At 41.4% G+C, this 131,186-nt stretch overlaps 2 protein-coding genes and 1 non-coding gene across 13 annotated transcripts; 2 read left to right on the forward strand and 1 right to left on the reverse strand.

The window, feature by feature from the left end:
- Positions 1 to 440: 440 nt before the first annotated feature.
- On the reverse strand, positions 441 to 33,102 carry TMEM156 (transmembrane protein 156). Of its 5 annotated transcripts, none has more exons than XM_040966255.1 (7): positions 32,978 to 33,102; positions 20,888 to 21,157; positions 18,804 to 18,977; positions 15,642 to 15,758; positions 13,409 to 13,492; positions 4,547 to 4,652; positions 441 to 1,324 (listed from the first exon to the last, which is right to left on the reverse strand). In XM_040966255.1, coding segments are annotated over exons 1-7 (840 nt in total). In that variant the 5' UTR covers positions 33,066 to 33,102; the 3' UTR covers positions 441 to 1,323. The 5 variants fall into 5 exon arrangements, 4 of the variants coding, with proteins under 4 accessions (XP_040822189.1, XP_040822188.1, XP_040822186.1 ...); XM_040966252.1 differs by having other exon boundaries at positions 444 to 1,324; positions 18,804 to 19,064; XR_005882244.1 differs by lacking the exon at positions 441 to 1,324 and adding an exon at positions 11,654 to 11,828 and having other exon boundaries at positions 4,555 to 4,652; positions 18,804 to 19,064.
- A 13,497-nt stretch (positions 33,103 to 46,599) lies between these two features.
- Positions 46,600 to 111,651, forward strand: KLHL5 (kelch like family member 5). Of its 7 annotated transcripts, XM_040966416.1 has the most exons (14): positions 46,625 to 46,650; positions 60,377 to 60,436; positions 60,606 to 60,703; positions 67,948 to 68,421; positions 81,961 to 82,143; positions 84,885 to 85,021; positions 85,514 to 85,710; positions 90,713 to 90,925; positions 95,322 to 95,508; positions 98,382 to 98,606; positions 101,874 to 102,036; positions 106,553 to 106,765; positions 108,609 to 108,780; positions 110,483 to 111,651. In XM_040966416.1, exons 4-14 carry the CDS (start codon positions 68,042 to 68,044, stop codon positions 110,537 to 110,539), a joined length of 2,127 nt encoding a protein of 708 aa, XP_040822350.1. In that variant the 5' UTR covers positions 46,625 to 46,650; positions 60,377 to 60,436; positions 60,606 to 60,703; positions 67,948 to 68,041; the 3' UTR covers positions 110,540 to 111,651. The 7 variants fall into 7 exon arrangements, with proteins under 7 accessions (XP_040822354.1, XP_040822355.1, XP_040822350.1 ...); XM_040966421.1 differs by lacking the exons at positions 60,606 to 60,703; positions 67,948 to 68,421 and having other exon boundaries at positions 46,603 to 46,650; XM_040966415.1 differs by lacking the exon at positions 46,625 to 46,650 and having other exon boundaries at positions 60,352 to 60,703; positions 67,951 to 68,421.
- LOC121146898 lies at positions 83,943 to 84,047 on the forward strand. Its single transcript, XR_005882276.1, has one exon. It is a non-coding gene; the product is annotated as a U6 spliceosomal RNA (small nuclear RNA).
- Positions 111,652 to 131,186: the final 19,535 nt, after the last annotated feature.

The following is a 131,186-nucleotide window of genomic DNA, read 5'->3' on the forward strand; positions in this document are numbered from 1 at the left end:
TCTTTGGCAATAAGGACACTCCTCTCCTCCAGGCTTAGGGAAGGCACCTGCGACCCAAGGGTTCCTGAAGCTGCCTCGCAGGAAGATCAAAAAAGGTTGTTACCTGTTTCAGGGGAGAAATGGCAGGGAGGAGCTGAGTGACCTCCCCCCCCCCCCCCGCCCCACCTTCTGCCACCTCTTCACTTTGCTTCAGCTCACAGTGTTCCATATGGGCCTGGCATTGGGGCCGGCCATTAAGAAGCCCACATCCCCTATTAGAGTGTCTCCATTTGACAGCAGGTTCTGGCTCCTGACTCCAGCTTCCGGCTAATGCACACCCTGGGAGGCAGCCAGGATGGCTCAAGTAGTTGGACTCCTTCCCCAGCTCCCTACCCTCAGTCAGAGAGACCTGGATTGAGTTCCTGGCTTCTGGTTTTAGCCAACATCAGCCCCAATTTTTGCAAACATTAGGGAAATGTACCATTAGATGAAAGATACCTCTTTTTCTCTCAAGTAAATAAACAAAAATGTTAAAGATTTTTTCAAATGGGTTATATTTTGAGGGAGCATGTTTTGAACTTTGCCCTTTGACAAAGCCTCATCCTACAGGTAAACTCTCGAGATCTACTTGGTAACAATGTTAGTTCCACCTTAACTCTGGGAAGGTATTTTCACATTTTTTCACATTAATATCTATCCTGTTATCCAGATGTGCTTGTAATTAATAGCCATATTTACTTTTGGCATCAATGATGGTGATAACAAATACAAAAACCAGTTGACTTTGAAGAAGTCTTTTGCTATTAGACTTAAATATTTTAATTATTTTTATTTCAGCATGTTTGATTTTTTTAAAAAAACATCTTGGCACTCAGAGAAGGAGAGATTTACACAAGCAAACAAAAAATCAACAGATAACACAGACCTTCATCCATAATTTATGAAAATAGAAACAATCCATCTGTATAGGAAAAATAAGTCATCACGTGATCCAGTGAGGCAACAGGTTTCCACGCTTGACTCTGTGGTTGGTTGAAAACCAGGGGTCTTTTCTAAGCTGTTCAGTGATGGGTCAAGACCAGAGGATGCGTCCCTTGCTGTTTCCCTGTGTTTCATCAGCTTGTTTTCCATGACTCACAGCAGCTTCTTGAAAAAAAAAATTCTCCTTCCCTCAATCTCCTGGGGCAAATAAACTCTCTGCACTTGCTGTCATTCACCAACCGGCGTTCCTGCTGCCTGCCTTGCGCCTCCTCGGCTGGACTGGAACATTTACCTGTGTGCTTAGCCCAAAGGAAAACTAAGACTCTTCTCCACCAGGGTTTAGTCCAGAACATCTGAGAGGATTCTGAAGATTTAGAAAACAAATACAATTCACACAAAAATTTTGCAAAAGATTACCTGAACTATAATTGGCATAAAGCAACTTTAGAACCAAGTTTAGAATGTTAAAACTATGTCATGGGGCCAACACTGTGGTGTGGTAGGTTAAGCTACTGTCAACCCACAACAATACTGGCATCCCATACGGGTGCTGGTTCAAGTCATGGCTGCTTCACTTTTTTTTTTTAACACTTATTTATTTTTATTTGAATGGAAGATTTACAGAGACAAGGAGAGACAGAAAGATCTTCCATTGGCTGATCACTCCCTAAATGGCCACAACAGCTTGGGGTTGAGCCAATCTGAAGCCAGGAGCTAGGAGGGAGCTTCCTCTGGATCTCCCCATGGGTACAGGAGCCCAAGGCTTCAGGCCATGCTCCACTGTTTTCCCAGGCCACAAGTAGAGAGCTAGATCAGAACTGGAACAGCTGGGACATGAACTGGCACCCATATGGGATACCAGTGCTTGCTGCCATGCCAATCCCAGCTGCTTTACTTTCAATCTGACTCCCTGCTGATAGGCCTAGGAAAGCAGCGAGATGACCCAAGTGTTTGGACCCCTGCATGTACATATGGGAGATCCAAAAGAAGTTCCTGGCTCTTGACTTCAATCTGGCCCTGTTTATTATGGTCATTTGGAGAGTGAACTAGCAGATGGAAGATACAGATATCTCTCTCTTTCTCCCTTTCTGTATATCTGCCTCTCAACAACAACAAATAATAATAAATAAATATTTTTTTTAAAAAAGCCTCTATGCCATATAAAATAAGCTGTTATATGAAAACACCAAGAACCTGCCCCCTCCCCCAAGTCACTGGCACAGGGCCATTTGCCATGCTACGTCATGCCTTGGCATTCCCAGTAGAACCCTAAGAAGACAGTGTGGTTAGAGAAAAACTGCCCTGCCTGGAAGCTAGGAAACCACAGGAGGCCTGGCTGATGTTCTGCATCTGCTCAATGAAAGCATGGTTGCTCATGCAAATTTCTCTCAACTATCACATTCCATGATCCTAGGAAAGAGACACAGAAGTCTACATTCTAGCTCCCTCAACAGATGCTTAAATGTGAGGCATCATGCCTTCCACCGAGGGATCCCTCTCATTATGCCCATCTGGTCCCCCAGGAATACCTTTATCTTGTTATTTGTCCCTCTTTATTGGTCTTGGGTTCTGCTGCTCTGATTCCTCTATGGAGCACACTGCTATTTGTATCAGTGCGTAAAAGAGCTCTAAATACGCAACATGTGTCCAAGAAGCATCTGATGGGTGCCCAATGTAGAACGTCTCACTGGTCAAGCTGCACCACCCAAGAATATCAGACATGATAACCAGCAATATTTCCTGAACACATTTTTGTGACTCTGTGCTGTATTCTTTCTGGAAATTTCTGAGCCAATTGCACACTCTACTTGCCCTAAGACCCCAGCAAGAAAACCCAACTCCCTTCTATCATGCACTCAGAGGTAGATCTTGGTTGCTACTAAGTCTCAGTATGGTGTGTTAAGCTATCTCTGTGCTGGTTCTTTGGGTTCCCTGCACAGATCAGCTCTCTACTGTTTCTAGCCTACTTGGATCTGGGAGCCAAATTCCATGTGGGCTCTATTGCCCTCTGGCTGTGGTTGATCTTGGCCATTAGGGAATCCTAGCTGGTTAGAGAAAGGGCAGACAGTTGGGATGTTCATCTCCCCTTTCAGGGCAGCCACATGTTCCTTCATTCACCTTACCATTCTGCATGGGTGTTGGGCGGGGAGTGGGGAGTCAGCCTGAGTCACTGTTTCATTGGTTCCTTTCCTTGTAGTCTGTGAACAATGGCAATGTCTCAGCATTGCTACATCCAGAGTGCCGCACTCTCCTCTGGGGTTTCCATATCCTGCCTGCACAGGCCCTTGAATAAATGCTTCTCCTATGCTTCAGTTGGAGAGGTGAGTGTTCAGTACAGCGGTTAAGTTGCCACTTGGGACACTGCATACCCTATCGGAGTGGCTGGTTTGAGTCCCAGCTATACCACTTTTTTTTTGTTTGCTTTGTTTTGAGATTTATTTAAAAGGTTGATTGCCCTGTTTTCGTCCTCTTCCCTGTTAGTCATGTTACCCTGGGCGAGGGTTATGCTGAAGGTACTTTAACATGACACTTTTTTTAAAATGAATTCTTGGTGGAATGAATGAAAATCATTTTTAAGACATTTCTGCCACTGTTTCAGATTGAAATGCATGGAAATAATGTGCACTAACCTAGGTGATTGAATGTTTAAAAAATTAGAGAAGTTGTTTATTTCAGTAATTTGGAGTGACTCAGTTCTGTTTACAGATCTGATTCTCCATTTGTCATGTTCTGACTAAGTTATACATCAGTCCCAGTGTAACAAATGAAGAGGTTAGAAAACAATTATTATATTTCCTTTTTAAAGATTTATTTATTTCTATTTGAAAAGCAGAGTTACAGAGAGGATAAACAGAGAGAGAGAGAGAATCTTCCATCCATTGGTCTACTCCCCAAGTGGCTGCGAAGGCCGGAGCTGAGCCTGTGTGGAGACAGGAGCTTCCTCCAGGTCTCCCATGTGGGTGCAGGGGTCCAAGAACTTAAGTCATCCTCTGCTGCATATCCAGGCCAAAAGCAGCGAGCTGGGTTGAAAATATAGCAGCCGAGACTCAAACCTGCAGCCATGTAGGATGTTGAAGCTTTAGCTTACTGTGCCATGGCACCTGCACCAAGAATGATTATATTTCATCTCATCTGATTCATACATCAAGCTCCTCACATTCTCCTCCCTTACGCAGAAAGCAGTGTAGTTTTTTGAGGGGTTTGGGTCATATAGCCCAGACATGAAGTTGCCCAGGAGCCCGTGGATCTGACTCCCAACTTTAGCTCCTGATTGCAGGGTCCCGTCCTTCTAGAACCTGGCAAATAGTGGTGCCGGTGCCAGTCACTGGGTTCCTGCCAACTGCATGGGAAACCTGGATTGGCATCTCAGCTTCTGGCTCCCAGGGAGTGGAACAGTTGGTGAGAGCTTTCAGTTACAATCTGTCTCTCTCTCTCTCTCTCTCTCTCAAGCCATCTAATAAGATATTATCAACACATTAAAGAGAAATACAGTTTGGTATAAACTGTACCTCCTTAAATCTACACATGTTACACATGTTTGCAAGGAGTGAAGTCAGATAGTCAGAAAAGCTGAGTCACCACTCACCACGTACAATTAAGGTCTTCCAGATGTGCTGTGGTAGCAACTTCCAGCTCTGGTATTGAGGGAAGTATTTCCTTGACCTGAACCGAGCAATGGCCTTGCATGGTCTCTGTGGTAAAAGGAGAGCTGTGTTAGTGTTTACTCAACAGCAATGCAGACAGAAGTACAGGACGGCCTAATGTAGTCAGCCTAGTGTGAACCATGCCCATAGTGAAAGGATTTGGACAATTGCTTTTTTATTTCCAAAAATTTATTATTTTTATTTGAAATGCAGATTTTACACAATGAGATGGAGAGACAAAAAGAGGTCTTCTGTCCACTGGTTCACTCCCTAAATGGCAGTAAAAGCCAGAGCTGAGTTGATCCAAAGCCAGGAGCCAGGATCTTCTTCTGGGTCTCCCACATGGGTGTAGGGCCCCAAGACTTTGGGCCATCCCCTACTGCTTTCCCAGGCCATAAGCAGAGAGGTGGATGGGAAGTGGAGCAGTTGGAATGCACACTGGTGCCCATATGGGACCATGGCGCTTGCAAGGGGACAATTGGTCAGTTAAGCCATTGCGCCTGGACCACCTTCATCCAAAGTGCCCAGAGCAATAGCCTAGTGGCTAAATCTTCATTTTGCATCTTCCAGAATCCCATATGGGCGCTATTCTTATCCCAGTTGCTCCGTTTTCCATCTAGCTCCCTGCTTGTGGCCTGGGAAGGCATTGGAGGATAACCCAAAGCTTTAGGACCCACCACCCACATGGGAGACCCAGAAGAAGGTCCTGGCTCTTGGCTTCAGATTGGCTCAGCTCTTGCCATTGTGGCCATTTGTCAAATGAACTAGCAGATGCAAGGTCTTTCTGTCTATAAGTATGCCTTTCCAGTAAAAAGAAATAAAGAAATAAATCGTTTTAAAAAAATACCGAAAGAGCCTATTCGTGAGACTACACAATTATCAAAGGCATTGAATGATCCTTTGAATTGGAAAGTCAAATGGCTCATCATTTGCTTACTCATTCAGCTAGAGGATGTTTTATAGCATGATCCAACCATAATTTACAGTAGGAAGCTATTACCTGTCAAGATGATGGTTGGGCTGCGACAACTCTCCAGTGGCACATTCTCTGCCATTTCTCTTGCTACTCAAAGTCATGTAACTCACATGCTGATAGCAAAACCTCTAAAATATTGATAAAATTGTAAAAGGTAGGATATATGTCATTTTAATATCCCCAGAATAGCTACAATAAGTGGAATTTTTTTTTATAGTTCTTCTTCGGGAAATAGTTTCTTTCAAATGATATTAATTCAACAACATCTGTGAAGGCCACAGCAGCCGTCAGAAATATTTGAAAACATCACAGAAGTCTTCTCGTGAATTTGTCAAATTCCTGAACCCAATATTTCTTTGACATTTTTTTTTTCAGGGATCTCAGAAGCATCTTAAAAATTTAAAAGACTTTTGATGTGAATTTTGACCTGATTGATTCTAGTGAACAAAATGGATTTTCAGCAGTAGAAACTTTGATTAAAAAATAAAACTCCATGCCTCATGTTCTCAAAGTCCCATCACACTGACCCTGACAACATCCTACCTGCCCTTCATGCATCCTCTTTTTCATTTTATGAAAGATTGCTGCCACTTTTCAAAGGCACTTTGTATCTGTGACGTCTGGCGTCTAACCTTGATTCATTTTTCCAAGGTAGTTTTTGATTCCCACCAAGCCACAGAAACTGGCAGTGTTTGTGTCGCTTCATTCTCGATGATTCTCCTGTCACAGGTGAGGTATATTTTCTATCTCAAGGGCATCTGGGACCCTTTCTTACCCTTGCCAGCCTTTTTCAGCTGCTAAGGGAATATTTGCATCAACTTTTTTAATATTCTTATCTCTCAAACTATTTGTTCAGCTCTGTTTGACTTGGTTATTAAATTGGAAAATCAAAAACAGCTGAAATCAAAACCAGGAAGAATAGACAGTATTAGGCAATCATGTAATAAGTATCCCCCAGGGCCTTCCACTTCACCAATAGTGGAGTTACCCAATTTTGCTGGATATAAGGAATATGATACTGTCCTCTCACACTTATCATGATCAGAACACAGTCATTTTCCAAAAACAATTACCAGGGCCAGTGTTGTAGCATAGTAAGTAAAGCTGCTGCCTGCAACACTGGCATTCCATATGGGCGTCAGTTTGTGTTCTAACTGCTCCCCCCCCCCTTTTTTTTTAAAGATATATTTTATTTGATCTAGATCCCTGTTAATGGCCTGGGAAGAGCAGTGGAAAATGATCCAAGTCCTCGGACCCCTGCTACCTAAGTAGGAGACCCAAAGAAAGCTTCTGGCCTCTGACTTCCGCCTGGCCCAGTCCTGGCTACTAGGGCCGTGTTCAGTAGATGTTAGATCTCTGTCTCTGTGTTCAGTCATGCTCTTTTTGTAACTCCAACTTCCAAAGAAATCAATAAATCTTGAAAGAGAAAAACAATTATTCCCATGCCAAAAGCCTGGTAAATGTTGAAAATCTCCCATGAAATGAGCCAACTACTCCTGAAGTCCCAAGCTCTGTGGCGAACGAATGAATTTTCAGATCAAGCAACACGGGGACTGATGTGATTTCCCACATGGTTCTAAGAAAAGAGAGAGTGTGTGTTTGCTGTCAGGATTATTTTTACAAGGAAACGGGTTAAGAGACGGTAAGTGATCAAGCCAAGTCTTGAAGTTCATCAGGCTTCCTCTTGTATAATACAAATCTTGTGGTAGAGGATGTACAGGAAGCAGCAAGCACTCAAAACCAGCAAAGAACAAACTGGGAATCCATGACTCACATTCTGATTGCACTGTTGCAATTAAGGCTAAATAATCTCAGAGATCTTAGGGGCTTGGATTTGGCCAATAATCAACACAGGGTCCATGCTATGAAAGAACTGTCAGAGTCTATATTGCTCTCCATTATCTCACTCCTGCTAAACTAAGACATTGATTGGCTGGCCTTCAGGGTTTATGCACCTGCTATGAGTTGGATTACACAATGCATTATTTCTGATTTTTGATGTCCTAGCCCTGCGGGAGGCACAGTCCACTAGACAGGGTTATGTGAGTCACCTGTGGATCCAAGTGGCCCATCCTGGTTGGCCCCTGGCCTCACCCACATGTTCCCTTCAAAGATTCTGCAGTGGGTGCCGGCTGGCCCCTGCACCCCTGCAGTCACAACCCTGTGGCTTTGGCAAAGCTGGCATGGCTGCCCTGTGGCTAAACAGAGAGGAGCAATTGGGATAAAGGTGTGTTTGATGACCCCTTAAAGGAAGAGGAAGCACCACCAAAGGCAAATGGAATATTTTTCCCAGGGCCTTTGGTTGTTGGGGGAAAGGGGACTGTGGGGCTCATCTGGGTGCCCAGCAGGGCAAGGCTTGGTAGAATGATGCCCCCTCTGTTCTTCCTCTTCTTTAAATTTTGAGAGTTTCAGCCATCATGGCTGATCATGCTGACAATGGCAGTGAACCTCTACACTGTAACCCACAAAGGACTTGGTTTCCTTGCAAGAGCATCTTCAAACCTGAGGCCATTCAGATTAATCTGCAGGACACCAGGGACACAAGAGCTGCTGACCTTTTCAGCTGGTCCGTTGAGTCTTACTCGTTTCTTTCTAACCTGGCTTTAGAAGCAAATTTCTGTCCTGGCTGTCTCTTCTCATTGCTGCGGGAATGCGGAAAGCAAAGATCACTAGCACATCTCCTAGACACGTGAGAACCTTGGCACTTCTCTGCAGGCCTGAGATAGCTGGTAGCCTTTAAGGGCTCATGGAACACAGGTTGGCAGCTTAAAATAGATTTCTGTTATTCACGGTGCCAGCTCCCTGCACGTACACAGTTCCATCTGTTCAAATTCACGGAGGTCCACAGGCAACTCTGTGGCTCCAGATCTGGCCAATGTGAAAATCAAATGAGGATAGGAGACAAGTGACTGCAAGATTAGCTAGCATTAATGACTAAGAGGAAAAGGGGGAAAAAAAAGCATGCTGGACTGGCACTTAGTGACATGGTGAGCCATGAGTTCCTGCCAATCACACTGCAGGAAATGAACCAAAAATGAGCCAGATGACTGGTTAATCATTTTCCTTTCGTTGATTTGCATAGGCATTATCCAAAGCTAGAGGCTAGGGAAATTTGGCAGGCATTATTTCAACAGAGTCACTCAAGAGTCCTGTTTCCTTGGCCAGCACTTACTGTGTACCTTACCCTCAGGTGTGAGGGCAGGTGCTGCAAAATATTCATGAACTATAAAGTCAAAAGATGAGCTTGTTTCATTGCAAAAAAAAAAAAAAATTGAAATTGATGCCTATGAAGGGCCTTGAAACAGCTATGGAAATTGTGTATTGTGAAAAAATTCACTAAAATACTCTTTAATTGCACTTTTCCATGAGAGTTTTGAAGTGCCCTCATATATACACTAGGCTCTGATCTGCGGGCGGAGGGACAAGTATTGTCATTGAATGTCCTTGACCTCAAGGAGCTTACTGGCTGGTGGCCAAGAGAGCAATCAAATCATAATTCAAAAATATCAGAAGTCCTTTATCTAGAGCTGATATTTCATCATGTTTATAATTTTCTAATAGCCATGATAGCTGCTGCCGAGAGAGACTGTTGGTGTTTCAAGGATGTACTAAGGCGGATGGCCCCAGTCCTGGAGGGAGTATTGGTTCAGCCAAGTTCAGACGGCCAGGGTACAGCTATCTAGCCCAAGTCAGTGTGAGAGGAAGGCCTGTGTAGGGATGGCAAGGGAACAGGGCAGTTCTGGGAAGAATGAAGAAGCTCGCTGTGCTTGTCTCTCATCTCTGCTTCCTCCAGACCTGGTACAGACGGCTGTCACGTAAAGGAGGTCCACGAATGGGCAGAGTGCATCATCCTATTCCCGCCCACATCTGCTTCACACTCGGGCAAATTTTCCTGCACGTCTTCCTCTGCATTTTGATCTCCTCTGTAACCAAGCAGATGGCTGTAACCTTTCCTGCTTTAGGAACCAAATCTGTGTTTGGAGAGTCGTAAATATCACAGTTAAGCAAGTAAAAAATTTTCATGTTATCTTGCTTGGTTGCAAAACATCTGGCACCAGTTATGTGTCTTTGCTTCAGCAGGAAATTGAAACCTGCTTAGTCTTTATTATACTGATGATAAATATGTTACACATTGTAATTTTATATTGCCATTACTTTTATTTGGGGGGTAATAGAAATGACTGAGTCAGCCCCTTACTTTTTTGACATTCAGTAATTTTCTTTCGCAATAAAATCACACCTCCTTTGCTTTATGCTCCCTCAAAACCTGCCTACCTTCACTGCAAACATTTCAACATAGGTGGAAATGTTCCTTTGCAGCAACACATGTTGTCTCAGGGAAACAGCTAGTCTTATGTAGAGAACGTATTTCAGCTTCTAGCATCTGATGTGAAAGAGCAAGGGGACATGATTTTTTACTTAAGCCAGTAGAACCCCAGTCCATTTTTTCCTGTAAGTGATGTGTTACATTAGACAGAACTGAATTTGAGTCTGCTGGGAGCCAGCTGTGGACCTGTTACTTAAACTCTGTGGCTTCAGTTCTCCCATGAGGAATAATAATAATAATAAAGTTTTTATGAAACAGAAAAGATGCGAAGATGCTTAAGGAGACACTAGCTTCCTTGGTGCTGAGGCAACCACGGGCAGAATCTCCTAAGGAAGAGTGCCAGGATGGCAGGGCTGTGCCAAGGTGTGTGCTGCTGAATCACCAATGCTTGGCATAAGGGGAGGCCCACAATCAGGGCTTAGTAATTGGATATGTAAGGATTAAGAGCAACAAGGTCTTGGAGAATTTACTACTTTTCATGAACACAGAAGGGAGCCACAAAATGACCTTTCACCAACCCATGCATCAGAAGTGAATGGAAGCTTCAATGCTGCAAACCTGATTTGTAGGTATTGATTCATTGGCTGTATCTAGCCCATGACATCTCAGAGCTAATCTCGAGTATTTAACAAGTCAGAGGGGCAGACATTTCCTCTCGGCTCCCTGGTACCTAGCAGACCAATCTTACGACTTATACTTAGTCTGTTGCATGTTCTTGCCTGGGATGCTCAATCCCACCCAAAATGGCAATACTTTGGTTATAGGAGCCCAATGGTAGCCTGCATAGATGAGAGGAGTGGCTCTGGCAGGGACATTCTTACCAGACTATTTGCACAGTGCAAATAGTCTTGGCCCGTGCTCTTGGCCCCCTAACTCTTGTAGCTTGTCCTCTCTTCAGGAAAATCCCTAAGGTGCCTATTACTTCTATGGGTTGTCTACTGGCTTCCCATTAGATTTTCTTTCTACAGTCAACCAAGTTGGTTTCAATTTCAAGTCCTATTCCACTCATGCCGTTTGCCACCATGGTCAACCCATTAAACATTGTCTATAGGGATACAATTAAAGGTTGCTTTTGAATAGTTCTCAAAATCGGTTCTTCAAAATGGCCAACAGTTTTCTTTGTTCTTTATATCCTTAGCAGGTTCATAAAGTGTGTTCTCTGTTCTTCAATGAAGGGAAAGTCTGTTCCCTCTAATTACTCTGTTTCCTCATTTGTTTTTACCTTTTCTAGTCCCTAGAATTCATTTCTTGTTAGTCTACTATTTTTACTCTTACACCCTTTCCGGTTTAGGGTTGGTGAGGTTCAATAACCTTTGATCAGGCAGGAACTGAATACCAGATGTCACATCGGGGACAAAGATATAAAATGAACAAGACACAGTCAGCCCCTGTGTGAGTAGTTTCACAGTTCAGTAGGATGTAAAATAGTTACTGCCAAGATAGGTAACCCAAACCATCATGTTTATCAAAGCAAAGATGGAAACAGTAGGGGCATAGAAAGCACTGGGATTTGATTCTGTATGACACCTCTCTTGCAGAATGAATAAACATCTTTTGCAGGGCAGCAGCTTAGCTGTGTGTGTGTGTGTGTGTGTGTGTGTGTGAGAGAGAGAGAGAGAGAGAGAGAGAGAGAGAGAGAGAGAGAGAGAGAGATCCTACTTTAGAATACATGAGCAAGTGGAAAGACTCAGGAATGCTCAGCTAGTGTCAATGACAAGCTGGATGTTGAATGTAACACAGACTCACAGCTTCTTTGAACAGCATTTCTTTTCACTCATGTTCCTGCATTTCCAGGGAACCAGGGTGGCACATTTGTTACATTCTCACCACTGCCCATAATCCATCATTACAAAGAGGAGCCTTCCAAACAGCACTCAGGGGAAACATTATTTCCTCTCCGTTTCTCTCCCATAAAGAGCAACTAAGAATGGAGAAAGAATTGCATTTCGATTAAAGGAATACAAGGAAGGGAGAATCTGCTTCTTTCCTTTTTGAGATAATAAGCCTCAAAAGAATCTTGGATTTTTTTTTAAAGGCCATCACCCTAAGCTGTACATTAGTGTGAATACCTGGCAATAAAGCCAGAGGATTTTCAGTGAGTACTATTAAAGAGAAAGATGGCTGAGACAGGTTTCCTAAGGGAGGTTGGACTTGTGGTTAGCTAGCACTTAAAATTTGTGTTTCCTCCAATTGTATGGTTGACAGGAGAACCATTAACTTCTCAGACAAGACTGCAATGCTCAAAATTACAACTCAAAAACAAATGACCAAGAGTCCTAAAAAACCCAGCAGAACTAGTTTAAAATAATTCTGGCCTATACACAAGTAAGGGGAAAAGACAGAGAAAAAAAAAAACCTATGTTCTCCAATTAAGGTAGTTTTTTCGTTTGAAAAAAAAATTGCCTCTTCTCTATTGTTATCAAACAAAATTTTTATTGATCATATATTTCCATCAAATCACCCCGTGTGTAATTGCTATCCAATAATTACTTAGCCAATGCTTATTAGGAGCCCTGGCTTAATTTGTAATGTGACTGCCAAGATCAAGTGGAAAGCTTGAAATTTTTATATTTAAGCTCTTTAGGTTAGTCTAATTCTTCTTCTAACTAGGGATCTGAGTAGCTGCTAATTTAAGGAGTTCACAACACCCTCAGTCACATAGTTTCTAATAAACACTGGGTGAAGGTCCCTGCAGCTGCAGGTGCAGCTGTTGGGGGGGGGGGGTCTGAGTGCTCGTGGGGGTTCCTTTTATTTTTGCAAACTTTACGTGCCAGATTTGGAGCTTCCTTACAAACCTCTCACCAAATCAGAAGGGGCCTCTTCCCCAGCTGCAGACACAGGACTTCACTAATTTTTTTCCCCTAATTTTGTGACTTTCATCAAGTCGAGGACAGTTCTTCCCTTTGAGGGAGATGAGGGCTTTGCTGCATCACATTTTCCCTCTCTTCCTTTTTAAATGTGACTTGACAGCTTGAATACAAAAGGAGGCTAGGCCATTAGAAAGAGAGGAGACCACAGCCTGTGAGGCTGCTCTAATTAGAATCCTCCTGTTCCATGCCTGCTTCCAACAGCGGACAGGGGGCTTTTTAATTGGGGCTATTAAAAGTTCTTTTTTGCACAATGACACCCTCCCTGAAGTGAAGGCTCCCGGGAAAGAGCCCTGCCCACTCTGCAATTACTCCTTGCAGTTCTGAGGAATAATGGTATCTTGTCTCATTTTAAAGTGAATCTGAGGTTTCTTCCCCCTTGCCTTCTCTCCCCTGCCTACTCAGACGAATTGCTTCTTGCCAATTAAGCAAACTTTCCATTATTTAAAGAGGCAGTTTTGATCGCAACTGTCCCCTGATAATAAGACATATAAAGCAGGGGTGCATTTGCCTGTGGCTCTTTTATTCCACAGACAAGGCTCATTTGCATGAGCTTGGATCCTGAATCAGGAGTTTCCTCTGCGGTGAGATGGCACAGTTTTGGCATTCCCTGCTAGCATGCCCCAGGACTCACCTGAAATAACCCGTACATTCAGTACTCTCAGTTTCTCGGAATCTCTTTCCCTTAAGAGAACAGATGCAGGCTTGTATTTATGACCTGTTTCAAGAAAAGAAACTAAATATTTAGATGATAAATAAGCACATGCTTAACATATATTCCCCAAGTTGATTCCGAGGACGACCAAGGAGAATGGGCCTTTCATTCACAACGGGACCTGGGCCAGCAGGACACAGAGAGCTCTCGGTGGGAAGTTATTTTTCACTGTACAGGTTCCATTTCCAAACAAAGGCTTCTCCGCTGTCCAAATGCCATCATGCCACCTCCTCTAACAAATGGCACCAGCTCTTACATACATTATAAATACAGACATGGTATATAGGATATTTAATGTGTACTTAATATTTATTGTCCTAAGTGATGTGACATTTCTTATTACTTTATAGGCTTAGATTTGCAAGTCAAGGCTCTGAGAGCCACTAAATCTGTCACTTGGGTAGATACTCATAAGAATGTAATGTGACTCCTTGCTACTGCCCTTGTTCTAGACATTTTCCCCATCTTGTACCTACCTGTCCTTTCCAAACACATATTCATGGAAATGGACAAGAGAGTGCATGATTGTGTTCTATTTGAAAATAGCATTTACTTAAAACAAAACCATTTTTAAAGTTACACGAGAGGCTTAGTTCTGATATCTTCCATGCTATATAGCTGTGGAAAACACTCTAAGTCACAAGTTTTTGTTTTGTTTTTTCTTCTCTAAAATGACAATATACTTGTGCACCCTGAGTACCTAATAGAAACAGTTATTCTACAAATACACAGCATGGTTGAGATTACTAAGTCCTGCTCTAGTGTCTTGATTACTAAAGTGCCAGTGGCAATTTTGATATAAAACAGCTCCCAGAAATATCAGCCACAAATAGTCAACAGAATGACTGGCACCTTTTCTCAGAATGAGAGGCATTCACAGTTGTACCTGCCAACATGATGGGCACATCCTTGCCTCGTGAAGAACAGGAGAGCTTTGGGACCTAATACAAACACCACAGTGCTACTAGTCCTTATTGAAAACTAGCTGTACATGAGGGACTACATTGAACTTCTTAAGTAATCCCTTTCATTCACTCCTTCTCTCAATCTCGCATCATGATGGAAGGAGTTTCCTTGCTCTACAGAGAACAACTAGGTTTGGCTAAAATCAATAAATGCTCAGTAAGTGATAACTAGTAAGTGATACTACAAGAACCCTAAGTGCAGATGTCTTCAAAGTCTATTCTTTTACACACATTTTATACCATCTCTAAGGGACTATTTATAAACTGCCCACCAGGCCTACTATCCAGCCAGTGTGTATGTGGGCACTCACCGTACAGTCAGTATATGAATGGCTAGAGAGCAGTAGCACCATGCCAGTAGTCACAACCCATCCTCAAAGGCAGGTTACTTATCTTATGAGTTGCTAAATTTTAAAAAATATTTATTTTATTTTTATTGGAAAGTCAGATTCACAAAGAGAAGGAGAGACAGAGAGAAAGATCTTGAATCCTCTGGTTCATTCACTAAGTGGCCTCAATAGCTAGAGCTGAGCTGATCCAAAGCCAGGAGCCCAGAAGAGCCTCTTCTGAGTCTCCCATATGAGTGCAGGATCCCAAGGTTTTGGGCTGTCCTCCACCACTTTTCCAGGCCACAAGCAGAAAACTGGAAGGAAAGTGGAACAGCCAGGACATGAACCAGAGCCCATATGGGATCCGGCCCGTACAAGGCAACAATATCGCAGTGTCCTAACTTCCAACTAAACCTTTGACACTGGCCCATCCAGAATTTACTGATACCTCCACACTTATTCGTGATGGGCTCAGCTTGCTTTCCCTACTTGGAGCCATGTTGTTCAAGGTTTCTGGCTCTGACATTCTCTGTCAGCAACACTGGCTCTCCTGCTCTCTGCCTTCACTTTCACTAAGCCCTGGTTCAACCTCGAGCCCCCTGACTCCCTCCTAGTTACTCAGTCTTTCTCCCTCTCATATTCACTTGTCCCAGGAGGAAAACATTTCTTAATATTTCTTGAATGCTGGTGTTGTGCCTTAAATAAGCTTTTACTCCTTGGGTCACCTAAAATTGCCTCTGAAAGACAATAGGTGCATAATAATGGGGTGGGGGGAGAAACTCAGTCCATATGTAAAATTAAGAGTTCCTTGGCACTAAATGGATTATCCAAATGACAGACTTAGTGCTCATTACTTACTCTGCCACTTCTGTACTCGGTGGCCTTCCCGTATTTTGTGTGTAAGGAGGATGATCAAAGCCACAAAAACTAGCAGGACTAAAGCATACCAAATAATCTTCATGGAGCAAATGGTATCTGTAAAAAAAAAATTATGAAAGAGATAAAGTGAAACACGATGGTATAGCTGAGTTCCACATATCCTGCCTTGAACTGAAAAACTGCATGTAAACTGTCATGGTTACTAACTCTTCTGGCTTCTTTATTGTTGTATTAATCAGGGGAGCCAAAGAAACAAGCAGAACCAAGTGACTTCCAGGGATCTATATAGTTCCAAAATTCTGAATTCTCATATGTGTTATATGTACTTGTTTTATCATCATTGCTGTCACTAGGTTAAGAGACCATAACAGCAGAATTCTAGAAACAGAGCCATTTGCTGTTGACAAGTTTGGTTGTCAGTCAAGCAACCCAAAACTATGTCCTCAAATGCACAAAGATGAAGTGAGCACAAAGAGAATGGAGTAGAGCTGGACAGGCAAGCATTGACAAAGGGCTATACCGAGGAAAACAAATGGCCAGGGCAGGTGACTGCTCAGACTCTCTTTCCACAAAGTGATGGTCCAGTGGCTTTCATGCAAACAAGGAAAACATGCAGTTGCCCTAGCCTACGCTTAACAAGAATTCAAAAGTGAGCTGCTATGTTCAGATGACAGTGAGACAGCATAGGAAGGAAAGTCACCAATCAACAACAGCAAAGCATGGTCTCCCGTGGCCTCATAAAGACCTGCTAGCCAGTAGCAGACCTGGGAACGGCTGACTTCAACAAGGGAAACTTCAGCATTTTCAAGACACAATTTTGTCTGATTTTCTAAGCCACCCTGCAAACCCTTTTCCTTGCATATAAAACATAGCTAGTACTTACTCAGTTTAGCAGGGTGAATTAATACAGTTTATTTTTATGGTCATCCTTGGATGACTACCTGAGCTTTGTTGTCCAGGCATTCCTTTCACAGGGCTCCTGTTGCATGTTACTTAGATATTCAACACTGACTTAGTCTGGAAGCTTTTTCCATGATCAAACCATGGGAAAAGATCCATGCATTCATCAAACTTCAGTTGCAATAGCAGAGTGCACCTGCCTGGGACTAACAGCCAATGCATCCAACAAAACCCATCATAACATCCATGACACCACAGCCACTGATTCATAGCCACTGGCAAGAATCAGAACAAAACAAAACAAAACAAAACAACAGAAATCTGAAAAAAAAATCTAAAGGAACTGTTTAAATTGTTTTTTCAGAATAAATGTATCAGATTGTACTAAATTTAGTCCCTCCCCACCACCCATGAAGTAGGGCTTCTAAGGAAATCAGAGCCCAGTGAGATGACTTAATTGGCTAATCGTACCCTTGCAAGAAACAGAATCCTATTCTCTGCTTGTGGACTGGGAAAGCAGTAGAGGATGGCCCAAAGCCTTGGGACCTTGCGCCTGTATGGGAGACCTGGAAGAAGTTCTGGGTTCCTAGCTTCGGACTGGCCTAGCTCCAGCCATTGCAACCACTTGGGGAGTTAACCAGCAGATAGAAGATATTTCTGTCCCTCCTTTTCTCTGTAAATCTGCCTTTCCAATAAAAATAAATAAAATCTTTTAAAAAGAAAAAGATTAAAATGGACTTTGCACAGCAGAGCAAAATACAAATAAATCATTTTCTACACATTGAGAAAATGAAAAGTACTTTTGTTCCAGAATACGAGAGTATATATTTATTACTGTCAGCATTCTCATTGTGGACTCCCCAGAAAGCTGTTAGCTATCACTTCACTGTAAATCTATATGGATACTTTCCATGAACACAAAAATAAATTCTTTTAAAATCAAAATCATAGAATCATTTTTACTTTGCATTTTTGAAAAACATAAAAAGCAATGGATTCACCAATAGACACTGGAATAAAGAGAAGCATTTTAATATCTAGAATCCAAACCTCTTGATCTTCCAGACATCACTCTAGTTGTCTCTTCTAGGCCATCTTTCCAGAATCCACGGTCCCACGCTACTCCTGACCTGGCCAGAACTGATTCCATTTATCAGATCTGTCCAGCTTTTCTTCCCATTTCCCATTTCCTCCACACACACATAAACTTTGAAAAATTCTGAAGTCACAGAGTCCATGCAGCCCTCAGCAAACTCACTCAAAAAGGAGTTTTTTTTTTTTTGAAGTCATATTTTAACCTTGAAGACTGCAAAGACTTATTTGTGTTTGCTTTAAGGTAAACTTACCATTTCAAATGTAATTCTTCATAAAATAATGAAATCTTTAGGAAAGTGCTCTAAAACCATCTGAAAGGTTTCTGTGTCAAGAATACCCAAAGGCAGAGCATCTCTCTCCCTCTGCACCTATAGCATAGAACGTACTTGCATGTTTACATGTGGTACCTCCATGTTCTGTACAGTTTTATGGTCATCTAACTCTTTTTCCCCTGTGCCTGGAACACTGCCTGGTATATATAACAAGCACTCATTCAATGCAGTATTATGAAATGTCCCCCAGAGATGCTAATGGGCCTACTAGGGACAGGCTATTTAGTAGAAACAAGTGACTAGGAGGCCTAATCAGCCATAATGGAGATTATGATTTTTGGAAGGTTAATATTTCAGTCCCCACTTGTTCCTCCGAGTTATTGAATGACCCTGAATGCCCACTGGGTACTTCCCGCCATGTTTGTGGCATTAAATAAAAAAATCCCATTTCATCCAGGCCTGGTTCTCAATTTTGAGAAGGCAGGTTAAATTCATGCAAGCCAACATTGCAGTAGCACAGTATGCACAGGATATCCACATTTTAAAAGAAACCTATCTCTTGGTACACCCAGATGGCATGATATGACTTCAAGCAACAGCAACGAGCCTGACTAGAAGTTACTGAGCCAAGGGTTTTCTAGTGCCCTTCCAGTCACAAGCCACATTGGCCTTCTCTGTTTCAGATTTTGGCTTAGCCCTGTCAAATCATGTTTTGTGAGAAAAATGAACAGTTGAAAAAGCCAACACTCTTTTAGACGATATTATTTCATCAATAACATTCTGCAACTGCTTTCAGCTAAAGTACAGCTCTTACTTCATTTTGTGGATCTATAGTTGATTTGTCCTATTCCCTCCAATTTCTGTGAAAACTCACAATTTGTGTCCATTTCTAGGTACAAGGAAAGGTGTGTGCAATTATTCAGAGATTCCGTGATTCTGCAAGTGTGATTTACAGGCTTCTGCTCGGCTGGGTCTTGCTTGGCGGCTGTTGACCTTCTAGTGCGCATTTTCAGATTACAGGTAGTGTTCTTTTCCTCCCAGTATTCAACTGTGGGAGCCGCAGTAAAATTAAAATGTTGACAAGGGGAGTGAAAATCAGCATCTTTCATTTCCACTGATCCTGTCATGGTAAGAACTGAAAAGAAATTGTGGTATTTATGAATGGTGACACATAATTAGAAAATATATGCAATTTTAACTATACTTCCTTCTTCATTTGCATGAAAGTAGAAGCAAGTGGGCTGCACTAAGAATAATTACTCCAATGAGTGGCTATATTTTTCACAGTTTATGTAAACCAGCCCTCATTCATGACCTGACGTTCACTATTCAGAATAGCCCAAATAAGGTAGCAACCTGAGTACCCATTAGCAGTTGAATGGATAAAGAAAATGTGAACTGTACGCGTGCGCGCGCACACACACACACACACACACACACACACACACACACACACAAAGGAATATTCTTTACAGCAATTGTGACAACACAGTGGAACCTGGAGGACATTAGGGTGAGCGAAATGAGTCAGTCACAGAAAGACAAATACCCCAGGGTCCCACTTATCTGAGATATGTAAAGTAGTCAAAAGTAAGACTGTCAGAAACAGAGAGTAGAAGGTTGGGGGCAGGCCCTGGGGAGTGGGAAATGGAAAGTTGCCTTGAATGGATGTCGTTTCAGTTACATGAAATGAGTAAGTGGGAGAGTTCAGCCAGACAACTTTGCACCTGTAGGTACTATTGTAGTGTACGGTTGCAATATTGAAGAGGGTGGATCTCGTGTAACGTGTTCTTAAGTGTAATCCTAACAACAAGAGGACTCATAGAAAACTCCAGAGACTGCACAGACTCTCACCTGCCTCCTGCAGCCCCAGCTCAGTAGCTGTGTAACTCCAGCAGTGTGAACCCCCAGAGCCAGAAGTGTCCGGCTATGCCCTTTGTGAATTTCTGACTCACAAAGAAAAGAACCAGTAAAAATCAGCTTGTGGCTGATTTGTCATCACAGCCATAGACGCCGGGACAACTTGAAAATGCAGTTTGCACTTTTCAAGCAGGCTGAGGAGACCATTTGTGAGTCACCATTCCTTCAACCATTTCTTAGCTCTCTATCAACATAAAGACAAAAGCCCATTTTGCTTGTTAATGAATTCAATTCAGAATCCTTGGAATCATCACAGCACTGCTGGAGGAAAAACTTCATCTGAGTTGATGCTAGGGAACCTTGTTCCTTACAGTTAAAGAAAGGGGAAAAAACACCAATGGCTCCCGATGAGGAGACAATCCAATCTTGCTGAATACAGCAATAATGTTAATGTCTGGGCTTCAGGCCACCAGCAGATATTGTAGCAGTGAATGAATTATTTCATTTCTCAATGACACGATTTGATTCAATTAAACTAAGTAATATAAATGGATCTCATAATAAATGCAACTCCAGTTAAGCACTGTGGATACTATGTAGTGATCCTTTCATTTGTTCACCCAGCCGAGAAATACTTACTGAGTGCCTACTGAGTAATATGTGAGGTATCCTGTGCTAGAAGCTGGGAATGCAGGAGTGAGCCAAGACAAAGATCCAGCCCTCAGGGTGCTCATGGGTAAGACGATAAACGTCAGGTAGGAATAAGGACAAAGGCACTAAGGGTTCAATGACTCCACAGCAAACCCAGATTTGGTATTACTATGAAAGACTGGGGGTTGACCTAGCAGTTTTTAAATTAATTTTTAAGTTGACTCCTTTAATGAAGACATGCTAAAGAGCCTTTTAATGATCCAATATGTGTGAATCTCCATGCAATTCTGATGGTTTAATAGTCTGTTTTCATTAAAGCAAAATAAACCAGCATAACCAATAAATTTCCCGTCAAAAGAAACGCCACAGAGTGTTCCAGAGACAGTACCATTACTTTTAACAGAGCAAGCTAATCTATATTATGCTTTATTTTTACTTTCTGTTTACCTGTTGATGTTTCTTCCTGAGAAATAGAGCTCACGTTTCCTTTAGGTTCACAAACCAAACACAAAGAGCACATTTGGAATTTGCTTGTGATGTCTTGGCAAGTCCTCGTGACGTTTTCAAAATCGGAGTGGTTTAGAAAGACTTCCAGAATAATCTGAGCTTCTTTAACTGGTTTCAAAAAAGTCATGAAAGGCAAATTGAAGGAGGAGAGTGAATGGGTCAAATTGGGTTTTAAACAAAGTTTCAGACAGGTTAGCTCCAAAATTCTTCCTGTAAAAAAGAAAGAAAGAAATTCTTTACTGCAAAATGTTGAATATTGGGCATTCCAATAAATACAGGATAAGCTCCCAGCTTTCCTTAGGAAACAGTCCATTGTAGCTTATCAGTGAGAAACATTTCTTTGACTATAAATGAACAAAATCTAAGTAAGCATTTCACCATTCCCTGTTAATCTTCAGAGAGCAGATGTGCTTATAAAAGCAGTGTAGGAACCCTAGAACTTCACTGTTCTGTATTCTGGGAAAACTCTTATAACAAACGAACTTCTTCAAAATTCATCTGTTCCAAAATAGAGACTGAAGACAATTTCCTGGAGTTGAACAGCAGCTGGAAAATACAGGAGGTTTCTCTGTATTATTCTCCTAGAGCCTACATAAGAAAGTATCACAATATCAGTGGTTTGAAATAAGCGCATCCCCTTTCCACCCCGTCCCTGGAGGGCTGAAGTCTAGCCTCAGTGTCAAAAGATCTAAAGTCAGGTTGTTCCTCGTCTCCTGCTGCCTCTGAAGGCTCTTGGGAAAAGTCCATTTCTGGCCCTTCTTCCAATCTCTGGAGGCTGGGGACAGTCCTATGTCAGTGGCTGAGTCACTGTAATCTTTGTCTCCAGGTCGCACATTCTCTGTCACTCTGTTTTCTACTCTTCTGTCTGGGTCAAGTCTTCCCCTGTTTGCTTTCTTTCTCAATTTTTTAATTAATTTAAAGAAAACAGATTCCATGTGTTACATAGATACAATTCTAAGATGACAACCATACTTCCCTCCCTCTTCTCTCAATACCCCTTTCTTTCCATTCTTTCTTTCTTCCCATTTTATTATTGCAATAATTTAATTTCAGTTTTCTTTATACTGTCAGGCTTAATTTTCCAGTAACGATAAAGTTAAACAAGTAAACAGTAGAAAGACTAGAGTTCCATAGAATTCTAGGCAAGGGCTAAAAATAATAAAAGATGTCAGTTTCATTCTTATGCCATTTTTTTGATATTCTATATTAACTACTCCATATCAGAAAAAAACAAATTCTCGTCTTTTGGGACACTGGCTTGTTTTACTATACATAATAGTCTCCAACTGCATCCAGTTTGTTGCAAAAAACAGAATTTCATTCATTCATTTTCTTTTTATCCCCTTTCTCTCTCTTACAAGCACATTTGTGATAGAATTTTGGGCCCATCAGGATGATCTCCCCATCTCAATAATCTTAATAAATGTATCAAAGAGCTTTCCTTACAAATGACACTTATGGGTTCCAAGAATCAGCAACCATCATCTTTGATGGCAATTATTTAGCCTACCAACATCTTTAAAGATGAAACTGAATAAGATGATACCATAATTTAAATTTTTGTCTGACGGTAAACATCTCTTTGGGAAATGTAATCGAAGGACACTGAATTCAGAAATGAAAGACAAAGACTGTATATGTTGTGAGCCAGATGGTTGTAAAATATATTTAATTGCCATAAGCTGTGTTTGTCAACAACAAAATAGAGGTAACTTTGGATTGTGCAAAGCTCATGGAGTTACAGCAAGGTTAAGTAGCTTTTTATTACCTATGAAAATAATTTGGACTTTGGGATAAATATATGCATATTACTTAAAATGCAAACCCATTTCTCAAAATCAATTTTTAAATCCCTCATTTAGGACAGGATTAGCTGTGATTTAGTTCATATTAATAATCTCACTGTGTAACCCCAGGAATCCCCTTTTAGCTATCATGACCCAATAAGGTCTTTCTGAAATTCTCAGTCTCCAAGTCACCTGTTTGCATGAGGAAATAATGGCAGCATCAAAGTCATCTTTAAACAGCTTCTTTACCAGCTCTCAGATAACCAGAGGGGTTAAAATACATTCTTAAGATTTCTAAATAATACAGAAGTCAATGAAAAAAATTACTTCATTTTGTGTGGAATAATTATTTCTTTCATTTTCTAAAGATTTATTTATTTTTATTGCAAAGTTAGATATATTAGAGGAGGAGAGACAGAGAGAAAGATCTTCCATCTGATAATTCACTCCCCAAGTGACCGCAACAGCCAGAGCTGTGCCTATCCAATGCCAGGAGCTCTTCCGGGTCTGCCATGCATGTACAGGGTCCCAAGGCTTTGGGCCGCCCTCAACTGCCTTCCCAGGCCACATGCAGGGAGCTGTATGGGAAGCAGGGCCGCTGGGATTAAAACCAGCGCCCATATGGGATCCTGGTGCGTGCAAGGTGAGGACTTTAACTGCTAGGCTACCACGCTGGGCCCAGAATGACTATTTCGAGTCCTACATCTGGTTCAAACTTAAAAGAAAACCAAGCTAGTAATTTAGATCAATGCAATTTTTAAAATTTGTGGAGTCTGTTTAAGTAGTCATTTCATAAATGTTTGATCACCCATTTTTTTTTATTATTTAATAAATGAAAGTGCCACTCACTATCCCATTACATTTTAAATTATTTCTATAATAATTCACATTTAATTTCCAACCCTAACAGATGTCATACTCTAGTTAGTATAAAGAAATTTTGCAGGGGTGGGGGAAGGAAGAACATTTACTCAAATATATTTATTATTTGTTAATACGTTTGTAAGGAAAGTTGTAATCAAACGATAACTATAATAGAAGATAGTGTTTTCCGTAATAATGGCAAAGGAAGGAAATGAAAATATGCCATTGATGGATCTCTAGAAACTGCAGCTTTCCTAATATTACTAAAACACATGAAAAACTTACTTCTTGCCACCTTTCCATCTTCTTCCCTGGCACTTTCCATGTTACAAAATGTTCAACTTCTTGAATTTCTATTACTCTGATATCACCTAGAAGGGAGCTAGAGAAATTTTACTGTCAATATTGCAGCCTTCTTATGTAAGCAGAGAGCAAGAGGGCTTTCTAAAATGGATGATACCGCCTTGATATTTGGGGACGAGGTCATTTTTTGTTGGCTTTTAAATCTTAGCTTTAAATAATTCAATTGGAAAGGAAATGGAGGACATATCCTTCTCTGGTACAATTTCAAGAAATAAATAATTCTACTCAATCATTTTTTATTATTAGGTAGGCAATATTCTCATCTCCATAAACAAGGATTGGTGAATTTGACTACAGTCATTAATATTGCCAGGAGTTAGACGTCTGCCTTGTCACTCAGAGAGATGAAAATGTATTTCAGAATTAACTCCAGGGCTCTGCCTGCAGCCTCTCAGAGGAAATATACAGGATACTAACTAGTGCTAGGGAAAATAGATGACAGTACAGGAAGGCTGCATCCAGTCTATTTTCCTTCTTAACTCTTTAATAACCCTGTATCCCACATGAGTGATACAGAAGGTATAATGGCACTGAAATCATACAAAGTCAACAAATTCCCACGCACCTAGCAGCAGCCAGATAAGAAACAAGATATGACCAACATCTCTGGAGCTCTCCATCCCTTCTCACTCCTAAACCATCGCACGTCTTGTTTTGAGAAATGCCTATTTAGTTCTTTTGTTCATTTTTTAGTCAATATGAGTCCCTACTTATTAAGGTGAGTTTCTGAACATATTTAGGATAGCATCCCTCTTATGAGATAGATGATTTGGAAATGTCTTCTGCCCTTTCATAGGTTGTCTCTTTGTTGATTATTACCTCCACTGTATAGAAGCTTTTGGGTCTCATAAATCTATTTGTCTATTTTGCTTTTGCTGCCTGTGCTTTTGGGGTCACATCCAAAAAAATTGTTGCCAGAATATTTTTCCTACATTTTGTTCCCTTTTCTTCACATTTTCAGGTCTTACCATTCAAGCCTTAATCCATTTATGCTTGATAAGGCTCTCAATTCATTCTTCCATGTTTACTCACACTTTTTGATGCCACTTTGTATTCATCAAAACTAACTAAAGATTTATTTTATACTTTGTATTTCATAATTTCAATATCAGAAATCTCAAAAGATTTTCTTCTACCATTTTGTTGTTGTTGTTGTTGTTGTTTTTGCAGGGTCTACTTTATTGAGCGTACAATTGCTTTGTGGTATCTCTATTAGCATGTGTTCTTGGAATCATTGGGGATTATGGCAAGTTTAGCTTGAAAGCATTTGTCTTTGCTGGGAGTTGTATGGCACTATTAACCCAAAGCCACTTCAATTAACTTACTGGATTGGTCTTTTCACATCTCACGAGTAATGACCTTCCATATTTCAGTTATGGCCATCTCAATCTGCAGCTCGGTGATGACTCACTCTCTCATTAGAGACACGTGTGGAAACACATGTTTGCTCCTAGCCAGACAGGTTTCTTTTTTTTTTTTTTCCCCAGAGAACTGTTTCCTGCAAGATGTTATTCCTTAGTAACTCAGCATCAGGCTTCACCTTCTGTCCTCTCACAGGCCACAGGAGATTGATAGGCACGTCCCAAGAAAGCCATTGCGTTTTTCCTTTCTTATCCATCAGGAGTTACAGCTTCTAGTCAATTCCAATCTCAAGTCAATTTTCTTATTTCCTTAACAGCTCAACAATGTATTTTTAGAATCCTTAAGATATTTCCATCTCACATTTTTAAGGTATTTTGGGCCAGGGAGTACTTTTCTGATTGTAGTCACCGAAAACTTAAGTACTTATTGACCTTTAAAAGTAAGGGAGGACTTTAAAGAAGACCTTACTTGTTGGACAGATAATCAAAGCCGTGAAAACCAATCTAGGTCAGGTCATAGTTCCAAAAGCCCTAGGTTATTCCTCTACTAATGAGTTTTTGGGGAACTTTGTAAGACACATGGATTATTTAATCTAAGTTTAATTGTTTCAATGTATTAAATATAAACTGGAAAAAAATAAGAAATATCTTGACACTCAAAACATTGCTACAATCACCTCAGAGGAGCATTTTGCAGTGAATTATAAAATTAACATACACAGGGCCCAATGCAGAAACCTAGCGGCTAAAGTTTTCACCTTACACGTACTGGGATCCCATATGGGTGCCAGTTCTAATCCCAACAGTCCCACTTCCCACCCAGCTCCCTGCCTGTGGCCTGAAAAAGTAGTTGAGGATGGCCCAAAACCTTGGGACCCTGAACCTGCACAGGAGACCAGGAAGAAGTTCCTGGCTCCTGGCTTCGGATCAGCACAGCTCTGGCTGTGGCGGCTGCTTGGGGAGTGACTCAACAGAGGGAAGATCTTCCTCTCCGTATATCTGATTTTAAAATGAAAATAATTTTTTTTCTTTAAATGAAAAAGTTAACATACCCAGTATAATGTGCTGAACGTTTATGTTTCCCTAACGTTAATGTGTTGAAACCTGTTCGTGGGGCGAGTCTGGTCGGATGGTTGATCAGCCACCTGGGATGCTCGCATCCTGTATCAGTGTCTGGGTGTGAGTTCTGGCTCCACTTTCACTTTTGTTTTCTGCTAATACACATCCTGGTAGCAGTAAACGGTGACTCGGTTACTTGAGTTCTTGCCACTCTTGGGGAATACCAAGAATGAGTTCTGGGCTTCTGGCTTTGGTTTAGTTGTGGCAAACATTTTGGGAAATGGAGAATCAAACTCTGTGTATGTTTGTGCAGGTGTTTATGTGTGCACACGCACATGTGTGGATGTGTGTGTCTCTATCTCTGTCTTTCAAATAAAATATAAAACTGGAAACTTTAATCCCAATGATATTTCTATTTGGTAACAGTAGCTGAAGCCTCTGAGGTGATACTGGGTGGAAAACAAAAAAGAATAGGACATGGTACATGGGTGACGTGCCTGTGGTGTGGACCAGATCAGCAGCGAGGGAGTTCAAGGAAGATATGGTTGTATTCACAGGATGTTTGAGAAGGGCCATTTAAAATGTACCCTGGAGGATAGAGAGCAAAGTTTTGGGTAACTTCTATGGAAGTTCTAACTGAAAAGCAAATTGGAGACACAAGGAAAAGACTATTCACTCTCCTTGTCAAAAAATGGAAGTAAATACACCTTGTGAACCTCCCTGATGACAAAGAAAATATCATCAATGGTGCAGCATAAGAAGATAATTTATGTTTAAAATACAATGCTCTGTCAACTGACTTTCACTGGCCGGCACAACCTAAAATTCTAGTTCTGTGAGAAAATCTTATCTTTCAAAAATATAAAATGAGGATGATGCAGTCTCAATCACAAAATGATCGTAAACATCAGAAAAAAAAAAGTTTCCTTTAACAAGTTTCTTTTTACATTTGTTTCCCGTTATGAGTGATGTTGTCCTAACTGCTTGAAATACATTAAGGGAAAAACGATCCCTCAAATCCGCATTTGATGGAGCTTATCATTTGAAGAAGTCAAACAAGGAAAAATAAATACATATTATTAATGTGTATCCATGACAAAATATAAATAATAAGAGAAAAGGCATATAATAGTATAAAGGAAAGACACATCACCAGATTGCTGTTTTTAAAGAAGTTATTTTTAGGACAGAAAGGAACACATAAAAAGCATTTACTCACCAAAACATAAGACAAAGTATTTCAAGTGAGGTTTAATAGTATCTCTCATTATTGATTACTAAAGAATGCTATTTTCCAAAGCAAAAAAATAAGGCATCAATTCAACATTTTTTACCTTGATATACTAGCCAAATTGCATATATAACAATAGTGTGTGTCAGTAGCAGTTTTGAAACTGTAATAATTGAGAACATTAAGTAAGAAGTCTAACAACAAAGTAAATTCACCCATCCAGTTCTATTCTTTTTTTTTTAAGATTTATTTATTTTTATTGGAAAGTCAGATATACAGAGAGGAGGAAAAACAGAGAGGAAGATCTTCCATCCGATGGTTCACTCAAATGGCTGCAATGGCCAGAACTGAGCCGATCCCAAGCCAGGAGTCAGGAGCTTCTTTTGGGTCTGCCACTTGGGTGCAGGGTCCCGAAGCTTTGGGCCATCCTCGACTGCTTTCCCAGGTCATAAGCAGGGAACTGGGACACAAACCAGCACCCATATGGAATCCCCAGTGCATGCAATGTGAGAACTTTAGCCGCTAGGCTACTGTGCCAACCCCTGTTCTTTCTTTCTGAATGTATTTTCAGAATGTTCTATCTTGAGAAACATGATTCACCATGAATAAGTTGTTTAATGCATTGAAGTAGGTAATCTGGTTAAAAAAATTTTTGGTATAGTGTCTGACATCCGGTACATGTAAATAAGAATGATTTTTTTAAACTTTTTTTTAAGATTTTTTTTAACTGGAAAGTTAAGATTTATAGAGAGGGCAGACAGAGAGAAAGATCCTCTGTCCATTGGCTCACTCCCCAAATGGCTGCATTGGCCGGAGCTGAGCCAAACCAAAGCCCGGAGTCAGGAGCGTCTACCAGGTCTCCTGCACGGGTGCAGGGTCCCAAGGCTTTGGATTATCCTTTACTGTTTTCCCAGGCCACAAGCAGGGAGCTGGATGGGAAGTGGAATAGTCAGATACAAACCAGCACACTTATGGGATCCTGGCGCTTAGTAGGTGAGGATTTAGCTAATGAGCCATTGCACTGTGCCCAGTAGGAGTATTTCATTAAAAATTTTTTTAAAAATCAAGACTATATCCCAAAACCTATTACTGATTATGTTTTTATGAAGAACAAATAAGAAGAAAATAAGGATTTCATTTTTGAGAGCCCAGGAACACTTTTAGGAAATTAATTGTAGTTGTCTTAGATATGTTAGTCTTTATGATAAATACACAAATATATTTCAGAGTTTGTCCCATAAGATATAAAGTTCCTCTGTCCTCTGTCCTTTCAATTTTGTGATGTAAGGTAATACCATACTCACCAGAAAGTGTGAACTGACAGGAGAAATGTAAATCAGTAAACACAGGGAGCAGGAGTTGGGTTCTTAAAAGCAAGAAGTCACAATAGCCAGATAAGGTGTTTTCCTCCATGCTGTTCCTGGCTTAAGTCACCGCAAAACATTGCAGATACATTATAGTGAGTTGTGTAAGTCACTGCTTACAGGAGTTTTTGAGATATTGGCATGAGAACATTTTCATTGAGAATCAGTAATAGTTATCATTTGCTTTTCTTAGAAAAGCTGCTTGGGCAGTGGTTGCAGCTCACGCAGTTAGGGCTTTCAAAACAGAGAAGGATGCTTCCCCCATAACAGCCCTGAAAACTGTGGGTTTGTGCCCAACACATGCCTCTTCCATCCTTACTTCAGTAAACGCAGGAGGCACTGATGTGTTTGTCAGTCAGTCCCTCCCCTTGACTGAAAACTCCTGCAGTCTGCCCCTGGCATGGTTTTAATAAGGAAATAAAAGATTGTCAGGGTTACATGAGGGTCAACCACATCTCTCCTGTAAATGCTCTAAGTCCAACCAAAGCAGGTTGGTTGGCAGCAAACTTGTGCCTTAATTACAAAATTACTGTAGCCATTGCGTTCCCCATTGCATCCCCATTTACTAACATGTAATACGAGTACATCCAACCGCAGTGTGAACAGCTTTCAAATAAACTGGAAGGTTCTAAACACTGCTGCAGAATGGGCTGACCAGCCAGTACACCCCACCGCCACCACTGCTCCACCCTCCCCACTGCATGCCACTGCATGCCTGACGCAAATCCACTAAGGCTCAAGCGATGTTGAAGAAGTACCTCGTCTTAGGTCACCTTCAACTCAGTGGCTTGCCCAGAGTCATGGTGATCACAGAACTTTCCTGCTCCGATTATTCGGAGACTCAGATACACTCCTGATGAAAGAGGCTCCAACATGGGTTCTATTTTTAATTGAGGAGCTTTAGAGAGTTGTTTATTTTGACATTGAATCTACTAACACTTGCAAAGCCATTATTCCTCAAGAGTCTTTTAAAATGCATTTGATGTATTAGGTTGTCAATGAATAATTTATAACTAAAAATCGTTTGTAATGTTTATCCTAGAAATTAAAATACAGGGCTGACACCTAGGAATAGTGGGTTAAGCTTCCACCTGCGGCACCAGTATCCCATACGGGAACTAATTGGTGTCCCAACTGCTCTACTTTCAATTTGGTTTTCTCCTTATGGCCTGGGAAGGCAGAAAAGAATCACTTAAGTCTTTGGGCCCTTGTATCCATGTGGGAGTCCTAGAAGAAGCTCCTGGCTCTGGGCTTTGGATCAGCTCCATTCCAGTCACTGAGACCTTTTGGGGAGTGAACAAGCAGACGAAAGCTCTCTCTATATAAACCTGCCTTTCCAATAAATCTTGATAAGATTTGTTTTATTTTTATTGGAAAGGCAGATTTATACAGAGAAAAACTTTCTGTCTGCTGGTTCACTCCCCATGAGGCTGCTACGGCTGGAGCTAAGCTGATCCAAAACCAGGAGCCCAGAGCTTCCTCCAGGTCTCCCACATGGGTGCAGGGTCCCAAGACTTTGGGCCATCCTTTATTGCTTTCCCAGGCTATAAACAGGCAGCTAGAAAAGAAGCGGAGCAATGGGACACGAACTGGCACCCAGATTTAGCCACTGAGTCATTGTGCAAGGCCCCAGAATAAATCTTTTTTAAAAAAGAATTTAAAGTGCATAAAACATTGAAAAAATGTTTCAGGAAAAACCCCACAGTAACTGATAGGTAAGACTAGACAGGGACTCTCAAGGATAATATTTTCACCTCTGGAACACTCATAGCTTATTCTAAATAATTTTACCAGGTACTTTATTTTATGAAGTACACCGTTTGACAATTCAGTACATTTTATAGGCCAAGCAGAAGTATGATTACAAAGTAATAAAAAGTTAGAACAGTAATATTCAATTCTCTTTTTGTCTCACTACTAAGGGCTACATTATGTAAGGCTATCCGAATATATTCTGGGTATCCCATAAATTATTTTAAAATATAAAGCATTATATCATGTGTGTATTAAACATTTTGCCCAATGTTTGACCTTTTCTTTGTGCGAAGTTCCTCCTACCACTAAATGACATCACAAAAAGGCAGTGATTTTTTTTTTTTTAATTTGAGAAGCAAAAAGAAATATAGGGAGAGAGCTCTCATCCTTGGGCTGCTCCCCAGTGCTTCAGTGGCCACAACCTGGGCAGCAGCCGAACCAGGTCTCCTACTTAGGCAGCAGGAACCCAATTCTTGATCATCATTTGCTGCCTTTTCAGTTATAAACCACAGCTAGGGTTAAACTCAGCATTCTCATAGGAAATGCAGCCATTTTAACCCCCCTATTAAACACCTGCTCCAACACAGTTGGCATAGAGTAGCATTGCTCTGAAACAAAATTTCCCAGTAAACACCTCTCCAAGAAGAGCTGAAAGGGCGCTCTGCTGATTATAGATGAAGGAGGAAAAAACAGCTACTTTAAGTTTGAGGTGGCAATGGTAGTACTTAGAAACTGGTTTAATTACCTATACAACCAAGAGAACAAATATCAGTGGAAATGATGGTTGATTATTGTTAAGACAAAGAGAAACCCCATTACTGTTAGACCAATGGAGTTTGCCCACAGTGGATCTTACAGCAGCTCTTTCATCTACTCATAAATTCAAGCAGCCTCAAAGGGGCTTTGTGCTTACCACTGACCCAAAGACTGTGCTGTAGCCTAGACAAAGGACTCAGAACAAATTCATCTGCCTGAAAAAGGAACCCACACTTTTGTAGCCAACAATTCTCAAAAAATACTACCAATAATTAATAAATGCTTTCCTACCTCATGCATGGGCTGAGTCCTGGTTTTCATTGTAGTCAACCTGATTTTTTATAGGTACTTGGTAAATATCTAGGACCTTAGATAACTACCAAATAAACTTGTTCTCAGCTCATATGGGTAAAAATTGGATTATCTTTATTATAACTCCTCTCTTTAAAGTACATTTTGACTCAGTGAAATCATGCATGAGAAATACATGCATGGTCATCTAATCTAAGCAGTGTAATACCAGAAAACCAAAAGAAATTATAAGTTTTTAATTATTTACAAAGTTGTAGTCAGAGGGCTTATTAACAAAGACATTTTTATCAGGTTGCCTACCATTATGTACCAGTATATACAGCATTCAATAATAATTGCAACAGGTCATCAGATATAATTAACCAATATGTTTTTGTCTGGCTACTTACCATTACATATGTGCAATAATAAATATTCATTGCAGCAAATTGCTAAATGTAAATTTTTCTGTGATTCTAATTAATTTACATAATAGCTATTTAATATCAGGAAGGCATTTAAGAAATAAACATTTCCTTCTCATTAAATGCTAAGGAGTACAACTATCATTCAAACATTCACTTTAACACATTTTTAAATCTTTGGTAACATGTAAGAATAGTTTAATCTCTCGCGCATCATCCAATCTGAGTTTCAATGATCACGTAACAATTCTGTGAAATGTTCACACAACTGATTGTTGCAATTCCTCTCTAGTTCCAAATGCTCACCGTGTCTGCCTAAATTTTTACCCATACTAATAATCTTTTGAAAATCTCTAAATATTCTTATTTTTCAAAGAGCAACACTTATTTGCATGAAATTGTTACAGTGGAGAGAATGCAGGTATTTCAACTTAACTGTCACTTTCTTTATTAAATAATTCCAGAATATAAAAAGCATAATTAAACCTGTTTTGAAAGAAAGTGTTTCCAAGAGTAAAATCATGTGATGGGATTTTAGAGTCCTCTGCTCCGCGGATTTTAAACAATTCTTCTCATACTTATGTGGGCCACATAATTTAAGTACTATGAATAAAGCATTTGTGCCAGGTAACTGCTAAAATTAAATCTCATTTTATTAGTTTTTCAAACATAGGATGTCGCCCTATTCAACACTTATCAGGAAGATCTTTTTTCAAACACTAGCTGTAATTAGAAATTGAAAAGAGGAGGGTTACATTGTAATTATACACTCACCTTTTGGGGTCTTGAAATGTTCCGGCAAGGTTAAAATGAATGTGATCACAATTGCCACACATAATTTAAGGAAGGCTGTTTTTGTCATGTCTCCTCACATGACTCCCGTGTGGCTCCATCCAGCACGTTATGGTAGGTCACTTCCTGCTTTGAGTTTCATCTCTGCGGCACTTGAAGTTAATGCAATTCACCTCATACTCACTTCCTTTTGGGTAAGACTTAAAAAAAAAAAAAGAGGTCTTGAATTGAGACTTCCCCATTTTCAGTGACTGCATTCAGAAAATGACCCTTTAGCAAATACTTTCACACTGTCCTCTACACAGAAACGCTAGCTGACAATGTCAAGAAGTTACTAAAAAAAGGGTCCTGTCTTCTTGGGAGGATGAAGCCCTGACACCATATTTACCAGTGTGTGAGAGTCAACACAAAGCCACAGTACCCTCAGTAGAAGTAGGACAGAGCAGGCCAGTCATGCCCAGGTTGCATGGGTATTATTCATCCTTTTACTTATTGAATGATGGCTGATGACTTTTGAGGGCCAGGGCTGGGCTGTTAGGGGAGCTCAGAATAACACTATATCTGAAAGACAGGAAACAGCACAAAATGAAAAGACAAACTGAAGACTCATGCAGAACTTTGGTTGTGTTTGATCATGTACAAGCAAGAGAATGCAATTCATTCATTTGACACCCATATACACTGAGATTATTGCTACATGGTTGTTAAGAGTATGAGTAGCTGTCAAACAAGCTCAATTATAAGTAAATTCATGCCGATTTCTTGGTATATATACTGTACCGTAGTTACATGTTTGAAAAAAAATCTACTAGGCCCAGTACAATGGCTCAATGGCTAAATCCTCACCTTGCCTGCAGCAGGATCCCATATTGGGCACCGGTTGTGTCCCGGCTGCTCCACTTCCCATCAGCCTCCTTGCTTGTGGCCTGGGAAAATAGTAAAGGATGGCCCAAAGCTTTGGGACCTTGCACCTGCATGGGAGACATAGAAGTTACTGGCTCCTGGTTTCAGATTGGCTCAGCTCCTGCCATTGTGGACATTGAGGGAATGAACCAGTGGATGGAAGATCTTTCTCTCTGTTGATCCTTCTTCTTGTAAACGTGATCTTCCTTTCCAAGAAAAATGAATCTTTTTACAAACCAGATATTTATTATGATAATCTCAGTGAAATAGAATACTTTTAATGTAAATAGTAGGGGAAATTCATTATGGTAGGAGAAAGCATATTTACAATCAAATGTTTTTACTCCAGCTATCTAGAGTTACCATTGTTCTTGTTTTCCGTTTTGTTTTTAAATGTACTGACAACCTCCTATAGCTTTCTTCCTGGTCCCTCCTTCCTGTCTCCTTACATCCCATCTGTTTCCGACTGCCCCAATTCCTGTTCCCACTCGCCCAACCCTGGACTTGATGGAACAGTGGGGTAGATGGGGAGAGGGAGGGAATGTTCTGTGAGTGTGATTTAGCTGGCTTTCCTTCTGATTGGATGCAGCCCTTTGTTATGCCGATGAGAATCATGGGTCAGGAAATCTTGGTCCTGAGTTTAAGGACATTAAGGTGGGAGTAGGACTCCAAACCAGTGTTCGCTGTTAAGAATGACACCCAGGATCATTTAAGGGAGAGTGGACACGGAAGCTGCACCTGCCCTGAGAATGGAAAGACAAGTCAAGTGGAGATGAGGGAGAGAGCTGTTACCCCTTCATTTTCCCTCATCCAGCAGGTTTCACAAAGTGGTTTCAGTTGACTCTGATTGATTCTCCAGATATTCTGACTCTTTGTTATGAATACTAACATTTCAACCCTAATTTTACCAATGGGCACAATATCTAACAATATAGTATTTACTTGATACAACAGCATTCCGTCAATTTAATTTTTGGATTTGTTTTCTTTTAAACTTCATTTTGTGTATTTTAAATTTCTTTAAAAAGCAATTCAATTAATTCTACTTTTTTTTCCAATTTGGTTTTGATTTTTATTGGAATTTATTTATTTATTCATTTCTATGTGAACTGTCTAACAATACAGTGATTTATTTATTCTTGTGTCCACATTAAATTCTATTAATTTGTATTTTCTCTGTGGCAGTATTTCTTCCAGAACCCTGCATGTGTTTCCACATAGGTGTGTGCATACACACACACACACACTGTACCCTGCACCTCTAACCTATTCTTGCCCATTGGAAGAGCAAACATGTCTTTCAGCTTCTTGATTCTTGGGCCCTCTGCCTCTGATGGCCTCCTGTGCTGTGTCCCCAGTTTCTCTGGGGGAGTTCCAGATGGTAGATATCAGGAGAGCAATCCAAGCATCCACATCCCAGGCCCCAGCCTGGCCACTCTTTGGATTCAAGGAATCAGGCTCTCATAAGCACTTGCTGGGCATCATCTGGTCACCCACTTGCTGGGCATCATCTGTCATCTCTGATTAGCAAATCATGAAACAATTAGGATGTGCTCCTGGAGACCAGTGGGATGAAAATGCCTCCGAGATAAACAAAAGGTATGCTGGCCCTTGATTTAATTAACATTTTATTTTTAAAGATAAAATGGAAGCAACAGAAAAGCTGGAAGCAAGCCTGAGGTCAGCAAGCACCAAGTAGGATGTTAGAAACTTTATCTGACAATGTTGTTTGTTACAGTTGTAGCAAATGTTGCTGTAGCAAATGTGAGTGTGTAGTTCTCTCAGAGTGTACCTATTTCCTTGAGGAATTGTGGAAAGCCAGTGGGGCTTCCAGAACTTGAGAAGTGGGTGAGGGTCTCCTTGTGCTGGGCCTCCTCTATTGATGCATTGCTTCCTCCACAACTTCTGGTATCTGTCCCTTTACCTTTCAGTCACCCAAACTTGAAAATGACACAGGTCTTTCCTGAGTGCCTGCCATGTTCAGTGGCCAACTGTTGTATGGGTGACAATTCCTTTTAACCTTATTCTCACAATGTCATTTTTTTTTTAATTTTTATAAAATTTTATTTTGACATTCTTTACATAGTTAATTAGGGTAAGAAGGTTCAAGGGATACATGAAAGTGGATAATACTAGTATGTTTTCCATATTGTTACCTTCATGTTTAAAGGGGGGTATTAAGGGAGAAGGCCCACCCAATTTCCCACCCTCCCCAGGTCCCGGATGTAGGGCATGCTCTGAGGTTCTTGCTCAAGTGGTTTTGATATTGCCACAGTTATGAATCGCTGTCAACCTTGCCACTCCAAGCACTATGAGGGCTTTGAAAAATCCACTGATTGACATAGTCCATCATAGCTTAGATGGTTGGTTGACCTGTGCTGTCTTCTCTCTTTTCTTCGTTAGGGTTCTGAGTCCAGCATTTAGATTAGGAAGATCTCCAAAGAAACTTCTTGTATGTGCTAACAAGTACAGGGCCTGGCACCATCCATCGCTCCAATCAGCTGGTGGTTGCACAATGTCATTTTAAATATATAACACCACCATGTGAACATGAAACTGTGTGAGTCTGATTACAGAGTAGATGTACTGAGATGAGGACCATATACAGACTCTGGAAGTTCTTTATTCATGCAGCTAGTTGTTTCCAGACCATGTGTGTCTGCATACGCTCTCCCCAAGACATGTTGAGGGCCTCCATATAGCACCAAACTCCAACACTGAACATTGCAGTTTTTCGATCTTTGCCTATTTGAAAGGGAAAATTTTAAAATTTATTTTGCATTTCTTGGATTGCTACTAGGTGCAAACATTTTTCATATTTTTGTAGCAATTTTAACTTCTTTGAATTATTCATGTCTGTTATTAGGGGCATTCATATCTTTCTGTGAACTGTATTGTACATGGTGCAATCACTTTTCCTGAGGGGTCATTTGCTTTGGCATTTTGCTGGGGCGTGGTTTTTCATCCTCTGACTATTTCATAACAGATAAAATATGGTAAACCATGAGCCTAGGAGCTTTCTGCTGAGAAACAGCTCTTCCTCATTGTACTTATATTATATATCTTGTTGAGTAGCAGTTCTTTTACTCTTAAATTCAAATGTTTCCTTGCAGCTCAATTTTGGCTGCCTGGGATACACACTCAGAAACATGACAAAACTCACTATCTCCCAGAGGATGGTGCAGCCAACCCTCTAATGACTTGTTAAAGTGGGTAACAATGATAACTGCCTACATTTCAAGAATTATACTTTACAACTTCCAAAGCACTTTTACAAAAACTAGATTATAAAAGGGGAATTCATAAATAGCCAGTGACTACAAATAGACACATATTTACCTACTAATATGCTTCTTCCTCCTACCTAAATGAAGGAGTAAATGATTAATAATTGCCAAACACTAGAGGCTGTTTCTGCTGCATTGGTGTTTCACTTTCCCAAATCTTCTATTTCATGTTTGAGACCTAGTTTCTCAAAATACTTTAATGTAGTTATACTTCCCATCAAAACTGAAAGCCTTAAATAATTTTACAGTGTGTGCCAGATACATATTTACTTTAGATTTCTTTGAACATATTTATTTAAGGGGCAGAAACAGAGAATTTTCATTCGCTGTTTTATTTCACGCACAGCTGCAGCAGCTGGAACAGGGTCAGACCAAAGTCAAGAGCCAAGGAACTCAATCCAGGTCTCCCACTCAACTACAGAATCACCACAACTTCTCAAGCTCAGTGTGAACAGCAAGTCGGTATCAAGAGCTAGAGCTGGAAATTGATCCCAGATAAATCAATGTAGGACTCATGACTCCCGACGAGCATCTTAACCCGTAAGCCAAAACCCCACACGCTAGACACACATCCTTTAAAATAAACGAATGTGTTATCCCAAGGAGCTGCTCCACCATAAAAACAAGAGCACTCGACTTGTAAAAGACAACAAGTAACAACTTTAAAAACTTGACTTAAGAAGGCAACTTGTATGGGTGAGCTTTGGCCCAGCAGGTTAGGACAGCTGCCTGGATTGGCAGCCCAGCTCTGCTTTGAGTTTCAGCTTCCCGCTAGTGCACGCTTTGGAATGCTACAGGTGATGGCTCAAGTACATAGGTCTCCCTCAGGAGACCTGGACTGAGTTCTCAAGCCCTGGCATGGGCCTGGCCCAGCCCTGTTCATTGCAGGCACTTGGAAGAGTGAGCCAATGGATGTTTTTTCTAATCCAGCTCCCTGCATATACACCTGGGAAAATAACAGAAGTTCTTGGACCCCTGTCACCCTCGTGGGTGACCCAGAAGCTCCTGGCTCCCGACTGGCCTAGCTTCAACTGTTGTGGCCATTTAAGGAGTAGACCAGTGGATGGAAGATATCTCTGTGTGTGTGTGTGTGTGTGTGTGTGACTGTGTCTTTGTAACTCTGCATTTCAAGTAAATAAGTAGACCTCTGGGGGAAAAAAAGACTGCATACTTTCAACCTCATTCTGTACTGCGTTACAATTCCATTCAGGCTAGAGAAAAGGCATTTACAAAATAGTGATGATAATGTTGTGGGGTACACATCTTGGCTGGATTTATTCAAAGTTCTTGTTTCGGTGTGAAAGAAGAATTCAAGACAGAGATACACATGGAGGTTCCAGGAGATCAGGGTTTGTCTGAAGTGGTGATGCATGTTCAGGCGTGAAATCAGTAGCCACTCTGCACGTTCTAGTGGGAGCACATTAGAATGAGAGACAACAATCAAGTAAACAATGAAAATAAATTTGTTTTCAGTTAATGTTGAATGTTCTGGAAAAAATATCCACCAGGAGTTGGTGCTGCAGTACAGTGGTTTAAACCTCCGCTTGGGATGCCCACCTTCGGACACCTCTGCCTCAGATCAAGCTGCCTGTTGATGTACCCAAGAGGCAGCGGGTGATGGCTCACATACTTTGGGTCCCTGACACCCACCTGGGGAACCCACACAGAGCTCCTGGCCCCTGGTTTCAGCCTGGCACAGTCCTAACTATTGTAGGTATTTGGGGAGTGAATCAAGCATTTGGAAGATCTCTTAATCTCTCTTTCCCACTCTGTCTTTGCAAATAACTAAAGCTTTAAAAAAAAAAGATATCAAAGAGAGTGGGTAACAGTGAGCTGTGCTAGCATATACTGGTTTAAATAAACATGTTAATGAAGGCCTTGTTTGATTCTGTTTATAGATCTTTCGGGAAAAGAGACAATCCTACAGGGACAGGAAACAGATAATTGGTTGCCCAAGGCAGGAGCTAAGGGGGAAGGGACTGAGGACAAAGATGCTCGGGGCAGTCTTCAGCGTGATGGGCATGCCCTGTATCTTGAATGAGGTGGGGATGATACAGGTGTGTGTTGATCGAAATTCTAGAGCTCTACATAGAGAGGCTGGCTTTTTTCATTCTCTGTAAACCACAACTCACCCTCCTCCTCTCCCTCTCCACCCACAGATTCTTTCCTGTTTTGGAAAGGCAGATTCTTAAGAAAGGGACTACAGTGTTTCTGAGGCTGGCCGCTTCAACTTAACAGAAGGGAAAGTCAGAGGGAACCTTGAGAGAAGACAGGCAGAAGATGACAGAGAGGCCCCGGGTGGGGCACCCAGGAGGTCAGCCTTCCTGCAGCCAGGCTTCCCTGGGGAACCACCCAGCTTCTCAGACAGAGGGACTCAGCATGGTTCATCAGTTCACTGAGCTGAGCATTGCTAAATCTGGGCTTGACCTGCCAGCGCTGTGTTTGGCATTGCTCAGAAGCCAGCAGAGTTCACCCAGGCCTGCACACTGGGCCTCCTGAGATGTGGTCAGTCCTGTGTGCTCAGCTCACACCTGACTGTGTTGACAATACCTGCCTGCCCCCCAGTCTCCTGAAGCTGCCCAGAGACAGCAGACTGTGCAGGAAAGAATCTACTGAGGCCATTCTTTAAAAGGCTAAGGGCCAGCCAGTCTGTGCACCCAGAGGGAGACCAGCTGGGAAAGCCAGTTTGCAAGGGTCTGGAGGCCAGCTGTGGTATCTCAGTCTCCAGGAACAAAGTTTCTGGCCAGGAACTGGATGTTAAAATGTATTGTCTTACTAATGACATGCATAAGGAGATGAACTATCATATGCCACCTTTGACTTTAGGGGGTAAATTAAAATCAAGTGCTCAAAGTCTGAATGTGTCAGGTCCAATAAACCCAGACCCTGATCAAAAGCACCGACTTCCAGAAGACAGGTGCTGGCACCTTGGTGTATAGTGGGCTGAGCTTCCACCTGCACTGCCAGCATCCCATATAGGTGCCAGTTCTTGTCCTGGCTGCTCCACTTCTGACTCAGCTCCATGCTTAGGGGCTGGGAAAGCAACAGAGAATGACTTGAGTTCTTGGGTCCCTATACCCATGTAGGAAACCCAGAACAAACTTCTTGCTCCTGGCTTCAGATCAGCTCAGCTCTAGTCATTGCAGCCATTTGGAAAGTGAACCAGTGGATGAATGATCTCTCTCTGCATCTCCTTTTCTTTGTAACTTTGCTTTTCAAATAAAAAAAAATGAAAGAAAAAAAAGCACAGACTTCAAGCAAACAGAAGTCAGCCCCTGGGGATCTCTATATACTGTTTTCTTGGAAAAGAGTAGGGACAATGAACTGCTTGCTGTCTTCCCTCATTGTCTTGTTAAGGTCAGAGACTCTAAATGTCTCAGATCTGCTTGTGGCCTGGGAAAGCAAAGCCTTGGGACCCTGCAACTCCATGGAAGACCCAGAGAAGGCTCCTGACTTCAGATCAGCTCAGCTCCAGCCATTGCAGCCACTTGTAGGCTGTTTGTTGCTCAGCCTACATCTTTCCCCTAAGGATTCTGTGTAAAGTATCATCATTGAGTACAGGGCACAGAGACTGCTACTCCTAAGATGAATAAAATGGAGGCAGCGAGGAGGAGGAAGCAGAATGATTGATACTATCTTTTTAGTGTATATATTTGTTTGATTCATCTTTATTCACTCTTTCCCCTATAAGAAGTAACAGTGCTTTTATTGCTGTTGGTCGCTTCATGGTATGTGGGAGGTGTTGCTGAATGAGTATTCCGCAATCTTACTATTGGTATGGTCACAAACATAAATGCTAAAATTTGTATAGCCATTAGGAATTTGTTCTGGGAACTTGAAAATAGAAAGCAGACTGAGTGGTTCCTGTTGGGCAGTGAATCAGGAAGTAATATATCAGACACAAAGATATATCCTGAAATGTTCTTTAGCTCATGAGAAGTCATATCAATTGGAGGTCTTACAACTGTTACTATTTTTTTTTTTTTGTGCAACAAATTCATGGAATGCTGAGATAACTTTTTTAATGCATGGAAATAAACTCAAGATTTGTGCTGATTCCCTTGCTTTTTTAAGGTTGTGAAATCCTCCACTGAAGACATATAAAACCTTTCATGAAACTGGGGTGGTGGGCCTGGTGTGGTGGCCTACCGGCTAAATTCCTCACCTTGAATGCATCAGGATCCTATATGAGCACTGGTTCTAATCCCAGCAGCTACCACTTCTCATCTAGCTCCCTGCTTGTGACCTGGGTAAGCATTCGAGGATGGCCCAAAGCTTTGGGACCCTGCATCCATGTGGGAGACCCAGAAAAGGTTCCTGGCTTCAGATTGGTTCAGCTCCAGCTGTTGAGGTCATTTGGGGAGTGAACCAGTGACAGAAGATCTTCCTCTCTGTCTTTTCTTCTCTCTGTATATCTGACTTTGCAATAAAAATAAAGAAATCTTTTTTTAAAAGTAAAAAAGAAAAGAAACCAGGGTGGTTTAAGTGAGTGGGTAAGATGTCTGTGTCCTGCATTGGGTACCTGGGTTGCATTTCTTGCTCCACCTCCACGTTCTCACTGCCTGCTAACACAGATCCTGCGAAACAGCAGGGATGGCGCAGATGATTGAGTTATTAACGTTAGAGATTTGGATTGACCTCGCCTTGCACGTGTCAGGATCCCATATGGGTGCCAGTTCATATTCCAGCTGTTCCACCTGCCATCCAGCTCCCTGCTGATCGAAAAACAAACAAACAAAACATGTGTGATTGCCTGTTGTCACATACCCGACAGCTCCTGTGAGAGACAGACAGGTGAGCCGCTGCTCACAGCCCAGGGGTCACTGTGGTGGAGAGAAGCAGGGCTTCATGGGAGCACAGGAGGGGAAAGTTTCCACTGTGAAGTTCTGAATAAGTAGAGCCCAGATAGTGACCTGGAGTTGAGTCTGGAGGGACAGCAGTTGTTGGAGAGGAGGGTGATCCACAGAGAAGAAACAAAATGAAAGGTACAATTATGTCAGAAGTGATTCATGGGGGCACGGCAAACAATGCAGATGGGTCACAGGGCTGGAGAGGCGGGCAGGGGTGATACTGTAAAGAGTCATCCCACCATGCTAACGTGTTTGAACTTTACCTTGAAGGCGACAGAACGGCACTAAAGCACATGAGGCAGGGTCCTGCAGAGTGAGCAGGATTAGATTTGTATTTTGTGTGTTTTTCCAAGTCAGCATAGTGAGTAAAGGGGAGCTTGTGCACTCTTTCCCTATGGCTCTCACTGTGGGTTAGGCAGTTGTTTGTGACTGTTTGTGGCATGGTCAACAGTCCCTGACAGTGGCTCCTCACGAGCTTTCCCCAGCTGTGCAGAGGGGCAGTGTCACTTCAAGAGGGATTTGGTGGACTTTGGGTCGCTCACGGCTGTCCTGCACCTGGACTGGGACTATACCATGACCCTGTGTCCAGGGGAACAAAGCAAAAAAGCAAGTGGGCTTTCTGCCTTGGTTGCCATTGACACAGAGATGGTTTCCATGTGAGAGACTGGACAATGACCTTCCCTCATGGAAAAAGCCAGCAAGCCCAGAGGGCAATTTATACTTGTTCCTGCTGAAACGAATTTGTTCCCAGAGAAGGGAAACTGTAGCAGAGCAGCTGAACAAATGAATTTGATGATGCTTATATTTCTCAAAACAATTTCAATTTTTCTTTCTTTTTAGAAAAAGATTTTAAAGGCAGAGTTTTTCACACACACACACACATATCTTCCGTCTGCTGATTCACTCTCCAAACTGGCAGACATAAGCCTGGAGCTTCTTCTGGGTCTCCCATGTGGGTGCAGGGGCTGAAGCACTTGAGGCATTTTCTGCTGCTTTCCCAGGTACATTAGCAACAATCTGAATCAGAAGTGGAGCAGTCAGAATGCAGGCTGGCACTCACATGGGATGCCACACTATCAGCCCTCTTTTAATCAAGCTAACTTTGACAATTGAAGAAAGTCTCTCTCTCTCTCTCTCTCTTATGTTTGGTTAAAGTTGATACAGAGAAATTTGTCCTGGGAAACCAAAAGCAATGAATCTGAGTGAACTCCAAAGGGGGCAACTATTTGTCTTCTTTCACTTGGCTACATGTGACTCTTGACCTAAAGACTCTCCCAGAGGCATGATCCAGCCATCCTCATAGAGCTCAATTTTAATGAGGCTATTTTCACATGAGGCTGTTCATGTCAACATATGGACAGCCCAAAGAATTCCTAAATCCTCTAAATGAAGATACAGATTTTGAACACATACACATAGACCGTGCATAAACACAGCTTAATCTTATAATCCTTTCTACTCATGCACTCAGAAATCAGAATAGAAAATGAAGGTCAAATCATGTCCTTATTAAAGACATCTACACACAAGGTTCCGCTTACTCACTATGAAGACTACACTGTAGCCATTCATTGAGTAGGGGCAGAAAAGAGAGCAATCCAGGTATGACGAGAGAAACTGACAACTTAAAACTTCACACAGTTCTTGATCCTGCTTGTATGTGAGACAGGAACCTTCGGCATGAAGATGTGGGTACAGGGAAAGCAAGATCCAGTGTTATGCTTGGGTTCCGTGAAGCATGCGTGGCTGAGTGGCGATGGAATTGGATAAAAGGGATCTGAACTCACAGAAACAGACTGACTTGGAAAATCCAGCAAGGCCCGCGTGTTTCTTCAGATTCTTCTTGGCTTATCTTCCTCCAGGGTCCAAGAAAGAATCCAGCTAACTGAGCCATCACCACTGTCTCCCAGGACATGCATTAATGGGGAGCTGGAATCAAGAGGGAAGCCAACCCAGGCTCTCCACTAAAATACCTAAAATAGCATCTTTTTTTTTGGAAGATTTATTTGATTTTTACTGGAAAGGCGAGTTACAGAGAGAAGGACAGAGAGAAAGATCATCCATCTACTGGTTCACTCTGCAAGTGGCCACAAGGGCCGGTGCTCAGCCGATCCAAAGCCAGGAGTTACGTGCTTCTTCGTGATCTGCCATGGGGATGTAGGGTCCCAAGGCTTTGGACCATCCTCTGCTAACTTCCCAGACCACAAGCAGGATGCTGGATGGGAAGTGGGGCCATCGGGACACGAACCAGCACCCATATGGGATCCTGGTGTTTGTAAGGTGAGGATTTAGCCACTGAGCCATTGTGCTAGGCCCTCAAATGGCATCTTAACTGCTATTGCAAACACCTGCCCATAAAATTCAAATTTTAAATAGAATAAATTGAGGTTGTTTCTTTTCTAAGATTTATTTAACTTTTATCTGAAAGAGTTACAAACAGGAGAGACAAAGAAAAAAAGATCTTACTTCCACTGGTTCACCAGCTACGTCAATCAAAAGCCAGGAGTCAGGAGTCAGGAGCTTCTTCCAGGTTTCCCATGTGAGTGCAGCAGTCCAAGTACTTCAACCATCTTCTGCTGCTTTCTCAGGCCATTAGCAGAGACCTGGAGTGGAAGTAGAGCAGCCAGGACAGAGGGAAAGCCCACTACACCATGGCACCAGCCCCATTAGGCTTTACTGCTATGTCTAAGTCACATAAACTGTATGAGAGGCCTTTGGCCATTACAAAAAGAAAGGATTACAAGGTACATCTCTTGTGGGTAGCCATCCATTCACTTGAAAAATACCTGATTATCTGCTATGTGACAGTCATGGTATATAAATAGACACTGAACTGAATTAAACAAAGATCTGTTACCGTGGATCTACATTCCAGTAGGAGGAGAGAGGCCAACAAGCAGATATGAGTTTTAAAAGACTTGTGGAGAGAAGGGGTGGATGGATGCTTGCCCTAAAGTTTCAGCCACCAGTTGGGATGCACACATCTCACATCCGAGTGCCTGGGTTCAAATCCTAGCTGCACTCCCAATTCCTGCTTCCTGCTAACATACATCCTGGGAGGCAATGGTAACGGTTCAGAGGTTGGGTCCCTGTCACCCCCGTGGAAGACCTGGACTGACATGCTGGCTCCCACCTCAGCCTGGCTGTTGCAGTCATCCTGGAGCCCTCCCCTGGATAGCAACTCTTATCTGATTCTCTGCCTCTCAAAGGAAACAAAAATTATAAGAAATTTGTGGACAATGGAATGAAGAAAGTAAGTGTATTTTGGTTCCAGTGTTTGAAAAGCTATGCATCTGCTGGCTTCAAAAAGATCATGGAAGCACAGATTATGAACACGCTGCATGAACGTCAACATTTTGATACCAAAATAAATTTAATTCTAGTCCTCTAGGAACATTTAGCACCGCCTTTGCACATGCATCTCAGTGGTGCTAAGGGGTGAGATGTGAGGAGATGGTGAGCATGGCAGGTTGAGACGGGAAAGACAGGAAAAGTGGCACCCACCCACAGGAGGACAGAGCCAGCTGTGTGAACAGCTGAGGACCATGGGCAGGTCTCCCAAGCAAGTGCTTTGAGATCCATGTGTTGGCAGAAGGTGCCAGGTGTAGGGGAACCGTGTGAACATCAATGCTGGGAGCTGAGGCTGGCAGCCAAGGCCCAGGTCACAAAGGGTGCTTGCCAGAGGAACTGAATAAATATCCTGCCTTTTGAGATTTAGTGTCCCACCAAGGGAAAACTGTAATCATGGTTGCAATGTAGAGGATCTTAACTGCGGGTGGCAGTTACCAGATCCTTGCAAGAACGGTTTAGGACAGACAACTGCCGGTGAGTTGACCCAAACCGCTCTTAGCACAACGCAGGCCGGCTGTCCGCATCTTCCAGCCCTGCAGAGGAAACTCTCCCTCAACTTCCACCACCAGGAAGTCAAGTCCCCTTGTCCTGGCCGCCAGGAGCCAGAGGAACCACTGGAATTCTGTCGGGGACAACCTCGCCCCGCCTCCTCTGGGCCAGACCCCGCCTCGGCAGACGTCCTTCTCCCTTGCCCCAACGCGCTTCCCTCGGCCCGACTGCCCTTGTTCCCCTCCCCATCCCATGGCTCCGGCCGACTGAGTGCGCCGAACTGAGGGGAAAAGAAATCGCCTATCGGGAGACTGCGGCGGCTGAGAGGCGGGGGCGGGGCCTGGAGATCGGGGGCGGGGTCCCAGCGGCCTGGGGCGGGGCCTGGAGATCGGAGGCGGGGTCCCAGCGGCCTGGGGCGGGGCCTGGAGGTGAGGGCGGGCTTCCGGCGGCCGTGGGAGGGGCTTAGGGCCGTGGGGGCGGGGCTTGAAGCCGCTCGCACCGCGCCGGGACTGACTGACAAGCGAGCAGCCCCCTCTCGCCCCTTCTTGCCGGTCGGCCGGTTCGCCCGCCGAGTTGGATACCTCGGCCTGGCGCAGCCTGAGGGAAGGGAAGAGGTTCGCTCCGGGCCGGCCGGCGCCGGGGCTGAGGCCGCCGGGAAGGGGTTGGGGGCGCGCGGGGGGCCGCGCATCCCTCCCCGCGGCCCGCCGGCCCCCGCCCGCCGGGCCGTCCCGCCCCGCCCCGCCGTGAGCCGCGGCTGCTGGCCCAGCCCGACGCGGTAAGTGTGACCCGCTCCCCCGGCGTCGGGGCGCGCCGAGGCCCGCGCTCCGCCCTCACGCGCCCCGAGCGCGCCGGCGCCGACTCCCGGCCCTTGGGGCGGAGGCCACCTGGTCCCGGCCCGGCGGGTCCCCGGGTTCGAACCCCGAGTCGCCGCGGCCCGCGCCGCTGGCGAGTTGCTACAAGTTGTGGAGGCGGACGGCGCTGCTGTCCTGGACACACCATTTCGCGTCTCTGACCCCTTCCCCCACCTTCGTAGCCTCCCTTGAGTTGTTAACTTCCTAGGTTGACGTTTATCCTCACACGCCCGAGTGTGGGGGACAAGGAAGGGTCCCGGGGTGAGAGCCGGCGGCGTGCCCGGTGGAACTTGGCATTGTAGGCGTGCATTTCCAGAGAGCGAACTCAGAAGAAGCCGGCCGGAAGTGGCTTCTGTCCGAACGGAGAGCGGGACTGGAGTCTTTGTTTCAGTCGTTTCATTTGATGTTTTGAGTAGCCAATACATCCACAGACTTAAAAGGGGCTCTCTCCCCACCCTGTCCTGCACCCCATCGTGTTGTTTATCTCCCTTTTCCAGGGCGATGTGTATGCCAGAGCTTCTCCTTTTGAAAGATCTGGTTGTTGAGTGACCAGCTGTTCCTGGTACCCGGCATATTCTAATCGTCTTTCCTGGGAGACAGTTTAATTGGTGTTTCTGGTTACTGGACCGCTAATGATGACTTTCTGTTGGATTTTCAGAGCTTAATAGGTTTGACTGTTAGGAATTTCACCGGCTCTGTAGAGTTACTGTTGACTTAATCTGAATGTTTCCGCTCACAAGCAGATACGCGACTTTTTTAGAGAAGGGAGTGGGGAGGGAGAAATCGGTGTGAACTTGTGGGAAAGGATTTTGTATATTCAGCAGATAGTTCCACAGATATCTGGAAGCAAGTTAGTTTCCCTGTGTTGTGGGATTTACGCAAGCTGCATTTTTTTTTAAATGTGAGAAAGCTAATTTAGAGTAGGAAAATGGATTATGAAGTCGAGGGGAGAAGCCAGTTGTGCCCTGCGCATGCTCTAGGGCTCTGGATCAGAGATGAGTCACAGTTTTGAGTTTGGGCTTCCTAGGAACCAAGAGGGGAAAAAGAGAGAGGAACAAAGCAAGTTTCAGGATGTTTATAATTCCAAGATTCCACATCAGTTCAGCCAAAGCCAGGTGTTTAGTAGTAATGAGGTCTGGCAGGATCGTTTTCTCATAGGCCCTAATAAAAAGGGACATGGTAGGGAATAGTTGAAAACATTATTTTTAATCCTGCAGATAATAGAGACTTTTGTACAATGCATTTCGATAAAGACAGTAATAAAACTCTTCATTTCTTTCAAGATTTCACTGGATCAGTTGAGAACATTTAGAATGATCTAGAACAACATTTTTCAGATCATGTCCCAAGGAATGAGATGGAAACAGTCTGTCGAAGTAGCATGCTGAGCCCGAAGCAGGTAGCTGAGTGAGAAAAGTTTGAATAATTTTTTTAAAACTACAGATTGAGGTTTATAACGGTAGTGTTCAGTTTGTCCTACTGAGGAACACATTTTGTGAACGTTTCCAAATTTGTTGGACTATGGAACACAATTTAACAACTACTGAACCTCCAGAAGTGACTGCCTTTCTTGTAGGCAGTTCTTTGTATTACTGGGAATTACAGAACAAAACAATGAATTCTACACTAATTAGTAAAGACCAAACTGAAAATCCTCTAAAAAGTCCTCTAAAAAGTTTTCATATATTGTGTAACAAAAAGGAATAGTTACCTTCCCCCTTGAATTCTGTCTTCATGGTTCTTCTGCCAGTTACATGTTGGACAAAAAGACCTCTATGTCACTTCCCCCTTCTGTGCTTCCAAAGAGTGAATGTGGAACAGACGAGGTTGAGGCAAGAAGCATTTCAGTGGTGACTATAATGAATTATCCGTGAGTGTAAATATAGGATTGACATTTTCTTTGATCATAAGCTATTGTTACTAATAGGTTGAGTAATTATGTTTACTAATAATTTACTATTAAATCTTAAATTCCGTAGTCAGAGGAGACTAGAACACAGAGTCCCACAGCAGAAACAACGAAGGATCTGAAGGCAGAAAATGTGGGATTGTGCTGCTCCTGTGCAGGTTGTTTCCAGAGGTTTAATGAGCCACTGTGAACCTGTTTCCTTGTTTGTATAGACTAATGGCAATGCACAGTTCTTTCGTGGAATAAATATTGAGACTTTATTAGGTCCTGGGAAGTTAAGAATGCAAATGAAGTCATATCAAGAATCACTGACTGACTACACCTGTGGCTATACGTGTCCTATGCCTGGGTACAGAGGGCAAGAGTTTAAAGGGCAAGGAATAAATAATACCTTATCCAAGTGTGTTTAGTTGCCGAGTTGCAGGGCGCAAGTGCTGAGAGTTGAGAGATTAATCCCCAGTTTATTTGAATCCATTCAGTTCCTGTGTGTGGATGATACAAAAGCATCTCCAAGTGATGCCTTACCACACACAAGATTGCCATTTTGAGAATAACAGGAGGGCCCAAGCGATTCAAGGGTTTGCTGAGTATGTGAGGTGGGACAGGCTACATCCTGGCACCAGGAGACTCATATGCCAGTGGCTTAAAACAGGAAAGGTCTATTTCTGGCTGCCCATGCAGGGTCACCCTTGGAGTCCTGTCCTAGGGGTCATTGGAAGGCTGACTTGTCAGAGGCTCCATCTTGGCACGCACAGGGAAGGGATGCGGTGAGCTGTGCACTGCTCTTCAGGCCTGTCCTGGGGCAGTCGCACTGGTAACTTCCATGCTACCTTACAAACAAGTCTGGACTGCAGCCAATTTGAAGGAGAGGGGAAGTGAAGCTCCCCCATGTGCCCGAGGGAGAAAACTGGCAGTCTGTGCAGTGAGCCCCCCAAATGGGCTTCATCGTGTTGTGGTCTGCATGAATTGCATCCAAATTCTCCTTCCCAGTGTTCCCCTCAGCAAAAACAAACAGCCTTTCTTTGTGTATGTGTGTGTTTAAACAGAATTATGCTAATGAGAATTTTAAAGATCCTTTGCTAATTTCAAATGGAATGTTTTCTAAAACCCCACAGTAAGATGTACTATTTTGGCCCAGTGAATTTCATCCTTTTAGAATTGTCCATTCAGTAAGCACTTATTAAGTGTGTAAAAGGCATAATGTAAGTCTGGTGAGAATAGAAAGACGGTTGGGAGGTTTACAATTCCAAAAGAAAATAGCTTGAATTGAATTTTCTCTTTTTAAAAAAGATTGATTTAGTTTTATTTGAAAGGCAGATTTTACAGAGAAGGAGAGGCAAAGAGAGAGATCTTCAGTCCACAAGTTTACGCTTCAAATGGCCACAGCAGCTGGAGCTGAGCTGATCTAAAGCCAGGAACCTCACTCGGGTCTTCCACACGTGTGCCAAGGCCCAAGGAATTAAGCCATCCTTCATCATTGCTTTCCTAGGCCATAAGCAGGGATCTAGATTGGAAATGGAGCAGCCAGGGCTCAAACCAGGGCCTTTAAGGGATACCAACACCATAGGTGGAGGGTTAGCTTGTTATGCCACTGTGCTGGCCCCAAGTTCTCTCTCTCTTTATCTTTATGGCAGCATTAGCAGGGTTTTTAAAAATGGATTTACGTATTTATTTCAAAGGGAAAGGGAGACAGCAACAACAAGCAAATCAGAGAGAGAGGTTGAGACAGAGCATGCTTCCATCCACCAAATGATCACAACTGCCAGAGCTGATACAGGCTGAAGCCAGGAGCCTAGAACTCTGTCTGGACTTCTGATGTGTGGTAGGAGCCCAAGTCATTGATCTGTCTTTGTTTCCAAGGCACATTAGCAGGGAACTAGATAAGCCTGGACTGGAGCCAGCACTCTGATATTGGATGCTGGAGTTGCCAATTGTAGTATAACCCACTGTGCTACAATCTTGGCCCCTAGCAGGATTTTTTACTATGATTAAAACCTGATTCATTCACTGTCTATGTGTGTCTCTCTTATACACATACTCACACGGATACTTCAAAGGTTAGTAGAAAAATTAAAATATAATGTTTATTTTGGTGCAGAAAAAATTTCAGAACTCATGCATAATTTAAAAGATAACATTTTAAAAGATAAAAATTGCATTTCCATGCAATTTTAAAAAGATTCATTCATTTATTTGAAAGGCAGAGTGGTTAAGATTGGGGAGAGGGACAAAGAGATACTCCACGTGCTGACACACTCCCCAAAAACCCACAACATCTGGGATTGGGCCCAGCAGAAGCCAGGAGCCTGCAATACTCTGGGCCTCCTGAGGCGGGTGGCAAGGACCCAAGCACTTGGGTCATCACCTACCGTCTTACAGGGTGCATTGGCAGAGCAGCAGGGACTGAAGCCCACACTCTGACAAGGGGTTGCAAGGATCCCAAGCAGCTGCTTACCGTGCTGCACCATACTATCTACCCCTTCCATAAACTTCTTGAAGACTTGTGTTGTATATGTAATGCTGTCCTCCTACCCCACCCCAACCCTCTGCTTTGTTTAGCCTTAAGGATTTTTTTTTCATGACAAGTTACGCAGAATTGCTTGAACTAGTGTAAACCAAAAGAATGTTGTATTAGACAAGGAATAAAGCTTTTTGCCGCAGTTCAAAGAAGCTCAGCTGTGCCTTGGAGACAGCTGGCATCAGTAAGTAGGGAGCTATGGTTACTTTCTCTCATGGTCTATATAATTTCTTGCCAATTTCTCTCTTTGTGCATATACTTCATCTGTTTTTCTCCCTGCTGAGTAAATTTGCTGTATTTTGCTCTGACATAGGCTTTCAAGTTCATGACACTTGAAACCAAGCAGGAGCCCTCAGCAGTCTAAGAGCAGACATGAAATTTCTGTTAACCACATTTTGGCTAACCACTGTCAGAATGTGAAAATGATGGAATTGGCCAAAGTGTAAGAAGTTAGGGTAATTGGCAGCTTTACAGTGGAGAAGGAGGCTGTTCCAATAGTTTGCCATGAAAGAGACCTGAAGTTAAAGAAACCTGAGATTCCTTCAGAGGGAAGTTCTACACAATTAACACCAGCTTGCAGATTCTAGTGGTTCCAACTGCTAAGATCATCAGGATAGTAAAAGAGCGCTGGAGCTGACTTGTATTTGCTGTATTTCCTCTCCTTGCATGTTTGCAAATGCCATCTCATTGGAATCCCTTAGTCTGTCCCTTCCTTTTCACCCAAGTTTACAGATCACTGCTGAATTGTCTTTGAATCAGCCTCTCCCTCTGCTTCTCCTCCAGATTGTTTATGTAGGAAAAAGGGTACACTGAATAGATTCCCTTGCTCCACCCTTTTCTATCATCCAAGCTGATTATTTTGTATCTTTTTTTTTTTACTGTTTGTTTATTTGAAAGAGAGAGAAAGAGGGAGGGAGAGACAAAGAAGTCTTCCAACTTCTGGTTAGCTCCCCAGATGACCACAGCGACCAAAGCTGGGTCAGGCTGAAACCAGGAGCTTCATCTGGGTCCCTCACATGGGTGGCATGGGTAGCAGGGGACCAACCGCTGAGGCCATCTTGTGCTGCTTTTCCCAGCCATTGACAGGGAGGAGAGCAGTGCTCTGATGGGAAGCCCGTGTCACAGGTGGCTGCTTTACCTGTTTTTCCACAGTGCTGGTCCTCTGGGTATTTTACTTTAATATGCTGTTGTCATATCTTTCCAATATCTTAGTCTGTGTTTATTCTCAATACATTTTTTCCCCCCATTTTCTATGTGTACTTAGCTTCTTTAGCAAAGATCCTGCTCTGGTTTGAATAGGATATGGCTCTTGGATTTGTCCATGGGTTTAATCCCTGAAGGTTCAAATTAGTGGTACTAGGAGGGTAAAATTTAATCCAATAATGGTGCTCAGGAGGTGGATCTGGGGAGAGGTCCTTTGGTTATTGGAGGCCCTTGTGAAGTAGTTCTCTCCAGCTAGGTTATAAGATAAACCTGAATGGCGTGCATCTGTCCTCTTGCTTCTTGGCCTGTCCCATGATTCTCTCCTTCCTAAAAACTGCTCAGTCCATCATCCTGCCTCGCCAAGCTGCCACGCCACTGGGGCCTGCCTGAAGCTGGACTGTGGGCTTCCGAAACAGTGAACCAGAGTAGACCTGGTTGCTCTGAAAGGCTAATTCAGTTCCCTTGCATTCTTTTTTTTTTTTTTTTCCCTTAAGGTTTATATACTTGAAAACAAGAGTTACAGAGAAAGGAAGAGACAGAGATCTTCCATTCGCTGGTTCACTCCGCTCCATCTAGCTCTCCCATGTGGGTGAAGGGGCCCAAGGACTTGGGCCATTTCCACTGCTTTCTCAGGCTCATTAATGTGGAGCTGGATCAGAAATGGAGCAACCAGGAATCAAAGCAGTGCTCCTGTGGGGGTGTTCGCATTGCAGAGGTTTAACCTACTGTGCTATACAACCACCCTCCCCCCCTTGTGTTCCATACCCATGCAGTATCGCCTTTAAAAAACACCCATCACTTCACCTGAGCAGACGACTGAGCGAGGAACTGTGGAGACACGGTGTGTGCTGCTTCAAAAAAAAAAAAAAAGGGAATTCCACAGAAAAGGATGATAGAGAAAGGTGACTGTGAGCTTTGCAACGAGGCCAGGTGTGATGTGTTAGGAGTGGATATTAGGCCAAAAAAGCTGACAGAAAGGGGGAGGGGCTTGAGTTGAGTGTGAAAAAGGTCAGGAGTGTCATTCTAAGATGTTTTATATATTGTTCTTGTGTAAGTGAAAAGGTTTTGTTGAAAGGTTCAGTTAAACTTTTGCATATGTATATATTTTTTTATTTTAGTTTTAAAATTTTTATTGGGAAGTCAGATATGCACAGAAAAGGAGAGACAGAGAGAAAGATTTTCCATCCACTGATTGAATCCCAAGCAGCCGCAATGGCTGGAGCTGTGCCAATCCGAAGCCAGGAGCCTAAAGTCTCCTCTAAGTCTCCCACGCAGGTACAGGGTCCCAATGCTTTGGGCTGTCCTCAACTACTTTCCCAGACCACAAGCAGGGAAGCAGGGCTGCCGGGATTAGTATCGGTGCCTATAGGGGATCCTGGTGTGTGCAAGACAAGAACTGTAGCCAATAGGCTACTGCGCCGGGCCCCAGGTCACATCTTTTAAGTGTGTAGTGGGACCCAAGGATTTGAGCTAGCTCTTGCTGCCTTCCCAGATGTGTGTTACCCAGAACTGAGTCAGGACTCAAAGCCAGGTACTTTAATTTGTTCAAGCTGGCACCTCAATCGCTAGCCCATATGCGCACTGCAACTAGACGTTTAGAATCACAGCTTGCTCTTGGGGCAGCATCACATGGTCCTGGCCAGTGGCAGTGAATCCCACAGCAGTGAACACAGACATCTCCAGGAGCCACCTGGTGATATCTCAGAAGGTGCTCCCACTAGGTGAGCACCGGAACAACCTTAACTTTACAAACCTGACTCCATCGATCTGTTTTCCAGGGTCTCGAGATGTATGCCATTTAAGGGGGCCCTCAGTCCAGTAAAACTGCAGCCTCCTTATGACATATGTATAGTTCATTTGTGGTGTCCAAACCCCTGTGCAGATTTGCCAATCGGCGGATCATTTTTATGATAAGCAATGTTGGTTAGTAACTTTACATGTCATTCCGCATATTGCCAGGGGAACAGAGCTTGAGAGTTAACTGCAGGTTTAATGCAGAAAAGAAAAAGGATTTACCTCGACTCACATGGGGCTGGTGCTGTGGTGTGAGGGGGAAGCTCCTGCCTGTGATGCCAGCATCTCATGCGCACTGGTTCCAGTCACACTGGAACCTCTTCTGGATCCCACTGCTCTATGCTCCACTTCTGACCCAACTCCCTGCTCATCTGCCCGGGAAAGCAGCAGGCACAGTGCAAGCGCTTGGGCCCTTGTATCTGTGTGTGAGACCTGGAAGAAGCTCCTACTTTCAGATCAGCACAGCTCTGGCCCTTGTAGCCACTGGGGAGTGAACTAGTGCATGGAGGCTCGCTTGCTCGCTCTCTCCTCTCCTGTAACTTTGCCTTTGAAACAATAATAATAATAATAATAATAATACCTAAAAAACAAAAATGCCTCACACTTGTATTATCCATAATGGCTTTCATTTGGAAAGTATTTAGTAATAATTGTTTTGCTTAGTTTTAACTCTATAATGCTAAAGTATGACACAGTTCGGGAGGAGAGTTAAGCTGAAAATGTAGGTAGCGACCACTAGATCAGTAAAAATCCTGAATTTTATACTTAAAATCATAATTTTGATAATCTTGAAGATAAAAACAAGAAATAAAAGTTTAAAATAGGACAATGTAGTCAAGAATTGCATTTGGAAGGTTATTTCGACGGTAGTGTGGACAGTAGATAAGAGGATTTAGGCTCACAGTTGACACCTTCATTTCAGCTTAATACCTGCAGTCTTTGTGGGAACATTTCTCTGACAGTGGAAAGAAGGAGTACTCGGTTTGAGGCTCTCCGATGCTCACGGGTTCAGCAGGGTCCCTTAACAGTTTGTTCCCCTAACCCTAGTTGCCATCCCTTCCCCCAGTGAAGGCTGGGAGGGCTGTTCTGAAGGACCTTCTAAGGAAAATGGGTGTGATCAAATGTAAGATTAGCACTAAAATTCTTGATTTTACTCATTTCCACTGAGCTGCAGATGAATTAACATGCCCCATTTTGCCTGTACCTGGAGTTCAGTTACAGAACAGTTTATTGATGGCTTTCTTTTTAAAGCCTGGTTTTAGGGCAATGAAGAGTTTTTTTTAATAACTGGTTTAATTACCATTTGTAGTGATTAACCATTTCCAGTTATAAGCAGCCTAGGGTGATCTGCATTTTCTCCTCCCTTAGCTTCCTCTGTCCTTCAGGTTGTTTCTCTTCCCAACTTAACACTGCTCTAGTTTAAGTATATAATTTATAAACTCTTAGTCCTACAACAGAGTCATGCTTCTCTGTGATTGGCTTATTGCAAGAACCCGGGCTGCTGCATGTCCACAGAGCGCTGATGACTTCCCACCCCCAACCCTGCCAAGCTACGTGGAAGACAGAAGCACTTTTGGATTTGGTTCAGGTCCATAAAAGACCAAATTATGGTTATCCAGATTGTTACTTTTTATGACCCATAATTCAGTTGGGTGTCTCACCAAATATAATGGACCAGCCAAGATTTCACAGTGCTTTCCCATCATCTGGGTGGTATTTCAGTTTTCATCCTGGCGCTGCAGCAGATACATATTCTAAGGTGCACATAACAACGAAACTGTGTGTGTGTGTGTGTGTGTGTGACCAGTCATCCAGCCAGAAACTTTCAAAAGCCAATCTTTGGTTATAATCATGTGCTAGTCATTATGATATCAACTATAACTTTTACAAATGAGCTTGTACAATCTATTTAACTCATTTTTAGAATGTTCATTGCTTGAGTACTAGATATTGGTATAGATCTTTTAGAAATGGAAATAGACTTTTGATAAGTTACTGTGGGTCAGCACTTGCTCTGTAAGGATGAGTGGCAGAAGCTGAAAGAAAACTGAGTAGGGAGACATCTTGTGAAGCCCTTGTGTTAGAATAAGGATCGTTTTAGCAGTTGATCGCATTTATGATATTCTATTGTAAGAGGAAGGAAGTTTTCTCCATGTATACTGTATTTATGTCAGGACCTTAATGGCTTTTACTTTGGTCACATCTTAGTGGCAACAAATGTGTCTGTGCTGTGCTGTGCTACTCTCCTAGACCTCTCACCTCGCACAAGTCAGCTGTCCTGAGTCTGTGTCCTCATTTGTGCAGTATAAATAACAGCTACTCACCTGCCTCTCAGACAGGTTGTGAGTAGCACGTAAAAGTATTTTGAAAGCAAGGGACAATGAGGTATACTATAAGTATATAGTCTTTAGCATTGGTCCTAGATTCAAATTAAACGCTGGTACTCATCAAATGTAGGTGCTAAGGCAAGTCACTTAACCTCATTTCACACCAGCATCCTCATCCACAGGTGGGGAGGAGAATAATCTCTTCAGGCTTTTCTCCCCGCCCACACAAAATGTAACTCAGTGTTAAAGTATGTATGTGTTATGCTGTGAACTTAGGCATTTAAGAAGCTGCTGTTAGAAATCCAGACCCTTACTCAAGACTTAGACATGCTATTTACACAATCCTACCCTAGTGAAAACGGAAGATCCAGAAGCTGAAATGACTTGCCCAGATTCCACAGCTGCTGATGAGTGGCTTAGCTATTGATTGCCTCTTCCTGATCCCATCATTTAGGAGTCCTTTAATAGGTGATGAGGTGGGATGCTGACAACAGAGGTTCTCTCAGCCAGCTTCCTCTGAACTCTGGTATAGCTTTAGCCTGATGTACACTATTTCCTCCATGAATTGTACTTAATGGTCCCCAAGGCCAGCTGCATGCTCATGGTTAAGTAGGTTGCTCCATGGCTGCTCATGTTGGTGCTTGCCTGTTGAGTACTTTCCAGAAGTTGGCTGTGTTTATTCATAAACCTGTCTTAACAGTTTTATCTTACAATAATTATAAAACATTAGTGGGGCCAGTGTTGTGTTGTCATGGTTTTAGCTTCTGTTTATGATGCCTATTCTCCAATGTCGGAGTGACATTTGAAGCCCAACTGCTCAGTTTCTGGTCCAGGTCCTGGTAATGTGCCTGAGATAGCAATTGGTAATGCCCAAGTACTTGTGTCCCTGCTTACCCATGTGGGAGAATCGGATGGAATTCCTGCCTCCTGATCTCCTCCTGGCCCGGCCCTGGCCATTGCAGGCATTTGAGGAGTGAGCCAGCAGGCAGAACATTTCTGTCTCTCTCCCTCTCTGTCTTGCAGCTTTCAAATAAATTTTTTAAATTAATACACATGTAAATTGGATGTAAAAAGAATTCTTTCTATGAAATCTCAGATGCTTTGGGATATCAGTATGAGTTACTAAAAAACTGATGTGGAATCAGAAAGGCTAGTTGACTGTGAAAGTCTAGTGGGGGAAGGGAGAGGGTCCCACACTGTAGTGTGTGAGTAAAGCCACCACCTGCAATGCCAGCATCCCATATAGTCACTGGTTTGAGTCCTGGATGCTCCGCTTCCAGTCCAGCTCTGCTGATGTGCCTAGCAAAGCGACAGAAGAGAGCTCGAAAGCTTGGGCCTCTGCACACACGTGGGAGACCCAGAGGAAGCTCCTGGCTTTGCTCTGGCCTAGCTCCAGCTGTTGTGGCCATTTGGAGAGTGAACCAGCAGATGGAAAATTTTTTTCTCTTTCTCTGTATGTATAATCCTGCCTTTGAAATCACTCACTCAGTCTGTTTTTGAAAGTGACTGTGGAGGACTCATCAAAGGCTGAAGCAGTGGCTTCCAGAAACTTGTAACAGCTCTGTACTCCTCAGGCCATTCGTAGTAAGGAATAGAGGGGTCCTACCACAGTGTGAGTGAACCACACCACTGAGCACAGCAGCTCAGCTGGTTTGTGTTGCCTTTATAAGGCTTTATCCTAGAAGAAAGCAATACTTCACTGGCAGCCTGGCACAACTTTTCCCTGTAGTGGACAGACCAGTGGTCTAATGGATTCTGTGTGCTTTTTCTCATTCTCATTCTATTAATAGAAACTCTAAGTGGAAATCATACATGATGAATCATTATGGGCATGGCTTTGGCAAGATAGAGGGCCCAAACTCAGTCAGAGACTTACATCAAATTCATGGCATTAACCTCATGGGAAGGATTTATGAATAAGTGTGCATTTATGTGTTCAGTTAAAATAACATTGTTCAGGGTATGTAAGTGTCATTATAGGGGCTGTGCACTGTTCCCAGGCCTCCAAATTGGCTGGAAGTATATCTTTGATATCAGGAGCTATTGAAGCTCCCCTTGCTATCTTAGGTTATCAGGGCTGTACTCCTCAGGCCATTTGTAGTACATACCTAGTATGTCCTTGTGATGCTCCATTGCAATTTTTAAATGTCAATAATGTAAGTGCCTTAAAAGCTGTAGTCCTTGCCGTAATTCGGCATTGCCAATCCAAAGGAGATAGTGATAGTAAATAAGTAGTTTTGATAAAATTTATTGAGTTTTTTGAACAAGTAGTTTAGATTTTGTAGAATCACGTGGGTAAATGGACATAACGTACTTTTTTATTTTTTGTTATTTATTTTTATTGGAAAGGCAGATTTACAAAAAGGAGAGACAGAAAGATCTTTTCTCCTGCTGGTTCATTCACCAAATGGCTGCAACAGGCAGAGCTGAGTTGATCCAAAGCCAGGAGCTTCTTCTGGGTCTCCCATGTGGATACAGGGTCCCAAGGCTTTGGGCCGTCCTCCGCTGCTTTCCCAGGCCACAAGCAGGGAGCTGGATGGGAAGTAGAGCAGCCTTAACATGAACTGGCATCTATACAGGATCCCACCATATGCAGGTGGAAGATTAGCCAATTGAGCCACCATACTGTACCCCAAGATTTATTTATTTTACATGAAAAAGTAACAGAGAGAGATCTTTTATCCACTGGTTCACTCCCTAAATGGCCGTAATGGCTGAAGCTGAACCAATCTGAAGGCAAGAACTTCTTCTGGGACTTCCATATGGGCTCAAGTGTTTGAGCCATCTTCGACTGTTTTCTCAAGCCATAAGCAAGAAGCTGTATGGGAAGTGGAGAAGCTATGAACCAGCATTCAAATGGGATGTTGGTGCTATAGGCGGAGGATTTACTTGCTATGCTACCACGCTGGCCCTGACATAATGTACTTTAAAGATTAAAACTTACTCATTTTTTTTTTTTTGCTTTCATTTATGATATGTATCAGTGTTTTTAATTGGAGAAAACAAAGCAATAAAATCTATTAGATGCCTTTTATTCTAGAATCATACTTCAGTTTTAGGTATAGGGTATCAGTTTTTGGCAGCTTGTGATCAACTATTATATTTACAAAGGTAATCTTTGAGCTTGTTGGAGCTGAATTTAAATTTGTTACTTAGAATATTGTTTACTGACTAAGTCAGATTATTCCCCAATTATTTTTTAAGATTTATTTTATTCTTATTGGAAAGGCAGATCCAAGAGAGGAGGAGATATATAGAGAAAGATCTTCCGTCTACTGGTTCACTCTCCAAGTGACCACAATGGCCAGAGCTGAGCCAGTCTGAAGCCAGGAACTTCTTCTGGGTCCCCTAAGCAGATGCAGGGTCCCAGGGCCATGGGCCGTCTCCCACTGCCCTCCCATTCCAAGTAGGAACTGCATGTGAAGTGGAACAACTGGGACATAAACTGGTATCTGCATGGGATCCTGACATGTGCAAGACAAGGATTTTAGCCACTAAGCCATTGTCACAGCCCTGTTCCCCAATTTTTAACAACATGAAAGATTTAACACTGCTGGAAGCCTTAATTTTGGATTTCAAAGTGTATTCTTAGTCTTTTTAATTACAAAAGAAATTTTGATATGTTTGTTGTAACTAGTGACAAGAATGCAAAGATAACTAGTGCTTACAACCTGGAGTTCGTGTGTCAATATTGTTCTGATTTCTGAAGTGGAATTTTTGATATCGTTGATTACTTTGAAGTGTAAACTACATAACAGTTATTGGCCAGCATTCCTAAGCCATTTGATTGTTAAATATGATTAAAACCAAACTTGGCCAAAATAGAATCAATCTTTCTGAAAGTATATACTTCCTTCCTTAGTCATGTTAACACTACCATTTTTCTTCCCGTCACCCAGGTTGGAAAATGCTGTTCTCTGTGATGTCTTCCTGTCCACTTGCCACAGTTTTCCTCTGAGGTTTGTGTCTAATATTTTTAACATCAGTTTTCCTTTCAGATCTTCTTATAACCCAATTTAAATTGTACCTTTTCCACTGTAGAATTTTCTAAACTGTTTTCCCCCAATACTATCTTGCCTCACAAAATCCTTTTTCATCACTTCCCTGTTCATACCACTAAATCCTCAGGAACTCCTCTTCACCCACCTAAAGGATACACTTCTTGATCATTCCGTAAGAGTTTCCCTCAAGACCTTCTGCTGGATTTTAAAGTGGCTGAAGTCAAGGTCTGTGCCATTACTTTCTTTGGTTGTATTGTGATTTAAATTCAGTAAGCATTTGAACACCATGCATTGTATGCATAGTTGTTAAGGACATGGCAGTCCCTTTCCTGATGGAGGCATTCAACATGTACTGAATTTACATAAATACAAACTTTTATTGCATTTATAATGTTTGCCTTCTGTGAGGTGGAAGAAGAGGTACAGAAAATCTGGTATATCTCTGGCATTAAAGATAAAGTGAAGTAACAGCAAATCTCTTCTAGTGTAGGTAAATAACCCATATGCTCTGCTGTCGTATGTTTTTAAATGTTAAGAGGAGATTAAATGTTAGTGAAATTATACTAGTGTTCAGATTTTTAAAATAAGCCAAATTATGAATGTTTGATATGCAGTATATCCTATACACTTAAAACTGTAGACGTGGACCCATAATGATCACTCTTTTTTTTTTTTTTCATAATGATCACTGTTATAAACTAGATGTCAGATAGCCGTGCTTTAAGTTGTCACGAGGGCAAGTGTTTAGTTTGGCAGGTCAGCCAAGTCCCGTGTTGGAATACCTGGGGTAGATTTCACTCCTGCTCCCGATTGCAGCTTTCAGCTTCCGCTAGTGGGGACCTTGAGAAGCAGTGTGAAGACTCAGTTGGATCGCTGCTACCCATGTGGGATACCCGGATTGAGTGTACTGTTGCCTGCTTGACATCCCCCCTTCCTCCCCACCCGTAGGCCCTTTGTTGGCTTTTGGGGAATAAACCAGCAGATGGAAGCCTGCTTTGTCCTCTCTTAGTTACATTAAGTGAGCTCATCTACGCTCTGTCCTAATATTCCTATGTTGCTATCTCAGTACTGAATAGTATCAATTTTAAAATCATAGACTAAAACTTGAACAGATTTAAAGCAGAAATGGCAGGTGGGTTCCTTAATTATTGTTGAAAAAACTATATTCATAATTGACTTAGATTGTACTATCTTAAATAATGCATGAATTTTGTATCTCAAGTTTAAATTTGAGCAAGGTTATTCAAATAAAAGAAGTAAAAAATACAAGTTTATCAGTTTGAAGACATTTTGTCAGTTTGTGCAGACATCTGCTTTTTAGACATTGGGCTTCAAAGTGATAGAATTTTATATCTTAAGAATGAGTTAGGGGCCTGGCGCAGTAACTTGGTGGCTGAAGTCTTCACTTTCCTCATGCCAGGATCCTATATGGGTGTCGGTTCTGTCCTGGCAGCCCTCCTTCCCATCTGGTTCACTGCTTGTGGTCTGGGAAAGCAGTGGAGGATGCCCAAAGCCTTGGGACCCTGTACCCGTGTGGGAAAACTCCTAGAGGAAACTCCTGGCTCCTGGTTTCAGATTGGCTCAGCTCCAGTCACTGAGGCCATTGCAGTGAATTATCAGGTGGAAAATCATCTTCTCTGTTTCTGCTTCTATGTATATCTGACTTTCCAATAAAAATAAATAAATCTTTTTTTTAAAAAAAAAGAATGAGTTAGAAAAAAATCATAAGAGCAAAATACTAAAAAGATTTTATCATCAGAGGTAAATGTTTCTCTAATATTTTTAAAAAATCACATTCTCTATTAATATATGCACTGTTATATTCTTTGTATTGTTCTTATAATTGTTGAATTCATTCAGTCATTAGAGAAATGTTTGAGCCCCTGCGGTATACCAAGAGCTGAGGCTCCAGTGATGAACGCGAGCGAGGCTCTGGTCAAGCTTACTCTACAGTGAGGATAAAGACAGTAACAGTGGAGCTGTGATGGTGGTACCTGCTCTGAAAGAAGAAGGCCAGGAGAAGAGGAAATGATGAGTAGTTTCATCTACATAGTCAGGGAGGATCATTTTGATAATTTATCAATGTAGTTTGTTTTAAATAAGAGGCAGGTAGAAATCTCTCATCCACTGGTTCACTTCCCAGATGCCCATAGCTGCTGGAACACAGTCCAGCTCTTGCACATGGTGGCAATAAAACAGTCGCTTGAGCCATTGCTGCTGCCCCCAGGTCTCACATTGGTGCAAAGCCAGTGTCAGAGGCAGAAGCTGGGTACTGAACCCAGGTACTCCATTTGGGACACAGGTATCTTATTTTTTTTATGATTTATTTATTTTTATTGGAAAGGCAAATACACAGAAAGGAGGAGAAACAGAGAGGAAGATCCTCCATCTCTTAATTCACTTCCCAAGTGGCTGCAGTGGCCAGAACTGAGCTGATCCGAAGCCAGAAGCCAGGAGCCAGGAACTTCTTCTGCATCTCCCATGCGAGTACAGGGTCCCAAGGGTGGGTTTGGGCCATCCTCAACTGCTTTCCCAGGCCACAAGCAGGGAGCTAGATGGAAGCAGGGCTGCCAGGACTAAAACCGTTGCCCATATGGGACCCCATTGTGTGCAAGGTGAGGACTTTTGCCACTAGGCCACTGCGCCAGGCCCAGGACACGGGTGTCTTAACCACTAGTCAAAACTCCCATTTCCTGATGTTGTAATTTTTAGTATGTGTTGATCTTTTGTAATAAGTACTTCCTAGGCAATTATTTATACCTGTATAAATTTTTAAGTACAACAGTTCTGTTGTTGGGCCAAAGTTGATGGAACATGAGAAAGAGTATTTGAATTAATAGGGGAATTCTGGGACATAAGAGACTTTAACACTGAGATTTACTGTATATTTTTCATAAAGAAAATATAAATATTAAAAACTCCTATAAATCAAGATGATAGATAATAGGGAAAATATTTCATAGAGGAGAGCCAAATGACTAGTAAATACAAAAAACTACCCAACTGCATTGGTAATCAGTGAACTCTGAGGGAAAACCAAATGGGATACAGCTGCACTGCCAGCAGAATGACTGATATTAAAGAGGCCAGTGTTCATTAGTTGTGGGATGACTAGGATTCTCATGTTCCGCCCGTAGGACTGTAAATTGTTAGCAACCACAGAGGAACATTTTATGACCTGGTGGTTTTATTTCTATTCCATGTCCAAGCAGACACACACACACACACACCAGAAACACATGTCCAAGATTATATGTAGTCACATTTTTTTGTAAATGTCAAATAGAAACAATCTAAATGTCATTCAGTAGAATGGTTTTGGTCATTAGATATTTATACAGTGGAATACTGTATGTCTGTGAAGGCCCTATCAGCTGCCTTGGAAAATAAGAGGTTAATTTCAAAACAGTGATTAACAGAATAGTCAGGAAGTTTTGAAGCAGATAAAACTAATCACTGCTGAGGGTGGTGGTTGCCTTTGGGCAAGCACGTGAGGCTGACTCTTTGAATGCTTTCTATAATTGCCCAGGTTCTGAACCTGGGTGGGGAGTGGATGGTTTAGTTCTTATTCTGGCAATTCATTGAGACCACCACACTTTACTGTTGTATGTTAAATTCTAATTTTGAAATGTTTTTTAGAGGAATAGGTACTAGTTCTTATCAGTCTGAAAAAAATATTCAGGCAACAACAAGAGAGTTAGTGTCTCCAATAAACAAAACATCTTGGTAATAAGGAGAAGACAAATGCTCAAGAAAGAAATCTGCAAAGGGCTTTAGCACCACAGCCGAGTGACTAAATCCTTGCCTTGCATGCACCAGGATCCCATATGGGTGCCTGTTGCTATCCCAGCTGCTCCACTTCCCATCCAGCTCCCTGCCTGTGGCCTAGGAAAGCAGCAGTGGATGGTCCTTCAAAGCCTTGGGACCCTGCACCCATATGGGAGACCAAGAGGAAGTTCCTGGCTCCTAGCTTTGGATCAACTTAGCTCCGGCCATTGCAGCCACTAGAAGAGTGAACCAGCAGATGGAAGATATTTCTCTCTGTCTCTATTCCTCTGTAAATCTGCTTTCCTAAATAAATAAACAAGTCTTTAAAAAAAATAAAGGATAAGAAAAAATTGGCAAAGAATATAGGTAGCTCAGAAAACAAGAAGTCAAAACGGCCAGTAAACTCATAAAAATAGGCTCAAAGGCCAGTAGTTAAAAATCATTATTATAATGTTTAGAAGAATTATAATACTAATTGCCAGTTGTAGGACCTATGAAAATAGAAGGGAAAGGTCACTCATTTTACTTGTGAAAATGTGCCTTAAGAATGTTAAACCATTGACTGAAAACACAAACCTTAAAAAAGGAACTCCATTTTGGGGAATAAATCCAAGATAAAGCCTCAAAGGGTATTTATTTCAGCATTGTTTTAATAGCAAAAAACTCAAGCTAGACATTAGCCCAATATTCCTATTACCAGGGAAATAGTCTAATAAGTTATTTTATAATTATGAAATAGATTTTCATATATATATAAAATTAAGTGACAAAAGCAAAATGTCTAAAAGATGTGTAGTGTGATCTCTTAATAGTAAAACTCCTATGAATGTGTACACAAGTTTGTATCTGATGCAAGTGGGATAAGGCATGAAATGTTGTACCCAAAGCCTTCCGCTTTGGTTACTGAACATAGCAAGTGGACGAGGGCTGATAAGATGACAGCATTGAGAAATCCTTTCAGGGTAAAAGGGGTGTGTGTATGTGTATGTGTGTGTGAAACCAAACCCATGATCATGATACTGGTGGTTGAAATGCTTTTATTTGGGTCTTTGTCAAACAAAAATCCTGGTATCCCTTTAAAATCAGAGCCTGTTGCAGTGACTGATCTACGTGTATGGTTAGTTTTCTCAGAAGAGCTATTCCGTTAGAGAAATGTTTGAGCCCCTGTGGTATACGTTTCTTACAATGGTGAAAATGGTCTTTGCTCTCATGGCAATATGGTATGCTTTAGCACTTTAACAGTCCCTTCTCCTAAGTCTTTGAGCTTCTTGTAGAGAATTATGTTGACGTCTGTCTCAGTGGCATTTACCAAAGGCCAGTGTTAGATTCAGCTCCCATCAGTCAAACAGCAAAAACAATTACAATCTCTCCTAGCTGTTTGAGTTGACACTTAATGTAATTAGAATCTCTGGTACGTGCTCTCACATTGATTGTGTGAATCCAATTTCAAATTTTATCTATATAAAATTATATTGCAATTTTTCTTCTGTGAAATATTCATCCTTTCTTTAAGACTGTAAATTTAAGATAATATAAAAGCAAGCCCTGTTAGTGCTTAGCTGACTGTGTGATGCCTCGTACATATAAAAACTTGGTGAACATGTGAGTCAAAGAATGATGGTAAGATCATTATGGACTAGTACAGTGATGTGATTTTCATCCTGTGACCACATCCTGCACATAACAAGATGTTTACCATGCCTGGCTCCTGCCTTGTTGCCTAAAGCAAGCTCTTCTTGTCCCAAGTAGTAAAATCTACCCCCTGGGGAGAAGACAGTTGCAGCTGCTACCCTGGATGAGAAAAACAAGGCAGGAGTGGTGGCAGAGTGGTTTTAGGGGTGGTAATAGCTGACTTAAACCTTAAATGAGGAGTCATATTTTAAAGCAAGGGGAAAGGGTGTCAGCATTGCAAAAGAGGCAGCAGCGTGTTGTAGACCACTCTGACAGATGAGCCTGTATGTCCGTGCTGGAACCCTGGAGAGATAGAATTGGTAGAGTGGAGCTGGAAGAGTGTTTGGTCTTGGGAGGAGGTCTGACCAGGGAGAGGGAGAGGTATCATTTCGTTCTCTAATGCACCCTGCATACCATTGCCAAATGAATTTGCTAGAACATTGCCCAGTTCAGCCGTCTTCTTAATAACACCTGTGCTTAGTGCTCGAGACATTTTATTTCAGCGTATTCACCTAACTTTCTCTCAGGTTGATGGACTCCTTAAAATTGATTAGATATGGTTGACTTGCTGATCACACTGAGATGTTTATCCATCCTCAGAGGTATACTCCATGTCTGTGTTAATATCTTACAGAAATCTGTTGTCAGTCTGCCCAAGCAACTTCTTTTCCACATTCTGGTCTTTCTTCTTTATGGTTTTTGCCACAGTATTTGGCATGGAATTGCACATGGCTTTTCATGTTTCTCTTTCTTGTTCTCAGGATTATTTTTTTAGTCCCAAAGAGCTGTGTGAAGTTAAAATATAAATAGCTTTGGTGGGTTCTTTTTTTTTTTTTTTTTGATCCACCAATATAAGCACTGCCTTTTGTGTGAAATTATTTGCCAGATTCTGCATTTGTAGATAACATTTTAATGTTGTAGCATTATAATATTTATTTTAAGTTACCCCAATATTTTTTATTTTAGCAACAGCATTTTGAGTTTTAGAGGCCCAAAACTATTTAAATAACCCCTCACAATGCCTTGCTTACAGTAACTGCCTTGCATATTAAAATCTGATTTGTATTTGCCTTATCATGTCATTGCCTTACCATGATCAGATTACTTGTTTGGCTAACAACTGGGGCACCATTAGGATGCTTGTGTACTCCAGAAATGGTCCTGTCCCAGCCTTTGTGGCCTTCTGAAGTCCTACTTTTCATTTTCCAGGAAATGTCCTGGAAATCTGGATATTGTATGTAGCCCAGTCCCAATTATAAAATAAAACTGGCTTCATTCAGGTTATTTATTCATAAAGAGCAAAGTACTGTCATGTGTTTATCCTTTGTAGTTTTTAAACTTTTTCTTTTTTATCCAAAAGCAGCCTTTCCTTGCCCGTCCTCTCTCCAGTAGCTGCAGGCTTCTCTGGGGAGGGCGGAGGCTGAAGGCAGCGAGCTGCAGCCACACCTTTGTACTTCCTTCTCCTTCCCCTGCCCAGAAATCACAGCTGAAAAATTGCTCTATCACATTTAGCCTCCCCCCCAAAAAATGATTTTTGAAAACTTCTTTTGTGATAGTTCATTTAGGAACTTAGTTTAAAAATGGAAATATTTCAGTTGAAAAGTGATTTTTAAGTACAAAGGAAAATGCTCCAAAATACATTTCCAGCTTCAGCAATAAAAGAGTTAATGCACTCAGCTGTGGAGACTGTGCTATTGCACGGGGATGTAGTGCTTTAGTGCTTTCTGTCTCCTTGGTCGGTGGTTTAAGAAGGGGGTGGTGTTCTGCATTTGAAAGGCCTTTAGTGAATGCTGTCAGTGTTTGGGAGAGCTACTGGTCGGAATGGGAAAGGAGAGCAGCAAAGTGGTCTGGCTGCTTCAGGATAGGTGGATGAGAGTTTGCTCCGATTGAACGGAATGTTCCACCGTGTTTCATCTTGACTCATCGTCCTTTGTTCTTTATAATGTGATACATTGGCATAAAAGTGAATGTAGATTTATATGTACGCATTTGAATGTGATATATTTTCCTTTAAATCTGTTTGTGTACAGCAGGGCATATACTTCTCTTGTCTTGGTTGGATGCACAGATCTGTGTGCAGTGCTTTTTGCCCGTTGCCTAGACGATCACTTGGTTTCTCTGAGGATGTCTGGTTCTCGTAAAGAGTTTGATGTGAAACAGATTTTGAAAATCAGATGGAGGTGGTTTGGCCATCAAGCATCATCTCATTCTACAGTTGACAGCCAGCAGGGCGAATTTTGGAATCGAGGCCAGACTGGAGCAAGCGGTGGGAGAAAGTTTTTAGATCCGTGTAGCCTGCAATTGCCTTTGGCTTCAATTGGTTACCGAAGGTCCAGCCAACTGGATTTTCAGAATTCACCTTCTTGGCCAATGGCATCCACCTCTGAAGTCCCTGCAATTGAGTTTACAACAGAAGATTGTGGCAGTGCACACTGGCTGGATAGACCAGAAGTGGATGATGGCACTAGTGAAGAAGAAAATGAATCTGATTCCAGTTCATGCAGGTTGATTATTTTCTTATTGTTAGAATGGGCTGTGGGTGTATATTGTCTATAATGTTTTAAAATAATTCAGTATTTAAAATTCATGACTATGTATGTATATGTGCAATCTATATACATACACATATATACTACCTTGATATGAACATGTGATGCTTTTGCTAGGATTTTTTTTAGAAGAGGCTCTAGTATTTTGTAATGTTGTACAGATAACAAATAGCATTCATTTTGAAATATGTTGTGTTGCAAATATAGATTGGCTCTGTTTTGAAAATACATAGTGGCAATGTTATATGTCATTGCTTAATCATTTGCTTCATTCATGTACCTTCTGTGTTCACAGCAGAACTATAGAAGACATTCCTACAGTATAAATTTTTACATGGCATTTAGTGTAAACAGTATAACCTTTTTTTTTTAATTGAATGAGAAGGAAAGGTTTTACAAAAAGATGTACCTTATGTAGTTGCCAGCTTTTTGAACACCACTATAGTTATCAGTAATATATTGTTTTATGGTCACTTCTTTGTCCTGTCCATGTTTCAGCTCCCTCAGACTAACACAGAGAATACTAAGTGACTTGTCTCAAGATGACAGCTACTGATTCCTGTTACCTTCACTTTCACTAAAATTTGTGGTATTTGGATAATGAAGGACTTTCTTTCAGGGGACTTTTAGTGAACAGAGAGGGGCTAAATGTGGTCAGCTGATGAAAAGGGGCAAGAAGGGGAAGTGAGTTGAAAATGATGTTTTAAATAGTAATTTAAAAAAGAATGTATCCATATCATTGGAATTTGGTTTTGTTTTTGAAGTAGGTTCTTTAATTAATTGGTTTAAGGTACTATAACATGATACAACAAAGTAGAGCGAAAAAGTCACCTTACTCATTTTCTCTCAGAAATGTTTCTAAATATTCTTAGCAGCACAAATATCATTTGTCCAGTTGGATTATTTATTGAAATTTTCTTCAAGTTCTGATAAGATTTGTAATTTATAAGTTTGATATCACTGATGTAGGAATCATAAGAGATTAAGACAAAATAAATTCACACATTCAACTCTCTTTGACTTGGGGATATTTTTCACCTTTTCTTCTAATCTGTAGAAGATGGAATTCTGAGCTGTTGTGGTGTTGGAATGAGAAAAAATATAGACCAGCAATCTGTAATCATTTGTGTAATGAAGAGAGGGAAATATCTTTACATAGGTAAATAATGTATCTGATTAAAAAATGTTAAGTGGTTCATGCTGTAGCATTGTCTTAAGGGAATAAAAGGAACTAATATTTTAATATAGAGATAAGCTGAATTATTATACTTTCATTGTTTTGTGGGTTTTCTTGAGACTTGTTGCCATGAAAAAAATACTTCAATATTAATTCAATTTTAATTTTTGATTACTTTTGAAAGAGCAGTCTATCTGGTAAATGGTTTATCATTTTTGTGAGAAATGAAAGAATAATCATTGTTCCATTTGAAAATTAATATAATACATTCAGAATACTTTAAAAAGATTGAAAAACCAGAAAATTTCTTTATTAACCAGAACGGGCTATAATACTCTTCACTTGATCTTAGCCAAAGGCCGAGAAGCAATAGGCTATAATACTCTTAGAATGTGTTTAATGCTAATGCCAGAAGAGAATATAAAGTGAGTATAAAATGTATATATGAGTATATGATCTTGGAAAGACTACATATACATTGGTCACTGTGCTTCCTTACAACAAAGGTAGTTTGCATAGTTAATGATTACTGAATGTATGCATACTGGAATATCTCAGTGGAGCACTCATTAGGGAAGAAAGCAGTTTTCCTGATGCAAAGATATTTTATGTGCATTGTTGTATAATGTAAAAGTGAACGTTTCATTGGTAGGAGATACAAAAGCATTTTGAAAATCTAGGGATAATTGTTTCAAAAATGTTAAATAGGAAGATTAGAGGTTGATCAAAGAAGAAAGTTCAAAAAGCTAGTATATTGAAAGATCAAGTTTTCTTTCAAAAATAAAACATACTGGAGAAAATGTGTATTGTATTTTTTTTTTACATGAGAATTGATGTCAAAGCAAAAAAAATTCTAGATTTTAGTAATACTCTTTTACTATTTCATTTTTGAGAATACTTATTTTTTTCAATATTAAAAACATTTAATTCTGACCTCTCCTTTCAGACTTGTTTGACCTCTGACTTGGGGATACTTCTCTCTGCCCTTGGCCTTGTGACTAAGTGATCAGTCCAACTTCTGTACTGGGTGGCCATACTTTTGTGAACAAATCAAAGCTTTTTGCTGTTAATGCAAGAGAAATTATACTGACATTTATCACACTTTTGCACATAGTTCGGAAGCAGTTTTTGTCTTGTATAATATTGCCAAATAATAAAATATATAGTAAACATTTAGGATAAATGTGAAATAACATTAAATATGGGCTAAAACATAGACCAATTTCTGTTTAAACAGTCATAGTGACACAGATCATAGAATGTAAATTTTTGAGTTACTAGGAAAAGACAGCTAGGTGGTTCTGCATATTCAGAATCACAACAGCTACAGTTCTGAACTGTCCAAAGCAAGAGTTAAGATGTTGGCAGTTGTGCTCGCTTCAGCACACATACATTAAATTGAAAAGAGGGTGGTAATTGACTATCAGTTCTGTTTTTTCCAGGAGAAATGTCTGCCTGTACTTTAAAATTCTAGATAGTTATACTCTTATTGTTCTAAAAAATTCATAAGTTCATTGCCTTTCAACTTTGATCTTGGGTCTGTAATCTTCCACCATTGTTCCACAGGATTTTTCCAAGTTATTACTTTGCTGTTAGAATATGAATCTTTGTTTTCTACACCATGAGGAATTTGGGGTCCTAAGTAACAGTTGTCACCTATTGTGAGCAATAGATTCCAAAGACTCTAATTCGTGGTGAAATTTTAACAAGGCAAGTAAGGGTTCATATGGTAGACTACCGTAAGACAATGGTATAAACTCAATGGACTCTTCATGTTATTTAGCCCACTGTGAAATTATGCAGTTTTTAAGATTTATTTGAAAAGCATAGTTACAAAGAAAGAGTCAGAGGTCTCTTCCATCTGCTGGTTCACTCCTCAGGAGCTTCATCTTGGTCTCCCATGTGGAATGTAGGAGCCTGAATTCTTGGGACAGACACTGCTACTTTCCAAGGTACATTAGCAGGAAGCTGGACTAGAAGTGGAACAGCCAGGACTCCAGCAGATGCCTTTATGGGATGCCAGCACTGGAAAGCAGTGACTTAACTCACTGTGACACAGCATTGGCCCTGAAATTTTTGACTTTTTTAATTGGGAGAAATTCATTATTTAAAAAAATGTTTTACAAAGTTGAATATTTGATTTATTTCTTTAGCCAGTTTGCCTGGAATGTTACTATTGTACTTTAAATCTTCCTAAAAACTTACTTCCTGGGACTTCCTAAGTCACTATTCCAAGGACTTTAACATATTAACTCATTTATTCTTCACAAATTTTTGAGTGAAATTGGCTGCTATTGTCAAGCTCAGCCTTAGTTCTAGTTTTATAGATGAAGCACAGAAAACCTAAGTAACTTGCTTAGGGTAATTAAAATGCTTGCAATTAAAAAAATAAACTTTTTATAGTATTAATTTATAGAAAAATGGTATTTATAGAAAAATTGCAAACACAGTAGAGTGAATTCCTATATACTTCATACCCATTTTTTTCTATTTATATCTTATGTTAATGTGGTACATTGGTTATTGATAACCAACAAGTTAAAGCCCATACTTCATTTCTTTCCTAATGTTCTGTCCCTATTTCCAGATCCTACCAGGACATCGCAGCACATTAAGTCATCATGTCACCTCTAGGGTCCTCTAGGTTAGACTAGTTTCTAAGATTTTCCTTGTTTGTGATGATCTTGACAATGAGGGGAATACTGGTCAGATGCTTTGTAAAAATGTCTCATCCATTTGGGATCTTTATGACTTTTTTCTCATGAGTAGATTTGGGTTATGGGTTTGGGCAGAGAAATATCGCAAATAAATTAGTTTTCATCACATTATATCAAGGGCACATCTGACTTGTCACTGTTGATACTGACTTTGATTGCTTGAATATAGCAGCATTTTGAACACAAGCAATTCAGGTATAATTTCATAGTCGCAATCATGCCTGTATACATAGTAGGCAGTTCTGTGACTAATTTAATCAGATTCAAGCTTGGATTAGCATATAGGAATTACTAATTCTGCTAGTTTGACCTTCTCTCCCCAATTAATTCTCTTCTCCTGGTACTTGACAATGCCAATAATAGATACAGGTATAAGCTTGTGACCAGCTATAATTCTTTACCCCTGACGTTGGTTTGCTTGCTCCTCTGCATTTCAGCTGCAGGTGTTTTCAACTCTTCTAGTTAATGGTCAGTGGATTTGCTACTCTTGGTCCCATCCTGAAGGCATTTAGTTCTTATCTCCCCAAATGGAATTAGCCCTGACAAAGGTAATAGAAAGAAACTATCTTCTTTGTCTTGTTTCCTCTGCTTCTCATTATTTGGTTCAGTCTACTTGTTCTCATTCCACTTTAAATTAAAATCCTCTATTTCCACATTAAAATTTTTGTTTAAAGTTCAACTCAAAGGTGCTTTTATCTGGGAGTATCTGTTGCACTCCTGAGCATGTGCCCATGTCAGATCCTGCACTCCGGAGGGTCTGCTATGAGCTCTGCATCCTTTCCTCAGAAAATGCAGCTGGGACTCAAGCTGGTGCCCATATAGGATGCCAGTGCCGCAGGCAGAGGCTTAGCGTGCTACATATTCTCCAAGTCATTTCATGAGCATTATTATTATTATTTTGATTTTCATCAGTATTAAATGAACTTGCCTATTGATCTTTTCCTTTCATACAGGTTGGTTAGTTAAGCTGGTTTTCCTTTCTTTTTTTTTTTTATTTGTTTTTATTGGAAAGTAAGATTTACAGAGATGAGAGACCAAGATCTTCCATGCTGGTTCACTCCCCAAGTGGCCGCAATGGCCAGAGCTGAGCCAATCCAAAGCCAGGAGCCAGGAGCTTCTTCCAGGTCTCCCATGCAGGTGCAGGGTCCCAAGGTTTTAAAGGAACATGCTCTACTGCTTTCTCAGAACACAAGCAGAGAGCTGGAGGGAAATGGAGCAGCCAGGACATGAACTGATATCCATATGGGATCCCTGTGCATGCAAGGCAAGGTCTTTAGCCTCTGGGGTATCATGCCAGGCCCAGCTGGTTTGGTTCTTATGAGCAGCATTTATGCCTGTTTATTATAGATATTCTGATAACCTCAGCTCCTCTCTCTTTTCCTGTCTCAGTCTAAGACACAGGGAAGTGAAGCAATGGAAGAACATCTTTCTCTCTCCTTTTCTCTTTTTTTTGTAACTCTGCCTTTCAAATAAATAAATCTTTTTTAAAAAAATGGCAGAGATGGCTTCTGTTATCCCAAGAAAGAATCCTGGATAGCTAAAAAGAGTTATGTTTGCAAAAACAGCGTTCTGTTTCATTAAACATTCTGTACCTTTAAGAGTCTGTATGTTTCCCATCTCATCCTGATTTTTTGTTGGCTTTTCAAAGACTATTCTACACTGATCACTACCTTCTTTGTATTCCAGCAGCGATTTACATTTCAACTGGAGATGCCCAAGATGATTGGAGTAATGGTTGTAGATAGAAGTGTGTGTGTACACATATTCTGTAAGTGTACAGTGATATCTGTATCCCAGTGGAGTTCCCAGTGACTATCTGGGAACATGCTTAAAAGGATGTGTAACAAAAGTTTTAGAGACTGATAACATTTAGTGAGTGATTGACTTTTTCATTTTGTTTGTGGTGTTGAGTTTTTATCCAGGATTCAGGCAGAGTCATGATGCAGTAATTGTGCATTGCAAAGGCATGAGTTCTGATTGCCACCAGCAGCAATACCTTGGAAGTGAGCTCAATAGGTGCTTTAGAATTTTCAAGAATTTTTTTTCCCCTCTACTCAAGGTCACCAACAGTATAGTTCCAGTAAAGTAGTTTCTTTGGATTTTTATTTACTTGAGAGGCAGAGAGTGTGCAAAGTGAACATGCTCCTATTTGCTGGTTCACTTCCCAAATGCATACAAGACCTGAGAAAACACATTCCACATCGCCCACGTGGGTAACTGGGACCACTCACCATCCCTGTCTTCCAGGGTCCCATTAGTAAGAACGTAGACTCTTGAGCTGGAACCAGGATTTGAGCCCAGGTATGCTAAGGTGGAGTGTAGGCATCTTAATTGGCATCTTTATCACCAGGTCAAATGCCCACCTCTGGTTTCTAAATCCTCTTTTGAATACTACTCCACTGAAAAATTCTTGTGCAGATTCCGGTGCTAAAAGTAGAAGAAATCTAAGGAGTCAAAAATCAAAAATTATGTTGGTCATGGTGCATATTGCGCGCATGTGTGAGCACATGTGTGGAATCTGGGGGGTTAAAAGCATGAGTTATGGCTATCCAGGTTTTTTTCCAACTTGGGGTACTTGACTCTGAATTCCAAGAGCCTTTACTATAGAGATGTAGCTCTCTTAACAGCCTTGCGGTTTCCAACTGGTGCAGTGCTGCCTATTAGGAGAGACTTTGTAAATAGTGATTTGATTCTGTTTGACACTTGCCTCCTTTCTGGGTTCAGGCACTTTTCCAATTTATAAATTCATTGCTTTCTGCAGAAAGAGGCACATGCTCAGAATTAAACATTTCCCTCTAGCCTAGGAAGATTCAGCAGTGTACCATTCATTACAATGATAGTCTGCTGTGAAAGACTAGTGTAACCTCATATAATTCTTTGAAATAGGATTTATCATCTTTCTAGTATCAGATGAGTAAAACTAAGCTTAGATGTTAGGTGTATTTCCTCTGTTACCACGCTAAGAAAAGTAGAAGTGAGGAAATTGATTTTAAATGTTCCAGAAATGGCCTATTCCCAGGTGTTTGTATTGTGAGCTTGGGGTATCTATTGAGTTTGCTAAAATCCATTTTTAATAAGAGGAGTGAAATTCAGCTGTCAAAATTAACAATGCTAGATATTTTTTTCAGACAACCAATCAAGCTGGCATTGTGGAATACAGTACTGGCATTCCACATAAGTAGTTTCATGTTCCAGCTACTCCACTTCCAATCCAGCTCCCTGCAAATGGCTTCGGAAAAGCAGCAAAAGATGGCCCAAATACTTGGGCCCCTGCTGCTCCAATGGGAGACCTGAACAGAGCTCCTGGATTTTGGCCATTGTAGCCATCTAGGGATGAAAAAGGGGGTGCATGAACCAGTGAATAGAAGATCTCTCTCTTGGTCCTGTCTCCCTTTTTCTCTGTAATTCTTGACTGTCAAGTAAATAATTTTTTTTAAGACAGCTAAACATTATATAAATAAAAAAGGCAACTAAGAACACAGATTTCCCACTGGCCACCGAGGAGTAGAGCTCTACTGATGTTAACCTCGATTGTGCACACACTCTGTGCTGGGGCTGTGCATGCATTATTTCAGCTCATAATCCTACCACAAGGAATCCCTAAAAGTAAAATACTACATGTTCCTTATTCCAGTTTTGTTGTTGAGGGAGATAATTCTTAAAGAAACTCAACAACTAGTTGCATAACAGAATGAGAGTTGAGTTGTCCAGAACTGTAGACCTCTGGATCGGTACTGTGTAGTATGACTTTGTACACTGAGGGGAATGCTCTGCTGCTCCATGCAGTTGGGTAGTCAGTAGGCCCAGGAACGAACCTGTCGGGCATTTGAAATACAACCAGTCCAACTGAAAAACTGAGGTTTTAACTCCACTTAAAATAATCCACAAGGCTTGTGGCTACTAAATGGGATGCACATCTCTAGAACCTTCCTAAAATACTCTTTGTTTCTTTTAAGATTTATTTTTATTATTTTTTTATTGGAAAGGCGGATATACAGAGAGGAGTGACAGAGAGGAAGATCTTCCGTCCGATAATTCACTCCCCAAGTGAGCGCAATGCTATGCCGATCCGAAGCCAGGAGCCTCTTCTGGGTCTCCCACGCAGGTGCAGGGTCCCAAAGGCTTGGGCCATCCTCGACTGCTTTCCCAGGCCACAGGCAGGGAGCTGGAAGGGAAGCGGGGCTGCGGGGATAGAACTGGCGCCCATATGGGATCCCGGGCTTGCAAGGCGAGGACCTTAACCACTTGCGCCACCACGCCGGGCCCCTAAAATACTCTTAATCACTGACCAAAAACCCTCCAAACTGAAGCACAGTGGAGGAATACAAGCAGTATGAAGGATTAGCAAAACCACGCAGGTCCTACCATGTGGTATGTCTTCTGCTTTCCCAGGCCGTTAGCAGGGAGCTGAGTCAGATGTGGAGCATTCAGGATACTGCATTGCAGGCTGTGGATCCCAACTCTTCCTCTCAACATCTAAGGGGAAGTCACACAGAAGTGGACTTTGGTAAAAGATCATTCATTCAAATGCCTCTTTTGTCTTATTGATTTATATTCCTTCCTGCTATTATTATCATTCTCCTTTTTATACCTTTAGGGGAGAATAACCGTATTTTTTTTTCTGCCAAGGGTCATTTGGAAATTTATCCTATTTTTCATAGGTCATGCAAAAGTATCAACTCAAATAGCCTGCTGTAGACTTACTGAATTTCTAGTCCTGCCTGTGGTTGCATTAGTACAGCCAGACCTAATGATTTCATGGGTCTATGTGTCCTGCAGGCTGAACATTGCCCACTCCTGTTGTATTCACTGCTTTAGTGGAAAAGTAAACAGAAATCCTCATTCTGTAGTGGATTACTTGACCATCTCTGAATGCCTGCTAATCCCACTGTGTACCTAGCTCCTTTAGTGTCCTGGGTTGGTAACTTCTGCCGCATTGCGCCTCAATTTTTTATTCTGTAAAATAAGGGAGTTAACTGTATTAAATGATTGAATAGGTTCCTCCTAGATGTAAAAATCCCATATATAATCATATAAATGCCTAAAGTCTTACAACTGTATGGCTGTACCATAACTTACTTTGTGAAAATTGCATGTGCGGCGTCACAGATGTCTTAAAGGCACGAGAATGGGCATTTGGCCTAGTGGTTAAGGTGTGGGTTAAGGTCTGTGTCCAACATCAGAGCGCCTGCATTCAAGGTCTTACTCCAGCTTCCAATTTCAGCTTTCCATTAATGTGAACCCTAGGAGGCAGCAGGCACTGGTGTCCATAATTGGATTCCTGCTCCCCACATGGGAAACCTGGATTGAGTTCTCTGTTCCTAGCTTTAGCCCCAACATAGGCTTGGCAGCTGTGGTTATTTAGGGAGTAAACAGTAGATGGGAGCTCTGTGTCTGTAAAATTAAGAAGTATTAAAAAGATGTTCAGTTACTCGTCTTTTCCATTGGATCCAAATCCAAGCTTACACTTATATTGTTGTTCATTTAGTGCAGTGAAACTAGTTGCTGTAAGCAAAAATCTCAGTGAAGTTTTGTTTTGAAATACTATGTTCACGTAATTTGTGAGAGCTTTTGAATACTTGAAAGCAAATGAATTTTTTTGTTTTTTGATGGCTAAATGTTCTCTCATGTACACATAATGTGTTTTCCTTCTCCAGTCATCAGTTGATGGATGTCTAAGTTGATGCTGTGTCTTTGCTACTGCGTAGGGTGCAGTAAACATGACAGTACAGATTTCTTTTTAAAGTGTTGTTTCTGTATTTGAAGGGCAGAGTGGGGAATAGAGAAATCTACCATCTGCTGGCTCACTCCCCAAATAGTCACAACAGCCAGAGCTGGACCAGGCTGAAGCCAGGAGTAAGGAGCTCTATCTCAGTCTTCCACATGAATACAGGGACCCAAGCACGTGTACGGTTTTCTGGCTTTTCCGGCAGGGAGCTCAATTGGAAGTGGAACAGCTGGCATGTGAAACAGCACCTATATAGAATGCTTGTATCTCAGGAAGTAGCATAACCCATTATGCCACAACTCTGGCCCAGGTATCTATTAAATTTGCTGATTTCATTTCCTTTGGATATATCCCAAAAAGTAGGATAATTGAGTCATGTGGTAGAGTCATTATGTTTGAAAGATAGAGTGAGAGGGAGAGACAGAAAGAGGATGAGAGACCCTGTTGGTAGGTTCACTTGCCAAATGTCCATGCCTAGGTCTGGACCAAGCCAGGGTCAGCAGCCTGCTATTTCTCATGGGTGGCAAGGACTCCAGCACTTGGACTGTCTGCTGACTTTTCTAAGTACATCGTAGGGTGCTGGATTGCAAATGGAGCAGTTGGGACTTGAACTGGTGTACTCCACTGTCAGATGCCCGTGCTGCATGTGACAGCCTAAACCTCTGTGTCAGTACCTGCCCCAGCAGATGTGTTACTAGTTTGTTGTTTGAGGAATCACCATACTGTTTTTCATATTGTACTAGTATTTAGGGCTCTCTTTTCTCACACAACATTGCAAGCATTTATTATTTTTTGACTTTTAAATAAAAGTCATCCTAAGTAGTGCAATAAATCATTGTGGATTTTAGTTACATTATGTGATGGCTAGTGATCTTGACCATTTTTTAATATACATTTGCCATTTGTATCTCTTTTGAAAAAAATGTCCATGTTGTTTGCACATTTCTTACTTGAATTTTTTGTTGAATTTCTTGAGCTCCTTATGTATAATTTGAAAATATTTTCTCCCATTCTGTCAGTTGTCTCTTCTCTTTGTTAATTGCTTCCTTGGCTGTGCAGAAGCTTCTTAGTTTTATATAATCCCACTTGTCTATTTTTGGTTTTATTGCCTGTGTTTCGGGGTTTTATCTAGAAAGTCACTGACTAGACAGATGTTTCAGAGTTTTTCTCCTATGTTCCCCTTTAACAATTGATAGTTTAGGTCCTGCATTTAGATCTTTGATCCATTTTGACTTGATTTCAGTGTAAAATATAAGGTATATGGAAATCCATTTTCCCAACAGCATTTATTGAAGATAGTATTGTTTCTGCAAGGAAATTTTTGGCACATTTATCAAAGATTAGTTAGTTGTGGATGGGTACATTTATTTCTGGGATTTCTAGTCTATTCCACTGGCCCTCGTGTCTATTTTTATGCCAGTACCATGCTCTTCTGATTATAATAACCCTGTGGTTTATCTTAAAATTTGGCGTTGTGATGCCTCTGACTTTGTTCCAATTGTTCACAAGTGCTTTAGCTGTTCAGGCTCTTCTGTGGTTCTATATGAATTTTAACATTGTTTTGTCTAGTTCTGTGAAGACATTTGCAATAAAAATCTTGGTAACTGAATATCCTCATGCTAAATGAAATAAGCCAGACACCAATCCTGTGTTTTCTCTCATTGTGGAGATTGGTATATAAAGAGAGTATTAAATATGTGTTAATGTCATATTATTTGGTATACTGGGGAGTGTGTTGTCTTCAGTGAATTATGCCCTCTACATAACATAATTTTTTCTTTATGATTCTTGTCAGGAATCTCACATTGTATAATATTAATACTCCTGCTCTCAAGAAAAATAGTATGTATGTGTATGTATATAATACTTGCAAATGAAGAGAATCTGAGAAAATGTTAAAGACTGCCAAATCTAGAAATGTTATAAAAAAGTAGATGAAGGAAGTTGAAATGTTATTTTAGAAGTATAAATTTTTTGATAATTTTTATAAGGGTAAAAAGTTATTTTGCATGTATGCTGATTTTGAAAACAAGTTTTCCATGAAGTTTTCTAAGTACCTGTTCACTTAGCATATTTAAAGGAAATGCAGTTTACATAGATTCGAAACAAAGTATCCACAGTATTTTGAACTGTTTTTCATGTGCTGGTTTTTATATGTCTCTTGACTGTCATGTACACCAATGGTTTTCAGAGTGTGAAATTTAATAGGATCACTGCAATGTCTTTTGAAGACTGGTACGGTGTGTAGGGGTTGGTTTTGGGTGCAGCACATTAAACTGCTGCTTGAATGCTAATTGCTCTGCATTTTTAAAAAATTCTTTATTTGGAAGAGTTACACAAAAAGAGGGAGAGAGATCTTACATCTGCTTGTTCACTCTCCAAATGGCTGCAGTGGCTGGGGCTGGGCCATGCTGAAGCCAGGAGCTTCATCCCAGTTTCCCACATGGGTCCAGGGGCATTTTATATAATGGTCAAGATACCACTTGGGATGCCTGCCTGCTATACCTGCTATACTAGAGTGCCTGAATTTGAGCCCAGCTGTGCTTTTCATTCCATCTTCCTCCTGCTTACATGAACCCTGAGACAGCCCGTGACACACCCACATGGGAGACGGATCTTCCTCTGTTGCTTGGCTGTCCAAATGCCTGCAGCAGCCAGGCCTGGGCCAGACTAACACCAGGAGCCCAAAACTAAAGTCCTATCTCCTACATGAGTGACAACCCAGTTACTTGAGCCATCACTTGCTGCCACCCATTAGCAGGAAGCTGGAATCAGAAGCAGAGCTGGGGCTCAGACCCAGGTGCTCTGATGTGGAAGGCGGGCATTTCAAATGGTGTCAGAACCACTGCACCAAAAAAGGCCTGCTTTGTGACTCACAAGGCACTAGTTTCCTTGGCTTCAGTTATGATTGCTTCTTCTTTTGAGAAGATTATTAAGGAGTTGTTTTAAAAGATTCTCTTAAATTGTAATAAGATTTGATTCAACAAAGCATTTGTCAGAATCATAATAGTCTTAAAAGAAAATCAGATAAAAAATTCACATTCAGATAAAAAATGTCACATTCATTGGTTTTTGCAGTTAAATTTCTCAGTGGGTGGATGTTGATTCCTTGATTTGGGTGTTTTGGAGAGAACAGGTGTGGGACAGGGTGGAATGTGGACTCAGAACATTACTACTGATTCCAACCATAGGTCTTCTTCACCATTTCCACTGGAAAATCAGCCGAAAACAGAGAGACTCATCCTCATCAGATTATGATTTGGAAAGTTCAGATAATGTCTCCAGACACTTAGATTAGGTCACCAAATTGCTTTAACCTATAACAAATTATAGTTTACTTACACTTTTGAGAGCTGACTAGGGAACCACAAGATGGCTTCTAATACTGCTTTTATGATAATATCTTCTAAATGAACTGTGGAGCATAGCCTGTTTAAAAGTAAAGGATGATTTGCATTTGTACTTCCAAAATATTTGAATTGTGTGTCTGTCTTCAAAAATGAAAAATAACTGTCTTTTACACTCTTCAAGCTATTAGCTCAGGCTATGACTATTAATATGTAGGCAGAGTGGCTCTTTCTCAGCAGAGACCTTGGGTTTAACCAGAGATGAGACTTACAACGCAGGCGCTACAAAGAATACATGTAGTTATTAACTAGCAGATGTCACATTCACTGCCAGTGTCTGTAAGACACCTATGACTGGAGCTCTCCTTGATTTTAAAGACAAATGATACGTGATGGTATGTTAGTACTGGTATAACAGCACTTTTTTTTTTTTTTTATTGCACTGGAAGGTTTTAGAAGAACTTACAGGAATGATATTTGTACTGTGATCGTGATAATTGAAGTGTATGCTTGCTTTCTTTTTAGGACTTCCAATAGCAGTCAGACATTGTCATCCTGTCATACTATGGAGCCATGCTCATCAGATGAATTTTTCCAAGCCCTTAATCACGCTGAGCAAACATTTAAAAAAATGGAAAACTATTTGAGACACAAACAGTTATGTGATGTCATTTTAGTTGCTGGTGATCGCAGGATTCCAGCTCACAGGTAATTAACTGTTTTTCAATTTTCTCTCTGTATGAGTTTGTTTTGAAGTAACCTACTCTGGTTAACCCACATGCCTTGGGGAAGGATCTATGTCATGGAACCTGTACAGATTCTGCCTAAGAAATGGTTATACTGCAGATGATCCTAAAAGACATTTTCCCTGTGAAGCGCAAAACCAAGGCTCACTAATGACAACTGTTGCTTGATAAAGATTTCAGCTACTATCAGCAGCTTGGGGCAGCATTCTTCCTAATAATGCGTTCAATCAGTTCAAAGGAAATTAGACCTTATTGACATTGAGAAGTTAGTAAACTGTAGAGTGCAGTAACAGAAAGTCTTCAGAGTTTTCAAACAGCCACAGCTATCCTAGCTTCTGTTTGCTGGTCTCCAAGAGATATGAAAAACAGTGCTAGGGGAAAAAAGCCTTTAGTACAAATGATGTATTTCTTAAGAAAAGGGAAAGAGCTATTCAATAAAGAATCATTCATTTTTCTCTTCACAATTCCATATTCAGTTGTTTCTGTTAGTTACAATGACCCCAGATATATATAAATAAATGCCCTTCAAAACAAAAATTCTCCAGATTAAAAAAAAATCTGTAGAATCATTAGGAAGAGTGGACTTCGTGCTCTAGTTTTCAATAACTCAGCATTTATTTACTGAACTACTACTGTGTTCTGTGACAAAGAACCCATGTTCTGAGCATGGGTTTGTTAGAAAACATCTTATGATTAACAGCATCTCAAATTCTGTAGTTTCAAAACTAAATCCATAGGGGTAAGGGGAGTCCCAGTGCCTAAAAAACTGTGTCACATAATGCAATGTAATTAAAAAAAAAAACCCTAAATTCATGACCTTATCTGCCATGCTTGGGCGAACTGTCACCTTCTCATTTACATTTTCATGCAAGGCCTTCCTGACCCATCTTCCAATATCCCAGCATCCCTTGTTTCCCACACAGCTGCCCAGAGAGATCCTTTAAAAAGGAACTCAGAGCCAGTTGTTCCTCTGGGTGCAGTTGTGATCGACTCCTGTCCCCCTGAAGGCCACAGCACAGGCAGTGTTTATACAGCACAACCATCTCCACTGTCGGTACTGCCTTCCGTCCTGGCTCACTCTGTAGGAACCGCATCAACCGCCTTGCAGGTCTTGGAATTTCAGCATCAGTTCTTCCCAAATACATGGGTGACTAAATCCTGCCCTTGATGTCACCTTTCAGAGACCAGCTTTTTACATTTATCATCCTGTTCCTATTTACCTTTCGTCCACTTTTCCCCGATAGCCATTATCATCATCACCTCTTAATATATAGAGAAGCTATTTCTACATCTCCTTGTCTGTCTCCCTTGCCTTGAAAATGCAAGACCCCATGGGAGAATGGATCTGTTGTCTGTTTTGTACACTGATGTATGCGAGTGTTTAAAACAGTATCTAGTACATACAAGTGTTATCCACATTACCAGTACTTGTTTTTGTTTAATAAATGAATGAATAAATGTCAATTTCTTTGAAGACCTACAGCTTCGGTAGGTGAATAAAAATGGAAACAAAGAGATTCATTTAATACTTTACAGGTAGTGAGAAATGTTGCAGTCTGACCATGCACCAAGGAACTGTTAGCTCATAGATAGTGCTGGCAGGGGTCTGCATTGCCACAGCACTGTGGAGAGCAATTTGGCAAACCTTAGCACTCAGTAATGCACTCCTGGAGAGGGAGGAGAATGGGACAAAGGTGGGCCACAGAGGAAGCTTCAACCATTAACTATGTCATGGTTTTGATTTTAAGAAATGAATAAAATGTGCTCACTTTGGCAGCACCTACACTAACACTGGAACGACAGCGAGAAGGTTAGCATGGTTCCTGTGCAAGGATGACATGCAAATTTGAAGCGCTCCATATTTTAAGTATCATTGTGTGACTAAATCTGTACTGTGAAATACATGAAATTTGTTCATCCTATATAAATAAAATAATGCAACAAATAAGTTCTGTTCTGATAGGACAGTTTGCACATAAGTCTTATTTTTCTGATATTAAAATGTAAAATGCACCATGTTAAGATGACTTAAAGAATACATTGTGTTTAACACAGATAATATTGATTAAATACTCTAAGTTTCCTTCCCATGTTTTAAAATAAGTTTCTCTTGGGGAAACAAAAGAAATGAGTAAAGTAAGTGGGCGTATGAGAATACCCTGAAGTCATTATCAAGTGAAATAATGCATGTTTCAGAGAAAAAATGTTTATTTTTATGAGACTGTCAAATCTTGATGGACATGGCTAATAACAAAATAGTTTTTAGTGTTATATAAGCACCATAAAATTATAAAAGTTGAAAATAGCATGCTAAAATTATTTTCAAAGGTCACCCATAATTTCATTGCTTCTACAATTATTTTTAAAATAGAATTTATTATTATAAAACTGATAAATGAAAAATAACCTTTACAGTCCCCTCCTCCTATTTTTTATGTAGTCATTTTAACGCTTGTTTTCTGGATATTATAAAGCAGTAGTTGAGTAGTGAACAGGTAAAATCACTTACCTCAGCAAAAAGGTTTCAGATGATCATTTATTATTCAGTGGGAGGAAGTAGAGCATAAAGCAATTTGTCAAATGTAAAATGCATTTTTCAGTACCATGCAGTTTCTTTGAGTAACAAATAAAAAAAGAAAAGGCATTTACTGATGAACATGAACTTTAATATGGCCGTTTTTTTTCCCCCTCATGTGTTCTCAGATTGGTGCTGTCCTCTGTCTCGGATTATTTTGCTGCCATGTTTACCAATGATGTCAGAGAAGCAAGACAGGAAGAAATAAAAATGGAAGGTGTAGAACCAAATTCGTTATGGTCCTTGATTCAGTATGCATACACAGGTAAAAAGTCTGCAAATGTGAAGAAGAACCCCTCAGATTTAAGTCCCACAATTAGATTTCAGATTTCTGCTTTTTACAAAGTATGCCATAGTTAACACTTAACTAAGTTGTTATTATCACTGCTGGTGATAACCATAATGGTTAAAGTCTCTGTTTTAGAATCTTCAGACAGTTAATCCAGTTATAAATTTTGTTATAAATGTTAATGAGTATATGAATCATGTAATGTCAAATTTGTACATTTGCAATCTAAAGGTTATAAGTAATAAATGTAAGTTATATAACATATTTATGTAAAAATGTTACGAAGAAGTCATTAGTGTTTAAGAGTAGTTACAAAAAGCTTATTTATTTAGTACTTTTTTTCCCTCTAAAATGTCTTAAACCAAGGTCTGTAAGAGCCCATAATTAGAAATGTTACTAATATAAAATATTTTATAAAATAAGGTTAATGCAGTTCTGTAGCTAATGGGATTTCCTTTTCTCATTAAGGCCGCCTTGAATTAAAAGAAGATAATATCGAGTGCCTGTTATCTACAGCTTGCCTTCTGCAGCTGTCACAGGTAGTGGAAGCATGCTGTAAGTTTTTAATGAAACAGCTTCACCCATCCAACTGTCTCGGAATCCGTTCTTTTGCTGATGCCCAGGGTTGTACAGATTTGCATAAAGTGGCTCACAATTACACTATGGTAAGTATTTTATGAAGAGCAGGAAGGCATAGCCTCTGCTTTATTCTTTTATGTTTGAAGACTTTTCTACATGTGGCTGTTTTTTCATGTTTCTTCCCTGTGTCTTCAGGTTTCAACTTCATAGTCTTGTGTCATATTTGTTTCTTTTTTTTTTTTTTTTGAAAGGCAAATTTACAAAGATAAGGAGAGACATAGAGATCTCCCATCCACTGCTCCGCTCCCAAAATGACTGCAGTGGCCAGAACTGAGCTGATGCAAAGTCAGGAACCAGGAGCATCTTTCAGGTCTCCCACGTGGGTGCAAGCTTCCAAGGCCCCAGGCCATCCTCTACTGCTTTCCTGGGCCACAAACAGGGAGCTGGATGAGAAGTGAAGCATCCAGGACACAAACCAGCAATCCTGGCACATGCAAGGCAAGGATTTAGCCACTGGGCCTTTGTGCTGGGCCCATGTCCAGCTGGGTCCCTTTTCTCTCTCTTTAATTAATGTATTTGAAAGGCAGAGTTACAGAGACACTCTGTAACTTCCCAGGTGGGCACAGCCTCCAAGGGCTGGGCTAGGCTGAAGGCAGGAGCTTTATCCAGGTCTCCTTACCTGCGTGCATGGGCCTGAATATTTCCTCTGCTTTCCCAGATGCATTAGCAGGCAGCCATATCCTAAGTGAATCAATGGGGACCCAACCTGCAGGTTCTGGCCTTACCCACTCTAGCCCCGCTGAGCAGTGTTTGAAGACTGTTTCTGTACGTGTTGTAATGAAGCCGGTCCAACTTCCAAGAGAAGAATGAACGTTCACCTACATGCGTACAGTTATCTATAATAATTATTTTATCTACATTTAGGAGGAGTTTCCTCCTCCATCTTCCATACATCTGCAGCTTTAGAAAAAAGTGCTTTGGAAATCTTTCATCAGAGAAAGAGATTTGGAGAGGAAAAAAAAGTACAGCAATAGGCATTTGCCAGCTATTGGGAAGATTAAGGGCTAATACCACCCACTTCAGAAACTTGATGTGAGGATTAAATTGGTTAATAGAAGGTCAACAATCAAAACAGAGACTGGCACATCACATATCTGACCCAGTCAACAAATGACATCACATCTTCAACACAGCAAGGTGTGAGGAAACAAAATGATTCACATAAAATTGCAGCCTGTATGGTTGTTTTTTTCCTTGTGGTGTACTCTTAGCAGAATATATCCTTTTTGATGCTCATCACAGGACTTCAAGTGGAAAAAAAAAAAGCAAGAGTTTTTGCGATAGGAAAATAGTATATAGGCCTAGCAAGGTATCAAGGTAACATTTGATAAGTCAAGTCCTTTGAAGAAAATGTATCCCTCCCTCTCTCTTTGTAGATTTCTCATTTTAACCTAACTCTGCAGTTTCGGAGTAGTATGAACATGAATAAACCAAAGCCGGAGTGTTTTCCATAAGATAATTTAAGTAGTAGTGGTTTCCTAGGAAGGAGTGTGATTCATGTGAAAACATTTATATGCATTTAGGTCACTCCTGTTGTTTGCAGCAGAGACATGATTGCTGCTTTAAAGCTTATATATAAATTAAATTTAAATTAGCTGAATGCTTTTTAAAGCTATTTTCATAGGCAATTAGTTTTGGTAGATTTTTTTCTCTCAAGGTCATTATTTAACATTACTTAGTTTCAATAGAGACATGAAATTGGATTCTAATAACAATAAGTAATTTGGAGGCAGATTGTCTGATTTGAATTGTTGCCATGGAAACCAAATGAAAATTTATAGAAAAATGCAATCTTCAATTTAAATCAAGTCTTTAATAATTTTATTTGCTTAAAAGCTATTCCAAAGAGAGAAAGGGCACATTGCGAGCAGGTTGCGTAGCATGCTAGCCGTTTGTATCAGAGATTGGGTTTAAAAGAGCAAAAAAGCTTCATTCCTAGCCAGTGCATCCATGCAGTAAATGATGCATCTGTTGGACATGGTCCCCAGTCCTTCGCAAGTAAAGGACTATGAGGCAAGGGTGAGGAGTTGCTTCTTGGACCCTGGAGTCTAGAAACTTTGATTCTCATTCTAACAGCCACCAAAGAACCTAGTGCAAAACACTTGAAAATTTCTGTTATAATGATTTAATGTCACTAAAGATTTTTGAAACACACATAGGCATTGAATTTTAAAATGTAAAAAAAGAAGTTAAGGAAAAACATAGAAAACATTGAAAAAAACATTGCTGAAATAGCTGCTTCAATCTAAGTTAAAACTTTTCAGAAGCACTTTGTGCTGAGTTCAGTATTATGAGTTATTAAAAACTTGATTTTCAAGTAATATAAATTATACTAGAATGGCATGAACACTGTTTTAAAATATATACACCAGGAAATGATTCATGACACAATGTTTGTATAATGGACCTTTCCTTACTAATATGATTCAATTAATACCACTTGAAAGTATGGCATCAAACAAGTGATATATAATTATGCTGATTCTACTGTCAATACCTTTTACATTTTCTTCAGAATCTCACTTAACACTGCGTAACATATCTTATCCCTGAAATTTGTAACACTTCTTAATAATCCGTTGAATTACGGTTGGTTTGCAGGTAAAGCTACTGCCTGCAATCCTAGCATCCCATCTGCTTGTTACTTCTAGTCTCAGCTGCTTCACTTCTCATCCAGCTACCTGCTAATGTGCCTGGGAAAACAGCAGAGAAAATCTACGTGCTTGGTCTCTGTACCCACAAGGGAGACCTGGAAGAAGCTTCTGGATATAGTCACCCAGCTGTGGCCATTGCTGCCATTTAGGGAGTGAGCCAGCAGATCTAAAATTGATCTCTCTCTCTCTCTCTTTCTCTCTCTCACCGTGTGTGTAACTCTTTCAAGTAAATTATGACAAAATAATAATAATAATCCAGGGGCTGGCATCATTGTATGGCAGTCTAATGCTTCCTGCAGCGCTGGCATCCCATAAATGCATTGGTTCAAGTCCAGGCTGTTCCAATTCTGATCCAGCTCCCTGTTTGTGGCTTGGGAAAGCAGCAGAGAAAGGCCCAAGTGCTTGGGCCCCTGCACCCACATGAGAGACCTGGGAGAAGCTCCTGGCTCCTGGCTTTGGATCAGCACAGCTCTGGCCATTGCAGCTGCTTGGAGAGTGAACCAATAAATGGAGAATCTCTGTCTCTCCTTTCTCTGCCTTCCTAATGAAAATAAATAAATCTTTTTTAAAAAGTTTATCAAGTTACAGTGCCCTCTAATTTGACTTTTAGGCTATTTCCTATTTGTTTATGATTATATATAATAATGTGGGGAAGCACTGTAAGATATTCAGCTTTGTCTTCTGCTTACAGATTATTTTTAAGGATTAAGCTTCAAATGCAATAACTGAGCTGAGAATTCAACATTTTTATAGCTCTTGCTTATCATTCATTACCAAGCCATTTTATAACGTCATTGTACAATCAAGTAGAACAGTTTGCTTGAAGCTGTTTCAACATTGAGGGTTATTAAGATATGTTTCTGAAAATAACAGTCATCTAATATAGACTCATTTGAGCGTCCTTTAACAAATTGTGAATTGAAGTAATTGGATTTAGTTAATTATTGATGAATGGTTTTCCTATTGATATTTCTGTGGAAAAGAATGTCAACCCAAGATGTATTTCACTTGGGTTACCACAGGTTATGCAGGAAATAAAACCTCATGTTACTATACAGAAGAGTTATTGATGATCCTCATCTGTTGCTCTCATTTGTGTGTGTGAGTGTGTGTGTGCGCACGAGCGCATGCATGTAGCTCTAATTTAAATTGCTTTGCCATTTTACTAAAACTGTGTGTAACAGATTAGGAAGTATATAAAAAACATTAAGGGATGATAGCCTAGCATTTGCATTTATGCTTACAATTATGATTAAGACTTGGTAAGTTTCCCTTCTCTCTAGATTACTTGGCATAATACCCTATAAAGACCATTCCCATTTACAGAGGGCTTGATTGGAGGGTGAGGCTGGCCCAAGTCATCTTCAGTCTACTGTTGCCCTCCAGTAACTTCTAGGTCAGCACTTTTGTTTTGGTTCTTTTTCCTATCTTCATAGGAAAGACCAACAGAGCTTTGTGTGTAAAGCAGATGAGAAGCAGTAAGCATCTTCAAAACAGCCCTGAAATCCTGAGTTGTTTTAATAGTGCAAAAATAGTCTTGCAGGCCAGTATGGTTTCAGGATGACCCTGAGGGTCAGTCCTCTTCTGGCAAACTGAGACAGCCGGGAGTCCCTTTCTGGGTAAGAGAAGTAACTTAAGGCTGCTAGGCATTTGGCTCCACAGTTGGCCAAATACTCCAGCAACCACAAGTCCACACTAACTTTTGGTGTTACTGGTCATATATTTCAGTGTCTGATTCATTTTTTTCTTCAAAATATTTGCTAAAATTATAATATTCCAATTTAGACAAAGCAATACCCGGGGCGGGGGGGGGGGGCGGTATGTGTGTTGTCCTGGTCTTTGTGTGTGTGTGTTAGGATTGGTTGATTTGAAAGGCAGAGCAGAGTCAGTGACTGAGAGGGGTTCTTCCATCTGTATTATTTTATTCCTCCAAGAGCCCTAATAGTCAGGCCTGGGCCAGGCTGAAGCTAGAAGCCAGGAACTCCGTCCTGGTGTCCCACAGGGATGGTATGGATCCAAGCAGTTGAAACATCTTCCACTGTCCTTCTAGGCAAATTAGGAAGCTAGATCAGAAACTGAGCAGCCATAAGCTGAATTGGCACTCATAGGAAAGATGAGCTTGGGGAACAGTGGCACAACTATTGCACCTTAATCCTGACCCCATCCAGGTCCATATTAATAATATAGCACCTTAATTCTGTTATATATATATTTAACAATTAAGTTTTAAATGTTTGTTTTCTCTGTTATTTTTTCACAGTAAGTGATAATATACTAGCAAATAAATATTGGTTTTGCATCTAACACAAAAACGTTTTCTTTTAATTAAGCCGTAATGGAACAATGTTGTTTGTTTGCCATTTTTGCCCCATAGGAGCATTTCATGGAAGTAATCAGAAACCAGGAATTTGTGTTATTGCCAGCCAGTGAAATTGCCAAGCTCCTCGCCAGTGATGACATGAACATTCCTAACGAGGAGACCATCCTAAACGCACTTCTTACCTGGGTCCGCCATGACTTGGAGCAGAGACGAAAAGATCTCAGTAAACTTCTGGCTTATATTAGGCTACCTCTTCTTGCACCACAGGTAATTAAGAAGGATTGTTTATAGGTTTTTTTTTTTCATCTGGAGTATCCATTAAAGGAGTTTTATGTAAATGAAAGGCACACTGGACTTTAGGAATCTGAAAATGTAGAGTAATCTACTTGACCTGTGTTTATTACGTATTCTCTAAGTACTGGATTCTGGTGATACATGAATTATTAAGATATGATAATAGCTCCAGCTGTGACATTTAAGACTGTGACCTGGCATAGTCACATGCCTCAGTTTGTCCAGTAGAGATAAAATCCTTTCTGAATATTTACAGGGTTTTTGTAAGGATCAGAACATGCTCTGTGAAATAGAATGTGCAATGCACAATAACACCGTCTGCATTCTTTAAGAATTAGGAGGTGTCTGTAAGTGCATTCAAGGCAGTCAATTCTAACATGTTCACATGCATGACTTCCCCTTTTTACAATTTTCACTGCAATATTCAAAAACTCACCTTGAAGAATTCTTGGCTGACTACCTTAGGCCTTGAATGGAGAATGTGAGGCCTTGAAAGCAGAGAAAGATTGAGTTGTTACTGTTCAAGGTCAGACTTTGTTTCCTTTTTTCTTTCTTTCTTTATAATCTGAAGTGCCATAAATATTATCTGTGCTTGTCCAGAGGATAATGTATTATTTCCTGCCATTGTAAGTGAAAGTTACAGTTTGCTGTCTGCCTTGCAGAGACAAAAATCAATACTGATGCTTTGTAAGACTTGAGTACTGTAGGAATAACTAGGAATGAAACTGAATGAATTATACTTAGGTAAAATAATACAATAAAATGTTTATCTTAAAATTAGGGAGGCTAGTTTTTAGCTGGTTAGCAGAATTTTTTTTCTTTTTTAGATGAAAACAAAATGAAAGATTATATATTTTAAAAAGAATCTGTGCAGTTAAATATGCTGACAAGTTACCTGAATTTTTTAGTTTTCAGTATTTATACCACATTTGCATGACTATTCTAGATTTAAAAAAAAAAAATTCCTGTTGTCCAGGATACTGGTGAGAAAGCTAGCTGTGAGTTCCTCTAGTTAAAAGACATATTGGGAATCATTTAGTTCAACACCTGTTGTACAAATGAAATAACAGACCAAAAAAACAAAACCATATGTTCAGAATTACAAAGTAATTGCATAAATTCCTATTCTTCTGCCTCATGTTTTAATTGTCTTTGGTACGTGGCTAACATCATGGAGCTAATGAGAGGCAGAAGGAACACTTGAACCTTTTTCTGTGCCTTTCCACTAACCCAGTCTGCCTCTTGAATGGACATCCTGTGTGTAACATCAATGGGCAATGGGAGGGATTCAGGTGGAGGAAGAAACAGGTTTAAAACAGTGATTACAGTATAATTCAGTGAAAGCTGTGATAGATGGACAGGACCTAAATGAAAATAATAGCAGTAGTGCATCCAAATTCATGGTGGAAAAGCAGAGAGAACTTGCTGAGTGTTTTCTGATCTGCATTTTGTGTTGGGCACCCAAAACAGGAAGTGTGCTATTCAGAAAGGAGAGCAGATTGTACCTTGTTAGGGAACCAGGAGGAACTTCGATATGTTCTAGAATCTGAAGATGATTTCTGTGGCTGGAGTGCAGAAATGAAAGGGAACAGTGTCAACAGGTGAGGTTGGAGGGAATGGACCAGGTCATCAGCAGCATCTAATCAGATCTAGGAGTTTAGGCTTGATCCCAGAAGTAAGAAGGAGACATGGAAACCTATTAGAGGAAGAAAAAAAAAAGAAAGAAACCCATTACAAACACTATTGGGATTCAAACAAATGGAACTTCATCCCAAATGACAACTTTCCTATTCTTCCATTTGCCCCAAAACTTCCTGATTTAATCAAATTTAAAACTGAACAGAAATATGAGGATATTTCTGTAAGTAACTTAAAAGATTTTGAGACCTAAGGGATAGCGTGATGGCCCTCTGGCTAAATCCTTGCCTTGCAACCGCCAGGATCCCATATGGGTACCAGTTTGTGTCCCAGCTGCTCCACTTCCCAACCAACTCCCTGTGTGTGGCCTGGAAAAGCAGTGGAGGAAGGCCCAGTCCTTGGACCCTGTTCCCGTGTGGGAGATCTGGAAGAAGCTCTTGGCTCCTAGCTGCAGATCAACACAGCTCCAGTCATTAGTTTGCTAGGAAATATATTTTATTGTAAATTGTACTTTCAATTAAGTCTCCTGAAACTTAATTTTCTATAGCTTTTTTTGCATTTGTTTTTTTTTTAAAGAACTAAGGCAGTTTATTATATATAATAGAATATGAACATCAATATTAATATAAATGAATCCACTCAGTGCATAACCACTGATTTATTTCTTAGGTATAACTATGCTTTGTGAATATAGAAAAACATGGAATAATTAATGCCAGAATTTATACTCTGGCATATGTTATGAAACTTATGTTTCAATTGACTTTTTTGCCTTTGGTATGGATTGCTTGATTTCCAGCACTAACACTTTTTAAAATGTTCATTTGTTTTCATCTACTTGAAAAGCAGAGAGACAGAAACACAGAAGGGGGTAGAGAGAGGGAGACCACCTATCTGCTGGGTCACAACTCATATGCACCAGAGCCTCAAGGCTGGGCCAGACCAAAGCCAGACCCCAGAATTCCATCTGAGTCTTTCATATAGGTGGCAGAGCCTAGGCACTAGAGTTATCTGCTGCCTCTCAAAGACTATGGGAAAGGCGTCTAGCACCCTAGTTAAAACAATGCTTAGAATGCCTACATTCCCTGCCAGGCACTTGGGCTGGAGTCCCAGCTCCACTCCCCTTTCTGCTTCCTGCTATTGTGCACTGTGGGAATTAGTGGGTGATGGGTCAAGTAGTTGACGTGAGGCTTTAGCTGTTTGGCATTTAAGGAGTACACCGATGGATGAGAGATTTCTTTCTCTACCTGCAAATAAAAAATCAAGTAACTAATTTAATAAAAGAAAAAGCTGGAACATACCTTTACAGGAAGACTTGGCGAAATTTTTGAAGATACTGATGAGTTAAAAATGCAGTAAAGCATATAGTTAAGCAAATAGTAAAGGGAGAAAACAAATACATGGATCAGTGTTGTGACAGCAGGTTCTGGCATCCTGTATATGCACTGGTTAAAACCCTAGCTGCTGCACTTCCAATCCAGCTTTTTTGCTTTGCATCTGGAAGAGTAATGGAAGATAGCCCAAGTACTTGGGTCCCTGTCACCCATGTGAGACACCAGATGGAGTTCTGGGCTCCTAGCCATATTCTGCCCCAGCACTGGCTATTGTAGAAGTCTTGGGAGTGAACCAGCAGATGGATGATTTTTGTGTCTCTCACTCTCTAATTCTGCCTTTCAAATAAATAAGATAAATCTTTAGAGTGAAGCCATTTTATATTAAATGCATATATATGTACTAGAAATATATCAACAGAAGATTATGTAAGGATAAAGAAAGTGTAGGAATCACATTAGGTTGTTTATAAGGCTTGAAAGGATTGCAGGATGATGGTAAACCAAACAAAAGGAAAAGGCTTTCACTTTTTTTTTCAATATTTATTTTTATGTGAAAGGCAGATTTTATAGAGAAAAAAGGAGAAGTAGGAAATGTCATTAATCTACTGGTTCACTCCACAAATGATCACAACAGCTAGTGCTGAGCTAATTTGAAAGCAGGAGCCAGATGTCCCCTCCACCCCAGGTGTCTCGTGTGGGTACAGGATCCCAGGGACTTGGGTCTTCTCTGCTGCCTTCCTATGCCACGAGCAGAGTTGGGTCAGAAGTGGAGCAGCCAGGACTTCATCTGGTGCCCAAAAGGGATCCCAGTGCCACCATGCCAGCCCCAAGGATTTCATTTTAACGAGGTTGGGTATAATCATACATGTGTGCGTACTGTAAAATTATATAGAGCTCAGGGACACATGAAATTTTAATTTTTTTAGATTAATCTTCCTTCCTAGTTGTTTTTTGTTGTTTTGTTTTGTTTGTTTGTTTGTTTTGCCCTTTAAGGAATTGCTACGTTTTACTTTTGCTGTTTATGCATTCCTTTGTGAAGTCAAATAAATACAGTCTGGTTATTTATACTAACATTTATAACTATTTTCCAGTCAAAATGATTTCCAATTCAATAAGTGAAATGATTTAGACAATTCCAGAAAAGGAGTAAAGAGCTAAAAAGCACAATATTTCAATCACTTGGAGATAAACACCACTAAGATTATAGAGTATACCAGCTATATTCCCCAGCTTTTGTTTTTCCAAAGAAATTTAACTGATAAATATTGAAAAAATTGAGTATTTTAATTTTGTCCAAACATGAATGTTCTTAAAATGAGAAACTTCTTTTGATAACCTTTATTCTTTTAACCTATTTCCTCAGTTATTCAGTGTGCAAACTGAGTTTCCTTTTCTAGTTTCTGGCAGATATGGAAAATAATGCACTTTTTCGTGATGACATAGAATGTCAGAAACTCATTATGGAAGCAATGAAGTATCATTTACTGCCAGAGAGACGACCCATGTTACAAAGCCCTCGGACAAAACCCAGAAAGTCGACTGTTGGTACTTTATTTGCACTTGGAGGAATGGATTCAACAAAAGGTAATGAAAAATCTTTTCTTTTTGGAGGCTAATAAAAAACCATTTTTATGAGTAACATAAAACCATTTTTATGAGTAACATTTCTCTTTGGAGAAATGACTGATTGCAAGAAAAGTATGAGAATTCTAGAACATTCTCTGATTCCAGAAAGTACGGAAATGCTCCAAAACTAACAGATTGGGGTGAAGAGGCTCAAGAATCACCTTGTAAGGGTTACCAAAGTCCACACCTGCCTGCGGTCACCTGAGCCTCAAAATTAAAAACACTAGTGGGAGAGTACAACCTCATAAATCAGTAAGTGTCCATGTGGGAGAAGGGAATTCCTGGAATGTCAACTAATGATGGTGAAAGAGAGATGGAACTGTAAAAATGACCATTTGGCAACCACTATAATACTTCCTGATGCCATTGAGAATCATTAGTGGATGTTGAGACTAAAGGAGAACATGATATTTTGTCTGAGCACGTTCCAATAACCTTCTTCTCAGTTACAAAGGATAAAGCAGAATCTTCTCAGGGGAGAAACCTGGCACGCAGCACGCTAACCAAATCAGAGGTGACAGTGCCAGGCATGAGCCTAAGCAGCATGCAGTGCCTCTGATAAAGTAAGTCGAGAGGTGGTTGGCTGCACTTCTTCCCTATTCTTGCCAAAGGGGTGTAACCTGGATTAAATCATGAGGGAAAAAACAAATCTAAGTTGAAAGACGTTGTACCAAATACCTTGTCTGTCTGTAGTATTCAAAATGCCAGTGTCATGAAATACAAGATGATTCAGGAATTGTTCCAGCTTACAAGAGATTAAAGAGACATGACAGCTGTTGTAAGGCAACAAGTGGATTTTCTTTTCTTTAAAGGACATAATTAAGACAATGAAATATTTAAATAAGGTCTGTAGATTAGATAATAGTTTTTGCTGATAGTAAAAATAGTGACAGTGAGAACCATACAATAGTCATATTTATATTAGTTCCCAGGTTATATTTATTGTTTCATGGTTTCACAATAGAATTTCTTATTTTGGGAAGACACACTGAAGTATGAGTATGTGTGTTAGTGTTGGGGGAATTTGGGCATCATTTCTGCAACAGTTATATAACACATTATGCATGTAAATGTGTACATATATACATAGAAAGCAAATATGATGCATAAATACTTGACAGTTCTTTCTACTATCCTTTTCATAGTTCTTAACACTAGTAGAAATAGTAGCAATGAACACCATACATAATACCCTCTGGGTACTACTAATTCCTGAGTGTTAACCTCTAAGCCTAGGTCCATCTCCCCTCCCTCTGAATTCCTAGTACTTCCCTTCTTCTGTCCTCTGACTGCACCTCTAACTGGCCACCTCTCTGATCTTGGCTTATTCTGCCTGTTCACTCAGTCTTTCTGTTCCACTTGCTTTGGCCTCCTTATTCATCTAATGTACCAAACACTTTATCCCACATCAGTCATAATGTATTGAGTGTTTCCTCTTACTGTGAGACCTTGCAGGAATAATTCACCCAGCTCTCCCATCAATGTCAGCTCACCAAAAACCCTTCTATGACCATTGAACAACATCTTGTTCACCAATTTCAAACCTGTTCCTACCTTTTCTGTTGTCTTACATTTCTCCATTGCGCCCTACATTTGTTGATGGTCTTTTTATCTCTTCCCCTTAAGCAGGCATGCAGTTTGTTTAGCACAGTAATGTATTCCCAAAGCCTAGAACAGTGCCTTGCATCATGCTGGCATCAGGAAGTATTTGTTAAATGAATGAAGGCTGTCTTCTGACATCTCTGAACGTACTCGTATGACTAAAGCTGTTGGTACATTAGTCACAGCTAAAGGTTTCTCCTGTGTGGCAACTTTAAGGCATATGAAATTCTGAGTCTAATTAAAAGTATCCCATCATTATGTCACTTTTAGGTTCATGGAAGCAAAGGCTATAAGATCAGTCTATGTTTTATCTCATGTAACAGTGCTGCTTTATTGCGCTTACATTCTGGTATTTGAGGGGATCTCCACAAATTTTATGGGAAAACTATACATAGATTTCAGGGGTTTTTCTTTTTTTGGCACCAGAATAAGCTTAGTTCACTTTCACATGAACTTTTTGAAGTATCCTTCTAGGCTTCCTTACTGGTAAGTATATAAATACATATCATAACTGGTTATAGAGATGGTACATGTATATGAATGTTTTTAGAAAACTTTGCGTAGTCCAGTTAATCTGCAAATACTAATTCTGTACTATGTGCCTGGAACTGACATTCACCTCTGCTGTCGTTACTAGCTGTTGTTCTTCCCCTATACGTTTCATCTCTTTCGAGGCTGTAACTATTATCTCAATCTGTATACTATCTCAATTTTATTCTCATATTTCCAACTTGCATAAAGCATGTGATGTTCAGCTCTCACTTAAAACTTGGTACAGCCAAAGCTCTTCTGACCATGTCTCTAGGCTTGAGAGTTTGGAGTCCTAATTTAGTGTTTTTCAGTGAATATCAACTGTGGCTCATTTAGGCAGGTGAGTATTGGAAGGCTGTTGAGAAATGGACACGGGTTATACACACAGCTCCTGTTTCTTAACACATAATTTAATTCTAAGTGGAAAAATCCAGTTGAGTAGCATTAGGCCAGTCCTGGGCCCCAAACTTCCTGCTAGAAAGAAGACTAACACCTGTCTGTCCAGTTTTCTGAGCAATAAGAATCTGTCTGCCCTCCATAGTCTCCCTACGCATGAGAAGGAGATTCTGGTGTTAAGTGCACAAAGTAGATAATGCTGAACTGTTTCTCAGTGCTCAGACAATTATGCTTTTATAACTATAATTTCCTAAAATAGTCAATCATGGGATGTTTATTTACTTTATTTCTCTATTATTAAGGAGCAACAAGCATTGAAAAGTATGATCTCCGAACAAACATGTGGACTCCTGTGGCAAACATGAATGGGAGGAGGCTACAGTTCGGTGTTGCAGTGTTGGAGGACAAACTGTATGTGGTTGGAGGGAGAGACGGACTGAAGACCCTGAATACCGTTGAGTGCTACAACCCCAAGACCAAAACCTGGAGCGTGATGCCACCTATGTCCACACACAGACATGGCCTGGGTAGGTAGAACCATGCAGATCCACTCCTAATAGCCTGTTGTACTAGGAATAGTGGCGTCTTTCCATTCTGCACCAGGAAGACAACAGCTGAGCCAGCAATGCTTAGTCACCAAGCATTCCATCACTACTCCTTGCCATCTAGGAAGTACATCGAGGGAAAGCAAGCATAGCTGAAGCTGGCATCAACCAGTGCATGGGGAAAATATGCTCCTTAGATGGAGTTCAGTATAGCACAGTGTAACAAAATGTGTTCTATGTTGATAATTAGTACTGACTCTAATTAAGATGGTTATTATTCCATCTTTAGCACTACTGTTTTTCATAAATACCCCCTGTTTTTTAAAGCAGAAATGAGTAAAAGAGAAGGTAGACTTTGCATGTAGACTTTGCATGCTTTTATTTTATCATTTGCTGAGCAGGCACTGCCCAGCATGCACTGTTGCCATTCTCAGTTCTGTGGGTAGAGAGAGATGAGGAATACACTATCTTTGCCCTCAAGGAACTGATGGCTTATTCTGAGATGCAGGGAAAGGAATTTGGAGACTTTTCTCAGTGAAGTAGGAGAAGGTACTGTATGATGAGGTAGAAGTAAAATCAGAGTTTGAAAGACATTTGTATCACCCAGTTTTTGCTGCATCACAAACCACTCCAAAACTTAGAGGTTATGATAACTATTAGCTCATGGACTTCTGTGTTAGGTAAGAGGCTCTTCTGAGCGGCCGTGGATGCCCATTGCTGCTTTCTTGAGTCTGGGGAGTGCTGGCTGATCCAGGCTGGCCTCATGTGTCTAAGTGAGAGCAGGTTGTCCTGAGTTACAGAGGCATTAGGCCACTTGCCTCTAATCAGTCAGCAGACTCACCAGGTTTGCTTTACTCAGTCACATGGCTTCAGAAGCAACGAGACGCCTGGCCTGAAGCACAGACTTTCAAGCTTCTGTTTGTAGGACCTGCACTGATATGTGGCCAAAACAAATGACATGGGCATGCCCAGACACAGAGTGAAGAAACACACCTTGCCAAAAGGCATGAATTCAAAAAGGGAAGAAACTGTGGTCATATGATCAGTTTATCAGTTTAAAAAAGGTTTATGATATTAGCTATAAAGACTTGATCATCATAAAAAGATGACGTAAAGGTAGGTGAGCAGCAGTAAATGCACAGCCGAATTTAGCAGTTTGCATTATACTGTTTACGAATACTGAGCACCTACATAAAGACTGACCAAAAAGCCAGGAACCAGTGATGAAACTCTCTGTGGATGAGCACTGATAGCAGTCGGTACAGCAGAAGAGCAAAGAGATTCTGCTCATTGTAGTCAGGTCTCAATGAAAGAGGACATTAAGTGGGTTTGTTTTTGTTGTGTATGTGTTTTCTTCACAGAAAGGGAGGGATAGGGTTAAGATGGCAGGAGAGGTACTTAAAATTAGCTGTATGAAATTTAACAAAAATATTAAACATTACTCATTTGAGTCTATAAAATAAACTACCTACATACAGGACTGGGAAGATTGTTGGCAGGCATAAGACTTAAATTGGGTTCATCATAATATCCCAGGTCAATAGTGTGATTCACGTGCGTATTTCCCTCCTACCCAGTGGTGCAGAAAGAAACTTGATTCTAATTTAGGTAACATCTTACAGATGTGGTTGCTCAGTTTCTAGTTGTGTTTTGGACACATCAGATTGTGAGTGGAATTCATCATTACTTCTAGGTTTCATCTAAAAGACCTCACTGAACTGCAGCAAGTTCAAAGGAGAATGAGCATGTAGTTCAAATTGTCTTCTTTAAGCTCAAATTTAAATTTGTTCATCTAAAACAGTCTTGTTCTTCCAAATTTACATGATAGGGAATAAACTTATAAAATCAGCTGTTACTTAAGAAACTCATACATAGGAACTATACAAAGGGTTTTAAAAAGGCTTCTGATAAAATTTCTTATCAAAACCATTGTATAAGGGGTTAGATTAGATGGACCCTTTAAGTTTTTCTCCAGCCTTGTAATTACATATTATGTATATAAATACAGTATATACTATGAAACTAGCAATGTATGTTGATATGTGTGTATAGACATAAAATCTCCAACAGCCAAAAGGGGTGGAGCTTGATGTATACTCTAACAAATCAGTAAAATTATGTTGTCTTGGATCATGCATGAGTGGTGCACATTTTTAATTTTGCCACAATTTTGCAAATTAAATTTCATATTACAAAGGTTTTCTTGATCCCCAAGTAATATATTTTAAATTAAAAATAAGTACAGTAACTTTTGGTTAAAAATGCAAAGTTAACTAAGCAATAATATACATATTTGGCTTTCTCATGGCCTTTCTTAATGGATAGGAAGTGGGATTGAAAAAGCTCCGTAGGGCCCGGCACAATAGCCTCATGACTGAAGTCCTTGCTTTGCATGCACCCTGCTTGTGGCCTTGAAAGGCAGTTGAGGATGGCCCCAAGGTCTTGGGACTCTGTGCCCATATGGGAGACCTGGAGAAGACTGCTGGCTCCTGGCTTCAGATTACCTCAGCTCTGGCCATTACAGCCACTTGGAGAATGAACCAGTGAACAGAAGATTTTTCTCTCTCTATCTCCTCTTGTAGATCTGACTTTCCAATGAAAATAAGTATTAAAAAAAAAAAAAGAAATAGCACTGTAGTCTGATCTTAAAAGTTTTAGAAGGATGTGTTGATATACAACAGTAGAAAGTTATTTTTAAGATTGTGCCAGATGCATGCACTGCTACTGCTTAAAACATTTTTGAATCATTTTGGTATATTATATTTGAAAAAGTATTTTTATTCATTTCTCTTAATTCAAGTATGTGAGATTTTACTGTTTTGATTTCATGCCTATATCTATCAGTATGATTCATCACCAGGGAACTGAGCCAAATTCATTTGTTATTCAACAAGTATTGAGTTTCTGCAAAGTGCCACCTACTCAAAGAGAACATAATAGATAGGGCTGTACCTTCATAGTCAAGAAATCAGCATAAAATATACTTCAGGTGTTGATGAATGTGAATAAGAAAAACAGTGGCTCAGAATAAATAGGTCGTGTGCATTAGACACCCTTTCTGCTAGGACCTTTGAGCATGAACTCCATAGTTAGGAAGTGAGACGTAGACCTATCTGGGGAAGTGAGGGTGTGGGAGACGGGGCAGCATGTGCAGGGGACCTGGGTTGCACTTGATGCACTTGAGCTTCGGCAGCGTGACTGGACTGAGCAGCAACTCTTGAGTCGTTCCTTCTTTCCCATTTTCTGCAGGTGTGGCTGTGTTGGAAGGTCCCATGTATGCAGTAGGAGGACATGATGGCTGGAGCTATCTGAATACAGTGGAAAGATGGGACCCTCAGGCTCGCCAGTGGAATTTTGTTGCCACTATGTCTACCCCCAGGAGCACAGTAGGAGTGGCAGTACTGAGTGGAAAGTAAGGAAACATTTTTTTTTAATTCCTTTTGAAAAGCAATGCATTAAATTTTATTAAGTTCTATGTGTTCTGGCTTAATTATACCCGTACAAAAGTGATTGAAGAATGGGTCAAAGACTTTTACAAAAGTAGTAATTCAGAATAGTTCTAAATATAAATATCATTAAGTTAGGCTGTTGTTCCAGTGTGCAGATATCATTATCATTTTGAGTGAAGAAATTTTATATATTTTATATTTATATTACTCAGTATCAGATTAACAGTCTGGTGATTTTATGGCTTTAAAAGTATCCGGGGAAGGGAGAGGATGGTACAGCCAGTACCATGCCTGCTAGGACGCCTGTGTTTTGTGTTAGTACCTGGGTTTGAGTCCTGGCTTTACTCACCCAGCTTCCTACTTAAGCATTCCCTGGGAAGCAACAGGTGATGGCTCCCACGTGGGGGGCCTGGATTGAGTTCCTGGCTCATGTGAGCAATTGGAATCAACCAGTGGATGCGAGTTGGTTTTTTTCTCTTAGAAGTAACATTTCTTCTCTCTCAATGTTTCCCTAAAGTATTCTGTATTTTCTGATTTATCTTTACTTCCCTTTCTTTTCTTGGCAAACTGGTAAAAGGTAGAAAGGATTTGGAACAAGTTGTCTTCTAGCCTCTCTTTGGTTCTAAGTCTGCAGATTCAGAGCCACTACAGCAAGCCCAGGTTACTCTGAGACTTAAAGAATGTACCTTTTCAGCACTTTGTTCTTCCATACAGTGAAGTCTTCCGTGGCTGTTGCTTGTTGCATACCTTTTGCTCACATAAAATGCATTATCATTTCCAGAATAAGGGAGGAATCATCATAGGTTAAAACAGACTCCTGATTGCTGAAATTATTACTGATTGTGAGAAAAAACATTAATTTGAAATGATATTTTATGACCCAAGATATTGATTTATCAGGGCCTATTCATTAGGCTCTCATTTTTGTTACTTTCTCAGCACTGTTGCAAATGATGAGACAGAAGAAAACCATTCCAGAGATGGGTCTGCTCTCTGCATCACTCTTGTTATTTGTTTCAGCTGATGACGTAGAACCCAAATTCATTACCAGGCAACATTCCTGATGGAAGGGTCAGCCACTGAAAAACCCAAATACGATCATCCAAGTTTGGGCCCTTTGGTTTACACTTCGGGATTGATTCCTAGGACTGTTTGCTGGGTCTGTTTCTGAGCGCTGACACCCAGGAGATGACACACAGTAGCTCCCGCACTCAAACAGGTTTCCAGACCTGCTCCAGCAGCTCACAGCTAGGCCTGACTGCTGGGCCTGGAAGAGCCTGGTACAAGCCAAAGCATCAAGAGTTGTTCATTCTTGGCTTGTCCTCTAATGAGAAGTATGTCTTTCACTTACCTGAAGAATAATTAATTGAATGTAATTTTGAGACCGCCTGATGAGATTAGAAGCTAAGGCTCTGTAATCTAGTAAGAAATTTATGAACAGAGAATATAGGTTATAGAATCCAGAATAAATAGGAACTATCTTGTTAGTTAAGAACAACTTGCAGTTATTTGGGGAAAAAAATTATGCTTCTCCTTGTTGCTGTTGTTTTGTGATTTAGAAAAAGGTCACTTCCCTGTGCCTTAAGGTTAGTTTTTGTTTTTGCGTATAAACTGAAAAACCAAGACGAACAAAATTTTTTTTTTTTTACTTACTGTACAGTGTTTCCTGGAGCAAAATACATTTTATAGGAAGGAATATTTTCTGTGTTTTATGAGTTACATTCTCTATTTCAAAATGTTCAAAGTGTTAAACATTTTCATTCTACCGTATTTCATAAAATGCATCTTTATTTAGATTCTAGTTGCTTCAGCTAGCTTAAAGCCAGTGCCTGGAAAATATTGCTTATAGTAGAATTTCTCTTTTTAAAAAAATCTTAATAAAAGCCTCAATGCTTAAGACAAATGGAAATTTGGTTTTATTCCCAACCTATTTTAAATTTGTTATAAATTCAAGTTGATAATACTACTTGTTAAGATCAGTGTAGAAGCAGCAGCCCGTTTTAAAGAATATCCAGCTTTTTCCAGCACTGCCTCGATGGTCCAGTATGAAGATGACCCTGATTCACAGAGCAGACACTGACACTGTAATAGCTGCTTTAGCTATGAGAGCAATATCATTGGACTCCCAGGAAACTCCTCTTAAATGCTGAAATAGCTTGAGTAGCAGCTCTTTTTTTTCTAAGCTGAATCTCAAACACCACCAGCCAAGTACTGCCATTCTTGATCATAATTTGAAAAGTCAGGTAGGACCTAAATTCGTATTTTATATAGTTCAGTACTATCACAAGCTGACATGATATTTCTGGTTTTACTGTCATAAATACTGACATGGGGAAGAGAAAGGAGTCCTGAGTTTTAGCATTTAATTGAGCCAGGTGGTATTTTTGGAAAACTGAAAATATTTTTAAACTTTGAATTTCAAGTGAAGAAGTCAGGAGCTTCTTCTAGGTCTCCTACATGGGTGCAAGGTCCCAAGGCTTTGAGCCATCCTCTACTGCTTTCCCAGGCTACAAGCAGGGAACTGGATGGGAAATGAACTGGTACCATTATGGGATCACAGCACATGCAAGGCAAGGCCTTTAGCCACTTAGGCCACCACACCAGACCCATTTTTCCTTATTAATAATCTTGTGTAGTAGGGCTTACATAAGATAAGATTCAGTCAGAGCCTTAATGATTGATTGCATTCGAAGCTAGACAGTGGAACCATGGTTCAAACCCAAGCAGTTTGGTTTCAGAATTCATGCTATGGGTCACTGTGTTGTACCATTTTACACAGTGAGGATCTGTGGATCTATGTGTGTATGTGCCTGAGTGGATTATTCCAGATTATTAATACTGCTAATTGTTGAAGCCTTCTCATGCTCTGTAATCCATATTCAGTAGATTAGTATTAGCTTCTGATGAAAATAGTCTAACAGAAAAAAAAATTCTAATATCAGTTTCAAATAAACTTCTATTTCCAAATTGATGGAAATAGTCTGAGTTTAGAATTAGATATTGCTGGGCCCGGCACGGTGGCGCAGTGGTTAAGGTCCTCGCCTTGCACGCCCAGGATCCCATATGGGTGCCGGTTCTAATCCCGGCAGCCCCGCTTCCCTTCCAGCTCCCTGCCTGTGGCCTGGGAAAGCAGTCAAGGACAGCCCAATGCTTTGGGACCCTGCACCTGCGTGGGAGACCCGGAAGAGCCTCCTGGCTTCGGATCGGCATAGTATCGGCCGTTGCGGCTCACTTGGGGAGTGAATTATCGGACGGAAGATCTTCCTCTCTGTCTCTCCTCTCTGTATATCCGCCTTTCCAATAAAAAATAATAAAAATAAATCTTTTTAAAAAAAAGTATACATAAAAAGCTTTCTAAATAAAAAGATTTTGTGCTTAGATTATGTTCTAATATTTACATTTGTATATATTAATTTCAGACTAGAATATGACTTTAAATTGGTGCAGTACATTGATTTATAATTAAACTGATCTACTAGACATTTAAATCATTCATGTATTTAGACAACATGCTTTTCTACAGAAACTTTAATTAACGAAGGATCATTGTATATCTGTCGTAAACATTTGTATGCCATAGTTTCATGCTCTACATCCATTTCTCTGTGTCAGTTACCTCCCTGATGCCTGTTAGCTATAAAGCTGTGTGTCTTTGCTTTTCCTTGGACCACCCCGATCAAGTCTAAATTTCTACAAGCCCATTTCTTATAGCTGACTTCTCATTGCATGATGGTAATGACAACGAAGCAAGTACATGTAAAGTGACTCACCTGGAGAAGTGTTTAAGAGAAGATCAGCTTTTTTTCCTTTAAAATATAGTCAAGTGATATATTAGTTCTTTAAGAACAAAACAAATTTATACCCAACGTTTTAGCTGTGCTAAGATGCACATTTTAACATCTCTGAAACTGCATCTCACACTCAGTGGTGATATGTGAACCAGATGGCAGCTGTGTGGTGGTTGCCATTGTGTTTGTGTGCCATTATTTTCTTTTTCAGACAAACTCAGAGTAATATGGGATCTATACATGTGCCACTAACCGTCAACATATCTCCTTATTTCCTTATTTGAAAGGTGGTTGGGGGAGGAACAGAGAGAGAGAAAGAGAGAGAGTCTCTCATCCCTGGTTCACTCCCTATTTGGGCCAGGCTGAACGAGGCAGCGAGTCTGGGTCTTCCAAGTGGGCGGCAGAGACCAAGCTGCTTGAGCCATGGCCTGCTGCCTTCCAGGGTGGGCATAAGCAGGACGCTGGAACTGGCAGTGCAGTCAGGACAACCCAGGCACCCCTAAGAGGCATTGAGCATCCCAGTCAGCACCATAACCCATTGCAAGCTATGTGCCCCTTTCATATTTTGATGGCATATAAATTGGCAGTGCATCTTCTAATTGATGGCATGTTCCATTCATTGAATCCCCACAGCCTTTGTCTGAAGCAAAACACTCTTATTTAGCATTTAATTTGGGTTTTTTTTTTTCAGACTTTATGCAGTTGGTGGTCGTGATGGAAGTTCTTGCCTCAAATCAGTAGAATGTTTTGATCCTCACACTAATAAATGGACACCGTGTGCACAAATGTCCAAAAGGAGAGGGGGTGTAGGAGTGACCACTTGGAACGGACTACTGTATGCCATCGGAGGACACGACGCTCCCGCATCCAACTTGACTTCCAGGCTATCAGACTGTGTGGAGAGGTAATTTCCTGTGAAGGAAAACTAGGAACAAATGAAATGTTTACATTTCTGATTCTTCCAGGCAAACACGTAACATCCACCATATACGAGACCACTCTGGGTTGAGTGTGGAGCCACCAGTGTAGGCCTACGTAGATGCAGTACAGTATACCTGGAGGCAAGTGGGGTGCTTGTCAGTATGTGAAAAACATCCAGGTAACTTTACAGGGGCTCCAGGGGCCAACCTGCACTGAAAATTCTGACAGGCTGCTTTCTGGAGGCAACAACAATGCGAGCATCAGCTGGTTACACCCTAAGTGGGCTGAGCTTCTCTGAGAACAGGCTGCCCATTGCTCCTTAGGGCCACAGGAGAATGGGCATGGCTGCTCCGATGCTTCCCAGGAGCTCAGCAGGTGAGCCACTGTTAAAGCAGTCTGCCCACCTGCTTCCTGGGCTTTGAGACCAAGGCACCCGAGGCTGATTGGCTGCTCTCCAGAGCCAGAAGTGCATAGTTGGGGTCACACCGCTACTTCTGGAGCAGCAGGAGGGCAAGAGGGGATGCCCAGCTGGTTTCCGGGGCCTCTGCTAGCCTGGTATGTGCCATGCTGCCCTGCTCTTCCTACAGCTGTAGGTGGGTTACTTCTGGATGGGAACATCAGCTTTTCAGGACCCTGAGCAGGTATAGTCCCCAGATTGCTCTGTGCACCAAGAGCCTAGGGGAGGGTACACCCAGGGTAGCCTGGCTCCTTTCTCCTAGGCAGGTAAGTAGTGTGGTAGCCCAGCAGCTCCCCAAAGTAAGCACAAGGCCTGAGAGGTTCTCAGCCTTCTGTAGTAGTAAATGCCTTGGTGTCTGCAGTGTGAGTGGGGACTGCCTGGAATCTCCTATTTATCTGAATTCTGCTGAGTGAAGTCTCTCTTGGGTCAGGACTAAGCTTCAGAGAGAACACAGGTGTGCTCAGTTTCTTTCTCGAGAAGAGCATCCTGTACCTCCTGGTGTGGCAGTGTCCAGTCCTGTGTTCACCGCCCTGCAGGGATTTCGGCTGGACTATGAGCTGGGAACAGGGATGCTGGAGGCAGTGCTGTGGCCATCTGGCTCCTGCAGCCCCAGAAGCTCAGTGTAGGAGCCCTGGAGCTCTGTCCAGGACCGGGGTTCAAGGCCTGCACTTCCTTTACTAAAACCAAGCACTCTGGGCTCTGGCGTCCCAGCTCTTGTAAAAGCAGATTGGCACATGAATAGTTTTATCCAAATAAACCTGTCTGGGCTCTGTGGGGGAGATGGGTAGAGATTCTTACTCACTTGCCTTCTTCATACCGTTGTAGGATTTTGATTTTTAAACCAGATTGGAAAGTTCATGGGTACTCATGCAGCAGATACAGATTTTTTTCATTTGTCTACCTATATATTTTTTGTACTTTAGTATTAGCACAGGGGAAACTTTTGGGGACTGGCTTACTTGACTAATCACAGTGCTTTCCATTTGCACCCAATTAGTTGAAAGTGGTAGGATTTCATTCTTTTTTAGGGCTGAGTAGTATTCCACGGAGTATGTGTACCACTTTTTTTTTACCCTGCCATCTGTTGATTCCATTTCTTAGCTATATATTGAGCTGCATAGGGAATCTAAAGCCTGCAAGTAGTACTCAGCAGTCACATGAATGCTTTTTAAGTGATAAACGTCACCTAATGAACCTCTCATACCAAACGTTAAAATCTTTTAGAAAGATACTGATGTTTCTGTAAAGTTCGCTTCAACATTATATACAAAGCAGATAATGAAAGGGTAGATGGGAAGAACAAAACTTCCTTACATAAAACATCTGGTGACTAATGTCATCTCTAGTCAGTGCTGACCTTTTCTTTCAGATACGACCCCAAAACGGACATGTGGACTGCGGTGGCCTCGATGAGCATCAGCAGAGATGCGGTGGGGGTCTGCCTCCTTGGCGACAAGCTCTATGCTGTCGGAGGGTACGACGGGCAGAGCTACCTGAACACGGTAGAGGCCTACGATCCCCAGACAAATGAGTGGACCCAGGTAGGGCATTTCGTTTCTCATCATTACACTCATTCTCTTCGTGTTAAAACAATTTGTCTGATAAAACAAACCCTGTCCACTATCAAATCATCATAAATATGGCAGTCACTTCCTGATTAAATCTGAGAAAACAAGAGGCACCATTAATTTTATAATAGCATTAAAATCCACGGCCCAGCTGGTACCCTAGTGGCTAAAGTCCTTGCCTTGCATGCACAGGAATCTCATATGGGTGCTGGTTTGTATACCAGCTACTCCACTTTCCATCGAGCTTCCTGCTTGTGGCCTAGAAAGGCAGTCAGGGACGGCCCAAATCCTCAGGTCCCTGCAGCCACATGGGAGACCGGGAGGAGGCTCTTGGCTCCTGGCTTCAGATCAGCTCAGTTCCAGCCATTGCGGCACTTGGGTAGTAAACCAAAAGGTGGAAGATCTTTCCAATTAAAATTTTAAATATGTATGTGTGTGTCTGTATATATAAAATTATAATTAAAATCCAAAATTACCTTTGAGTTGTAGGTTAATATTCTGAACAATCCACTGATTGTTCCCATTTGATAATGAAATGTTCTAGCATTGGAACAGGGTCACAGGAGGGGTACAGCAGAGAGGGGAGATTGAGGTAGATATTGAAATCATCATCAGAAATCTTCAACAACTAAGCTGTGCATGCGCAGTTAATGCTGGATACTCTAGCCACTGATATTTTGTAAATGATTAGATTTCTGGTCCTAACCTGATCAAGACAGCAGCCCTGAGCTATATTAAAAAGTAAAAGTGATGACTTGGCCAGCTTATCAAAAACAGCTCTGTGTCTACTTACAGGAGGATCTAGCACTTACATGAATGGTCTTATGAGATCTTTGCTTCTATTATCAACAAGAATAGAATCAGGACTTTTGAACTTATACTGTCCAATCCAATATGTGGACATAGAGACATTCAATAGCTATTTCATTAAGCCAAGGGTTTATACACACATGCACAAAAATGGTAATTATTGTGAAGGAAATAGCTTTTGAGAATTCCCACTATCATAGAACTTAACTTCTTAAGTAGGTAAGATCTACAAGTGGTATTAAGTGTCCTATTATACAGACATTGAGTGATATTGGAAATCAGTGATAAAGCAAAGTGGTTGTAGGTAAAGCTTTGGGGAGAAAAAGTAGCATTCAGATTCAGCCTTAGTGATTGATCTAATTGAATACCATAATATCCAAAAAGTTTCCCTGTTCTGGCCTATGGACAAGGGGACATGTGTGTGGCTCCTGCCAAAGGGAGCTGAGCCAATGGTACCTAACATTTACTTACTGTACTGAGAAGTGGAAGGAGGAGGTTTTCAGCCATGCACTCAGCAAAGTGAAGTCACCAGTTGCTGTGCAGTTTGTTGTGTGAGGCGTCCGAGGCAACACAGCTGTTCCAGAGGATGCTTGATCACTCTGGATGCTCTCTCCATCTTGGCCACAAACTGTTGTAAATGTGCATAATTTCGGCCAGAATATGTAGTCTAATTCCTGAGGTATTGAAGAAAGAAAGACAAGTATGCTACATACATCACAGTACTCAGACTTGAAACTTTGATGTGGGGCAGGCACCAGCCTGCAGCTCTTGGCCAACAAGTGGAGACCATTTCTAACTCTCACCAGCTGCTGGAGTAGGAACGGCGTTTTTACTGTAATCTGACACATAACTCTTTGTCTTTTAGGTTGCTCCCCTGTGCCTAGGAAGAGCTGGGGCTTGCGTGGTGACCGTAAAATTATGATTCAATGCTCCATTTTCTAAGTGAGGAGATCCTCTTCCTTTGTTAACTTAGTACCTTTTTAGTAAACATGCAGTGCCACATTCCTGGGCACCAAGTGCCTGTTATCGAAGTGAAGATGTTAAAACAAGGTTGGAAGGAGTGCATGGACCACAACTAAATGTCTTCATTTCTCAGTAAATCAAAGCCACAGCTGGTGGATCTTGAACATATGTTCCTGATATAAAATATGAGAACCATTCTTCTGCTCCAAAACTTAACCCTGTGCTAACTGGGAGTTGTTCATAATCAAGTGCGTTTTACACACAGCCGGATTCTTTTTATTATAGTGCAGACATACCAGATCAAATTTCTGAGAGATCACTTTGTAAGTTTATCATCCATGAATCACAGCAATTGGTTTGTTTAACCCACAACCACCATTTTAATGACACACTAAAGATTAAACTTTTTTTGTTTTAGAAAGCTACCTTGTATATGCTTTGGTTATGGAATGCATTTATAAAATTCTTAGTCCAGTGAATCAGGTATAACATAAAAAGTAAAAAATAATGACCAAAAACATCACATGGTGTTTGGGATCAATCTAAATATTCATTCCTTTACATACGGATGCACCAAGAACTATTTATTATATTCTTAATTGAAAAATGATGTTTCACATTAAAGATATGCAAATTTATGTAGAGAAAATGTTAGGTACCTTTTAATGTTCTTTTACCTAATTACTATATAATTATATGAATTTGTTTTGTGTTATAAAAAGTTTTGATTTTGTCTTTTGATATTGAAAAAACTATCGGGATATTCTTATGTTCTTAATTCTGTTATTGCCTACCGTGCCTCATTTAGGTGTGGCCATGGTCAGTAATCCATTGTGCTTCCTTATAATCAAACTGTTTTTAGGGGAATGGACTAACAATGTTTTAAAAAATCAGTTGAAAATGTTTGTTATCCATAATTTTGTACATTTGTAAACTCTTAATTGCTTATGTGAATGTTAATACTCTGTGAATTGCGTGCAAAAAAATGCACTGGGCAGTAACATTTTGTGATAAATCCTGTAAGGTATGAGTCACTAACTTATATCTTAAAGAATACAATCTAAATTCCCATCTTTTAATGTTGTGGTAGTGTGGTTTATATATTACAGAGACAGGATAGTCTTTATTTTACATACTTCAAAACTGAAAATTCTAAAAAGTTGATTTTTGAATGTAGGTGAGATGTTTCTGCATTGAAACCCAGGCAGTGACTTCTAATTAAAAAGATAAATCCTGCCGCCATTTTACTGGTGTGCTCCCTAAGAAAAGAATGGTGATTTGTCATATTTCATCTATTCCTCATTAGGAATTCAGTTACTTTCCTAACAAGAGAACAGATGTAGAATGTATGTATTTGTGAGAAAACAAAGATAAAGAAGTGTAAGAGAGCAAGTTTCCCTAGTGGAAACTGCAGTATGTCATCCCCTCCTCGCGGTCCCACAGTGGAGATGCGCTCCTGTGAAAATCTGGAATGGCTTTTCTTTTTCAACAACCTTGCTTTCCTCTGCAGGATTTTTTACTCGGATAAGGGCATCTCTCGGGCCACAGCTGGACCTGCTTTCCTGGAATCTTGTAAGCTTCCTTCACTGTAACAGATCCCTGAGAGGAGCTCCCAGCTGGGAAGGGCCGTAGTCCAAGAGCAGGCTATACCAGGGGTCTGGCACCTGATGAGGGTGGTGGCAGTCGTGGGAACTGCAGGGAGAGCAGCAACACAGTCAGGCAAGAACCACGGCAGTGTGGTTTCCTGAAGCTGGCTTGGTTTGCCCTTCGGGCTCTACCGCGGCAACATGATTCAATCCAGTCACTTCCCAAGAAGCCCAACTTCAGACATCGCAACTGCATTCAGTTTCTCTGCCTTCCATATATTAGCCTAGAACTTTAGGTTTCAACATCTGCAGGAGTTAGGGAGGCATTATTAAAAAGACCTGCTTATGTTTTAAGTGATGGGACATTCGCCAAGACTTTGATTCCTTTCCTAGTCCAGGTTCCTGTAAATCTGAAGAAAAATGTGGTGCTTCCTTTTGCCGTCTGCATTCCTGCCTTCACTTTACTATTGGATTATCCACCAAGATGTCCAGATGGTAGCTAATGGCCGCTTATAAAAAAGAATATTTGTTCATTACTCAGTGCTTATTATGAACCAGGAACCAAGGTAGGAGTTGTTTTTTTTTTTTTCTTGGATGCATCATTGCACTGAATTCTCACAGCCACCTTATAGGAGGGTTCTGTTCATGGTTGCTTGTTTGTGGTACAGACTCTGGCATATGGGGGGAGGAGTACAAGGTACTAGCCAACAAGGTGGTGGGGGGCCAGGGATGCACGTGCAGGCAGGTTCACTCAGGCTCTACAGTCACCACTGCTGACTCTTGCTAGGCAAGAAAAAGGCAGCATTTTATGTGAGGAATCATAGTTTTGTAAAAAGAAAATGAGATAGTTGATATGTTAAATGCAAAAATTGCTAGCAGCCATGCCATCAAAAGTTTGGTTCCTTAGTGTTTGGAGGAAAATCATGTAAGTCTCTTATGGAATTTTATAGACATGTCACCTTAGAAAACTAAATGCAGTAAAATATGCCATGCAGTTCAAGTTTTATAAATATTAAATTGCCTAGTGTTTGATAGCTAAACAAATTTATTCATCAAAACTAAGAGAGTGGCTAATATAGGTGTACAGATTCTCAGAAACACAAGTAAGAAAACCAGCTTGAGAAGAAATGAAATGTGAACAAGCCTATAATAAGAGATTGGATTAGTAATCACAAACATCGTAACAAAGAAATCTAGGACAAGATGGATCAACTACATTCTGTCACACAGAGAATTGATACCAACCCTTCTCATATGCTTCCAGAATAGAAGACAACTTTATAACTCATTCTTAAGGTCAGAATTACCTTGATATCAAAGCCAGAAAGAAAACTTTGGGCCAATATCCATTATAAATTCAGTTGTAGAAAACACACCAAAATACCAGTAGGAAAAATCCAACAGCATGTTAAGATAATCATTAGTATACAGCATGAATAAGTTAGATGTATCACAGGAATATAGATGATTCAACGTACAAAATCAGTGCAATAAATAACATCAACAGAATGAATGAAACAACGTGATCATCTCACTTGGTAAGAAAAATTGTCACAAAATCCAACCATTAAGTTCTAGCCAAACCAGTCAGGCTAAGGGGTGGGAGGAGAATGAAAAAGAATCCCAATTAGAAATAAAGGAGACATCTCCATCTGCATACAACATGAACCGATTAAGAATTCTAAATAATCCTGAGGCTGGCACCATGGTGTACTGAACTAAGCCTCCACCTGCAGCACCAGCATCCCATGTGGACACCTGTTTGTGTCCCAACTGCTCCACTTCTGATCCAGTTCCCTACTGTTCTGCCTAGGAAGGCAGCAGAAGATGGCCCAAGTCCTTGTGCCCCTGCACCCATGTGGGATATGCAGACGAAGTTCCAGGCTCCTGGCTTTGGATTGGCCCAGCTCTGGCCATTGTGGCCATTTAGGTAATGATGGAAAATCTCTCTGCTATAAACAAATACATAAGCCTTTTTAAAAAATTCAGCCATATTTCAGAATGTAAAATCAGCACACAAAGTCAGCTTTATTTCTACATACCAGCAATGAAAAATATGAGAAACAAATTAAGAAAATCTGCGCCTGGCTCAGTAGCCTAGTGAATAAGGTGCTCACCTTGCATGCTCTGGGATCCCATATGGGCACTTGTTCTAATCCCGGCAGCCCCGCTTTCCTTCCAGCTCCCTGCTTGTGGCCTGGAAAAGCAGTAGAAGACAGCCCAAACCTTTGGGACCCTGCACCCATGTGGGAGATCCGGAAAAGGCTCCTGCTGCTGGCTTCAGGTTGGCTCAGCTCTGGCTGTTGCAAAGCTCTAAATCTGCCTTTCCAATAAAAATAATCTTTTTAAAAAAATGTTTAAAAGAAATTAAGAAAATTCAATTTACATGAAAAAGAATTCTTAGGAATACATTTAACCAAGGAGATACTTAAAAGTATAAAAATTGTTGGGAGAAATTCAAGAACACCTAAAGAAATGGATGATCATATGTTCAAATGCTGGAATATTTACGGTTAAGATGACATTAATCAACCCAACAGCTTTTATTTGAAAAATTGAAAAGTTTTAATTCTTAAATTCATGTAGAATCGCAAAGTGCCAAAACAGTCTTGAATATGAACAAAGTTAGAACCCTAACACTTTCCAGTTTCAAAGTTTACTACAAAGCTACACTAAGTAAGGTATAAAAGTAAGCATGTTGATAAAATAGCATAAAGAATAGAAATAAGCCATGGCCAATTAATTTTCAACTGGGATACCAAGACCATTTAATGAAGCAAGAATTGTGTCTTCAACCAGACACAATTCAGCTTTATTGTGTCTAAGACAACTGGATATGAATGGGACTGGACCCTGACTTTATTCCATACACACAAAGCAATTCAGAATAGACCACAGATCTAATTGTAAGAGCTAAAACCATGAAACTAAGAAGAAAATAACCATACATCTTCATGACCTTAAAACTGGCAGCTATCTCTTAGCTATGACACCAAAAACATGAGCAACAAAAGGAAAAGTAGAGAAATCAGACTTCATCAAAATTAAAGGCATCACGGGCCCAGCGCGGTGGCGCAGTGGTTAAGGTCCTTGCCTTGCACGCCCGGGATCCCATATGGGCGCCGGTTCTATCCCGGCAGCCCCACTTCCCTTCCAGCTCCCTGCCTGTGGCCCGGGAAGGCAGTCAAGGACGGCCCAAAGCTTTGGGAACCTGCACCTGCATGGGAGACCCAGAAGAGGCTCCTGGCTTTGGATCGGCATAGCATCGGCCGTTGTGCTCACTTGGGGAGTGAATCATCGGATGGAAGATCTTCCTCTCTGTGTCTCCTCTCTGTATATCCACCTTTCCAATAAAAAAAATAATAAAAATAAATCTTTATAAAAAATTAAAGGCATCAGGTCATTAAAAAGACATGAACAAAGCAAAAATGCTGCTGTAAGCTCTTTGTCACTGTAATGAATGCCTGAGAAAATAACTTAGGGAAGGAAAAATGTTTAGCTAGTTTTGGAGGGTCAAGTCCAAGACTGGGCAGCTCCATTGGTCTGACATCTGATGAGGGTAATGATGGCAATGATAGATCTCGCATAAAGGAAAAAGCACATGGCAAGCTAGGAAGCAGAGAGAGGCTGGTCCCAACTCCAGAACTGGTAACAGTTCTCTTTAGAGAATTACTTTCTGAACAAACACCCCCAGTGACTTAAAGAGCTCCCGTTAGACCCATCTCCAAAGGTCAGGTTGGGACTCAGCCTGTACCCTCTTAGCACCATGAACTTCAAGGTTTAAGTTTGTCCATGATTTCAAGAGCCAAGTCATACCACAGCAAAACTACAAAATGGAAAAAAACATAAATCTTGTATCTGCTAAGGGCTGGTATGCAGCATGCATAAGAACCTGCTGTCTTCTGAGCTGGTGCAGTAGCCTGGTGGCTAAAGTCCTCGCCTGCATGGGCAGGGATCCCATATGGGTGCTGCTTGTGTTCTGGCTGCCCCCACTTCCCTTCCGGCTCCATGCTTGTAACCTGGAAAGCAATCAAGGACAGCCCAAAGCCTTGGGGCCCTGCACTCCTGTGGGAAACCTGGAAGAAGCTCCTAGCTTTGGAACAGCTCGGCTCTGGCCATTGTGGTCATTTGGGGAGTGAACCAGCAGACAGAAGATCTTTCTCTCTGTTTGTCCTTATCTCTGTAAAATCTGACTTTCTAATAAAAATAGATCTTTAAAAAAAATCCTCAATAATAGTCAGCTGTATTTCAAAGCGGGTAACAAGCTTAGAGAGCTGTGTCTCCAGTGCAGAGATGTAAATGGCCGAGAGCACACGGGACGATGACATCAGCCATGCAGAGCTGGGGAAACCAGCATGAAACACCACACCACGCCCACCAGAGCCAGGATAGTTCTTAAAACAAAGTCTGGGTTGGAGAGCATGTAAAGAAACTGCTGCCTTCATTTCTTGGTGGTGGGAATGTAAAATGGTGCAGCTGCTATAGAAAACCATTTGGCAATACCTCAGTAACAAAAACAGAATGCCATATGGCCAGCAATTCTACTGGTTATACATTGAAGCTGAAAATCCGTATTTACGTTAAAAAAAAAAAGGTTCACATGAATATTCAGAGCAGCATTCGTCACAATAGCCAAAAGTAAAACCCACGCAAATGTCCATCAGCTGATAAACAAGATAACCAGAGTACAGTATGGAATAAAGGGGGGTTATTAGGCCATCAAAAGAATGACACACCGGCACATTCTGCGGCATCCATGAGCCTTGAACACTATACGTTGAGAGAAGCCAAATGCAATTGCTGTGTGACCTCACTTACATGAAATATAAAAGATAGGCAAGTGCACAGAGACCAGAAGCAGATAAATGGTTGTTCGAGGCCAAGAGGAAGGGGGATAGGAAGTGAGTGTCCCTTAAGTGTGCACTTTCCTTTGAGTGATAATGTCCTGGAACTAGGTGTCAGTGATGGCTGCACCGCGTGGTAAAGCTACTCAGTGTCACTAACAGTGAATTCTAGATATATTTTATCACGATTTTTAAAAAGTTGTGTTAGATACATTATCAATTATGATCTAAATGTTGTAACACAAAGGCACGTTTCACTTAATGGTTAGGATGTCTCGCTGTATCCTGTATTATAGTACCTAGTTCGATTCCAGCTTTCTACCAGTTTCAAACCCTTGGGACAGCAGTGGTGTCTCCGGCAGTCGGGCCCATCACCTGTGTGGGAGACCTGCCATGAGGACTCCCTGCTCTCAGCTTTGCTGCAGCCCCGCCCCAGCTCTTGGTGGGCACCTGGGGAATGAACCCATGAGTGGGAGCTCTCACCTGTGTGTCACCGCTTCTCAATAAATAAATCAATGTCCTGCGTCACAAGGATAAAAACTGGATTTCTGTGCATCCCAAGAGAATTCTGCAGTGTCATTTGCAAACGCATGGATTTGTTTAGAATCTCACGGCAAAGGCTCTGCCAAATCCAGGTGTAAGAGTGAGAGACAAGCAACAAACATCGGGGGAAGCTGGATTGGGAGTAGGCTCCCTCCAGTGCCTGGCACAGGACAGGCATTCCACAAGCGTTTGCCCCAAGGTGAGATAGATCGCTCGTCATAAACTCTACATTATATTTGGAATTGTTAATAGTAACTTAACTGATTCAGAAACAGTCAAGAAAATTATATGTCCAGATGATGCATTCTCATGGATAGTTTTTTAACTAGAGGAGAAAAAGTCAGCATGAAGAAATGAATGCCCCGCTTCAATATCACCATCCTCCTGGGTCTCGGGAGCCATCTATCAATGCTTGAGAACACAGAAACTCCTCCCTCACTGCCTCTGTCCTCACCCCAGGGGCCAGGAGAGGATGTGCATGTTTTGATGTCTGGGTCTGGACAACCCCCTGATACCTTGTGAAGGTCTTAAGCAGTCCTCCTTGGCGGAGGTCCTAACATTATGGCTACGTTTTACAGCCACCCTGTTTCCCCCCAAGGCCAGGCTGATCATCTCTTTGGGGCTAATAAAAGGCAATTCAAAGAAAGCCAAAGCATGGAAAGGTGACAAATGAATGCCCTGGACTCTTGCCCAGCCTGTTGCTGGTTCCATCTGATTACGCTTTCTGAACAAGAAATACTTGTATCTATCTGAGGGATTTGTAGATAGTTTTGCAATAGGATTATGCAGTTAAAAACTACTGACAGGTTGAGCAGGCATGGGACATCTCTAACCACTGGATTACAGCTGCAGGAGTTTAAACACACATGATTGCTTAATAGTTATTTTTAAAGCTGAATTCTCAAAAAAGGTCTGCAGTCATTTTTGAAGACAGTAAAAAAAAAAATTACTTGACATTAAGAATGCAACTAAATCTGCAAAGTAGTTTTCTTTAGAGTTGCTCATTTGTATACATCTGTCTGTTTTGTGTGCCAAACTGGCAGTGCAAAAAAGGCACGGTGGCAGCAGGTAGGCAATTTTGCAGGGAGAATGTGGTCCTTGCTTCATGGCTGCTGGAGCAGCAAGGTTAGACAGGAGCTGTCAGTTAAAGAGCTGCCTGGGCAGTGACAAGAATAGCTGTGCCACGGGAGCACTTCAGAGACAGCACAGGGTAATAAAGGTGGGCAAAGCTGACCTACTTATTGTCTGAGTCAGTGTGAGCAACTCCGAAGCCAGGCTGCTGAGAAGGGCCGCTGGGGCATGCGGGGATGAGGCACACCACCAAGACAAAAAGGATCCCTTCAGCTACAGCAGAGCAGGAGGGAGATGAAGACGTTCACCGCCGCGGCCAATCAGCCGGGGAGATGGGGAGGCGGTGGCAGTTCCCTAGGGGATACCCTGGGGTGTAGCGCACAGTCCCAGCAGTGCCTGGCACTTTATCTACTCTGACACTTTCAAGCTGTAAGCCGCCACTAATTATACATGAACTAGCCTTGGCGTCTGAGGGGGAAGCACCATGGCTGAGGAGGGTGTGGTGTCTGAAGGAGAACAAAACTCACTCCTGAGGTTTCCAGGGTCACTGGTAAAGGTGCGGGTGCAGGAAGAATGTTGACGTGCAATGTGTCAGGAAGGATGTGAGATTGCCAATCAAATGTCATGTAACTTACTTTCACTGTTAAGTAAATGTGTCATTTCTTGTTTCAAATTAAGGGTGCCAATCATCCGTTCTACCTGAATATGACTCCAAAAATATTCACTGCGGGTGGGCTTAACCATCGCCTCCCAGCAACGCCACCTGCAGGCTTGTCTCTGTTATTGACCCAGTTCACTGGCTGACTTTCACATCTTAGCTAAATGGACCAATTGTAATAAAATACACTAAGTAGCTTATTTCCTCTGCTCCCAGGAATAAGAGGGGCCTCATAAGGTTCCTGAGGGGGAAATAATTTTAAAAAACAACATGAAAGGTCTGGCACAGTAGCCTAGCAGCGAAAGTCTTCACCTTGCACATACATGCCAGGATCCCATATGGGCACTAGCTCTGCGCCCGCTTCCACAACCTGATTGCTGGGGTCCTTTCTTTCTTACTATAAGCTCAATTCATCAATGATGACACTATCAGCTCCAGTGAGAACCCAGCCCGCTCGCTGCCTGACCAGTGCACCAATTTCATCATGGTGTCACATGACAGAGACGCCCCAATCCAGCTGGGGATGTCAGTGCTGCACTGGGCCCAGGTGGTTCCCGTGCACTGTGAATACAGCCACACGCTGGCTCCTGCCCCCCTCCGACCTGACTTCACAGCTCCTGCAGATCGAAGCCCTGAGGTTACTCCAGCAGCTAACTTTTCAAGCACTCTGAAGCACTTGCAGAAGAGCCACTTACTCAATTGTGAGGTTACAAATCAGTCTGACCTGCTCAAGTTCCCTGAGAACTACAACTAGCTCCTCTCTTAGTTTTACGAAGCTTAAGCAAGATGTGCAATTGTCTTGGAACAATATACCCTTTAGGTAAGGTTTCCCAAACTACATCCAATCAGTGAGGCTGAAAAATAACGAAGGAAATAATAATTTTAAAAATGGTTGTGGGGGCCCAGTGCAATAACCTAGTGGCTAAAGTTCTCTCCTTGCACATGCCAGGATCCCATATGGGCACTGGTTCTAATCCCGGCGACCCCGCTTCCCATCCAGCTCCCTGCTTGTGGCCTGGGAAAGCAGTCGAGGACGGCCCAAAGCCTTGGGACCCTGCACCTGTCTGGAAAACCCGGATGAACAAACCTGGCTCCTGGCTTCAGATTGGCTCAGCTCTGGCCATTGAGGCTACTTAGGGAGCGAATCAATGGACAGAAGATCTTCCTCTTTGTCTGTATATTCCTCTCTGTATATCTGACTTTGCAATAAAAATAAATTTTTAAAATGTAAAAAATGGCTGTGTGCCTGGTTTGAGGCCTGGCTCCACTCCCAATGCCAGCCTCTTTCTATAGCACCATCAGGAAAGTTGCAGCTATGCTGAAGTAGTCATTTTCCTGTCACTCACGGTGGTGACTTGGACTGGCTCTCAGAGCTGGGCTAGCACAGCCAGTGATTGTGGGTAGTTGATGAGTGAATCCACAGACAGAAGTGCTACATGTGCTCTCTCTCCCTTTGTCTCTCAAATAAATAACTGAAAAATTTTAAATTGAAAAACAAAAATGGCTTTGGAAGAAATGGAATATTTTTCTCCCATGTTGCCATAGTTCTAAAAGTCTAAAATGCAGAGTAACTTTTAAATAACATGCAAGTTTCTGTCGCTGAAGGCTATGATACAGATTGGTCACATGAGGCATCCTATTTAAAGCAACTGGCGATTGCCAACAGAACAGAAACAAAATGCTTAAAGCATTGAAGAATGCACAAAGTATCAGGAGGCCGAGGCCCAAAACTGAAAGGAGAAACATAGGATGAATAGCAAGGCACTACCATTTTCTTGGTCAGAAGACACCTTGTTAATCTTTCGTGGGTACAGCGGAGATGTGACATCCTAGGACAAACCCCAGATGGAGAGGGCCTGACTCTGTACAGCTGGGACTCTCAGTGCTGCACTTAGGGTAAGTGCAGGTGCGGGCCTCTGGTGCATGGCTGAAGATGCCACGGACGTGGGATGCCCATCATCCAATATCCAAGAGCTGGGTTCAAGTTCCAGTCCCACTTCCTGTTCAGTTTCCTGCCAAAGCATAACCAAGAAGAATCAACTAGTGTCCTGGGCTCCTGCTCTCAGCTCATCCCAGCCCTGGCTGTTGTAGGTGCTTGAGCACCGAGTCAGCAATGAAAGAGCCTCTCAACCAAGTAGAAATAAATAAATTTAAATATTTTTTAAATGGGTTGAGAAGAAACCAAAAGAACACCTGCCTTATTCCCATGAGGAAACCAAAAACTAATAAAAATAACATAAAATAAAGGACTCAAGATGCGAAAGAGGTGACCGCGCGGTACAAGGAAGATCCCTATAAGGTTGCCCCCCAGGGGTTGGCATTGTGACACAGATTAAGCCCTGCTTAGGATGCTGGCATCTCACTCCAGAGCATCGACTACTCCTCCAGTTCCCCGGGGCTGCCAAAACAGGAGCCAATGGCCCAGCTGCTTGAGACTCCCCTGCCACCCATATAGAGTTCCTGAGTTTGGGGTTTGGTCTGGCCCAGCCCTGGCTATGTGCACTTGGGGAATGAACCAGCAGATGGGAATTTCTATTTTTAAAAAAATAAGCACATAAGTAAATAATTTTTAAAAGTGTATCTCATAGGACAGTGGAATGGTGATTACTGGGGTCAGGGAAGGGGGAAGAGATATTGATCAAAAGATAAAGGCTATGTAATTGCAGATAGATAGGAGAATGACTTTCTTTAAATCTAGAATTGACTGGGGCATGTGGGTAGGGAAAGATGCTAGGTTAGCGGGGAGGGAAACTGGGAATGACTACTAATGGTTACGGTTTCCAGATTGGCTGTGGTGATGGAGGCACACACCGGACTGTACACTTTAAATGTGTAAATTGTGGGTTATGTGAATTATACTTCCAAAAACCTTTTTTTTTTTTCAAAAAAAAAACAGCATATTGCAAAAAAGAAAGTTAATAAACAAGAGTAGAATTTCTAATAGCAAGAAGGTGACTGGACACAGAGAGCCTGGGAGTACAAGACTGAGAAGTGAAGCTTTGAACTCCAGGGACCAGGGGCCACCCGTCTCTGAGGAAGTCTTCCTTGGGCCTCAGGGCAATCAGGAGACTCTTAACTGCTCAGGCATCTCCATGAAATTTAATTCAAAGCTTGTGTTCCGTGAAACTCGGTCATTTTTTAACGTCAGTGTGGGGAGGCTGACTCAGCCTGATCTTGTGGCAGACACCGTGCTAAGCATTTCACACTCAGGCTAACTCACTCCATGTTTACAACGGCCCTAGAATAGGCAGACACAGCCATGGCCACTCAATGATGTAGAATCTAGCTAGGATCTCTACAAAGTTCTTGTATGATTGTAGCATGGAGGTGCACCCTGACTGCCGAGAGTGGCACAGGGACAGATGTCCTCGTCACATCTGCGCTACACGTGCAGGTTCTACTTTCAGTGGGTAAAACCAGGCTTGCAAATTCTGCCGATTACGTGCAGTAATGGCCATCCACACAGAGACCCTTAGCAAGTGCCCGAGGGAGGCCATGTGAGCAAGGAAGGCAGATTTAATGATGTGGAGTGCAAAGAAGGACCGCTGCTGTCAGTAGTGCAGAGCAGAGATGCTGAACTGATATCCAAGGAGGCAGCATTAGTCAGAATCATAAATCCATTACTAGAAGCTGCATATAATTTAAGAGCGGCCAAAGCTTCAAAATTCCAGGAAGAAGAATAGATGAGGAAGACGATTCTGATGCTCAGATGCATCGTTGAGGGACCAATCAGGAGACAGAGCCACCAAGCAATCTGAACAGGGAAAATTTAATGTAATCATCTGTGGGGTCAGGACAGTGGTCCAACAGGCTGACTGATCCTTCGCCTGCAGCACTGGCATCCCATAGGGTGCCGGTTTGAGTCCTGACTGCTCCACTGTCCATCTAGCTCCCAGTATATGGCCTGGGAAAGCAGCAGCAGACAGCTCAAGTCCTTGGACCCCTATTTGCATGTGGGAGACCCAGAAGCAACTCCTCATTCATGGCTTCAGATCAGCTCAGCTCGGGCAACTAGCCATTTGGGGAATGAGTCACAGAAGATGGAAGATCTCTCTGTGTCTCTCCTTATCTCACTTATATAAAATCTGCCTCTTCAGTAAAATATAAATAAATAGGTTGTTTTTTTTTAATCACTTGCTATGACTCATAAGTGCTGGTTAACCAGGGTTTAACTGTTGACTCTGCCATGCTTGAGCCACTAAGCAAAGTGGGTACTGTTTAAGGGATGCTGGCAGAGATCACCACTGAGACAGAGATCAAGATTTTACTAATCAGTGCAGAAAGCAGTGTGAGTGTCCCTGGTGGGTCAGCTCCTCGAAGTTCTTGATTCCCACAAGAACAACCCAGAGAACCCCAGGCAGGGAGTTCGCTGGGTATAGGGAATCCACTGCATTACCATACTAAAAGCAAAACGATTCGGCTCTTTGTCCTCACGACTTCCCCCTGCAATCAGAGCCCAGAGAGGCCGCCCAGGGGCCAGCAGTGGGCAGGGATGAGGAAAAATGGAGTAGACTGCTTCTCCCATTCCTCCTGCCACATCTCCAGCACCCTCTACTGACGAAACCGTGCATGACGCCAGTGGACCACGGAGTAAAGGGACCATATCCATGTCCACAAGCAGGAAATGAAGATTGGATATAGAGGTTAAATGCAATAAATTGAAAAGTACATACACAGGGCACGTCAAAAAAATTGTGGAAAATGTAAATTATTATTTGAACTCTGATATTGTATTTGGAAAGCAGAAATGAAGATAAAGACAATATTCTATTGCCACGTTCATTCCCCCAAATGTTTCCAACTGCCATCACTGAAGCAGGTCAAAGCCAAGGGACCAGAATTCATCCTGGGTCTCGCAGGAAGATGGTGAGGACCTGTGCACCTGAGCCATCACCTTCTGCTTCCCAAGGTGCACATGAGCAGGATGCTGGAAACAACAGCAGAGCCAGGACTCAAACCCAGGCACTCCCATGTGGATGTCTGTGTCCCCAGCAGCCCTTTAACTGCTGCCCAAATGCCTGCCCCCACATGGTCTTTTAATTTACTTTTCTATACACTTTTAGAATTACCTTTTTAATGATCAACAGTAGCAGGCATAGGTGAATGAAAAGAGGATCTGAAAACAGAAGCAGGGAAACTTAATTCCCAGCTTAATTGTGTTTCTGTGTGTGTTCTTTCTCCAGCATGTCCTGGAAACTAAATTACAGAACTAAAGAAAGCGACACCTACCTGTCCTGGGGTTTTTAAGGAGCTCACAGCAGGCAGGGCACAGACACTAACTGCAAAGATCCATCTCAGGCAGTCTCCTACAACCATTAGCTCCCTTACTACAAAATGGGGGAAAGAACAGTAGCACAGAAACGGGGAATCCCTTAAAGGAAAATAAGTTCTAGATGAACTAGGTTCTGAGGCATCAGGAGAATTTTATAATACATAAAATAAGAAAAATTAGATTTCCTTCAGTCAGCACATCTCAAATAGTATGTTAAAATTTAATTTGGGACCAGCCTCATGGAATAGGGAGTAAAGCTGTCACGATGCTGGCATCACATATGGGCACCAGCTCATGTCTCAGCTGCTCCACTTCCAATCCAATGCCCTGCCAATGGCTGGGAAAGCAGCGGAAGATGGCTGTAGTACGTGAACTCATGCCAGTCGTGTTGGAGACCTGGGTGGAGCTCCTGGCTCTTGGCTGGGCAGCCAAGGGGCTGCTTTATAACCCTTCCCAACATCTCAGGTGGAATCCAAGAATCTGAACCGTACTCTGGCTCCTGGGGCCAGGCTGGTGAAGTCCAATGCTGGAAAAATCTAGGAGTCCCCTTCCATTGGCCAGTTTCTGCAGGTTCTTGGGACCAGCCCTGGTGCAAAGTGGAGACCTGTGGCTGCAGGTGCCTGCATCCCAGTTCGAATCACCTGTAGCTGGTAGCAACAACCTTGGTCTGTGAGTCCACCTCAGCAGCAGAGAGCCATGGCCTTGTGGGCTCTGGTCCCTGTACTACGGTGGTCCCGGCAGGTGGGTTAGCACTGCAAAAGTGCCAGCCACAAAACTAGGCCTACTGCAGCCAAATGAAGTTTGTAGTTTTTAAAATTTTTGTTGCAAAGTCAGATATACAGAGAGGAGAAAAGACAGAGAAAATCGTCCATGCATTGATTCACTCCCCAAGCGACTGTAACGGCCAGAGCTGCGCTGATCTGAAGCTAGGAGCCAGGATCCTCTTCCTGGTCTCCTTGTGGGTGCGGGGTCCCAAGGCTTTGGGTCATCCTTGATTGCTTTCCCAGGTCACAACAATTAGGGAGCTGGATGGGAAGCGAGGCCACCGGGATTAGAACCAGCACCCATATGGGATCCCAGTGCCTGCAAGGCGAGGACTTAGCCACTAGGCTATCACACTGGGACCAGGGATGTACTCTTTTAGACAGTTGCCCAATTCATTTTGAACAGTACACCAATAACAGATTTAGGTTACACAGGAGCTAGGAGAATATTGTAACAAATATTCTACCAGCAGACTCACAGCAAACCCCAACTTGTGGTGTCCTCTAGTGCTGAAATAGCACAAGTTCCACACATTCCACAGGCTCAGAGAAAAGAAGCAAAGTTTCTTTTTTTTTCAGAGAAAAGCTCAGAATTTCTGGAAGAACGACTGAGGCCAGATCATATAACTAATCCTTTAATGCACAGATGTCACATGCCAAGAAGTGTCCAGGACTTTCAGCAAATCATGACTTCATCTAGTGCCAAAAGCCACCAGGTACTAAAATTTTTCAATACTCGAAGAAGAATCAAGAGAAGCTATTTTTAAAAATGCAGTGAACTTGAAGAGAGCACAGAGAAACGATTTAATAATCGCAGGGACTTGACAGAGAGATAAAAGCAATTTTTAACAAACAGGAACATTTCAGCTCAAAAGTCACACTAAACAAAAATGAAATTACAACACAAGGCATCAGTGACTAGACTGAACAGAAGTATCAGTGGGCTCAGAGACCAGGTATCTGAAAGTGCACTGAGGGATAGGGAGCCAGGGTACTGAAGGGAAATTTACAGGAACTTTAGGACAGCAAGGAAATAGCGACTGTCTGAATCCTGGGGGCCCTTGAGAATGCTAAAGGCATGGAAAGCACATTTGAAGAGATGACAAGAGGAGACTCCAAACCTAGAGAAAGACACAACTATGCAGGAACGGAGGGGGTGGGTCAGAGGTCATCGATCAGATTCATCTCAACCAAGTCTACCCCAAGGTGTGCTATACTCAAGCTCTCCAAGGCTGAAGGTAAAGGGAGGACCCTGGAAGGCTGCAAGGAACAAAAAGAAACAACACATCCAGTTCCTCCAGGTACCCTGACCATCCTTCCACGCCAGGAGAGGGGAGGATGGGCTTTTTTTTAAAAAAAAAAAAAGATTTATTTATTTATTGGAAACTCAGATATACAGAGAGGAGGAGAGACAGAGAGGAAGATCTTCCGTCTAATGATTCACTCCCCAAGTGACCGCAACGGCCGGTGCTGTGCCGATCCGAAGCCAGGATCCAGGAACTTCTTCCAGGTCTCCCACACAGGTGCAGGGTCCCAAAGCTTTGGGCTGTCCTTGACTGCTTGCCCAGGCCATAAGCAAGGAGCTGGATGGGAAGTGGAGCTGCTGGGATTAGAACCGGCGCCCATATGGGATCCCGGTGTGTTCAAGGCGAGGACTTTAGCTGCTAGGCCACGCCGCTGGGCTGAGGATGGGCTTTCATAGTCCAGAGGGAAAGAACAGAAACCAACAGGACAAAAATCAGAAAACAAAGTTAAACAAAAGAACCCTACTATCCAGGAACACTGCTATATCCAGCAAAATTATCCATTAGGTCTGAAAAAGAAAGAGACATTCCCAAATAAAAGCTGACCTATCTTATAAGAAATGGTACATGAAGAATTCTTTACACTGAAAAAGGAGACACTTATACAAAATATCAGAAGGTAGAAAACTTGCTGGTAAGAGTAAATATACAAATTCGGAATGCTCTGATTTTATGAACACGGCATATGAACCATATATTTAGCATGCAGACTGAAAATCAATATCACTAAATATGATAACCACAGTAAGAGGCAGGCAATATGGGAAAAGGCAAAATGGACATCAAATATGTGAAAAGTAGAGAAGAATGGAGCAGCAAAGGAGTAATGGAGTCTTTTATTAGTATTCCTTTACTCTTAAGATTTTCAAAATTATATATATATGTGTTAAAGTATTTATTTAATCACTTATTTGAAAGGCAGAGAAACAGAGGGAGGTTTTTTAATTCCACTGGTTCATTCCCCAAATGGTTGCAACAGCCAACCCAGAGCCAAACTAAACTCAGGCACCAGAACTCTATCTTGGTCTCCCCTTAGGTGAGCCCCTACCTTCCCAGGCACATTAGCAGAAGCTGGACCCAAAGCAGAGGGCTTGGGACTTGAACTGGCACTCTGCTATGTGCTGTCTCCTACATGGGAGACCTGGATGGAGGCCCTGGCTGCTGGCTTTGACCTAGCCCAGCCCTGGCTATGGTAGACCTTTTAGAAATGAAGCATAATGAAAGATTTCTCTCTCTTTCTCTCTCTCTCTCTCTCTCTCTCTCTCTCTCTCTCTCTCTCTCTCTCTCTCTTTCTCTCTCTGCCTTCTGTCATTTTTTCCATTAAAATAAAATAAATATTTCAAAAATATCATTTTTTACAGAACAAGAAAAAAAAAAACGCTAGTAAAATGTGTAAGGAGCCACAAAATACCTCCTTCAGCCAAAGGAATATTCAGCAAAAAGAACAAGGTAGGAGGCATTATACCATCTGACTTTAAAATTACAAAGCTTCAGTAATTAGCACAGCGTGGTGTTGGCCTAAACACAGACACAGACCAGTGGAACAGAACAGAGAAGCTAGGCGCAAGCGGGCATCCACAGCCAGCTGGTCTTTGACTAAGAACATGTGCTGCAAAAGGGCTGGCTCCTGCAGTAGATGATGATGGGAGAAGTGGACACCCACGTGCAGAAGAATGAAGACCGTCTCACCGTGCACAAAAGTAAACTCAAAATGCACTCAAGATCTAAATTTTTAAAATTGAAAAGTAGAAATGACTAGGGAGTAAAGTAGGATAAGTGGCCAAGATGCTGAAACGGGCAAAGATTTTTTTGGATCTGACCCCAAAAGAAAAAGAAAAGGAGAAATAGAAAAATTGAATTTTATAAAAACTGTAAAGAGCTTCCCAGCAGAGAAACCAATCCATAGCGTGAAAAGACAACCCACAGGATGGGAAAACATATTTACAAATCACATACTTCACAAGGGATTAATAACCAGTGAATACAGTATTATGTATGGTTTATGTTTGTGTGTGTGTGTGTATAATATCTGTAACGGAAAAATTCAACAGCAAAAAGTATTCAATTAAAAAATGGACAATTGGGCCCAGCGCAATAACTTGGTGGCTAAATCCTCAGCTTGCTCACGTCACGATCCCATATGGGCGCCAGTTTGTGTCCCAGCTGCTCCACTTCCCATTCAGCTCCCTGCTTGTGGCCTGGGAAAGCAGTCAAGGGCGGCCCAAAGCTTTGGGACCCCACACCCATGTGGGAGAGACCCAGAAGAAGCTCCTGGCTCCTGGTTTCAGATCAGCTCAGCTCTGGCCACTGCAACCACTAGGGGAGTAAACCAGCAGACAGGAGATCTGTCTCTCTGTAGCTCCTCTGTAAATCTGCTTTTCCAATAAAATAAGTAAATCCTTGGGAAAAAATTAAGCAGATCTAAACAGAAATTTCTCAAAACAGACTTACACAAGGTCAACACTAAAGAATATTCAGCCTTACTAATCATCAGGAAACAGCCAACAAAATTGTAAGGAGACTGTCACCTGGCTGCAGTTACACTGTAAGAAAATACAATTGCTGGCAAAGATACAGATAAAGGGGATTTCTTATACACTGTTAATAACAGTGCAGAGGAGGAAGAGTATGGAGAGACATCTGCATTCCTGCTTTTACTGCAGCAGTGTTCCCAGTAACAAAGCAGTAGGAACAATCTAAGTGTCCACCAAATAATGAAGAAAGCGAGGCATGTGCAGGCGACTGAATTACTCCTCAGCTATCTGCAACCGTAAGGATGGAACTGGAGGTCACTGTGCTAAGTGAAATAGGCCAAGCACAGAAGGCAAGCACGCCATGATCTCACACTGATGTCACACGATCAAAAGCACCGTGACAGCGATCAGAGGCCTGGAGAATAGGGGATGGGGAAGGGTGTTTAATGACACTAAGAGTTAGACGCAAGAGGTTCCTGTGCTTTACTGCACAGTAGGGTGAGATTCAGTAATGTTAGCACACTATATATTTATCTATTTCAAAAACTACAAGAGGGGCTAGTGTCATGCCATAGGGGGACTAAGCTATAGGTACAGTGCTGGTTCAAGTCTCAGATGCTCCACTTGCAATCCCAGCTGCTAATGTGCTAGGAAAGCAACAGAAGATGGCCCAAGTCATGTGGAGTTATGTGGGAGTCCCAGATGGAGTTGCAAGCTCCTGGCTTCAGCCTGGCCCAGCCTAGGTTGTTGAGACCATTTGAGGAATCAACCAATGAAAAAAAAGAGCTCTGTCTCTCTATTGCAAATATATAATAAATATATATTTTTTAAATGGCAGAAGGATTTTGTATGTTTCCACCATAAAGAAATACAAAATGTCTGAAGACGGATACATATCCCAAATGGATATTATATAATGTGCACATGCATCCAAACATCACATGGTATCTCGTGAAGATATACAGTTTCTATGCCAATTACAATTTTCATTTTAAATTTTTTAAAGATTTTTTTTTTGGAAAGTCAGATTTACACAGAGAAGGAGAAACAGAAAAATCTTCCATCCACTGCAACTGCCACAGATAAGCCTACCCAAATCCAACATCCAGAAGTTTCCTCCGGGTCTCCCATGTGGGTGCAGGGTCCCAAGGCTTTGGGGCTATCTTCCACCACTTTTCCAAGCCACCAGGAGGAAGTTGGATGGCAAGTGGAGCAGCCGGAATATGAACCCGCACCCATATGGGCTCCTGGCACATGCAAAGCGAGGACTCTAGTCAGTAGGCTATTTCACCAGGCTTTAGTTAAAATCCTTTTAAATAATAATGTGCAAAAGACTTGAAGGTAATTCACAAAAAGGATTATCAAAATAGCCAACAAAAATACACAAAGGTGCTGTGGGGAGTTAGCCTAGTAACCAAGAAGGTTAACATACCCACATCCCCCACTCCCTGCCCTTCACTCCCAACTCTGACTCCCGACTCCAGCTTCCTGGTGACACCCACTCTAGGAGTGTGTCTAGGAGTATGCTGTCCAGGAGAGAGCACTGATGGCTCAGGTAGTTACATTCCTGCCCTCCACGTGGCAGGTGTTTTTGCCACTTGAACTGAGTTCTTAGCTACTGGCTTTGGTTCAGCCCTGCCCAGGTTGCTACATGCATTTTGGGTTCAAGCAGTGGGTGGAGCTCTCTCTCTTGGTCTCAGAAATAAATAACTTTTAATATGTAAAAATGTCCCACATCATTAGTCATAGATAAACCCAAGGTGAATCTGTAACATGGCTCTGAAAATCACACTAAAACAGATGGAATTTTAAGCAACTGACAATGCTAACTAAGGATAAAGCAGTTAGTAGATATTGATTTTTTTTAAAGATTTATTTTTATTATTTTTTTTTTATTGGAAAGGCGGATATACAGAGAGGAGAGGCAGAGAGGAAGATCTTCCGTCCGATGATTCACTCCCCAAGTGAGCGCAACGGGCCGATACTATGCTGATCCGAAGCCAGGAGCCTCTTCTGGGTCTCCCACGCGGGTGCAGGTTCCCAAAGCTTTGGGCCGTCCTCGACTGCTTTCCCAGGCCACAGGCAGGGAG

Source organism: Ochotona curzoniae, unplaced genomic scaffold (genome assembly GCF_017591425.1).
Source record: "Ochotona curzoniae isolate NIBS_2020 unplaced genomic scaffold, NIBS_Ocur_1.0 scaffold_4505, whole genome shotgun sequence".
Taxonomy (NCBI): Eukaryota; Metazoa; Chordata; class Mammalia; order Lagomorpha; family Ochotonidae; genus Ochotona; species Ochotona curzoniae.

Coding starts and splice junctions, on each gene's coding strand:
- KLHL5 (XM_040966416.1), top strand. CDS start 68,042: ATGTCTGGTTCTCGTAAAGAGTTTGATGTGAAACAGATTTTGAAAATC. Junction 68,422..81,960: donor TCTGATTCCAGTTCATGCAG/GTTGATTATTTT, acceptor CTTTCTTTTTAG/GACTTCCAATAGCAGTCAGA. Junction 90,926..95,321: donor TACCTCTTCTTGCACCACAG/GTAATTAAGAAG, acceptor TTCCTTTTCTAG/TTTCTGGCAGATATGGAAAA.
- TMEM156 (XM_040966252.1), bottom strand. CDS start 33,065: ATGACAAAAACAGCCTTCCTTAAATTATGTGTGGCAATTGTGATCACA. Junction 19,065..20,887: donor TCAGGAAGAAACATCAACAG/GTAAACAGAAAG, acceptor ATTTCTTTTCAG/TTCTTACCATGACAGGATCA. Junction 13,493..15,641: donor CCGAGTACAGAAGTGGCAGA/GTAAGTAATGAG, acceptor TTCTTGAAACAG/GTCATAAATACAAGCCTGCA.